Source organism: Melanerpes formicivorus, unplaced genomic scaffold, assembly GCF_026170545.1.
Source record: "Melanerpes formicivorus ecotype bairdi unplaced genomic scaffold, bMelFor1.0.p_v2 SCAF_62, whole genome shotgun sequence".
Classification (NCBI taxonomy): domain Eukaryota; kingdom Metazoa; phylum Chordata; class Aves; order Piciformes; family Picidae; genus Melanerpes; species Melanerpes formicivorus.
The window spans coordinates 2,157,983-2,273,936 of NW_027142414.1; the positions used below are offsets into that span (position 1 = coordinate 2,157,983).

A 115,954-nucleotide genomic window follows, 5' to 3' on the forward strand; every position below is an offset into this window, starting at 1 on the left:
TGAGTTGTGCAAAGCATACAGACAGCCCCCATAAACTTTGTGTTCAGAGACTGGTGCAGCTTGGGAAGTCAAACCTACAACTTATCTTCAAGCCCTCATTCTGTTCTTTCCCCTCAGTGGCGCCATATCACTGAGGTACATACCGACTGGGACTGAGACCAGAGCATCAACTGGCCTGGTCACGCGAAACACTTGCAGCTAGCCTCTGCTAGCCTTGCACTGAAAGCTCACATTCTGACATCACACAGACTACACATACAAGTTAAGTTTGCCATGCTGCATGGAGGGGGCTCACAGCTGAGCTGAAGAGATGCCTTCCTCGGCTTCTGCAACATAGAAGTCTTGGCAACAAAATGCAAGCCATGGTGCTTGCACAGCAGATAAGCAACTGGGCTCTGAAGCTACAGGGAGAATCACAGAATTACAGAATCACCAAGGTTGGAAGAGACCTCAAAGATCATCAAGTCCAACCTGTCACCACAGACCTCATGACTACTAAACCATGGCACCACATGCCACATCCAATCCCCTCTTGAACACCTCCAGGGATGGTGACTCCACCACCTCCCTGGGCAGCCCATTCCAATGGCAAACAACTCTCTCAGTGAAGAGCTTTCTCCTCACCTCGAGCCTAAAACACCCCTGGCGCAGCTTGAGAAGCAGCAATGACCTTCAAAATGGCAGGACACCACACTGCACCAAGGATACAGCCATGGTCCTAAAACTCAGGAGACACACACGTTCCCATTGCAGCTTTGCCAGCATCTACTTACATTAGTTTTACCCCTCATCTCAGTTGTACTTACATGGTATTTCCACACCATCAGAAGGGGATCACTTCTTCCTCATTGAGAGATAGAGTCTTCACAAACATTTACACATAGCTCTGAAATACTTCTGTAGGCAGAGCTAGTATGGTGCAATCCTATTTGATGTAAAAGGCTCCACAGAGATGGGGCTCTACTTCTGTAAACTGTGTGCTGCTGTTATTGCTCCTTGAGAAACTCACACCCTCAAAAAGGAAGCAAAACATGCCAAACCCTGCCTGGGAGATTTATAATTAGCTCACAATGGGAGTGTCTCCCACCCTCTATCAGGCTACACCTCGTTTTGTCCCTGGCTCCCTAGGCACGTAACAATCTTCCAGGTGAGTGAAGTTGTGCCATCAGCAGGTAGTTGCCTCACCTGCAAGCCAGAGGGAGCTGGCAGCGTTTCATTGCCCTATTGTGCTCCGAGCCCACCTCCACTCCCTCAGCGGAGTCGAGTCCTGACAGGTGTAGTTTCCCAAGATGTCATCATCCTTATCACTATCACCTGCATGTCACAGACGTTCAAAGTGTGAGCCTCAGCAGTAGGGACATGTACCCAGCCTGGAGCCACGGGAAGCCCAGGAGGCTGCAGAGCAAAAAGCCTGCAGTGAGGTGCAGGTAGTGCAGCAGGACTCTGGATGGACTCTGTGCCCTGCTGCACTGGGTTAGTCACCTCCCTGTCATGTGCACTGGTGTTATTTCAGGCCACAAATTCAGGACTATTCTCTCAGCTGAGCTGCTTCACTCTGGGAGGCTGTACAACTGAAACCAAAGCTGGTTTTAAAAAAGCTGCTTTAAATGTTGCTGGTAGGATATGGTAATGTGTGAGCAGCCCAGGACATTGGTGCATCTTATCTAACACAAGCAATTGCAGAACTTAGAACAGAATCATAGAATTGTTTTGACTGGGAGAGAAGTCCACAACTGCTAACCAAGCACTGCCAAGTCACCACTAAACCAAGTCCCTCAGCAACATATCTGTGTTTTACACACTATATTTTCTTGGCTCAGTGAGAATGTCCGAAATGGGGCAAGTAACTTAATCACTGAATCCCACCCTCTGGACTAACTAGGATGCAGCTGAACCTGAAGACTCAGCAGGGAGACCCACATCACCAGAGACAGCTTGAGATGTCACCCCAGCATTATCATAGGGTACTGCTAACCCATAGCATGTTTGTGAAGAGCTCCTCTGCATGAAGAGAAACTGATCTGAGTGTTCTGTTTCAGCTCTGAGGGGAGAAGATAGACATCCCCTTCTCATGTTTAAAGGAAACTTTGCCCCCTCAACTGCTTTGATGGGTGCAGTAGCCACACTTGCTAGTGCTGGGTATGTTAACAGCAATGTGTTCATTTCTTTGAAAGCTCAAGCACTTCTCATTTCCCTAGCTGATGTGAGGCACAGTGCTCTTTGGGTGAGGAGACAAGACTGCCCTCTGACTGTGTACTGCAGTGTGCTTCAGATAAGTTCCTGAAGATCTAATAACTTATATGGACTAAGCTGGGCCTGGTTTGCTGCCTAAGTAAGACTATGAGCAGACCTCTGTTTTTTCAATCAATATATAAGTTAAAGTGTCTGGGTTTTTTGCTTGCTTCTGATACCACATGGCTTTTGCCACTATGTGGATGCCCAGTGCATGGGAGGTCACCCTCATGACAGTAAGTCAGCATGATTTGAGAAAGGATCGATCATGACTGCAAAATCATGAGGTCTGTCTGGAGACACATACATGTTTAGATCAGCCTGTGCTTCAGGGTGAACAGGTTCCTGCATTGCTGATGCCAGCAAGTAAAACAAAACTCACATGTTCTGTGTGCTGTGATGATGCACTGAAATACTGGAAAGAAAAAGAGGGCTCAGCTTACCGGATGCACAATGCTGGGATCTCACAGCTCTCTACAGGGATGAAACAGTGGTTCTCTGCTGCTAGAACTTCATTAGACAGCGTAGACAAGGCAGTATGCAGCACACAGCATAGGACAAAAATGCTGATAGAATGTCGTGGTGGAAGGATTTCCAAATATGAAATTGAAGGAAAACAAAGGTACAAAGAGAATGTGAAGGATGCTCTTCCCAGTTCAATTCATCATGGAAAAATATAAGAAGTGTGAAACAGGCTGTAAAAAGAGTAGGAGAGCAAAAGGGCAGAACATAACTGTATGCAAAATGCCTGTAGGGGGTTGTGTGCAGTCACTGAGGGAAGGGAAGCTAGTGGAGGTGATGTTCCACAAGAACAGGCAAGGATGACCTGGATAATATCAACTGTGCAAATTCAACTGTGCTGACCAAATGTAATCAGAGAGAACATAAAACTAGCTGAGGCAAAATTGAGAGCAGCAGGGATAGCAAGTACAAGTCAGACCAGGTTCTCCAAAACCCAAAGCAACAAAGCTTGGTTTAAAGACCTTTTCCTACTGATGTTGTTTCTGAGGGCAGTGCTGGAGCCATGTTGCTCCCCAGGTGATACACCAAGGATGAAGGTGCAGTGTGTGTCTTTCTCAGAGAGTTGTAACCACCATTTGTGCATCTGTGTGCTCTTTCTCTGCAGATACCAATGTCATACGATATATCCAGCTGACAGAGATGAAGCTCAGCAGATGTTCCCAGAGAGAGAAAGAAGCCTTGTGAAAATGAAGCCACTTCAGTTGAAGTGCCCGACGGGAAACATTTCCTTCCTAGAAGCTCATTTGGTGGATTTTCCTTGTTTGCTCTGCCTCATCCTCATCTCCTCCTCCATCCACTCTCCCTTGCTCTTCATTGAATCCCAGTTTTGAAGAAAAAGAGACATAGATGCTGGATATGGCTGCTTGCCAACTGTGGTAATACCCCATCCCTGTGGCAGGAGAGCAAAATGGCTACAGCCAGCACTGTTCCAAGACAGTGTCACACACCTGGAGCAGGCAATGCTGGGGTTCCTTTCTGGTCCTGAGCTGACTGCTGATTACCTGTTAGGCAAGCAACCCCTAGAACAACAACTTCTTGACCAGGCAAGTTGGAAAAAATGTTTCCTGCTCTGAATGATCAGTGCAGCTTGGAAGAGCTAAGAAAGCAAGAGAGATGCTGGTCACTTCACAGGGGATAGCAAATGCCTTTTTACCATCAGTTCCTCCTACCTGCTTCTCCAGCGTGTGCTGTTGGTCTCCAGTGAGAGCTCACATGCTCCCAGTTTAATGCCAGTGAAAACTGTTTCTGAACATCCTCTTAATGAAAGCACAGAGCATCCTACGAACCCCCTGCAGAGCTGTCCTGGTGCTGGAGAAGGCTGTGGGCTACCACAGAATATTGAACGGACTTTGAAAGCGTGGTGTACAGTGTGAGGGAAAAACTGTGAAATAATTCATTAAAGGCAAATAAAAATTATTAATAGGCAACCTGTCCAGGCATTGCTTTTGAAAGGGACCTCACAGATTCCCAGTGGCCAGACAGCCAATGTTGTCTAGTGGGGAGGCAGCATGGGATGGGGCATGAGGGTTGTCTCCATTCTTAACATGGCTCTACCAATGCCTTGTTGTCTGACTTTGGGCAAGTCACTTAGTCTCTCTCTGCCTCAGTTTCCCCATCTGTACACTGGAGATGACAATCCTTCCCTACCTCAAAGGGGTGTTGTGAGGATGTATGAGTTAATACAGTGATGTACAGTGCTAAGGATTACTAGTACATTGGCTTGAGGTCTTGATTCTCCCACCTTGTGTTGGTGCTTCCTGTGTCCTATTTATTCTTTTGTAGGAGAACATGGTGCTGACAAACAGGGCAGGACCAACAACTTTGGAGCCTGTTTCAGCAGCCTATAGGTCTGTCTAGACCTCCTTCCACAGTATGATCACTTCTAAGAGCTCCTTGGCTCAAGGGTCCTCTTCTGAAACTGCCAGTAATGAGATCAGTAAGTGCCACAAACACATTTCCAGTGTGACTGCTCTGTAAGTGGCCCACAGGAGCCTGCTCCCAGTCGAAGGATGTACATGAGTGGTCTCATCCCATGGTGGTCAGTGTGAAGAGAGTGTACCCAGAGATACTTCACTTGACCCTCAGCTGAACCAGAGAGCTGAACAGAAGTTGTTCAGCCAAGTGCTGTGTGGTTTGGTCCCAGTGGACATGGTGTCTGCAGACAGTTGGCTGTGGCACTCCAGCTGTGCTGTCTTGACACATTTTTTCTCCAGACAAAATTTGAAAGAGTTAATAGAGAAACAGCAAGAGAAAAGGCAAATCTTTCTCTCATTGCCTCTGGAAATAATCCTCAGGTCATGTTCAGTGGCACATTCAGCCCACACTGGCAATAGGGAAGAGACCACCTTAAAGTGGCATATGTCTCTGAGATACATCAGTTGTGTGGAACTTATGCTACCTAGGAAGGCACCACAAATTCACGTTTCAGGTGGGTGGTGGAAAGCAGCTGCTTCCCAAAGCTGGGAACATTGTGTGCAGCTACTGTGAAAGAAAGTGTTGTATATTGGAGGCAACACAGTCACCTTCTTCAGATGACACATGGCTTCTACATCTGTGCCAGAAACACCAAGCACCTCTGCCCACTGCTACACATCTAAGCAATAAATGAAGCTACAGTTGCTGCTAGGACAACTGAGTTAAGGACAAAAAGGATAGGTGAGGGAAATTTTGTGGGTGATTGTTAACTAGACCAGAAATAAAATATAAGCTGCTTTGCTCCCCCCCACCTGCTTTCCCAAGGGTGCTTGGGTGCATGTAAAGTATGCCTGGTATGTATAAAACAAAAGCTAACAAGATTCCAGTTCTCAGGCACATGTAGTCCTCCATACCCTAAATGCATCACAGCACACAGCAAATTTCAAACAGAGGTGACTCCCCGCCACTTCGTATTGCCCATGACACTTCATCCCACAGCTGCCTGTGTCTCTTCACTAGGAGTGAAACGAGGATTCACCCTGCAGGCCATGCAGGAGAGGACACCACCTACACAAATAGTCTCTGCCCCAGGAAAGCTCAGCAAGCAGAGGCAGGCTTGTTACTTATGACCTTACCGTAAGAGAAAGGGCATTTTCCAGTCATTGGAGATGTAGGCCCGTGGACTGTCACTTCATCTGGAAAAAATTCTGTCCTTTGCAATGACTTCACTGGTATAATGTCACTGCATTAGTCCCATGTAGACATTAATATAAAAAGGGCACAGCAGACTCCAAAGCACAGTCTCCTTAGATCTCAGCCCTGTTTCCTTCAGGAGCACTGCAACGCATTGAGGAAAGAGGGAAGCGTGTGAATGTGTCTGAAAAAGATCAGAGAGAGCCTCCAGATGCTACAAAACAACCTACTTTCTGCAGAAAATGGTTGTCCTTACGTGCCTTGCCACTCAGAGTACCTGCAAGCAGCACACACACACTAGAAGCTGTAAGAAGGAAGTCACTAAAGAGAAAACAGAGTCAGGAGCTGTTATGTAGTGTCTGTAGGTTTCCACAGTGACACGGAGCTTGACAGGAATGTGGACAAAACTCCAGGTGGGGGCCCCCCCACATGTCAAGGAGACAGACAGCAGTAACAACACCAAAGCTAACAGAGCACCTGTGCAGTGTCCACATAGCAGTCAGCTCTGCCTTGCAGCATGGAACAACCCAGTGGAGTCTGCAGTCCAACTGGAAAGGTGTGCAGACATATCACCACTTCTTTTCCCTGTGTCATGGGAGTAGGGAAGAGTCTTGGAAACTTCCTAAAAGGCTTTTTCTCCTGCAGTTTTTCCTAATATGCAGTATTTTTCTGTGATTATTTGAAAGCTCATGTGATACACCAGCAGGCAATGCTGCCTGTCACAAACATTCAGAAGTGATGAGCTGAGCCCCTCAGAATCAGGATAGTTCAAAAAAAACCTCATGGATTTTATAGTTTGCCTGTTGATGATTGCAGTTGTTACTACTCAAGTTTTAATGGGCCTTTTGAAACCAGGACCTGCCTGTACCTCAGGATGACAGTGCAGTCCCAGCACTACCAACTAGAAAAGTAAAAAAACTCTAAGAGCTGTCAGCATTGGAGATACGCCAGTCAGAGGTCAGGTTCATGAGCCACCCCCGCAGCTTGCAGATCTGATGTGAAAGTCTGTCCTCTGGATCACAAGTGCATCACACATCTGTTCTGCCTGGCTGATGCAGACACCTGGCTTTTTCTGAGCACACTGGCTCAGCCTCCATATCTTGCTCAGCCAGAGGCCATCTAAAGGACTCTGTGAAGGGCTTGCATCCTAGCTTAAAAAGTTTATTTCAGGGAATGGGCTTATGTGCTCTCCCTGAGTCAGTGCTTAGAGCTCGCCAACAGGCAGCCAAGCCAAGCCCAGCAAGATGCAGGAGTCCATCTCTGAGTGAAGGGCTTTGCCATTTCAAAGTAGCCATTTTTCTAACCAGAGTTTGTGAGAGGTAGTATGAAACAGCTGCAGTTTATCTGATGCTAAAACATTTGCTGTAACTCACTACTGCTCCTGTGTGAAGTGGAGGAAGCCTGCAGAGACTGTAGCTCTGTTACTAGCTCTTTTCAGTGAGTTGATACCACAGGCCATCCAGGACATACCTTTCCCCTGAGGCTGTTCCAAGTCATACTAAGCTGCTTTCTTTGGGCTGCCATTGCAGAATGAGAACAACAATGGCAGCCAAACTGGCTGCAAACCATCCATATTGGTTAAGAAAGTTGTGTTTCCAACTGTAAGTCCCACAGTTGTCTTTGCTAAGCAAAATCAGAGAAGTGTTTAGCCCATCTGTTTCATTCTGGGTAATCTGAATATGTTTTACTTTGAGTTTTTGTTTGTGGGTTTTTTTGGTTGGTTCTTTTCCTAGCAGCCATTAAAATAGATTTTAATTGTAGTATCACATGCTTAGCAACAGTGTCTGTCTAGAATAAGAGTTAAAGATGCTGCTGCTGGAGGATCAAGGTGCAACTGTATCTGAGTTTGAATCGCTGCTGAAGGCAGTGTGGGCAAAAGCTCCCCCCACCAAAGTGGAAGAGCAGCCTGCTTTATGGACATCTTTGGCAGAAGGCTTGAAATCTGAAGTTATCAAGAAAATCAAAGTCTCTTGTAAGCCTTGGAAAAAGAGGTTGCATTTGCTTTGTTTCAGGTTTCAAAATAAGTCTGTTCCCAAAACACGTCATGGAGGTGAGATACCACTTCTAGCTACTATGGGTCTTAAAATGATGACCTGTGGCATATTAAGTGCATGGACCCCCGAAGGATGCTTGATGAGACTTGTGGATAGCTCAGAGAATAGCCAGGATCCATTTATTTTGAGAATACACACAGCTTATATACCCCTAGTAGCAGGCAAAAGCAAGTCTGTTTCTAGCAGTACTTTTCCATCCTAGCCAAGCACAACTTATCTAAATAGTCATTGGCTAAGCATTTTGTGGTAGTTTCAGGCTAAGTTTAGTTTAAGCCCCAGCCAGATTCCTCCTTTTATTCCCTAACATCCTTGGCAGTCCCACCTGGCTATGTCACAGGTTATTTCCTCAGCAGTGATGGGGAGTTGTCAGAGGCTCACACGCCCTGGCAGGGAAAGTGGCCTGCAGGGGAGCCCTCTGGAAGGAAACAAAAGTTGTGGAAGTTAGTTTGGCAGAGCTGCCACTATTTATAAAACTTGGCTGGCGATGAGGGAAGTCAGGCTGTGGGCAGGGCTTGTGGAGTCAGCCTCTCTTGGAGAGCACTGCCACAGTTAAGCAGTGCCATACATGCCCCCTTACCTGTCCATGTAACACAACAAATGCCCTTCCACAGGATGAGTGAACATGAAAGCAGGGGAAGAAGGTCATTTCCTGGGTACTACACAATCTGTTCGTTTCCTGGTTCCCTATCACAACCTTTACTAGAAACTGTTGCTGTAGGCACAGCATTCTGGGCTGAACAGAATTTGAGCTGACCCTTTGCTGCGACACAGGGACTATTTGGGAAGCAAGGGAGGTTGGTTTGTTGTTTTTTTTTCTCTCCTGCCTACATCTGTGGGATCATTCACCACCCCTCTTATACCTCACAGGCTGCAAACTGCCTCAAACTCATGTTTGCCTCAAAGTAACAGGTTTCCTCTCCTGTGCTTACCAGGTATCCCTGAATTTACCTTCCTTCAGTGAGAGGAGACAGGAGAATATTGTTATCTTCCCATCCTCTTCAGTGAAGCAGTGTCACAGTTATTGCTGGTGTCATAGTATAGACTGCAGCACTTAGTAACTGAGGAACTCCTAAGAACCATCTCTGGAAACCATCTCATATAGCATCTGTGGCAACATAAAGTAGAATAGAATAGAATAGAATAGAATAGAATAGAATAGAATAGAATAGAATAGAATAGAATAGAATAGAATAGAATAGAATAGAATAGAATAGAATAGAAGATACCTTCAAGATCATCATGTCCAACCTATCATCCAACACCACCTAATCAAATAAACCATGCAACTAAGCACCCTAACCTAATGGATTATGTGAACCCATAGATAGTATTAAGGAACCTGATAATTTACTGCACCTATGCAAGCATCCCATCTGGTGGTACACTGGCCCACCACTGCTCCTGCTCATTTAAGGAACCTGTGCCCAAGCCTCTAAACTACTACACAGACCAAGTAGTTCTGCAGTACAAACTTGGGAGGAACATCATTGTACTTCAGGGTGTAGAGGGAAAGATGAATAAACAAGCAGAGAAAAGGGGCAGTCAGCAGGTTGTGTGTGAATTCAGTTTGATTTCCCCTTTGCCCAGTGTGTGCCCTCCCCTTTCCCTTCTGCCCCTTGGAAAAAGAAAATGGAATGGGTATCATCAAGGGACTGAGCATGAAGTAAACAATGCAGAGAAAACCTCTGGAGGTCTCATGTGAAACATGAGAACAGAGCTGCTCTGGGGCCTGCTGGGCTGCAGCTTGAGGAGAACACTTACACAGATGAAACTTGCAGAGAAATTCTAGGGAAGCAAAGCAGACATGCACAGCTAAGGAGTTTGCTCTGCACTCAAGTTTCTCCTCTTCATCTTACCGGCTCCTGAGTTCACAGGCAACCAAGAATAGTCAGAGCTCTGCTTTCCTGTCAGTTCTGGAAACCAGTCATACCATCTTCCTAATTTAAACAAAGATTTCCCCACCCTGTCCAGGCCACCTTTACCAACTGCAATGGTTAACATGTATTTGGAAAAATTCTGCAGCCAGCATGTTTTGTCTTCTCATACTTTCAAAAATGATAGCACTGGAGAAAGGAAGCCTCCCCCTTTTTTGCCCCCTCCAGCTGGAAAATCACCTCTAATCTTCCTGCCTATTTTCCTGCTGTTTATCCTGCCAATTTAAAATGGAGCTTGTTATGAACTGCAAATAATGTGGCAAAGCCTTTGGTAATTTTATTTTTCCTGGTTCAATTCTCATTCTGCCCATGAACCTGGATTTGGCTTGTATGATGCATCCCATGATCATCTCATCCCTCTTCCATTTCAGCTTCAGTTTCTGCTCACTGTCAGCTTTCCTGCTGCTCTGCCTGGCATCTGCTATTTTGTCCCTGCTGTTTTGACATGAGACGAGTAAATGGGCTCACTTCCCATTGCACTGGAGACATTTTAGCCCTGCCGGGTACCTGGAGGTGCCTGTCTTCATTGCCCTATGTACGACAGAAGTCATTGTGTCCCTGTACTCTGCACTGGTTAGGCCACACCCTGAGTACAGACAGGCGGGGGCTGCTCTCTTCTCCCAGGCAATCAGCACCAGAACAAGAGGACACAGTGTCAAGCTGCGCCAAGGGAGGTTTAGGCTGGATGTTAGGAAGAAATTCTTTATAGAGAGAGTGATTGCCCATTGGAATGTGCTGCCTAGGGAGTTGGTGGAGTCACCATCATTGGAGGTGTTTAGGAGGAGACTTGATAGGGTGCTTGGTGCCATAGTTTAGTTGATTAGATGGTGTTGGATGGCTGGACGCGATGATCTTGAAAGTCTCTTCCAACCTGGTTTATTCTATTCTATTCTATTTACAGTGCTCTGGGATAGCCATTTCCCAGCCCACTTGTTAGTAGTCTAGAGACTGATGTGGGGCTCTAAGGATCCCAGATGTTTACATTTCTGTGATTCAGAGTCAGATGGACTCAGTTAAATAATGGAGGGTGGCTGTCTAATAAAAGATGGGATCTCTGTGTTTCACACATCACCAGTGTAAATACAGATCCTTTGCAGGGACTTCATAGCTCTGGTCATGATGAGCAAGCCAAGCCATGTCACCTCATGCCATAATCCAACTCCAAAAGCCAGCTCTAAAAATAGGACTGGAAAAGATCCACAAGAGAGCATTACATCACCCCATTGCCTTAAGGCAGTTAGGTCAGGTTGAGTTAAACTGCTCCTGAGATATGTTTGTCTAATCTGCTCTTAAAAGTCTCCTGTGACAGAATACCACTGCCTTTATAGACAAGAAAGTGAATAGACTTTTTACTAAAGCTTAAACTAAGTATCCTTTGCAATTATTCAAACCAATTGCTGCTTCTTTCATCTACAGTAATATATGACCAAACAATTATTCTCTCTCACTTCGCAGCAACTTCTGACCTTTGTGAAAAGCTCTTCTCCAGGATTCTGATCATTCAGCTTCCTTCAACAGTTGTGCAACTTGGCAAGTTTTCTGGCTCCTTGCTCATTCTGGATTTCTTCCACGTGGTTTACCTTTTTATTGGAGTGCAGTGCTGACAGAAGGAGTGCTCTCCAGGTGTGGCCTTGCGGTGCAAGATAGAGCAGAAGCATTACTTCTGAAGGCTTGTATACCATAGGCCTACTTACATATTCTTTGCATTAGCAAGACATTGCTGATTCATGTTCAAGTCTCACCACAGGCTGCTTTGACTCATCTTGGTTTTTCTTCCGCTGCATTGCTCTCAGGTCCCTTTGTACCTGTGCAGCCAATGCTCCTTTGAAGTTTCATCCCTATTTAGCCAAGAAACTGTTAGATGCCAGGAAATGAGGCATCACAATTATTTTTCCACAGCAAGATCAGTTCTGCATCTCTGCTTATTAAAGGACACATGTGGTCAAATTTTAAGACAAAGCAGAAGTAAAATTCAGCACAAAGTACCAGCTTTTGGGTGGAGGGAAATCCATATACTTGTTCCACTTTTGTAGTATTGCTGATAACTTCTAAGCTGCACAAGCTTTAGCAGCTAAGAAAAAAACACTGCTTGGCAGTTGAGAATCAGTCTGTTGGGAGCATCACACACACAGTTGTCTTTCACCAAGAAAAAGCAGCTTCTTCTGCTCTTTTAGACTACCTTACAGAGTCAGGCACATTCAGATCATCTGAAACAAGTAGGTGTTTTTTTAATGGGAGCATTAAAGAGCAATGGCACAAAAATCAGGAGCTCGTGTGTTGTTCACCACACTCTCCAAGTTCTTTCCCCAGAATCTGCCAGTCAGACAGGAGTCAGATGCTTCTTTCAAAATCTTCAAACGTAGGTCACAGGCAAAGCAGCCCATAAATTTGAATTCCCAGTACTCCTGGGAATTCCTCAGTAGCTCATGAATGTGACCATGAACAGAAGACTAGAAGATGCTCTGCAGAAATGAAAATTAAGGAGGTGAGATTGAAGGGAAAAAATACAAATAAAGAGGGGAAATGTTAATCAATGTCCAGATTCCTGTGAATATGATGGTTTGGATTCTCTTCTTCACAGAATCACAGAATCACCAAGGTTGGAAGAGACCTCAAAGATCATGAAGCCCAACCTGTCACCACAGACCTCATGACTAAACCATGGCACCAAGTGCCACATCCAATCCTCTCTTGAACACCTCCAGGGATGGTGACTCCACCACCTCCCTGGGCAGCCCATTCCAATGGCAAATGACTCTCTCAGTGAAGAACTTTCTCCTCACCTTGAGCCTAAACTTCCCCTTGCGCAGCTTGAGACTGTGTCCTCTTGTTCTGGTGCTGGTTGCCCAACCCCCTCCTGGCTATAACCACCCTTGTTGTTGACAGCAATAAGGTCTCCCCTGAGCCTCCTCTCCGCCAGGCTAAACAATCCCAGCTCCCTCAGCCTCTCCTCATGGATTTTTATCCTGTACTTACAGGTAGTGAGTAGCTCACTGCCATTCAGAAGGACATTCTGGATGTCTGGCTTGCTGTTTGCTCTTTCCCAAAAGAAGAACGTGTGTTCAGCAGAGGGCTTGGCTTGGTAGGTCATGAGATTTGAATGCATTCATTCCAGTGTCACCTGCTTTAACAAACACCAAATAAATGTGCCTCAAACAAATTTCAAGCATTGTGATGTTTCTGAAAACCTTCAAGTGGTGTTATTGATTTCCTAACATCAGTGATCATCTCATTCCAGCACAAAGCCATCTTCAAATTGGATCTAAAACTACAGGAGACCTGTGGCAAAAACAGAGTTAAATCCATAGCTGCTTGGTTACATCAAATCAGGCAGCAGGACACTGCTAGAACTCTCTACCCATTGCAGGCTCCACACCCAGGTTCATGTTAAAAGGTGTTAATTGTTGAAACTAGATCCTTGCTTGCAGGGCAGATAGGTCCCTTACTCTCCAAGACTATCAATGATGGTCTGTGATGTGATCTGCTATGTGAGATCTTCAGGCAAGCATGGATTCCCTGAAGTGCAGGTGAAGTGGCCAGGCAGCAACATGCAGTGTCCACCTTTGCAGAATAGTTTCTTGCACATACTAACTCAGCCTGTCCTCATAACCCAGCTTGGTGGGTTTTAGAATAGAATAAAACAGGTTGGAAAAGACCTTCAAGATCATAAAATCCATCAACTAAACCATGGCACCAGGTGCCCCATGCAGTCTCTTCTTATGCGACTCCAGTGATGGTGACTCCACCACCTCCCTGGGCAGCACATTCCAATGGCCAATCTCTCTTTCTGTGAAGAACTTCCTCCTAACATCCAGCCTAAACCTCCCCTGGTGCAGCTTGAGACTGTGTCCTCTTGTTTTGTCAGAGGTTGCCTGGAAGAAGAGACCAACCCCTGGCTGGCTACAACCTCCCTTCAGGTAGTTGTAGACAGCAAGAAGGTCTCCCCTGAGCCTCCTTTTCTCCGGGCTAAGCAACCCCAGCTCCCTCAGCCTCTCCTCATAGGGCTTGTGCTCCAAACCCCTCCCCAGCTTTGTTGCCCTTCTCTGGACACGTTCCAGGAACTCAACATCTTTCTGAAACTGAGGGGTCCAGAACTGGACACAGGACTCAAGGTGTGGCCTAACCAGTGCAGTGTACAGGGGCAGAATGACCTCCCTGCTCCTGCTGGCCACACTCTTCCTGATGCAGGCCAGGACGCCATTGGCCTTCTTGGCCACCTGGGCACAATGCTGGCTCATGTTCAGCATACTATCAGTCAGTACCCCCAGGTCCCTTTCTGCCTAGCTGCTCTGCAGCCACACTGACCTCAGCCTGTAGAACTGCATGCAGCTTTTGCCCAGAGAAGAAACAATTCAAACAGTCACCACTCTTGATGGCAGCAGTGAGCTAAAGACATCTAAAAAAAATGTTAAGTATCCATGGGAAATCCATGGGAATTCAGCCTGAGAATGTGGGCTGGATCCAGACAAATGTTGGCTTCTACCCAAGGCATTGAAGGAAATAATGCTGACTCAAGTGGCTGAGGATCTGGCACATGGCTACATTGCTGAAAAGGAGCTCACAGGGGAAGAAAAGTTGTGCAGAAGCTGGACTTGTCTCCTAGTTCTGCAGCTCTCTGTTTTACTTAACCCCTGTCAGAGAGCTGAGCTGAGGCTCATTTCCCACTTCACTGAACTAGCCCTGTTTTCTTCTGCTGAGGATGGAAGAATCAGCAAATAATGTTTTCAGCTCACTTCTGAAGGGACTCTAGGAGCATGAAGTATTGTAGCTGCTGTTGTTAGAAACAAGAACACAACCTGCTGCTGAATAATTCATTTGCTGCAAACAACCAGCCAGCGAGCTGTTGAACAAAAATGCCACACAATGAGACATAACTACGGAGTGGTTACAGGGAGCAGGGTGCAGATGGAGCTCTCAGGTTGGCTGATGGCAATGTCAGGCCACAAGCACAGACATCTGGCAGGTTGCAAACTTCATTTTCTGAATTGTTGCAACCTTTTGTCTTCAACCTTTGAGACAGCCAAGGACAAACTGACTTGGAGGAACTATCTCTGCTGGAGAAAGGGGATTTGGTGTCTCCAGCTTTTCTGGTACTTGACCTTTCTTGTAAGACTGTAGAGACAGCAATTAGTGTTGACTGGGAGGTACTGTCCTGCCACATCAATACAGTTTTTCTTGACAGAAGGAACAGGCAGAGCTTCTCCTTCCCCACAGATGCACCATGTTGTGGACACCAGAAGCTTCTGTGGTAAGTTTTAAAATGTGAAGGTTCCCCACCTCAGAGAACTGCTTGAAAAAAGCACTCGCAGAGCCCAGCCTGCAGCATGGGAGCTCTGGAGACAAGTATCTGTTCTTCATCACATCACACAGGAAAGCCTCCCTCTGCTCTGCCTTGTGAATAAAACACATTCCTCTCCCTAAGGCTACATCCTTTGCTCACAGATGGACAATCATTGGCTTGAAAATGGAGAGAAGAAATCAAAATCTGCTGCAAAACTCTGTTGTCATTTATGTGCACAGAGTCACAGTGCCCTGATTCTTGTTCAGAGACTGTGAAAGCTTTCAGTGGTCCAGCAAAAAGAAAACAAACAAACAAAAAGAGGCAGAAAGTAAACCAGAAACTGAGACTCACCTGTCATTAAACAAAACCCAGAACTTCCAGATACTACTGATGGATTTAAGAATGGTTTAAGAGATCCAAAGACAAAAGCCCCTCCTTCATCCCAAGTTTCTGGCTAAATCTGGCCTGTGAGCCAGATTCAAGGAATGGGGAGCCTAGAAGATAAGGGTGACATGGAGCCAGGTACAGAAAGTGGAACATGAGAAGGGGATTTATCATACATTTTCTTTATAATAGCCAAAATACCCTTCTGTTCTTTCTCATATAGCCTAGAAAGCGCACAGCTGAAGTGTGAAGAACTGTTTAATGGATTTAGTAATAGTATTGATCTTTTGTCATTTAAAAAAGGGACTTGGAGCTTAATAAGATCTGGAGAAGCATCTCATTTTTTATTTTGCCAAAGGCAAGGATTACACACCAGAGAAAGAAAAGGCCCTTCAGTAGGCATGAGTTTGCTCTGCAGGATGACAATCAATCTACTCTTAGCCACACACATACTTGAATAAGGAAGAATCCAAACAACTCTCCATGAGATCCTGCCTGCAGGAATTAATGCAGGAGCAATAAGCAGAGGTAGGCTCAGAACTGCAGCAAACCAGCTCTTAGCTTTCCAGTGCTCCTTGATCTGGTCACCTGAGAATTAACAGTAGGAATTATATTGCTAGTAACAGTCAGAGTCAGACAGAACAAGTTTTCACCTTCTGAGGCACCTTCCTTGCCACTGAGACCCAAATCCATGTTTACTTGCAAGCTGAACACATCTAACTGGGAATTGATACTAAGAAAGAACAAAAAAGAAAACCTCTGATGCCATCTTACAGTTGCTTTTGAGACAGCACAAAATTGGCTCATCACAACTTTGCCCCTAATGTTCCCTCAAGAAACACTGCAGTAGTTTTGTTTCCTTGACACTTGAAGCCATAAATTCCCAATCTGTTCTTCACAGTGGCTGCAGGGGAGATAGCTGCATTTGTATCTGTGTTGTGGCACCACTGAAGCCATGCTGACACAGTGAGATGTTGGAGAATTGGCTACTCAACATGAGTTGGCTCTGCCAGCAGTGAGCAAGAAATTTCAGGTTGAACTTAAAAAGTGACTTTGCAGCAAGTATTTCTTTAGTGCAGTATATTCCAGGATAGACACACACACACATATACACACTCACACACACACACACATACTTGCAGGATAACAACAATCAATAATCAGGTGTGATTTGGCTTTGAGGTGTTACCTTAAGCAGCTAATCCAATTCTATGCAAACTCTACACCCGTTTCTGCCACTGACTCTCACAAACAATAGAAAGAATTCCAGAACTTCTGTGCTTCCCACCACTGGAAAGATTTCTCATTAGTTTTCTTTCCTGTTCTTCTTTTTGGAGACTTCAAACATTTTTTTTCTATGTAGTATAGGAAGCTTGTAGGTGCCTTGCTTTCTTGGATCAATATTGACCTACCTTGATTAGCACTGCCACTGTATTTGTTCATCTTGGCTCACACTTGCACTTTGTTGTGGGTTTGCCGTTGCCCTGGCAGGTTTGCAGAGAAGATAATGGAATGTTTTTTGGGACCTGGAGGTTTTGGACATCCTCTGTCTCCTAGACACATATGTGAAGAAAGGAATTTGAACAAAACCAAATGATCAAAAAGGGGTTAATCCTTTAATGTTCCACACCTGGTAAGGAAGCTTCCTCCAGGGCATAGACAGGTTAGCAGGTGAGCAGGGTATCCACTTGGAACAGTACAGGCAGGCAGTGCCAAAGTGTCCTTTAAAGCACAGGAACATCAGTCTGAATCAGAGACAACTTCAGCATGGCAGGAGGAGACACTGCCAAATTTTAAGAGAAGCCTGAAAATGTCTGTCAAGCCCACAGCCTGTGCCAAAGCATCAGGGGGTAGCAGTGGGTGTACTGCTGTGTCCCGGGGAGCTGCGGCATCCCCTGGGCTGGTGGCATGCTCCCAGGGCTGAACAGGCAAGCTGGCAGTGACTGCCAGAAGGTGGAGGGTGAGGAGGGAGGGACAGTAGGAATGTAAATTCTCACTACACCCAGCATTCATGGAGGTATGATAAATTTAGCAGAACAGGAACACCATTTCCCCCAGTGTTCCTCTCAAGAGAGTGTCAGCATTGGGAAGGTGCTATTTATGATTTACCTACACCACAGTCTGTTACACACTTCCGTCTGACATTAGAGCCCAGTATCTCCGAGACATTTTCAGAAGCCTGTACCTCTGTGATTCCGATGTCAATCCAAACAGCTTGCAGAGGCAGAAGTATCAATCAGCTGCAAATATTTGTTCTGATTACAGTAGTCCCAAATGAACAGTAGCTTTATCTATAAAGGGAACTCTCCCCTTTATGCTCAGCCGTCTATTTCATGCAGTAATTGAATGTTTGCTGAAAAACTGCCTTGTCATCTGTTGCAATAAAAATAATATGTTTGATCATAACGTGGCTGTGCTTACTGAAATGCTGCAGCCCACAGCCTTGAGGGCAGAAAGCCTGATAACCTCCTCCTCAGAGCACCCTGCATCAATTCAGAAATGTTTTGGTCCCCTTGCACATTTTGCCTGCAGTGCCAGAACCCTTCTTAAGACAGAAGCCATCCTTCAGTTGTTGGAGTACTTCTTACAGGGCTTTCCATCAGGTTTGCAACCTCCTCCCCAGATTTCATGCTCTGTATTACATCCACAATCAATTACAAAAATAGATGGCATTTTTGACTTCCAGAGCTCAGCCCAAACCCTACTGGCTTAGCAGGAAGGAGTGGGGGAGATGTGGTGAATTCATCTCAGCTTGTATCATCCCTGCACTGCACCTTTGCAGTTGTAGGAGGACCAGCCATTTTATGAGACCAAACTACTGCAGCATGATCCAGAGGGCAGATAAATCTTTTACTTCTGGGTTGGTTTTGTGTTTTTTTCATTTGTCATCACACTTAATCTAAATCAAGTCTCTTACAGCCTGAAAACAGACATTTCCCTAGAAAGCCAGCAAAAGTAAACTGCCTTTTTTAAGACCTGTGTTCTGCAATAAGCAAGTGTTACTAGGAGTGTTAATAGCCTTAGGATTGAGGAGAGAATTGTGGCTTGGTTTTAATTCTTGATTTTGTGCTGCTGAGGAGCGTGCCACAGCTGTTCAGGGCTGTTCTCTAGTGGCTGCTGTGACACCAGCTGTAGCTCCCTCTCAGGAGCTATAAAGAGTGGATATGCTGTTGTGAGCTGGGTGCAGATGCCTCCCCCAGTGCACAGGCTTGGGTGGAGGTGTGGGAAAGGACACAAATACACAGGCATGTGCACGCTGTAGAGGTATTTTATACTTCCCCCAGTCTCATAATATCTGCAAATGGGACTGTCAAATCCTGGCCTCCAAAGCTCAGTGTAGGCATGGCACGGCCCATCAAGACATGGTTTAATGGCCATGGTGCTGTTAGGTCAACAGTTGGACTCAAAGGTTGTTTCCAACCAAAACAATTCTACGATTCAGTGAGCAGCTGCTCCAGACTTCCCTTGGCTTTTGGCTCTCTTGTTTAAACTGATTGGAATTCTACATCAGACTTCCCCTGATGTAGGTTGTGTTCATCAATGTTCATTTTGACTGGAGGAACTCAACAATACCAGTAGATCCCTAGTCTCTTGCATGGTCCCTGCTCTCCATCTTGGTAGGGCACATCTCTCCTCAGCCATTTTTTCACTGTCTCAGCTATTCCCATTTTGCCCTCGGTCTGACTGCTGGGCAATATAACAGCCAAACCTGTCATATGTTGTTGTCCTTTGGTACACAGATGTTGTTTATTGGAGTGATGCCCAGAATATCATCTTTGTTGAATGCACATAGGTAAAAGAGGGCAAGGGCACAGGGAGAGAAGGACATGGCCAGGAAAATAGGGGATCTACTCTTCTCCTTGCTATCCAAGGTGAGATAATTCTCTCCTCACCTTAAAGAAGTGGCAGGGCCTTGGCTTGCCTCTCTCTTTCTTATCTATATGGGAGAGTATGTTATCTAGCATACCAATCATCTGCTTGTTAGGGGAGGTCAGAAATACTTTTCTTCTCCTCTTCACCTCCTGGAAGTAGAACAGCAAATAAGACTGAGTATGAGAAGGATGTATTCACCCTATAATGCCAAGCACAAGGGCATGAAATGGGATCAAGACTTAGACATCAGCACTGAGTAGCTGTTAGGAACACCTGCAAAGGGAAAGCCAGTGTGCAGAATATCATCAAAGACTGGCTTCCAGGGTAAAGGCAGTTCCAGGATATACTATGCACAAAGGCAAAAGCACCTATAGTTCCCTGGGTTCCTGTCTCCTCATTCATTTCCCCTTGACTGGTGGAAACGTACTTAAAATGGTGGTTTGCAACTTAAGTCCATCTCTCCCACATCATTCACCCCCTTTAGCTGCTATGCCAGGTCCTAAGCAATGTAAAGTGGAGCACGACTTTTCTTCCCTAGGTTATGAGGAGAGCCCTGTCCCTTTCTCCACCAAGAGGTATTTTGCTGTGCTCCCTTTTATGTTGGAATTGAATGTTAATCCATAGGCAACTCTATTTCCAGCCTCAGATCCTTTTCTGAGGTTCTGCTTCTCAACCAGCAACATTTCCCTGCTCCTTTCATGCCTGTAAAGCTTATTCCTTTCCTTTGAATCAATACAGCTTTATTTAGGATGGCATCTTCAATAGAAACCATATCCTCAGCTGCCTGTGAATAACTCGGTATCATGGCCTATATCTGGCACAAATTGCTGCAAGCGGTAAATATGGTATGAAGTAAAAACATTCAATCACACTACTTTGGTTTCACTAAACTTCATGTTATTGGTCCCTTACCTTTTCAGCAGCTCACAGATTCCATATCTGTATTCTTTTCCTCTCACCTCAAACGCTGGCTTTGTCCTCTTTGCAGGTCTGATTATAGCTGCATGAAGTCCTGAGCCTATATTTGCAGTAGGCATTTGAGATGCCCAGCCAGATAGCTCTCTACCTTCCAGTATATCCAGTCTCATTAGTTCCACCTAATTTATCTGAACTATTGCTTGTGCAGAAGAGGTTCTGAGCGTTGACCCCAGGATATCAGCACTGGCATGTAACATGCTGCTGTAAGAAGGACCCATACCTACCATGACAAGGACACTTCAAGCCCAGGCTTGTCTAGCCTTCCCAGGTCAGTAACATCAAGCAAATGTCTAAATTGTACTAGGAAAAGGATGTAGGGCATATAGGGGACCTTCTGGAGGGCACTGAAAGTTAAAATGCAGGGGGTTCCCCAGCAAGGCTCGTCTCTTCTACCCAGCTATATCTTCTCTCTATACATTCTGTAGCAACCTTCAAGCTCCTGCCTCCCTGTACCTACACATGCTGAGGTACCAATACTGACTTTTCCAGTGGCATCTCCTGTATGTTGAGGGTTGTTCTCCTAAAATGTGGGCAAAATGGGAAGAAAAGCCATCAATTGGTTTTATAGGACCAAAGAGTGTGAGAACAAGGATTAAAAAGTATAAGCATGGGCAGTGAAAACCAGAAGCAGCAAAGACTCCATGTACCCCAATCCCACAATAATTTGTCCCCTTAGGACTCACCAGTGTTAAAGATAGGTCACTCGCCCTTCCCACAAGATTGTGTGGCAGGTAACAACTATCTGCCACAGATTAGCAGCACCCAGCTGAATCTTTGGGTCTGTTGGGCTGAGGAAGCCCAAAACAATTCTCTGAAGGGCTGAGAGGCCCTGCTACCCCCCAGCACAGCAGGAACAGTAACCCCTGTGCAGATACCATCTCCAACAGTGTGCATGAGGGACAACCCCAGCAGGGCTGGGATGGCCTGGGCTCAGTACTCTGGCTCAGAGATGCTGTGTGCCATGCACAACAGAGCTGAGGGGTGCTGACACTCACTGGATATTTTAAGCTTCGCCCAAGAGAAATGCTTTATCATTCTGCCCTCACACACCTGTCAGTATCTTCTTTTTTGGTTAGCTAAACCCCACAAAGCTCACAACAAAACCTTTGACTGCTCCCTTTCGGGGGAATGCAACATTTTCTATTAGGAAACAATTACTGCAACCAAAAATAGCCCTGACGTCTGTAGGTCATATTTCTTCTTAATGGGCCATTCAAAGGCTTGTTCTTGTGCTGTATTGTGCAGTAGCATTCATCGCTTTCCTGCTGTGGTAGTTTCAGGCTGTGCCTGGAAAATTTTCCACAGATCTTGGACAGAAAGTAGTAGAATGTATATAAGTTAGCACTGGATGCAAAAAGGAAAACAATGATAAGTTCTACATAATCCCACTGGCCAGATAAACATAAAAATTGGATCTGTAAACTAACTTTCTCTTTTTGGCTTCCTCACTCTGACAGTTACTAGCTCTGGCTTTTGCTGGCTTTGCTGACCTTGGCTGCATTGCTTTGTTGTGGCTGAGTATTAACAAACAACTCTCTGCTCTTGTCCCGTGTGTACAGGGGGGGAGGGAAAAGAGCAGGGAATGGGGAAGCTATTAGCAGCCCCCTGGTTTGGTTCTTGTGCTGCTTTTGTAAGTTGCAAATATCTGTAAATATTGTGTATTTTGTACATACTCGTTGCATTTCATTTCCAGATTGTAGCTTTGCTTACAAATACAGCTTCATTTTGCTTCCTAACTGAGCTGGTCAGGCAATTTTATGATGGGGGGGAGGAAATTTTCAACCCACCACACCTCTTGGTGCTGTTCTTACTGCAGCATCCTGCGCTTCCCTGTAGACCTCTAGAGATATGCAGCCATTTTGTTTTAATATAGTTATCCTCACTAACAAGTGGATGCAATTGTCCAAGAGCTAATGCAAGCTAATGCATACTTCAAGCAGAAAACACTTGCAGAAAATTGAAGGAAAGAGCTGTGGCTGGAGAAGGGAATTAAGAGGCAGGACTCCCTGCTGTCAGTTCTGCCCATTGGGAAAGATTTTGTTAACTTCTTTTTGCCTCATTTTCTGAGCTGTGTACTGACCCATGGGAGAGGCTTGTTTGGAATATTAAACAATGTTTGCAAAGATCCTGGTTTGCAGGTGCTAAGTGCACACACAAAACAGTTGGTCTGCACTTCCTCTGCCCCTGAATCACACCACTTTCATCCCAAAGCGGCAATTCTACCCATTTCCTTCTCCCACCCTCTGTATTTCCCTCTTATGGGTTTTCTCTCTCTTTGGTTATTATGTGCACTCGTTTAGTTTGCAGCCAGAGATCTGTCATGCATGTGGAAAGCAATTCTAACAGGAAAGACAGTGAGGTGATGATCATTTTGCCCATCACACCGTTTAAAGTAAGGAAATGAGCTCACAGAAATGCTTGCCCCACAGTGACCTTGTGAGTTGCCAAGTGTTCCCAACCATTGTGCCTCCCAGCAGCTGGGGTTTGCTGTGGTTTTCACGTCCTTACTGCCAGAGCCACTTCACTGCCGTGCCTCAGCCTCCCTGCCTGCAGCATATGCCAATTCTCTCATCCTTCAGCACACAGCTTGCTTTGCCTCCACCAGCTCCTGCACAGCCTTGCCGAGTTGGAAGCTCCATCCTCACATAGCTCTGTGAGTGCTGCTCCCTTCCTTGGAGAAACACAACTGGTTTCAGTGACCTGCACTTACCTGGCTCCCTCCTTGACTCTAGAGAAATCAGAAGTTGTTGGGTTTGAGATGTGTTGTGACTTTCATTCTCTCAAAGATGTGTAACAGTAGCCCAAACAATTCACAGCTCACCAAGGTAATTTAGCCAGTGAACAACCTACAGAAGCCAGGAGGGCAAGGAAGACATTCTGGGGAGTTGGAAGCACATCCTTTAGCAACCTCCAGCTTGCTGCTAGACAAAATCAGCACAAGCCTTAGCCTGTGCCTGGGACAAAAATGGTAAAAGGCTAAGCTTTGATGGAGAGAGACAGAAGGGAAAAACACATGAAAAGCTATTACAGTATCAAATGTAAGCAGCTGCAGGAGCAAAGCCCAGTTCTGTGACAGTCATAAGCTCACCTTGGTTATTATTTCAGTTATCAGTCTATGATTGGCACCTATAAATACAGAAAATTGTCTCAGCTGGAAATAGATGTGATCTACACCAATTAGTATCTCATCTGCTCAAGTACAAAAAAAAAACCAAAAAGGCAGACACAGCTACATAAGCCCCAAAGCTGGGTGCTGGCAGATGAGCCTCTGGAAACAGATCCAAGAAGTTCTGGTGGGAACTGGGAAACCAAATGGGTATACATGGATGCAAGAGGAGAGAAGGACTATACAGGGAGCACATGAGGAGCTCATCATTCCCACAGTTAGCAGTGGGACACAGGGTTTCATTCATTTCTCAGGTGCTCAGTCATCAGGCTGAGTTGTTCAGGCATCCTTCTGCCTGATCACTCATTCTTGACCTATGTGTGAGGCTGCTTTGCAAGAAACACTGAAAGCTAGTGGCACCTGAGAGAGGCAGCACTTTGCAGCTTTTGCAGGTACTAGCTGCATGCCAATGAGTCACCAGAAGCCTGCTGTGAAATTCAAGCCCTCAGTGAGATGTAATTTCCACACAAGCTCTATGCTGGATGATGAGAGGGCAGCAAGGTGCATGGACTGGGCACACACTTGCTTCCTGCCCACCCATATCTCCCCACCCTACCCAAGAAATACAGGCTGCAGCCCAGCTGATTTCTCCCACAGATCCTTTATAGCCTCATCTCTTCCCCGTGGAACCCTGATCTGGTGCGGTACAGGCTGTAGAGCCCCATATGGGAGCTCTGGATGTTTTCCTTTCTATCCACAGAAGCCCTTCTATCTTTCAGCTGCCAAAGACACATGTGGGTCCCAACAGGAAAACAATCAGCAAACCTCTCTATCAGCCAGATACAGCAGGGACACATGCATGGTTAAACCTCATTCCTGTTGCCAGCCCTTATGGGCTCGTATGCAGCTGCTTGACCCCTGGAAGAGGTGGGATCTGAGCTGCTCCCTCACCCCATGCTATGTCATCAAACTGACCAGATCCACTGCGTGGCCACTGCCTGGTGCAATGCCCTGGGCACAGCCCTGCCCTTCTGCCAACCAACTCGGGTGAGTGACATGGGGTGCTGAATGAAAAGGGAGTTGTGACACCCGTGGGGCCCCTTGTGACTTGTCACCTGCTAGTGTGGTTGCTGCCACTTCCCCTTCAAATGCACTGTGCTGTCACCAATTGAGCCACATCAGAGACTGCTTCTTGGCTAATAATCATGGAAGAAACCTCTAATCTATTTTTAAACAAAGGTTGAGTAATCTGAAAGATGAGGGACTGGGACAAGGAATACAACCAAAACCACAGAAGACCAAAGAAAATAAGCACATGTTCCCAGGATCTTTCAATACAAGCTCCAGAAAGGTTATGCAAGATGAGCACTGTGGCATTCACATCTACTTTCTGCTGCTGTTCAGAGCTGCTGCAGAGTCCTGGAGATAAGGAACTGTCAGACCTGGGATAGATGCCCTCAGCCTGTGTCCTTCAGTCCTGCCTGTGAGCAAGGCAACCAGCGGTAAAAAGAGCCTGTGATCACTGTAATTAAAACCCACCACCACAATCACACCTACCAACAACGGGAAAGTCTTCAGACAAGACATTGTCTGCTCCCACAGAGAAGTCTCTGTCCTTGTGAGCCTCCTGGAAGGAAGCAGGACCCCATTCCTTGCAGAGAGGAAAACCAAGGGTTATGCACATTAACACAGGATTGCCAGGCAATTGTGTGGCTGGGCTGTGCCAGGCCCTGTCTGTAATGCCCTGATAAAATATCCTGCAGGTGTACAACAGGGCTTGAATGGGGTAAGTGTCTGCTGCCTTGTGACTGACTAGGGCAACCAAAATCTATGCAGCACAGAGCCAGCCTTGGTGCTTGGTGATGAAGAGTGGCTGCTGGTTACCACATGACCCGAAGCAAATTAGACCTAAGGACCTGTCTGAGCAGGGCTTCTTTGCCACATTGACAAATGGCTGTGCAAAAAAAGAAACTGACACAGCATAGCACTGAGACACAGATGTGGCAGATTTTCTCGGGCACTGAAGTGCAGAAATGAAGCAGTCATTGCAGAAAATTTTGTCCTTGAAGTTCTTAAGCAGGACACAGATCATCACAGCCAGAGTCATCCAGCCTCACAGCAACACAAACTTGCTGGCTATACCCTGGGTTGCCCTTTTATGGTAAATTCACCTCCTTACCAGTCTGCCATGGCACAAAGCATTTAGCAATTAACATTTCTGCTCCAGCAGGAACGTTCCCTACAGTCTGAGGATGCAAACAGTTTCTTCCTGGCAATACACAGTGCAGCTGCCAGAGGCCACCAATCTCAGCTGGAGCCTCAGTGTTATTTTAAGCACTGTTCCCAGCTGCAGCAGCACTGTGCTCACCAAAACCCTTCCTTCTAAAAAGGATGACAATGGGCCACGGCCCTATGGTGACTTTCAGTGGGATCAAGTGTTGACTCCTTCCCAGCATGCCACGAGGCTAAGATGAATCCATGGTTTAGCACAGCCAGTGAAGTATCCCGTGGCACGTTCAAATGCACTTATTTTGCCTTTACATGTAATGAAGGTCCCTCTTCCACTCATCTCTTCCCTTCTGCCAGCAGACAGGAACAAATAAACCTCCCATCTTTTGCCTCCTTCCTTCACCTCCCAAACTGAGACCTCTTCCTTTGCCCCAGCTTCTCCAGCCATAAACCATCACCATGAGCCATTTCAGGAACAATTCTCCTTCAGAACACATGCCTGCTTAGAAGACCGTCTTACGTCTGACTGTGTCTTGCAAGATCTGAGAGCGTCTATAGAAAAAAAAGCAAAGAGCCAGGTACAACTGCAGGAACATTGTGAAAACCACACAATGCCAGACTGCTGCAAAAAGAGTAAGCTCTTTGTACAATGACAAGCTCTCCAACCACTGGCTAAGGATCCCATTAGAGAACATGATGGCATGAGATGTTCACAAACATGAGGGCTGCTTCTTTTAGTATCGGCTGCAATCAGCGACAGGTAACCTCATTCAGGCCTTTAAACATTCAAGCCCATGGTTTGTTATTATAATTAAGATACTGGAGTGTGATTTGGGGTGAAAGGAGTAAATTTCAGAGCTAATTTTGCAGGCACGAAGTGCATGGGCTCTGGTTATATTTAGTAAAACGATTCTAATTTTGTTCTACTTTTTGTTGGGAGTGCTATCAGTTGATCCTGCCTCTTTTCATTCCATTTGGATTTGTTCTTTGCTATATTAATGAGGACTTAACAGAAAGTCAATCACATGCCATTTAATAAAATTTCAGATTAAGTAGTAAAGAGCCACAAAGTGTATTGAAGCCTACTTCAGAGCTCCAGGGCTTTGCTCATGCTTAGTCACAATTGTTTCCTCTTCCCCTGCCAGAGCAAACTGTACCTCCAATTGTCTCCAGACATGAAGTTAAAGCTTGTTTATCCTTGTTAAGATACTCCGGTGTTTGTTGCGGCCATGTTCGTTCCAGCCTAGTCTGCCTGAGCCTGATACCAATATACCTGCAAACTTATTAGGTAAAGCCTAGCCTCAGGAAAGCCTCTCCCTTCCATCTAAAAAGGGACAAGAATGTCAAATTTTCACTAGAAACAGGAGATTAATTTGTCATATGAGCTGCAGCTGCACAGTATAGGAAAGTCTGCCCTCTTTCCCCTTTAGCTGCTTTGCCTTGGAAGGCTACTAGGAGCTTCAGCAAGGTATGCAACGGGCATTCAGAGCACCACTCACCTGTACTATTCCAGCACGTACTATCCCAGGAGCATACTGCAGCATTTGATGAATTCCTCACTTGAGTGTATTTACAGTTGAAGGCCTACATAAGATTCGTGCTGTAGAATTTGTAGACCCAACCCTTGCCCACGCAACAAATGAAAAACTGAAGTCACTCAGCCTAAAGCATCTGCTGGGTGTGTTCATTCTGCATCCGCGCTGATCCTGGCAGCTTTCATTTAGGACCCTCCCTCTTTGCTAGAAGTGGTTTGATTGCCCTGCTTAGAAAACTGTTAGTTTCATTTTTTATGTTCTGCCCTAGTGCTTCGTGTTCCTGCCATTTTCTGCAGAGGCTGCACTTGCTGGCAGAAATTCATCTGCCATGATGCATCTAGCAGAGGAAACCAAAGGCAGAACCTAGGAATCAAACCCAGGTTGTTCTGGCTTTCACAGGTGAAAGACAGCTTGAAAGATCCTTGTTCAAGCAACCGTGTCTCATTGAATGATGTGGCAGGGACAAAGGCACAGCATCAGAAGACAATCTAAACCATCTGTTAAATGTCATCATGCACAAATGTGTTACTGCATTAGCTCCACATTCAGGCACTCATATTCACCATTCTGTCTGGGATACTAAATAAAGAGTAGAACAATCTTCAGCTAACAAAACAGAAACATTATCCTTACAATTAATTACCTTGTTCAGAGAGAAAACAGAACAGTTACCAGACAGGCACTGTGTGCCAGGACTGATACTAAGCTGTCCAAGGTTTTACAAAAACAGATTTCAGAAACCTTATGGAAGGCCCAGAACTGAAATAGCTGATCAGGACCAAGATGTCTATAAAAAAAACCAACCCTAAACCAAACAAACCAAAACACCCCAAATCTCCCCCCCCACACACCCTTGTGGCACAGAGAAAAATCTTCCATTCCTCAGAGCAAGGTAATGCCACTGCTAGTCTAAATCATAGGATCATTGAATAGTTTGAGCAGGAAGTGGCCTTAAAGATCTCTTACTTTCAATCCCACTAAAAGGAGGTGATCTTTAAGGTCCCTTCCACCAGATCAGGTTGCTCAAAGCCCCATTTACCCTGGCCTTGAACACTTCAAGGGAGGAGGCATCCACAGCTTCTCTAAGCAACCTATTCCAGTGTATCACTACCCCTTACCATGAGGCATCTGCTCAAAATTATTTGAGGCACATAATTAAGAACCCAAGGCCAAAAGAAAATCACTTTTGTAACAGTTTTATTCAAGTCTGTGTGCTCTAGTGTTGAGACAAGGCCTAGATCAGCATTACACTGTAATACAATAATTTTAGCCATTGAACCAAGCCTGCTTGGCATCCTTGGTTTACAATTTACAGTACATCCAAAAAAAAAAAGCAAAGAGAAAAGAAACCCCAAAACGCCAACAACTTCCATTAGCTCTTTGCTTCACTTAAATATTGTTCTATAACATAAAATAATTTAATACAAAAAAAGAACTGTAATCCAAATACACATAATACATTGACACAGAACAGAGGAAAGATACAGTAGATTATGCACAAGAGTATTCAGTTGATGTGTTACCTACAGTGAAAGAAACTGGACATTAATATAATTTAACTATTTAAGCCCAAGAGGGTCAGAGGCAACAAGTCCGGGTCACAAATAAAGCTTTTTCAAAAATAATGCAATCTTCTTTTCCTCTAAGCTTACTGCTGTACAGAAGTTAAAGGAAGGCTTCAACAAATCACTTAATTGAACAACATTTCATTACACAAACAAGAAAAAACTTGGTGGCCTCTGTTATTTCGCTCCACACTGGGGTACGTTGCCGTTTGCTAATGGAACTGCTTCGTGGCAGGTTCTTCGGGCAAAAACATACCTTCAGGTGCTACTTCCATAGCAACAGACATTTGAACACCATGAACAGAAGACACACAGAGGTCTCCAAAACCAGACTGAAATACTGAAAATTTTTAAGGTGAATCCCAGTCCTACAGTTTGGAGTTCCTTATGAAGTACCCAACACCCTCCACACAGTGATTTCGACACAAGAAGGAACTATCCCGTATCTCAAAAGGACAGACATGGGGGGCATGATCTTATATTAATCTACTCACCTTGTTCTTCAGATTTACAATATTGTACCTAGGAAAGTCAGGTCACTGATTTTTGCAGCTGGCTTTAAATAGAAGCAGGAGCAGATCCACAATTAATAAGGCAAAATAAAGAAGTAGCTTATAAAAAGAGGGAGGAAATACATTCTCTGGCTGAGAAATCCTTGGATTTTCAAAGCCACAGAAGAGACATTTTTAAAAGCAGAGGTATTTTCCCTGATTTTTCTACCACTGTTGCCTTACCCACTCCATATAAGCCTCTCAACTTAAGTCAGGCAAAATATCTCAGATATTTCCAGTTTGTCCTGAATTTAAGACAAAAATCATATATATACCAGCACAGAGTCCTGCACAAACAACCGACAAACAAGAACCCTAGAAGTCTAGTAAGAGTGGTGCATGTTGATCACTGCTGAACTTGTCAGGTCTATCCACCAGCCTGGAGGGATGAATTAGTAAAACCAGAAAAAACATCCAAGAAAAGGCCTCAGGTTAAACGGCCATTTGCACACACAACCTCCCTGCACCACCCACTGCCCTGTTAACAGCCAGCAAGCTGCTAATGCAGAAGTTGTTGATCTTTCTTCCTGTGCCAGAAAACATTCTCAAAGTTTGCCCTGTTTGTGGTAAGAATTAGCAGTCAAACAGGCATGGCATGTGCAGTCATGGAAAGGCCACAAGGAGTCAGCAATCAAGCCAGCATTTACCCACAGGCGTGTGAACAAACTCTTTCCTCGTTCCTCTGACAGTCCAAATGCAGAGCCTTGTCCTTTGCCGTTAATCAGTACAGGACAAGCCACCAATTGAGATTAAAAGAACTTTGCTGAATTGGGGGTCTTGTGCATTTTGACCCACAGATACATTCCTCTACTGACTTCAGTGATGCTTAGAGTATGTGATGAAGAGCTTTCTTGAACTGAGGCCTCTTCCCTTTGAACTTGAAAGTTAATTACCCTAGATAGGAACTTTCACGACTGGATGTTGTGGGCTGTATGTGTTTTCTTCTTGTAACTGCTGAGTATGTGGAGCACTGGTGCCTACTGCCTTTAAGTGGATCTAAGTACATTCTCCACTTTGAATTTAGCAATCCTCCAAAGAGACCTATATTGCACAAGAAATGATTTTTTTCTCTCTGCAAAGAGCACTGGCCCAACCCAACTGTTCAACTGCCAGACACCCATATGCTTTCTTTTTTGTCTTTCTATTTTGGGGGATTTTTTTTTTCCTGTGGCTTCATTCTTTACAGTCTAAGATTTCTGGATGTTATGGTTGTTAAGATAACCTTGAACACAGAGCAATGGCAGAACTGATGCAGTAACATATGCTTGAGATGCAGTGTGAAAAGTCGGCTCAGGGGTATTAGCTGTCCTGTTTAGGTACAAATGCTAACCATGTTAGCTAACCGTGCTCACTAAAGCCTGCAGGGGAGAAGAACAAGCCTACTATGAATCTGGGCAATCAGTCGAGGCTGACAACTTAATTCCTGACTCCAACTGGACCTGGGAGAATGCACATTACCAAAGTGGAGACGTAGCCACATCCAAGTAACTCAAGAAGTGGTCACATCTACAAAATCCAGAAGAAAGCATGTGAGAACCTCAGTTCTCCTCCACATGCAGTTAGTTAAACTCAAGCTGCTCAGTGTGCAACTGTGCTATGTCAAAGAATAATCAGAGGCCAGGTTTGTTCTGAAACTCAGTGAGAAGAAACCAATTTACACAGGTTCTCCAAAAACCTGTTCATCTATATACTGAAACTTGCTGTTAGCAGCATTCTTACCAAGGAAGCTTGGAAAAATACCAGCACATCCTTCTGCTCTGTAAAGGAGCTACTGCTAAGAGAATGAGACACAAAAGCATCAGGACAAGGCAAGAACAACGTTTCTTCTTTCTCAGACTTGTATGCCTCTCCAAGACAAGGTTAACTTTATCCAACCTCAACATCTGTTCTTCAGAAAATACTAAATAGGAACAATAAAGGTAGAACAGGGAGACAGTGTCAGTCACTCTGGAATGGCATACATAAAACCCATTATTCTGGTCTCATGCCTGGGTTTCAGCCAACAGCTCCTGAACACAATGTAGGTTCTCACTAGCTATCCTGGCAGTTAAAATTTGAGCATGAACAAGATGCTAGAAAAGTATTTCTGAATAATGAAAGACCTCCTCTCCTCATTTTCCAAATAAAACTTTGACATTCCTCCTGCAGATTTGCTCTAAGCCCTCTTTTGCTAGCTGTGCCTCCACCTGACCCATCAGCTGCATTTGTCCACTTCAAGCTGAGCATATGAATCCGCTGCACTACACACTAAAAATGTGCCATGGTTTCTTTATATTAGCTGTATTAGGCTGCCTGCATGTAATTGGCATGGAGATAAAGTAAGGGTGGAATTAGGATCTGATACATTAGGAAAACTATACTGCCAACCACAGGGAAGTAATGAAGATTGTGTGTATGTCCACTTCAAGAGCACATGAAATGATCTATTTTCTGTAACTGATTTCCCCCCCAAAGCACTAGGGACAACATGAAATCCTCTTTTGCTCTGTTGACAATCAGCAGTTCCACAGGTCAGAAACCATGAAGAAAAATATCCTCCCATGTCATTTATTGTTTTGGAATATCCATAGTAAAGTGTAATACTAACCTACAAAACTGAGTGGCTGGTTTTATTTCTTCCACCAGGAGCTGGCATGTCAGACAGCCAAATGCAGGTGCTTTCCTCGATCCTCCCAGCATTCCAGCCTCAACTGCCTACCTCCATCAATTCTTACCAAGACTTACTCTTTCTCCTCATTCCATCTCTACAAATGAGGTAGCTCAGGCCAAAATAAAAACAAGTCAACCAGAAATTAAGTAACTACACATTCCTCCATTCTGCTTTAGGACCCAACTGACCTACAATGCCAGAATATAAACAAACACCTAGTATCTATCTGTCTTCTGACTGCTTATCACATTAAGAAAGATAATTTCAACTTTTTGCTCACTATTTCCTGCCACCCTCTGCTTTCACTTCCCTCAGTTGTGTCTCATACTTCTAGCTTGGAAAACACTTTGGATCAATGCACCCCTAAGAAGATACCAGTTTCTGTCTTAAATCCCCATGGTACTATGGTAACAAAGATAAATAACTGATAAAGAAGAGATAGGGGCAGAAATCTGATCAAGAGACAAGGAGACCTAGCAATAGCCAACTTCTTTCCACAGGGGTGCACACACATCGGTGTAGGAAAGACATTAAATGTTTACAGTGCTGGTATTTGGCCTGATGTGTGATGAAGAACAGTACAGTACTTAAACCTACAAACAAGAGTCTCCTCCAAAAACCATACTCAGGCCCTAGAAAGGAGGCATGTGAAGGCACCTAGGAATACAGGATGCACCTAACAGAGGACTGGAAAAAACCCCAATAAGACAACAAAAGCTAAGCAGTCCAAGAAGCCATTCTCAGTAAGACAAACTATGTTCTTGATCATTTAGAACCACGGAAAAGCTTTTTCACTCCTGTAGAGAAGGAGATTAAATGTGTTTCTTGCATACAAACACTGACAAAGTGCTTGAGACTTCCCAGTTGTAAAAAGAAAAAGATATCTTTGTTAGAGAGGAACAAGAATAATTCTAGCAGCTTCACCAGAACCCCCACCTAGTCACCAGTGATAGGTTACTTTATAGTCAAGCACGTGTACCTTCTAGCAAGGGAATTACTGTTTTTAACACACAAAAACTAAAGCTGATGTTGGCTATTTCAGAAGCTGTATTTATCTCCAACAAATGGCAAAGCTGCTTAGAAAAAGCTGAGCAGGAGAAAAAACAACAAACTTGTATTAATTGCAGCATGTGACTTTTTACCAGTGTGTTCAATAGAGGGAGCAGCAGAACAAGCCATAAATCCATTTCCATACTGTGAAAGCAGGGCTGAAGAAACAAATGTAAGACTCTTAACTACACAAAAAAGGAAAATGTAAACCACAAACTGGTTTGGAACTGGAGAGAGAGAGGAAAAAAAAAGAAGGTAAAAGCGTGGTTATTAACCCTTTCTGTCCAGCTAGACACCACCAGTGGCTGTGTAAACCATCATATTCTAATTTACAACAGGGAACTTCATAGGAAAACATAGGAAGGCATTATTTCCTAAAGATATCTTAAAGATACAATTGACCAAAGGTATATGAAGTCTGAAAGCTATCCTCTGTGACAGCATACGTATGTGTTGGTTCTCTTTGCACCTACATGCTCTATTTACTGCTTGTTTGCAAGTGTGTTTTCACACATGCCTATTCTCTAACTCCTCATGTCCAGTTTTACCCAAACTACAGCCTTAAGTGAGTTATAAATATGGAAGCTAACAAACCATTATGCAGCAACACATTGGCCACAACAACCCCATGTATTGCTACAGGCTGGGGTCAGAGTGGCTGGAGAGTATCCAGGCAGAAAGGGACCTAGGGGTACTGGTTGATAGTAGGCTGAACATAAGCCAGCAGTGTGCCCAGGTAGCCAAGAAGGCCAATGGAACAGTGTGGCCAGCAGGAGCAGGGAAGTCATTCTGCCCTTGTACTCAGCACTGGTTATGTCACACCTTGAGTCCTGTGTCCACTTCTGGGCCCCTCAGTTTAGGAGATGCTGGAACATGTCCAGAGAAGGGCAACAAAGCTGCGGAGAGGTTTGGAGCACAAGCCCTGTGAGGAGAGGCTGCGGGAGGTGGGGTTGCTTAGCCTGGAGAAGAGGAGGCTCAGGGGAGACCTTCTTGCTGTCTACAACTACCTGAAGGGAGGTTGTAACCAGGTGGGGGTTGGTCTCTTCTCCCAGGCAACCTGTGACAGAACAAGAGGACACAGTCTCAGGTTGCACCAGGGGAGGTTTAGGCTGGATGTTAGGAAGAAGTTCTTCACAGAAAGAGTGACTGGCCATTGGAATGGGCTGCCTGGGGAGGTGGTGGAGTCACCATCACTGGAGGCGTTTAAGTGGGGACTGGATGAGGCACTTGGTGCCATGGTTTAGTTGATTAGATGGTATTGGGTGATAGGTTGGACTTGAGGATCTCGAAGGTCTCTTCCAACCTGGTTAATTCTATTCTATTCTAACAGGGTAAGGAGCAGAGATCTTCATATCCAAATATAGGCTTCCTTGTTTCATACTTCAAAATGTGAAGCCAAAAGAAGGACCTGTATCACCATGCAAGATATAAGCCTCCTTACTTGCCAGAGACTTGGTAAGAGATCTTGAGAGTATTTCAAATATCACTTGGAAAAAGTTAGAAAGCAGTAAGCACTTTCACCAAGAAGAATGGCTTCAAAAAAACCCAAAGAAACAAACTCACTGGTATTAGCTTAAAAAAAAAAACAACTTACAGAACTACCAGGCTATCACTGAATTTTGGGATATAGTATTTGGTTTGCTTCCACATAGCTAATGGGACTCCAGCTCCCATATTCATCCTACAGAGATGAATTAAATTGCAAATAAAGCTAAGTTTGAAACAGAAAAGTGACTCATGATAGGTTTCCTCTCATTTTCTATTCAGCAAGAACACTCCAGATGGCAGACTTGACTTTAATTGACTATTACTGCCTCACCTTCAACAGAGTGAGAGGTATTCAGCTTCATAACTAATTGAAGCAACATCTCTAAGCAGTATTGTCCATGTGGACTTAAAGTAACAGCGTGCTGTGATGAGGAAGGCAACTGCTCCCTTTCCTAGAGGTACAGAAAGCTACATCATAACAGCACATCAAAACACAACAGGTCTTTCCACATCAATACTGAAAAAATCACTTTGAAAATACTAATTTTGTTAGAGAACCATTACAAAAAGAGTATTTTCACTGAGGCTCCCTGCCCCATACTGAATATCAAGCCACTGCAATAGTAATGTGCAGAAAAACACAACAAAACCCAATCAACTGAACTAAAAAACCCACCACCAAAACATAACAAGTTACATTCACACCTCTGAAGAGGACTGAAAAGACATTAAGATCTACTTGCTGGCAAAACAGAGTATCATTCAGTCACAGTATCACAGTATAACTAAGGTTGGAAGAGACCTTGAGGATCATTGAGTCCAACCTGTCACCACAGACCTCATGACTAGACCATGGCACCAAGTGCCACGTCCAATCTCCTCTTGAACACCTCCAGGGACAGTGACTCCACCACCTCCCTGGGCAGCCCATTCCAATGACGAATGACTCTCTCAGTGAAGAACTTTCTCCTCACCTCGAGTCTAAACCTCCCCTGGCGCAGCTTGAGACTGTCCACAAGCTTTGGCAGGGGGGGTTGGACCTGATGATCTCTGGAGGTCCCTTCCAGCCTCTAATGTGCTGTGATACTGTGATAATCCGTAACTATTATGGCCTTAGTTTTGACACAAAGTTTTCTTCTCCCTACCCACATCCCCCACTCAATTTCTGTGAAACCAGTAGAAATTTAACCAAAAATGGGCAATTTTTTTTGCACTGGTTGCTATCTCTGCTTTCCCCCTGATTTCATAGGAAAACCAAACAGGATACAAGGGGAGCACATTTTGAACACCTGAAAACTTTTTTCTATTTCCTAAGCCAGCACATCAGTGACATCAATTAGTGACACATACTGGCAGCTGATTATTTCCAAGAAAACACCTTGTGGTGTTGGATGATAGGTTGGACACGATGATCTTGAAGGTCTCTTCCAACCTGGTTTATTCTATTCTATTCTAATAATTTCCAAACCAGAAATTTTAATGCTATTACTATCAGTTAAAAAACCCCAAAAAGTCATTTCTTCTTTGTGAGCCCTACAATTGCTGTACCCATTCTTTTGTCACTATGTTTTAGACTGCTCAGTGATTTTGTGCTCTCATGGTTTACCTTTTTCTAACTTTTCTCAAAAACAAAACAAAAAAGGGAGAAGGGGTGGATTTATTAATGTATTTGGGAACAAATACATATGTAAGATGTTGTGGTTTTTTTATCAGTAATAGCAAGATTTTCACCATCTTCCTCAAGAACACTGTTGGAAAGGTATGTCAAGCAGTATTCTGAAACACTAATGGTCCCTGACAAATGGGAACACCACTAACCAGCAGACAATAAAATAGTAATACATTTGTGAGCTGACAGGCTCCTATCACCTCAGTACCACAGTGAAGTACTCATTTGGAAATTTGGAACCCTCAGCACCCACAGCTGGGACTAAAAAAATGCTACAGATAAAGAAAGGAGATAAATCAAGCCAGAAGGGGATCCATGGACGCAGGAAGAGATAACTTAAACATGCACATAGCCTCCAGGACTCAGGATATCAGCTGCAACATCTTATTGGAAATCCATGAGGTAAAGCACCAGACAATGCTTTGCCTTGAGAGCCCCCTCTGCCAGTCAAAAATCTAGCTATTGCTAAAACCAATAGCTTGCTTTCTATAACAGATTCCTCTTGCCCGATACTTCAGGTTAGCCACAGGGCTCCCTACTGGAAGACAGGTATGGGCCAGTGCTCAAAGACAACCTTATTTTATTTCACATGCTAGATTCAATGAAGGTCATTGAATCCAGGGAGTGTTTTAAAAACACCCAAACATTATGCTTCTACCTAGTATTTCTGGCAGTTTTCTCTAGGGCAAAAATCCTCATCTTGTTTCCTTGTCATTCATCCTACTCAGCTCTTTCGATACAGCAATGTCCATTCGGTCTCAGGGAAAATGCTCTGTCAAGCAGAGTACTTCTAATAGGTTAGCTATATAGCACTTCCTTCAAGTGATTATCTAAAAGGGAGAAAGAATGTTTGACACTTCATCCTCAACTTCACTAAGCAAAAGAAGTGACAGACCAGCTTGGCTTTACAACTGCCTTGCCTGCTGAACACTCGAGAGAAACTTGGTGAGAGCAACCGGCCAACTATCAGAAAGTTCAGTGGGCTGAGTTAAACAAGGTGTTACCTAGAAAGGCAGCTAGAAAGGTAGCTTCCCATTCCACACAAGTGAATGGATTTTAAACATTTCTGTTCCAATGGAGCTATTCCAGGCAACGTCTTTGCAGAGCAGATGATGATTCCTATGACATTTCTAATGATACTTTTTGGATAGAAAACACTGCATTTCAGAACAGCTGATTCAGTTTTTCTTCAGACTTCTTAAAGTGGTAAGGGAGAGGATGGAAAGTCAATAGTTACAATCTGCTGCTTTTAAGTCCCTCTGACAGAGCCTCTGACAAGGCTTTCCTTGAGTTGAATGCTTAAAGGTCTGCATTAAATGAAGAAGTGTAAGTTTTCTTTTTAAACTATCTTAGCCCCGTGTGAGACCACCTTGCCTACAAAGTCAACAGTCTGTCCAGCTTCAGCAGCTAGTGTAGCATCATAAGGCTGGCTCTGGAGCATTCACTGGGGAAGGCAACAAAAAGTCATTCTGCCATTAAATACTTTTCATGGAATGTGACAAGAGATGTGTGATCCTTGTACATGAAAACACACTGTAACTGCTTGAAAAAAGGGTGCACTTGACTAATGGCAACATGTTTGGTTTAGCCCTCAAACAATAAGAATCCTTAAGTACAGTACTTCCCCACACATGCTGGTTTTCAACATCAGGTTACAAATATCTAAGCACACAAGCTCTCTGTGCTGACAGCTGCAAGAAAGTATTTGGCTACACTGCCCTCCAACAGGACTGGACTGCCCTAACAGGTCAAGCACTGCATCAACAGCAGTGTCAAATGAGTTGTTTGCACCCAAACAGTCTGTAGGTTAGCAAGGTGAGCACAGATCTGTACAAGAGTGAACAGATATGCTGTACCCTGCCATAATGCAAACGGCCCTGTGACACTCATATAAAGGCCACATCCCTTATAAATCATGTGGAAGTGGGGAAGGGTGAAGCTCTGACTGAAGCCAGTGAGGTATACCTGCAGAGGCACAGACACTTGCAGACTCTGTACAGAAAGCCATGAGCATCAGCACACCTTGTTTGTGTGACCTCCTCCTTCAAGACGGGGGTCTGTTCTTGCTCCAGTTAGGAGTTTTCATGTATTTGCACAGGAATAAAGTTTTACATGTCTGTAGTGCCTTTTACTCAAAGATCTCAAAGGACTTTATACCTATTACATATGTCCCAACCCCTCCCACTGTGAGGTAGGTATTATTCCTATTATTTACAGATGGGGAAATTCAGGCACAGAGGTTACATTATTTGCCCAAGGTCACACAGTGAGTCAGTGGCAAAATAAAACAGAATCCAGATGTTTTAACTCCTGTTTGCACAGTCCAACTACTGACAAGCCTCCATTTCAGAAGAGCCTTAAACAAGTATCAGTGTGCATGAGAAGAGTCTTGGATTTCAAGGGCCACTCCTAAAAAGCGTACAAAAGGAAGGAAAACAAGAAGAAAAACCAACAACAAAACACAGAACAGCATGAAGGGACATGTTACTTACTTCTGCAAGACAACACAGCTTTAAAGAAAGCTCCTACTGATCCCCTTCCCAGAGCTGAGGCAGCTTGACTATGAGCCTCAAATACAACGGCAGGAAAAGGAGGGTGACAGAACCAAAGATTGAAATAAAAAAAGCAAGCTAAAGTGAACAGCTGTACCACAAGCCTTCACCTTTTTGAACGCACAAGGATGTAGAGAACAGGGCTGAGAAGGACCTCAAGAGATCACTGAAGTCCATCCAACCTGCCTTGAAGCCAGGATCAACTGCACCTGCTTGTTCCCAACAGCCAAGTTAGTCTGCTCAGCAGAGATGCCATGCCCTTCCTCTGCAATCTGTTCCACCCTGCACAATCACGTGAGCAAAAGAGGACACTCGAGTCTAAGATGGCTAATTCTGCTCCTTCAGTGGGGGTACCATGATTCCCAGGCCTATCTAATGATCTGAATACATTTCAGAGAAGGTAGTCTCCAGAGAGTTACTTGTTTCTGTTCTGGACTCCTTGGGAAAACATCAAACACTGCTGTCTGCTGTAGTGTAATATTAGACTTTTGAAAATACTGATTAATACCAGAATAGATACCAATACACTTACTCCAAGTGCCAAATCCTACAAGGTCAGTAACAAAGACTTTGATATGATAATTTTAGCTCATTGCAGATTCAAACTGCAGTAATAGGGCAGGGAAGACTACAGAAAAACCCCACAGCAAAAGTCAGCAGCTCAGAGTTGCCGAGTTTCATCCAACTGCAGACAAAAATCAGGCAGTTGAACAACACAACTTCAGCAGAGGCAGCACCATATGATCTCTGTAGCATCCCTCCGTCTCATCTGTCTTCAAAGTGCATTCTCAGTGCAAAAAGTAGGACTGAATTTAGAGGGGCTCACCATCCCCAGTGGATTTCATACTAAGACCAGAATTCTTGCTTGAGTTCATAAGCTGCAGCTTTGTGTGTGTTAAGTTCACTTCTGCATAGCGGAATGGTGCTGTCCTGGCTCTGCCCCTCAGCATCTATGTCCAACAGTGTCCGCTCCTCTACAGGAAGACCCACCTGGAAAGGAAGCAGTGCAGGCAGTCCAGGTCTCTCTTCTACAGTGCTGCTGCTACTAGCGAAACAAGAGTCCAGATTGCTTGGAGTATCAGTACTTGAACTGTTGGCAGAAGATTCACCCTTGGCATTGCTGGGTGACACAAACCACCAGGGATCAAGCCGCTGCCGACTGGCTGCAGGACGTGGCCGGGGCAGGAACTCCAGTGTCTTGGGTCTTTCCAGTGTGGAGTCCTGCTGTGCATTCCATCGTCTTGGGGTTGGAGGAAAAACAATGTTGGGGTCTGGCAGGCGAGGGACCTCATTGGGATCTCTACTTGGACTAGGTGTTTTTAATACACCTATCCAAAAGAGAGGATGTAAAAGAAGAGGGGAAACATGTTAGATGTCAATGCTCAATGGTTCTAACAGATCTTAGTTTATTGTATGCACACTGTGGTAACACTTTCAATGCAGAAAGCCACTATTCAGAACCTCCAAATGCCATATCTTTAACATTACATCAACCTGAAGTGAGCAACTTACTTCTTTATGCCTATACGATTCTCAACACTTTGCAAGACACCTGTTTCACTGACCAGGGGACAAGCAGCAAGTTTTGCTCATTCTCTCCTTTTACTCAATTTTCAGATTGGAGAGTATGGATTTAACCTCTTACTAGAGGTGAGGACTCTCCAAATTGCCCTGGTTGGGCACATCACCTATTCACTCAAATGGATGAGCGAGACACTTGCACAGCAGCATGTGACACTTGTTTGCAGCAAGCAGGATCAAATTCTCAGAAAAGCCAATTAATACTACCTACTGTGGATGCTTCCTGCTTGTTTTTTTTGTTTAGAGGTAGGGGATGGTGCTCTGTTTGGTTTGTATGTAGGTTTTGTTTGTTTGGGGTTTTGCTGTTTCTGTTTTCTATAAACAACAGAATTTTTAAATCTTCATGAACACCATTTTGATGAATATTCTCAGCTGCATTAACCCACATTTTACTGCAGACTGCCATTCCACAGGACAACCTGGGAAAAATCTAATTAAATCTGATTTAAATTTATTATTCTGGCCCTTTTTTTTCCTCTGAATTACTAGGGCAAGAAAACATGAAAGCATTTTTTTAACGTTAACAAGTTGCAGCCATTCCTAAAGATTCCAACGAGAACACCACCTGCCCAGGAAGGTACCTCTTGCTTGCAAAGTAGCAAGAGAAAAAGTGGCACAGCCCCAAACTGCTTTAGAGATCCGGTTTGCACTGTCCTAAAGATCACAATTTACTTAAAAACCATAACAGCAATACAAAGCAGCTTATAAAGGTAATAGAGATGGAGTCTCAAGGAACACTAAAAATGCACAATCTGCACAATCTAAAGATGCTACAATTTGTACCATCTTTATCTAAGACCAATACGCCTCTGCCTCACAGGACAGTGGAGCAGTGAGGGCTCCTTACAGCAATGCTGCTGGGATAGAGACCATTACTGGATTACTCTGTTCATTACTTGTGTAAAGACAGCACCCATAAGCTCTTCCTGTGGGCTGGCCATCACAATGGATGCTGCGTCAGCGACACATTTACTTCCTAACAACTAATTATACTGTTTGGTTCTTTGTTCTGAAGAGGAAAAGGAAGATGGCTGAAAACCTACCTGCTCCCAGTGCTCCAGTTAAACAGCTACTGGAAGGGCATCCACTGGTTGGGCACCCATTGACAACTAGTCCGCTCCCTTTGATGGCCCCATCAGAAGGGGTGCGCCTATGCCCGCTTTGCTGGGTGTGGGAAGAGACCGTCACATGTGTGGGAGTCAGGGACTGGTGGGGGTCTTGTTTGAACCTCTCAATCTGGACATTGACTAGTGGGTTGGTAATGACTGGCAAGGGAGCCTTGACCGTCACCGGGCTGACAGGCATCTCATACACCACAATCTCGTCACTGTCTGAGCGCAGCAGGGAGCGGGTGGAATTACATTCAGAAATGGAAGACAGGGAAAGAAGGGTGAGGGATGTGGATGGCTCGCCTAGCAACAACATAGGATCCTCCTTCCTGAAGATCTTTCGGGAAGGTGGACTAGTGCTCCTGCGTGGGCGTCCAGCTCGCTGGAAAATGCTGTCACGCTTCTTCTTCTCTTCCTTGGGTGCTTCTGGCTCCTCCTCAATCAGCAGCTGACACTTCCCTGCTTCTAACAGATCAAAGCCCAGGCCTGCAGCAGCCAGCACTGCTCCACAGCCAAGCAATGCAACCTCACATCGCTTGTGGTGGGAGCCACTACGTTTGAGGCTGTTGGTGGGTGTCAGCTGTGGAGTACTAGTAGCAGAGTTCACAGGGGTGGACTCCTCATTGGCATCACTAGAAGGGCCATCCCAGTCTTCATTCTTCTGAAATGGGATGCAGAGGTATGACTGATTGTGCCCTGGTGAAGGCTGCACTTTGCCCTCCCCATTAAGACATTCACTGTCTTCATCATCTGGAAAGCAAATGAAAACAGATGTTGCATTAATGTAACATTGCCCCCCCTCTGACCTTTTAAGTCCCAGTTAAGGCTCAAACCACCATACATCTTCACTGACAAACATACTAGAAAATAAGCAGCTTCTCAGATGATGTGACTGTCCTCATTGCAAGCTCATTCATCAACTGCCAAACACTCATAGGTTATTGTCCCCAAAGCAGATAGGTAGGGACAAGCAACTGGAAACCCTACCAAAGTGGAAGAAATTGGTGACACTTTGATCTATTTGATCTATTTGGGATAAAGTGCAGAACATTTGATCTACACCTCAGTTACTTCTAGAGTAAATTTATGTTTGGAAATGAGGAGCAAAAGGTAGGCAAATTCTAAGGATCTCTCCTTGTGAGTTCAGGTGTAACCACGCTGCACATCTATCATTAAACAGAAAGGAACTGAGATGTAACATTGAGCAAGAAAGGAATTGAGAAACCTTTTAGCTTGACAGGTAAGAAGCACAAGCAGAAAGGTGAATAAAAATAAATCCATAAGGAGAAAAAAAAATTACTTCACAACAAATAAAAGAAAAACTTACACCACCAAAACAAAAACATTGCTGTAATGTACCAGGTGAAGGTCAGGAAAGGAGAGATTCATTCAAATGTGAATGGAAGCCAGGATAAGAACATAAAGCCCAGGGAATTCCTTTACCTATCTCTGCTAAGCTGGTGAATCCTGGAAAAGCAGGTGCAGTTCTCTGGATCTTGCCAAGGTTTGGTGCACTGGATGACCACTGTTTGTATCCTTCTACCAGAGCTTTCAGACTGAAATAGTAGAAATGGGAGGAAATATACCATGTGCACAACCAAGCTTCATTTCCCCTTCTATATTCTCTATTGCTCTACTCAGGGTATGCATGTATTACATTAACTAATACAAGTTGAAGTCCTCCCACAGCCAGACATTTTGCAACAGCTTTACAACACCTTAAAAACAATTAATGTCAAAGTCCCTTTCTCATTTGTTCCACCATGGCAATCAAAAGACCTCTGCTGATAACCAACAGCTATGAATGCAAAATAACAGAAACCATTACAAAAAACAGATGAAATGTTTTCTGTTTAAACCAAAACAAAACCTACCATGGCAGGCAAAACACAAAGTGCTCAGCAGGAGGAGAGGAAAAAGATCTTCAAAAACCTTTCCATGTGAAATACAAATGAACAAGGAAAGTCAAAGATCACTCACTGGGACAATAATATGATCAAGTCATTGTAACAGCAGAGTCATGCCTCTGTATTATAAACCCAAAGCCCAATATTTCACCACTGAAGAAAACACTGCACTCAAGTGCAGGCAGTTAAAAGCATAAGTTCTAGATTATGAAGAAAAGAGGTAACTAAAATCACAAATCATGTCATTATTTCTTTTACAAGAAAAACCAAGACAGAAAAACCCAAACCTCACAAAAAGAAATTAAAAACCTAACCCCAAATTCCTACTTTGGCTGCCTTTAAAGGTATGTCAGCAGGCACCTGAATTCTTTAGTAGTCTCCATGCAGAAGTATTCATTACCATCATCCTGGTTGCTCCCTGCAGCATTCTAATTACATCAGAAAACTTTAGTAATCAGCATAACTTTATGACATATCAACACTCAAAGTTTTATTGTTCAGTTATCAATATAGCCTGAACTGGGAGATTTCTGGTGCCTTTCTCCAAACTCCAATGTGAAACACATCATAGTGTTGGTGAAAAGGTAACACACACTTAGGATACATAGAAAATGAAAGGAGTTTGAAAGATGACCTCAACTGCACACACAAGAGTATGAACTTTTTACTGAAAGAACCTAAAACTTAAAGGAGATGAGACCTCTTCCAGCTCCATTACTGACTTGCATTGTTCTTTGATAAAACAGGTCCTAACTCATTACAATCCGTCCCTTACAGAGAAAGAGGGATATGAACGTAGAGAAGTTCTCATTTGTGATAGTTATTTTCCACCAGAACCACTATGCATTTCTAAGATGGCTTTCATTGCAGGATTACAAAGTTATATGAGGATTTTTCTGCCTCCATTCTGTACCTAACTGGGATGCTCTACTTGTCGCCAACCTATATTGCTACAGCAAGGTCCAAGGTCTAAACTTGATTCAGCACATATTGTGCTGGTTGAAGGCAATGCTGTAAGAAATGCACTAAAAGTATCCTGCGGAGTTCTCAGCTGCTCTGAAAGTCCATCATTTCCTCCCATCATTAACCATTCTGGCAAATATGGTACCCTGTTATGAACTTGAACCCAGACAGGACAATTCTGAACCCTACTTGTCAAGACATGACTGCATGTGTTTGAAACAGAGATGCAATTCGTTGTGTGGGTCTGTTCTGATCCACTCTCTCCACACTAGACTTAGCTGTGGAACACAACCCACCGAATAATGAGCATTGTATCTAAATTATTGCTGTGTACAACACACATAGTTAGGATAAGTACTTATAAACAGAGCAGTATATGAAGGGAAAGCTGGTAAGTAAAATCAAACCATATTAGTACTGTGGTCACCCTCAAACCCAAAGGTCAAAACTTTTTACAATACAGGTATGAGACTATAGAGGAAGAGATTTCAGTGGAGCTGGGAAAACACATACTCTGTTCAGTATATGTAGAGATAGCAAATTTAAAAGTGATAGGCAGCAGTAATCTTCAGTTAGCCTTCACTTTACAGTCACAGTTATCTGGCAGTATCTGGTCTTAGGAATTGACCTTTATTGTACAGTAGGGCACATCAACTTAGTTTGCTTCCTTAAGGCTTCTCAGAGCAACCTCCCCTTGCAAAAAAACAGGCTGAAGATTTGCTCTTACTGACAAAGAGCAGCTCAGACTGAGCAGAAAGATAAACAGCTACCAGAATAATTTCAAGGCCTGGTACATTTGCCTCAAGGTTATAAAATCTTCATCCTTCCCTTTCTTATTTTGCACCTTCTCCTTTCTCTCTCCCTAATTACAAGCAGACCCAAAAACCCATGCAGAGGATAGCTACAGATCCTCCTAAATGAGTCAGTAGTGTGTCTCTGAAAACAATCCAAAACATGCCTACTACAGCAGTATTACCTGTTACCTGCTCCAAGGTAAGATCTACTGCAATGATTTGAAAGCACTAGGAGCAAGACTACTTCAGTCATCAGCCTGTCAATTCGGGAACCTAGAGACTTGTGGCTGGTTGACGTTGCCCCCTTAAGAAAGGGAATATGGTGGACGGAAGTTGGTAAACGGAAGGAATAGTCTAAACTATTTCATTGGTAAAGTGGGAGGAAGCACCTTCTGAGCTGGGACTATACTGGGTTTTTCCAGCACCTTATCTTCAGTCTTGCTTCCGTCTTTGCTTCGTGCAGCAGCTCTGCCTGTGCTGGGCTTTCTGCCAAGGCCTCGGCCTTGAAGACCAGATAACAGCCGGTATTAACTCCTTTCCAATTAACACAAACTGCTTCTAACATTTTTTTTTTCCTCTCTTTTCTTTCTCTTTCTATCCCATTCTGGGGAAAGGGGGGAGAGAGGGGAGAGCGGAGGTGGGGAACCCCCTCTCTGCCGAGAGGGGTTACTCTCATTTCTGTGTTACTCTGTTGTATATCTTTGTATATATTGTAGATATTGTAAATTTGTAAATATTCCCCCTGCAAATCCTACATTGCTTTGTAAATATAGCTCCACTGCTTTGCTAATTCAGCTTGCGAGTTTTTTTTTCCCTTCCCTTCAATTTTTTCCCCTTTTACTTTACAAGGGGGAAGGGAGGAGGTTTCTTGGCCTTGCCCTTCCACCCACCACATTTTTTTTTTATTGGCGTACCCAACGTGCGGCAGATAATTAGTTTAATGTATTATTTGATTGATTTAGTGTTTTCTAGCTGAATTAGCAAACATGAAGGTATTGTGGTTTGTGGAGCGATTATTCTTTTCAATTTTTGGGGCTCTGGTTTACAGATATTGTTTGGGTTTGATTTTGGATTACCTGGGTAAATATTTGGTGCGGACAATTTATATGTGGGTTATGTATAGAGTTAAACTGTGGTATGGAAAATGTATTAATATCCTATGGCCAGTGAGATACAGGAATGTTACCTCCACCACTCTCCCAATTGAGATAAAGAGTTTTAAGATTCCGCCTGAGGAGACAGTAACTTTAGGTGATGCCTGGGATCCAAAGGTGATTTATTTGGTGTGTATAATTCTGCTGCTGGTGATAACTAATGTGTTTTCTCTGTATTCCTGGCGTCGGGAGAGAAAGGTGTCCAGAGCTTGTTTTGTTATTAAAACTAGATCAAAAAGAAAACGCCGTGGCTCTCGATCAGTCCCAGAGTCATCTAGTGACGAGGACTGTGGGGAACCCGTGTCAGCTAAAAAGAAGGCTAAAAAGTTAATTGGTAAGGCAGCTCTAAATGACTTTGCTGATTCTAGCAAGCAGCCAAGGGCATCGGCTGGTATCAACATGGCACCTACTCCTTCTCCCACTCCTTCTTCTTCTTCTTCTTCTCCGTCGGCCAGTAATGGAGCAACATCACTTCCACCCACTCCCTCGGTGGGACCCGAAGTCACTGCCCCAGCAGCTGATTTATCTCAGGACCTGTCAGCTTCCATTAAGGTGGCTGTAAATTCAAACACAGCTCCAGTTAAGGTAGCTCCTTTAAAGACTAGAGCTGGAAAGGCCAAAGATGGAGAAGAAGAGGAGGAGACTGATCCTGGTGAGGGGCCCTCTACTCTAAAAGATCCTGCTCAGGAGGAAGAGAAGGTTTGTTTTAAAGATCTAGCTAACCTAGTGAGATCAAAGCAGGATAGAGATGAAGCTAGGAAAGCAGCTGGCAAAGGTGGTTCTCAGCTGAAAGAGATCCTTAGGAGAATGACAGCAGGATTTTACGGGCAAAGAATTCAGGGAGATGAAGATGAAGATGATATTACGGACTGTTCGTCACCACGGAAGGAATTGCGAAATGTCCGTAAAGATTTCACCAGGGCAGATAAGGAGCCAGTTCTAGCTTGGCTTAGTAGGTGTTATGATACAGGTGCTTCAGCTCTAACAGTTGGAGACAAGTCAGCAGCTCAGTTAGGAACTCTCTCAAGGGACAATGGAATAGATAGACATCTAGGCGAAGCTCTCGGTAAGGTTAATCTGTGGATACGCCTTTTAATAGCGGTTGCCCTGAGATACCCTTCCCGAGATGATCTCCCATGGAATCCTAAACCCTGGACTACCATAGATGAGGGAATTAAGCGCTTGAGAGAATTTGCTGTTAGAGAGCTACTCTATGGTGAACATGAAACTCTGAATCCTGATGACGTTCCTGTGGGTATTGGTCTTGCTAAAAAGATCATCAAACTTGCTCCTTCTAATTATGCAAACATTCTGGCAAGCAGAATTGTGTCAAGAAGTTATGGTGGAGCTTCTCCCACGGTTGGCCAATTCAGTGATCAAATGAGACAATTGGAGGATAGCATGACACGTGGTTCTTTGGTTTCAGCCATTAAAACGATGTCTGGTGATATTCAGAATTGCATAAGAGAGTTAAAAGATGAATTTAGAAATTCCATATCCCAATTGGCACAGAAGGATAATTTCAATTCTTCCTCCAGGTGGGTACAAGTCTCATCTGTGAGGAATACACGTCCTCCAAGGAGGTCATTCCAAAACAGGACATTCCAAAACAGGTCATTCCAAAACAGACCGCCAAGGCAATCACGTAGAACTATTTGGATAACTCTGCGTGATCAGTTTGGTGAGAACATGAACCGCTGGGATGGCCAACCAACTTCTAATCTTTTCAGGAGACTGAGGGAATTGCAAAGTGGCAGAACCCAAGGTAGCAATACCAGAAGGGTAGCTGTTACTTCCACAGTTCCCCAGAACGACTCTTATGGTTCCAACAGTGGCTCCAGTTATAACATGCAAAGTTATAACCCTGCACAATATGTGCAATGCACATGTGCGCATGTTCCCCATAACTAGGGGTGCCCTGCCTCCCGCCAGGGGGAGGAGAGGGATAACAGAGATAACAGAATCTATTGGGATGTGTACATCCAGTGGCCTGGCACTTCACAATTTCAGAAGTACAGGGCCTTGGTTGACACAGGAGCTCAGTGCACCATAATACCATCAAATTATCAGGGATCAGAGTCTATAACTATTCTGGGAGTCACTGGTGAATCTCAAGAGTTAAGTAAGGTAGAAGTTAACATAAGTTTAACTGGTAAACAATGGAGGAAGCATACAGTTGTGACCGGACCTGACGCACCTTGTATTTTGGGAATTGATTTTCTGAGAGAAGGGCTTTTCAAAGACCCTAAAGGTTACAAATGGGCTTTTGGAGTAGCTTCAATAGAAATTGATGGACAAAAATTGAAGCTGTCTGCCAGACCTGAACTTTCTGATGAATCTGCAGTTGTGGGACAACATAAGATACAGGACATTAAATTGCCGGATGCTTCTCAGACTGTGCATCACAGACAATACAGAACCAACCGTGACTCTTTGTTGCCCATTCAGAATCTGATTCGTCAGTTGGAGAGTCAGAAAGTCGTCAGCAAAACTCATTCACCTTTCAACAGTCCAGTGTGGCCTGTGCGGAAGCAGAATGGAGACTGGCGTCTGACGGTAGACTACCGAGCCCTAAATGAAGTGACACCACCTATGAGTGCAGCAGTACCAGACATGATGGAGCTACAGTATGAGCTGGAATCCAAAGAGGCCAAATGGTATGCTACCATAGACATTGCTAATGCATTTTTCTCTATTCCCATAGCAGAGGAATGCAGGCCTCAGTTTGCTTTCACCTGGAGAGGAATCCAGTACACTTTCAACAGACTGCCAATGGGCTGGATCCACAGCTCAAGCATCTGTCATGCAGTGATCCACGATGCTCTGGAGAAAGGCGGTGCTCCAGAACACATCCAGTTCATCGATGATATCATCGTCTGGGGTAAAACTGCTGAGGAAGTCTTCGAGAAAGGTAACAAAATCATTGACATTCTTCTGAATGCAGGTTTTGCCATCAAGCGAGACAAGGTAAAAGGACCTACCACAGAGATTCAGTTTCTGGGAGTGAAGTGGCAGGATGGACGCTGACACATTCCAGTGGATGTGGTAAATAGAGTCTCTACCATGGCAAGTCCCACAAACAAGCAAGAGACCCTACGTTTCTTGGGGATAGTGGGATTTTGGAGACTGCACATTCCTGGATACAGTCAGATTGTGAAACCTCTGTATGATGTGACTAGAAAGAGAAACCATTTCCACTGGGGACCTGAACAACAAGCAGCCTTTGACCAGATAAAGCAAGAGGTGATTCCAGCAATGGGTCTGGGACCAGTCCAAGATGGTCCAGACATTAAGAACATTTTGTACACGGCTGCAAGTGACAATGGTCCAACCTGGTGCTTGTGGCAAAAAGCTCCAGGTGAGACACGTGGACGACCTCTTGGTTTCTGGAGTCGAGGTTACAGAGGTTCAGAGGCTAATTATACTCCAACAGAGAAAGAAATTTTAGCTGCCTATGAAGGAGTAAAAGCATCTTCTGAAGTGATTGGAACTGAATCACAACTTCTTCTAGCTCCCAGATTACCAGTTTTGAATTGGATGTTCAAAGGCAAAGGATCCACACCACATCATGCCACAGACTCAACGTGGTCTAAGTGGATGGCTCTGATAACACAGAGAGCTCGAATGGGAAATCTTGAAAGACCTGGTCTAGTGGAGGTGATCTCAAGTTGGCCTGAAGGTACCAACTGTGCCAAACCTCCAGAGGAGAAAGTAACTCGTGCTGAGGAAGCTCCTCCTTACAATGACCTTTCTGATGATGAAAAGAAATATGCTTTGTTCACAGACGGTTCCTGTCGTCTTGTTGGAAACAAGCGAAGGTGGAAGTCTGCAGTGTGGAGTCCAACACGCCGAGTTGCAGAGGCGAAAGATGGAGAGGGAGAATCCAGTCAGTTCGCAGAGGTAAAAGCTGTCCAGCTAGCTCTCGACGTGGCTGAACGTGAGAGATGGCCAAAGCTTTATCTCTACACCGACTCATGGATGGTAGCCAATGCTCTATGGGGTTGGCTAAAGAACTGGAAGAAGAGTGGTTGGCAGAGGAAAGGAAAACCCATTTGGGCAGCCAACCTGTGGCAGGACATTGCTGATCGAATCGAGAGAATTCCAGTGAAAGTGAGACACATCGATGCTCACATTCCTAAGAGCAAAGCTACTGAGGAACAGCAACACAACCATCAGGCAGATCTAGCTGCAAGAGTTTCTCAAGTAGACATGGACTCTAATCTTGATCTCGACTGGAAACACCGAGGTGAGATATTCTTAGCTCGGTGGGCTCACGATTCATCAGGACATCAAGGCAGAGATGCAACATACCAATGGGCTCGTGACAGATCCATAGACATTTCCATGGATGCTATCACACAAGTCATCCATGACTGTGACATTTGTGCTGCTATTAAGCAGGCAAAACGACTTAAGCCCTTGTGGTATGGCGACAGATGGTCTAAGTACAAGTATGGTGAAGCTTGGCAGATTGACTACATCACTCTACCACGTTCTCGTTCTGGTAAGCAATACGTGCTTACTATGGTAGAGGCAAACACTGGATGGTTGGAAACTTATCCAGTTCCACATGCAACTGCACGCAACACCATTCTCGGTCTGGAGAGACAGATCCTGTGGAGACACGGAACTCCGGAGAGGATCGAGTCAGACAACGGAACTCATTTCAAGAACAACCTTGTAAAGAGCTGGGCAAAAGAGCACGGTATTGAGTGGATATTCCACATTCCCTACTATGCACCAGCTTCAGGGAAGATTGAACGCTACAACGGTTTGTTGAAGACCACTCTTAAAGCCATGGGGGGTGGATCTTTGAAAAACTGGGAAAAACATTTAGCACAAGCAACCTGGCTGGTAAATAGTAGAGGTTCAGTGAACCGAGCTGGACCTGCACATTCAGATTTGCTACGGAAAGTAGAAGGTGATAGAGTTCCTGTTGTTAGAGAAAAGAATCTGTTAGGTAAAACTGTTTGGGTATTTTCACCCTCAGGAGAGGCTAAACCTGTCCGAGGGGTGGTTTCAGCTGAAGGTCCGGGTCACACTTATTGGGTAATGCAAGAGAATGGTGAAATTCAGTGTATTCCACAAAGAAATTTAACTTTAGCTGAAAGAGGTTAACTTTGAACTGTTGTACAGCTACATCGCGTCCAAAGGAAGAATCAACGAGGAATCTACGGTGCACGAACCCTGAGATCCCTGAGAGCCCTGAGTCAACTAAGAGACCCTGAGAATCCCTGTTTCCCTTTTCTTCACTTTGTCAGTGAAGAAATGAACTGTTTTCCATTTTTCTCATTTTCTGATTTTCTTGGACTTTTGAATCATCTACATCTGAGCATAGCCGGAATGGACTATGAACTCTGCTCACGAACTGCAAATATCATTTTGGATTGGATGGACAGTGTGAACAGCCAATGAAATTGTTTAGAAGGGGTGGACTGTGGCCGGTTGACGTTGCCCCCTTAAGAAAGGGAATATGGTGGACGGAAGTTGGTAAACGGAAGGAATAGTCTAAACTATTTCATTGGTAAAGTGGGAGGAAGCACCTTCTGAGCTGGGACTATACTGGGTTTTTCCAGCACCTTATCTTCAGTCTTGCTTCCGTCTTTGCTTCGTGCAGCAGCTCTGCCTGTGCTGGGCTTTCTGCCAAGGCCTCGGCCTTGAAGACCAGATAACAGCCGGTATTAACTCCTTTCCAATTAACACAAACTGCTTCTAACATTTTTTTTTTCCTCTCTTTTCTTTCTCTTTCTATCCCATTCTGGGGAAAGGGGGGAGAGAGGGGAGAGCGGAGGTGGGGAACCCCCTCTCTGCCGAGAGGGGTTACTCTCATTTCTGTGTTACTCTGTTGTATATCTTTGTATATATTGTAGATATTGTAAATTTGTAAATATTCCCCCTGCAAATCCTACATTGCTTTGTAAATATAGCTCCACTGCTTTGCTAATTCAGCTTGCGAGTTTTTTTTTCCCTTCCCTTCAATTTTTTCCCCTTTTACTTTACAAGGGGGAAGGGAGGAGGTTTCTTGGCCTTGCCCTTCCACCCACCACAAGACTTTATCGGGTTGGACCCGACAATCTCTTGAGGTCCCTTCCAACCTCTCACATCCTTTGTGATACTGTGATACCTTTAATCTATTTACATTACCTAACAGGAAGGTTATTACTATCTGTTGTATTATGGTTGATCTACTTCTCTGTTGTCTTTTTCTACTGGGAAGTCAAAAGCACCTCCATACAACTGTAAGATGGGATCTCCAGTGTCTTAATACCATTCTGTAACACTATGTTAAGACATTAATACTGTCCTGAGTAAGAAGTGTCTTTTCTCAGACTCACTTCTAATTAGCTTGCAAGATTTTAAGAGATAACTGCTAAAGGACCATAGTCCTACCCCACATCCAACACCATCTTCCATAAAAATCAGTAACACCACCAGCATGAAAATGCCATAGTAACAGTCTGAGGGTAATAATCAATGTCAGGCTTGAAGACAGTTAAGACTTCAGCAGATATCCTTGAGAATATACCATAAGGCAACAAGTGAACTGTCACAACACTGGTGCAACATAAAATCCAGTCTTTGCAACTCATCACAGCTACCTCCCGCTGCTGTGCATATTCCTTATGCTCAAAGACAGATGAGGAAGGGTGAATCATAGAATCACAGAATCACCAAGGCTGCATGGAGGGGGCTCACAGCTGAGCTTAAGAGATGCCTTCCTCAGCTTCTGCAACATAGAAGTCTTGGCAACAAAATGCAAGCCATGGTGTCTGCACAGCAGGTAAGCAACTGGGCTCTGAAGCTACAGGGAGAATCACAGAATTACAGAATCACCAAGGTTGGAAGAGACCTCAAAGATCATCAAGTCCGACCTGTCACCACAGACCTCATGACTAGACCATGGCACCAAGTGCCATGTCCAATCTCCTCTTGAACACCTCCAGGGATGGTGACTCCACCACCTCCCTGGGCAGCACATTCCAACTGCATAACCTTTTCATGATTGACTTTATTTGATGTTTATTATAAGACAGTTTACTTGTATTAGAGAACTTCACTGCAATTCTTGCATAAATTTGTAATTCTCATCTGGAGAATCTCATGTGGAGAACTCATGTAAAGTGACAAAAGCGATGAAGATTTCAAGTTCCAAGTCATATAAGCAGCTGGAATCGCAGCACTGCTGCTATCAGAGCAAGTCTCATGGAGAAGACTTGACCTAGCTTTTTCTATCTTTAGTTTCTCTCCTCACTTTACCCCAATTTTCATTCCCCTACCCTTCAAAATTATTACTACAAAATATTAAAAATAGCAAGCACCCTATCATTTGAGCCACTAATGCTGATTCTAACTCTGTCCAGCTAAATTAAAATCTGCAGCCTGCTGTGATCTCAGCAAGAAGCAGCAGTTTGCTGTATGTTGAGTTGCTGGAATGTGTCCAGAGAAGGGCAACAAAGCTGGGGAGGGGTTTGGAGCACAAGCCCTGTGAGGAGAGGCTGAGGGAGCTGGGCTTGCTTAGCCTGGAGAAGAGGAGGCTCAGGGGAGACCTTCTTGCTGTCTACAACTACCTGAAGGGAGGTTGTAGCCAGCACCAGAACAAAAGGACACAGTCTCAAGCTGTGCTAGGGGAGGTATGGGCTGGAGTTTTAGGAAGAAGTTCTTCACCGAGAGAGTTGTTTGTCATTGGACTGGGCTGCCCAGGGAGGTGGTGGAGTCACCATCACTGGAGGTGTTTAGGAAGAGATTAGATGGGGTGCTTGGTGCCATGGTTTAGTTGATTAGATGGTGTTGGATGATAGGTTGGACTCGATCTCAAAGGTCTTTTCCAACCTGGTCTGGTCTATTCTATTCTATTCTATGTTAACCTTATTGCTCTCTCAGCAACATCATTCATGTTTCAGATACTTTGCAAAATGCCATCACTGTATTTATTGAGTCACCCTGGGAAAAGTGATGAATTCTATACAACATCTCAGTTGTAAAGGGAACAGGTCAGTTTTAAAAGCAACCATTGCGAGCAAGAAGCTCCTTTCCAGCTGTCTGTGCCCAAAAGCAATTAACTGCTTCAGTGATGAACTGAAAACTGAAGAGCTTCATTCCCAGAATTCTTGTAACAGGATTTTAAGGTAGAAATGTTTTTCTACCAGCTTCAGTAATCTCCTGCCCTTTCATATAATTAATGAGTGTAAAGGGTGACATCTGTTTTAATTCTGTAGAATGTTATACTCCACCTACAAAATAGGTAAAGCATAGGCAGGAGTTGAAGAAGCTTCCTCCACATTGCCCTGTTAATATGTCAAGGGTACCTTTAAGGGAGAACACATTTGAATGTCATTAGAATGCTAAGGTCCAGGCCATCTTGCATAAGACTGAAACAGTGATGCATTATGTAAAGGTCTACTTTACAGGAATTTCACAGCTGAGCACATAATCTTAGAGACATATTATAACCACGTATTTTCTTTTCCCTGCTAAAAAATATGGCAAGCCAAATGATCTATTTATCAGTAGAAAAAAATTCAAACTCCATTAAAAAAAATAATCACAAGGCATTCAAACCTCTCAGAAGATCAAGACATTCCTATGTTGAAAGCATCACTCTGGCAATGATCTGTTGGAATCATGATATAAATATTTCACATGTGTACAAAAAAAAGAGAAGCCAAAGAACAGGAATTTATAGAGACAGAGGTACAACTGGTATCTCTGCAAAAATCATATTCAGGATGCATTCACTCAAGGTACATGTGGTACATGTCCTTTGCTAAAGCCTGAAGGGAAAATATTTGCCTGGCTCTGTCAGATATTTTTCTAATAATAGCATTTAAGACACGGAAAAAGCTAAGAATTGTAAAGCAGAAGTAGTTTCAGATATGGTATGAGACCACAGAAAGCTGAGCCTGAAAACAAAGACAAGCTAAGAGAGACAGTTTTGCACAATTAAGAAGTCCTACTGCTTACAAAGACAGCATCGGTCAGTGCTGGACCTCTAGCAAGGGACTAAACACAACACACTTGGGTGATCTGTTCAGAATCTTTAACATCTCTGGTACTGCAAATAAGTTTGGAAACAGAAAAGTGTTTGCAAGAAGATTGGCAAATCTCCTGTAAGCCAACTCATAACCAGCCTTAGAACCTAGAAACCAGAATAATTCCAGGACTTCTCTTACCCATCTTCTCCTGCACCCAGCTCCTTGTGACAAAGGGAGCTTGGTCCCCAAGTGCGTCCCTTTTTCTTTTGGCCTCTCTTCTCTTCTTCCTCTCCTTCTTCTTTTGGAAGGACTGAGCTCCGTCCCCACGTTTTGCTGCTTTCAGCAGGAGTCACTTCACAAGTGGGAAGAACAGTGGAAAATGGGAAAGAAAGATAAATAAATTTAAGAATTGGTTCCACAGCAACAGAAAGAACACAACATGGACTGGAACAGGAACGGTAATGAAAACATCCTTTCAGGCTTCTCCCAATTCTGACCACTAATTAACACAGATCTAACAACTAGATTCCTTCATAATTAGTACACATAAGCTTTACAGCTTTATTCCATCACTGGTTTCTCTTTTTAGAGCAACCAGTTGGATACCATAGACACAGTCATGATGGCAAATACAAACAATACACATGAATTAATATCCCTTTTAGACTTCTAATACATGCTTGTCTGCCTCATTCTGTGTTATTAGAGGAACACTCTCTCCATGGCAAGTGCCTTTCGGTTTTTTCCACTCCCAGCAGTATCTTAGTCTGCATCAATAATGTTTTAAGGATCTTTCTGCAAATTAGTACTTTTCAATTGACCTGCACACCTAAGGAATGCATTTCCTAAACAATTAGACAGCAGTATTTCAAGAATGTGGGTAAGTTTTAGACTCCATAGAAGGTGGTACTCCCCCCTATCACCAATACACTCCAGTTTTCTCTCTAAATGTGTACATGCAGGACACAAGACAAGCAGTTATGAACTTTTTGTTTTCCCAGTCCTGTCCTAGATATGGAATCTTGGCATCTTACCACGCAGACAGACCGCACATTTCCAATATTCAATACTACATTGAGCTCCTTACACTGTATGGCCCTGAGTCTGGGAATAATGGTAGGACTTGCAGGAGGACTGGAGCAGCTGCTGATCAAGCTTTTCCTTTTATCCATCGTTGGAGAAGCCTGCACAGTGAATTTATGCTGGAAATCTGTTTACCAAAAGAAAAATATAAGAATGAAAGCTGAAAGGTTAACATATTTTTTTTTTCAATTAACATTCTTTTTTTTTCAGTATAAGAAAACAAAGAAATGGTAATTCCAAGTGTGCAATTTACAGGATCTATGTAGAAGTTTAGGAAAGATGTTGAGTTGCTGGAATGTGTCCAGAGAAGGGCAACAAAGCTGGGGAGGGGTTTGGCGCACAAGCCCTGTGAGCAGAGGCTGAGGGAGCTGGGGTTGCTTAGCCTGCAGAGGAGGAGGCTCAGGGCAGACCTCATTGCTCTCTACAACTTCCTGAAGGGAGGTTGTAGCCAGGTGGGGGTTGATCTCTTCTCTCAGGCAAGCAGCACCAGAACCAAAGGACACAGTCTCAAGTGGCACCAGGGGAGGTTTAGGCTGGATGTTAGGAAGAAGTTCTTCATAGAAAGAGTGATTGGCCATTGGAATAGGCTGCCCAGGGATATGGTGGAGTCACCATCACTGGAGGTGTTTAGGAAGATACTTGATGGGGTGCTTAGTGCCACGGTTTAGTTGATGAGTCCAACCCATCATCCAACACTAAATGATCTCAAAGGTCTCTTCTCAACCTGGTTAATTCTATTCTAGTCTACTTATGGTCAAGAAGTGTCTTGTTTTGCAGTTTCCTCTTGACATCTTTTTGTCTCCATAAGTGAAGTTTAACAGTTAATTGCTATCCTCTCATCATACACAGTTACTTCAGAAGAAAGATGTGTGCTCACACTCACAATGGTACATCATCTTACTGTATGTGTGCTGTACACACACACACAGAGACCTGTGTGTTGACTGACATTCATGACAAAGTATATCTGTATATAAATTCCTTTCACCATATCACCATTTCTTAAGCTAAGCAAAGCCACCAGCAATAGGTGTTTACAGACACAGTTAACACATAGATTTCATCACCACTGCTCTTCTCAATGGCCAATCTCTTGCAGAAAACAATGAATATAGTGCAAGGCATCATCCTTGACATAATGATGAACCTTAGGTGATTTACAAAATCCACACTCCTGTTCTTTTACCAAAGCTGAGTCTCCATTATATAATCTGCTGCAATGCCAAAAAAATCCAGTAGATTGCAGAATGTTAGAGGTTGCAATAGTCTTCTAGAGATCACCGAGTCCAACCCCCCTGCCAAAACCAGGATCACCTAGGGTAGTCCACACAGGAATGCATTCATGCGGGTTTTGAAAGTCTCCAGAGAAGGAGACTCTACAACCCTCCTGGGCAGCCTATTCCAGTACTCTGTCACCCTCACTGTAAAGAAGTTTTCCCTCACATGGAGGTGAAACCTTCTGTGCTTAAGCTTGCATCCATTGTTCCTTGTCTTAATACTGTGCACTCCCAAAAAGAGATTGGCCCCCTCCACTTGACACCCACCCTTCAGATATTTATAGACATTGATCAGATCCCCTCTCTCTGTCTTCTCTTCTCAAGACTAAACATCCCCGGGTCTCTCAGTCTCTCTTCACAGGGCAGATGCTCAAGTCCCCCCTGTCATCCTTGGGGCTCTCCGTTGGAGGCTCTCTATCAGATCCCTGCCTCTCTTGAATTGGGGAGCCCAAAACTGCACACAATATTCCGGGTCTAGTCTCACCAGGACAGAGCAGAGAGGGAGAAGACAATGGTTTCTGCTGCATCATTATGTAAAGCATTCCCACAGCAAGAACTTCCATAATTATTTATGTATACTGCTTGGTAAATTGACCATTTTGAGTATTAACATGCTAAACTGTAACACCAACATTTTTACCATGAAGTATATACAGCCACTGACTAAAAAACTTGTAACATCTCAAATTTACTTTTGACCTTCCTACTTGGAATGTTGGGAAATGCTAGCCACCCGAGCATCACATTTTGTTTCATGATCCCAAAGAGGCATGTTTTTCCCAGAGCATACACAATACTTTCTAATGCATAAGTGTCAGTGAAGGAGAGCTTCCAAAGCCACAGGTTCACCTGCTCCTCCCATTTCACCTGACACAGACTAACCTGAAGGCAAGCTGATATGGTTGCCATCTTTTAACTTGAGCCGGCTCCTCTTGAACTTCCCCATGCGCTTCTTCACCCGAGGCTTCTCCTGACACAGCTGGTGGATGATGATGTTGAGCTCCCTTTCCAGAATGTCAATCTCCCGTTCTGCCAGCTCCTGCTCCCGCCTGCGTAGCAGCTCCTCATGGTTCTTCTGTTCAACAGCAGCACGACTCAGCTCTTCTTCCCATGTGCGCAGCTCCTGCAGGGAGATAGGGAAGCAGAAATGAAAAGCTACCTTGTGACTTGTGGTTTAAGACTGATATTACCTATTCTGAAGGCACAGCGGCAATGCAATGACTTGTGCTCACAGCACTGCTAGCACCACTGTTTAAAGGCTCAGCTGAAAGCCAAAATCCTACAACGATCCTCAAGAACTTCTGTGCTTGCCATTCATGGCCCTTCATAACATCATTAAGATTAGGACATCAGCACTTGTGAGGCCACACCCAGAATCCTGTATCCACTTTTGGGCTCTCCAGTACAAGACAGACACGGACATACTGCAGAGGGTCCAACGTAGGGCCATGAAGATGATAGAGAGTGGAGCATCTATCCATTGAAGAAGCGCTGAGAGAGATAGGACTATTTAACCTAGAAAAGAGAAGGCTTGCGGGAGTAGGTTGGGAAGGGAGCACCCTGAAGGAAGGGTGCAATGAAGACAGAACCAGGCTCTTGTCAACAGTGCCCACTGCCAGGACAAGAGGTAATGCATGCACACTGAAATACAGGAAATTCCATCAACACTTTAAAACTGTCAGCATTACTGAGCACTGGCACACATTGCCCAAAGAGGTTGTAGATCTTCCCTCCTTGGAGACATTCAAAAGCCATCTGGAGTTGCCACACTACATGACCTGCAGAGGTCCCTCCAGCTTCAACCATTCTGTAATAAGGCAGTGCATCCTAAATTCATTGTCATGAGAAAATGTGCTGGATATCTGACATGAACATGTTTACAAGAGCCACTGCAGAGGACAATGCATATGAGAACTAATCTAAGAAGATTTAGTCATAAAGAGAGGATTACTTCTTCCAGTTATTGTTCAGCAAGTACCTACATTGGTATTGACTTAAACTCTTAAAAAATAACCTTGCCATCTCATGCGTCATAGAAGAGAAGGAAAAAAAGAAAAACCCCAGCTCTAATAAAAATGATTGAAGCAAACATCATCAGGAGGTCATTCCCATCATTTCCCAACAAGCATGGCTGCTCCTTAGGCAGAAAGATGCCTATGGCAAGCTTTTTTATCTTTCCCTTGTTGACAAAATGAATCATCTCAAACTGTCCTTGACATCTCAAAATGTCTTCTCACTGCACTCCTTTCACCACAAGGACAAAGGAATTCAGCACTCAGAACAATTATCTCCAGCTGGCTAATTCCACAGCAGAAGGTAAAAATCTAAATAACTCAAGTTAAACTTCAGATCGATTTTAGTTTGGATTTGAAAAGCAAAACAACACAACAACCCCAAGACGTACAAACAAAAAACCCCCTAACACATCCTCATTGTTACCTGTCCCACCACCCTGGAGGTTTAGTACATTTTAATCCTGAGGTGAATAGGATAAAAAACACTCCAGCAATCTCTTTCCTCTTTGCTGCAGAGGAATCCAGTACTCCAAACTGGAGGGCAGTCTAGCTACTGCTGTTCGGCCTTCTGCTTGCCTGTTGAAGTTTCTAGTTTTCAGAAACTGTTCCAGCACAGTTAAGCCACAGGATAACAGCAGCAGGGAAATGCCTGCTGGTTTATTTTCCCCAAAAGCTACTGCAGTATGTATTTTTGTAGTACTTCTCTTCCTTGCCCAAAGGTCTCCTTTTCTTTCTCTCTGCCTCCTAACCCCAAGTTCTGAGCTCCAATCAAGTTGGCAGCTTATTAAGAATTTGGTCTTAGGCAAAAGACCATGAACTTAAAAACACATTGCTTTTCTATTCTTCATGCTCACAACTCTAAAGACAGTCTCTGTAAGGACCACAACACAGAGATAGCAAACTGCTTTCTGCAAGTTTACCTGAAGAAAACTTCAGCTTTTTAACTTCTGCTTTGATGTTGATGGCCACGTGGTCCTTTTGTTTCTGTTAGCATTTTTGTTTCCTGCTATTTGCCCAGGTGGACTTCAATTGTAACAGTTATTGGACCATCCCCATGGTAGCACTCATGTTTATTATAGTCTCTCCACATCCACTGTGCCCAAAACCTTGAAAACACAACCCTGACGGAACCAAAGCTGCAATGTTTGCTAGAGCATATATGCTGAAACTACCTCTCCTACTTTTACTGTTAACAGTTATCACTGGGCTTCTCAATTAAGATGCTCACCATGGAATAGTTACATCAGATGCATTAAACAATGAAGGCAACTCACCATAGCAGTTTGCATAGGGTATAATGGAAGCTCACTGCAATATTAGAAAGAGTAGCAGCTTAGCATGCAGGTATTTATTTTACTCATGATTCTGACCTTGTGTGCAGCATTACCTGCTATTGAATCAGGGACTTATTACAAGCTCCAGTAAAGCACATACAAAATTAACTCTGGGATGCACTGAGCAATGATCCATGATGAATTATGAAATGGGAAAATTATGATCCTGAGAGCACAAGCATGGAGAGTTCTTCTCTACTTACCTTTTCTTTGGCTCTGAGCTGATCAAACATCTCTTGGATCTCTTGTTTCCAGTCTTCCTGCAGGGAGTGGAAGGAATCTTTGGGCATTTCAAAGAAACCAGACTCTTCTATGGCAGTGAGATGGTCTAGGATACTGGCAAAAGAAGGTCGTGAGTGTGGGTCGGGGTTCCAACAATCTAGGATAGAACAAAGACAGGCAACTGTTCAACATCTCATAGTGTGGAAGTTTGAGAGGATGAGCAGTACTTTACTGATCCCCAGTGGCTGAGAGTGGCATGCACACTGTATTACCCCATACCTCCCATTTCCCTCTTGCATTGACTATTGTCCAGTCGCAAGTCCAGGTACAGAATTCCTGCTTTCATGCTTAGACGAACATCCAACATCACTTAAGGTATTGAACTACCTGATCTCCAAGTTCTATTGCAGCAATATGCCAAATAAAATAGAGGTTTACTAATTTCAGTGAAATGTACATTTTCAAGTGTGTATTAGTAATTTGAATTCAGTAATGTCAGTATCACTAAGGTTGGAAGAGACCTCAAAGATCATCGAGTCCAACCTGTCACCATAGACCTCTACATTTTCAAGTGTATATTAAAAGCATAAACAATTTCCTTATATGAAAAAATATTTGCTTCACTTTTTCTGTGCTCACAGAGTGGAAATATTACACAAGACTCTTGCAAACAGTTCTTTGATCACACCTAGGCTGCAAAGTTCACAGCCCTACTGGCAATGTTCTTCCTAATGCCAAACTAAGCTGAGTTACTGCGTATCTCTTGCCTAGAACTCAAAATCTCTCCTGCAAAGCAAACTGGGCATAACTGGAGTGAAAACAGGAGATCCAAATAAATAATAACATAAACCAGTGCATTAGGACTTTTCTTATTTTTAAGGGGTTTTGACTGACAGAAAATTGTTTATCAGGCCTTTTCCTTTGCTTTTAAGAGAAACCACAGAAACAAGCTTTTCACTTACAGTCTACTACAATGGCTTACCCAATTAGAGAGGTCTGAAAATGCAAAATTTAAGGTACCCATCTTACCACATGATGCAACTCCACTAGCAATAGTAAAAAACAAAAAAAGGTACTCCTTTTACAGCGAGGGGAACCGAACACTGAAAACAGAAAATGGTATGAAGCAAATATCTCAAGCTACAAAATCATTAAACCCAGATTTTTTAAAAGCCATTAAGTCAAAATGTTCAATTTAACACTTATAGGAAATCCTTACTCAAGCCCTCCTTCTTTCTTCACCCTTATTTTCACTCCTACAGAAAACATTCTCATTCTATTCTGCCCTGTACCGGCACTTACTCTGGTTCCACAAACATCCTTATTCTCTTCACTGCTGCTAAACTCCTGCGTGCCAAAATTTGAGAACCACCAAACAGAAAAACTTATCATTGCAATATATCTTTAAGGAATTTGTGCATGAATGTAAGAAGCTAACACACAGGTCTCCCTCAACACGTTCATACTATTATTACTCTAAATGGTCACTGGATCCCAAGTACATTTCTGCAGCATGAAGCAAGAGTTAGAACCATGTTCTAAATTTTCCCAGACCTCATACAGTGAGGAAAAAAAGGAAATAGCATTAAAAAAAAAAAATTGGTGATGTCCTAAAAGCCATTCACGACTTTTGTGGATAGAAACACAGCCAGGAGCAGCTGTAATTAAAACTAAATAACACTTAACAAAATCTGTGCAGTTGCTGAGGCTTGGGTTTTCCACATCTTCTCTTTGATTTTAGCACTACTGAGATTTTGCATTTGCAAGCTTTGGTTTCAAAATTGCTGGTATCAAAATGCTGGTATTTAAGCATCTGGTCAGCTTCCAGGAGGTATAAGAACACATTTCTGTTTATGGATTTCAAATTGCTTCTCTTACCAAAATGGAGAACTGAGGATGTTAAGAGTGCTCCGAAGGTCCCCTGCTGCTGACCAATTAGTAGCAATGGGTGATACAGCTGGACTGTCAGCACCATAATCCCTGCCTCTTTACCCCAGGTTTTAAGCATAGCAAAGCAAACATGACCCAAAGTAAAACAAAATGCTGCAGCCAGCCAAATGCATGAATGAGTGAACAGGATAACTATGCAGGTGGCCCGTGGCTTTTATTTTCCCAGGCCTAGATCTGCCATTATTTGCACTAATGAGGACAGTTGTAACATACAAGTCTTTTCTGTATAGAGGGAAAGTTCAGCTTTGTTGTCTCATTGAAGACCACCAGGGCAGTAATTCAAAAGTAAAAGTAGCATTAGGGGAACAAGAGTTCACTCGAGATGGGAAACAGCCCGTCTGAAAAAACAGTTTTGAAGCAGCAGAAAGTAATTGTTTTCTTGTTCTCTTCTTGCCCCTGCACCTGGAGAAGCCAAGCGTTCCAAAGCCATGTGGGTGCTTACCCCTGTGCTGCTGGGTTCAAGCACAGGCCATGTGCCTCTGCCTGACTTTCCCAATAGAGGGCATTATTTTTAACTCCAGCAGCAGATACCTCAGCCATACTGAAGAAATTAACAGTCCTTGCTTTAGAGAACCATGTCAAATCAAACTGCCCCAGCACGACACTAGAGCTGGTAGATCCACTGACTCTTTCAGACATAGTTTCTTGCTTTACATTGCTTCCAAGCTACACCTGCAACCCTGTTGTTCTTTGCTATCTAGTAGAATATTTTGGTTTTAGCCTACAGAAAAGACTAGTGAAATGCAAAAGTATTCTAAAAGCTGAGAAATCAAGAGGAAACATTCTCTTACTTGAATCAAATGCCTCTCTTGGGGCTAAAAATATGGCCAGAGGCCAGAGAATATCAGTTTTATGTTCAGACTTATTCTTTGCTCACTAAGACTGTAAAACATAGAATAGGTTTGATTGAAAGAGAACTTTAGGGTCATCAAGTCCAACCGTTTACCCAGTGCTGTAAAGTTACAACTAAATCACTTCCATACATCTTTTAAGTACCTCCTGGGATGGTGACTACACCACTACCCTGGGCATCCTGTTCCAGCGCTTGACTACTTTCAGGGAAGAAGACTTTCCTAATAGCCAAGCTACACCTCCCCTGGCACAACTGGAGGCCATTTCCTCTCATCCTGTCACTTGTTACTTGGGAGAAGAGACCCCTACTTTGCCACAGCGTCCTTGCAGGTGGTTATAAAGAGCAGTAAGGTCTCCCCTGAGCCTCCTTTTCTCCAGGCTAAACAACCCCAGTTCCCTCAGTCACTCCTTGTAAGTCACAAGACACTAGGCACTTCACCAGCTTCATTGCCCTTCTCTGGACACACTTCAACACCTCAGTGTCCTGTTTTTGTTTCTCATGTTTGATTTCTCTTTACCTCAGTTTCTGATTATACCAGAGAGGTATAAATATCTTTATTATATAAAAACACCTGCCATATGAGGAGAGGCTGAATGAACTGGGTCTGTTCAGGCTTAAGAAGAGAAGGCTTAGAGGAAACCTCAGGTTGTAGACAGGCAGAGGTTGGTCTCTTCTCCCAGGCAACCAGCACTAGAACAAGAGGACACAGTCTCAGGCTGCGCCAGGGGAGGTTTAGGCTGGATGTTAGGAAGAAGTTCTACACAGAGAGTGATTGCCCACTGGAATAGGCTGCCCAGGGAGGTGGTGGAGTCATCACTGGAGGTGTTCAGGAGGAGACTTGATAGGGTGCTTGGTTGCATGGTTTAGTTGATTAGGTGGTGTTGGATTAGTTGGTAGGTTGGACGTGATGACCTTGAAGGTCTCTTCCAACCTGATCTGGTCTATTCTATTCTATTCTATTCTATTCTATTCTATTCTATTCTATATTCCCATGTACCAGTACAAAAAGGGTGGCTACCAGGAGGAAGGAGACTCCCTTTTTACCAGGAGTCACATGGAAACAACAAGGGATAATGGATTGCAAGTTACTCCTGGGGAGATTCTGAATGAACTCCAGAAGAACATTTGTCACCATGAGAATAGTTAGATACTGGAATCATCTCCCAAGGGAAGCAGTAGATTTCCCTACACTGGACAGTTTTAAGACTCAGCTTGACAGGGTGTTGGGCCATCTCATTTAAGCTATGCTATCTCCTTCTATGATCAGGTGACCCACCTGGTGGATGTGGGGAGGCCTGTGGATGTAGTTTACCTGGACCTCAGCAAGGCCTTTGACACCGTCCCCCATAGCAAACTCCTGGCCAAGCTGTCAGCCCATGGCTTGGACAGCAGCACTCTGAGCTGGGTTAGGAACTGGCTGGATGGCCGAACCCAGAGAGTGGTGGTGAATGGTGTCACATCCAGCTGGCGGCCAGTGAGTAGTGGAGTCCCCCAGGGATCAGTGCTGGGCCCCATCCTCTTTAACATCTTTATTGATGATCTGGATGAGGGCATTGAGTCCATCATCAGTAAATTTGCTGATGACAACAAGCTGGGGACAGGAGTTGATCTGCTAGAGGGTAGAGAGGCTTTGCAGAGAGACCTCGACAGGCTGGACAGATGGGCAGAGTCCAACGGCATGAGATTTAACGCATCCAAGTGCCGGGTTCTGCACATTGGCCACAACAACCCCATGCAGTGCTACAGGCTGGGGTCAGAGTGGCTGGAGAGCAGCCAGGCAGAGAGGGACCTGGGGGTGCTGGTTGATGGTAGGATGAACATGAGCCTGCAGTGTGCCCAGGCAGCCAAGAGGGCCAATGGCATCCTGGCCTGCATTAAGAACAGTGTGGCCAGCAGGAGCAGGGAGGTCATTCTGCCCCTGTACACTGCACTGGTTAGGCCACACCTCGAGTACTGTGTCCAGTTCTGGGCCCCTCAGTTTAGGAAGGATGTTGACTTGCTGGAACGAGTCCAGAGAAGGGCAACGAAGTTAGTGAGGGGCTTGGAACACAAGCCCTATGAGGAGAGACTGAGGGAGCTGGGGCTGCTTAGCCTGGAGAGGAGGAGACTCAGGGGTGACCTTATTGCTCTCTACAACTACCTGAAGGGGGGTTGTAAACAGGCAGAGGTTGGTCTCTTCTCCCAGGCAGCCAGCACCAGAACAAGAGGACACAGTCTCAGGCTGCGCCAGGGGAAGTTCAGGGTGGAGGTCAGGATGAAGTTTTACACGGAGAGAGTGATTGCCCATTGGAATGGGCTGCCTGGGGAGGTGGTGGAGTCGCCGTTACTGGAGGTGTTCAGGAGGAGACTTGACAGGGTGCTTGGTTACATGGGTTAGTTGATTGGGTAGTGTTGGGTGATAGGTTGGACATGATGATCTTGAAGGTCTCTTCCAACCTGGTCTATTCTATTCTATTCTATTCTATTCTATTCTATTCTATTCTATTCTATTACCTAGAAAGGTTGAACCAGATGATCCTTGGGATCTCTTTCACAGAATGCCAGGTTGGTTCTATGGAAAACATTGGGAACAGAACACTGGAAAAAAACCACAAAAGGTGCTACTGTGTAAGAAAGAGGAGGGAGGGAGTGGCAACTGAAGCTCAGGAGGTATGTAGTTGCAATAGCCAGCAGAGCAAGTCAATGAAGCTGGTGAAGGGTCTACCCCAAAAGCTACCTCATGGAATCCTTTCTAATAAGTACAGCACTTCTGATGATAAATGTCTGTATTTATTTCATCCATACACAGCCCACCTTAGGCATGAACTACCTCCACACACAAAACAGAAAATCACATCATTCTGACACAAAATTCGGGCTGTTTTCAAATGTCAAAGCCACATTTAAACTCTCTCCCTGAAATGTCAGTAGCATAAAGTTTGATTTCAAATCCGTCTGACAGTACCTAGCAAAGTGTTCAAGCTATGAATTCTAAAACAAGCTGAAGACTTCAAACCTGACTAAAATCTGTGAAGTTTTAGTATTTACTAGAAACCAGCAAGGTAAATGATGCCCATACTAAAAACAGGAAAGGAAATTTCTTTCACCCACTACTGATGTAACTGTCACAGCAACTTAACAGCCAGGCCTAGCTCCTGTAATGATTTGCACCACTGAATAAAAGCGTCTGAGAAATCTGTGCTCATAGGTAGCAAAACCAACATAAAAGGCAATACTGAAGTATATCTTTAAAAATGCCAGAAACTGCTCTCACACCACAGCTGGCTTACCTTCCATGAGTTTGGCAAAAGGCTCTGGACACGTGGAAGGGATTGGAAGGGCAAGTTTATTCATGGCAACGCCATATGCTACTGCAAGACCATCAATTCCTCGGAACGGTACTTCTCCTGTTAGCAGCTCCCAAAGCAGCACGCCGTAACTAACCAGGAAGAAAACAGAAAAGAGAATAGGTGTTTCACTTGAACATGTTCTTTGTTAAGAAACAAGACAGTACCTGAAGTGATTGGAGTGAGTCTGGTACACAGAATAAAGTACAACTTTCTGGGCAGGCTCATCATAGCTGCCAAGCTAGTGATGTGCCTTACTTCTCCTGCTTTTTTAACTAAGACTGAAATAAGACGCTGTTTTCACTTTGGAGGCAAAAATAATTCTCTCCCTTGAAACTGGGAACAAATAATATATCCTCAGAATATTATCACTGCTTCCATGAAACCTGATTCAGAGATAGCTTTTGCATTCTTACTGACCTGACAGGTTTTTCTCCCATTAATGTGTCTTACACTTTTGAACTCATTTACTGCCCACTATGCTCTGTGGCAGTGAGTTCCACAAATGTAATGATGCATTGCCAAAACACTTTATTGTTTTGTGCTTGTCACTTGGTAATTTCATTTGCTTCCCTGTAGTTCTTTCAACACAACGGAGAGTGAATGTACATTCCCCATTCGCTCCTTTTGCACTATCCATGATTTCACATTCTTCTACTACACTCTGCCTAAATCATCTTCTTTCCAGCCTCCAAAATCCTAATCTAGCTAAACCTTAATCTGGTTACTCTCCTGAACAAAAACCATTTCATATCTTTCATTGACCTTAACATTTTCTGTACCATCTCATTCCATTTAAACTTTTTATGTTGGAATGACCAAAATCATATCATGTTTTAAAGATATGGGGAGATACAGTATTTCCTCTTTACTTCTTTCGTTAAATTTTAATTTGCCACTTGCCTTTCTGATTCCTTACAAAATGAGCCATGATACAGTAACCAGTATTTTCTTAGTGAATCAGAAGAGTCAAATTTAGATCTCATTATTGTACACGTGCAATTCTCCCACGGCTACCAAGTATATCACTATTTTGTCTGGTTTATCATTCAGTAAAGCAAAACTTGTCCTCAGCTCTCTTCAGTAACTTACTTTTTCTTACCCTGAATATATTAAAAAAGAAGAAAAGTATCATCCAAAAAAGTCACCTACTCAATTATGGCTTTTTTTCAAATCACTTGTGATTATGTGGAACACAGAATTCCCCACCAAGAAAGCAGATCTACTCTTTCAGCAATTAAATATTGCCTAAGTGATGAGAAACAGACTTCCCCTCTTTTCCCACATCAACTTACTGTGAAAGCTTTTGACTGAAGATTTTGTTGAAAGTTTTTACACATCCAAATATTGTATAAGCAACCCTACCACTTCTCCACATATTCAATAACTCCTTCCAGAGTTTTCACTTGTTCACATTTTCTTTCAACAATAGTTGACTCTTCCCCAGATATACTCATATATCCACAAACTCCCCACTCCTTTGTGCTGTTTCCACCATTTAGCAAAACTGAAAATCAGACTTGCTGATCCTCAGGAAGCTCTTTTAAGACCTGTCATCATGTTTGCTGCCTTCCATTTCTCTGGTATTAAGGCAGCACTAAGCAACAGATTACAAAGCACAGCTATTAACTCAGCCGGCTCTGGTGTTCCTGTAGAAAATTTGAGTGTTAGTGTAAATACCAGCAATTTCTTACTGTTCATTTTATAAGGCAGTTTTAACACCTCTGTGGGCAGTACTTCACTCTGAGATGTCCTCCAGCTCAGTGTCCTTAAAGAGAAATTTTCATCTCAAAAAGCCTCTCTTCACTCCATTCTAGCAGACACAAAAGTCAGTAAGTTTTTTCTCCTATAGCCTTATCTTCTTCGCAGTCGTATCTTGGTCACTTCCTTGCTGAATGTTCTCCTGTAGGGTTCTCATCTAGGTTGCATTTGAAAACAATTGATTTATTTTTCTGTGTTTCACAAGGTTCTCCTCCAAAAAAGTGATTTCATTTTTGAAAGTGTTTTACATTCCACTTGCCAGCACTTAAATCCTTGCCCAATTATCCCCTGATACAGATTCGGCTTTTGGATGGATGTCTTCCAGCAGCCTCCTCCACATCATCTCCTTGATTTGTTTGAAGTCTTTCCTATACACTCACTCTGAGATTTAACATACTGTCCTTAAAACATATCGAAATTTTGTGTTCCCCTTGTCATTTTTTACACAAAATTCCACAAGGTCTTCATTAATCAACTTGGTATTAAACAGTATTGTAAGGGACTAATTCTTCTTAATTGCTCTCACAAAGATATTTCATCTAACTATACATATATTTTGACCATGGTCATACTGTACAATTTTGAAGGCCTCCTAAGCATACCAGAAGACCAAATGAAAAACTGCTTCTCCTCCTAAAGCATCCTTGAACAGCTGCTCCATGAAATGGTAATTTCTGAAGTTAAAAGATTAACCCCTTCTTATTTCAAAGCTGTCCTATCCATTTGGGAGATAATTCTCATTATCACAACCTGTACTCTTGTAAGCTCCCTCCCAACCCTGCCAAGTCTATAAGATTCATTGTAGCTGGTGCCACATTAGCTGGACAGTCTTAATACTAGTTTTTCTCCTAGGTATTCCACTTTGGTTGCTAACACAGCTAGTTTACTTTATTAAGCAAAATATATAGAACCATGGCAGCAAGTGCCACGTAGAATCATAGAATCAAGAAGGTTGGAAAAGACCTCAAAGATCATCAAGTCCAACCTGACACCCAACACCTCATGCCTACTGGACCATGTCACCAAGTGCCACGTCCAATCCCTTCATGAACACCTTCAGGGATGGCAAGTCCAGCACCTCCCTGGGCAGCCCATTCCAATGGCTAACAACTCTCTCAGTGAAGAACTTTCTCTTCACCTCGAGCCTAAACTTCCCCTGGCGCAGCTTGAGACTGTGTCCTTCTTGGCCACCTGGGCACACTGCTGGCTCATGTTCAGCTGACTGTCAATCAGTACCCCCAGGTCCTTTTCTGTTTGGCAGCTCTCCAGCCACTCTGTCCCCAGCCTGTAGCACTGCATGGGGTTGTTGTGATCAAAGTGCAGCACCTGGCACTTGGACTTGTTGAATGCCATCATGTTGGACTCTGCCCATCTGTCCAGCTAGTCAAGGTCTCTCTGGAGAGCCCTTCTACCCTCTAACAGATCAACACCTTCACCCAACTTGGTGTCATCCGCAAATTTACTAATGACTGACTCAACCCCCTCATCCTCAACCCCCTGATTAAACAGGATGGGGCCCAGCACTGATCCCTGGGGGACACCACTAGTGACTGGGTGGTGAATGGTGCCACATCCAGCTGGCAACCAGTCAGATACTTGCAAGCAATCAGCCTTCTTGCCCAAGGTACTATACATATATACTATATATATACACACACACATATATATACACACACTATATATTTCTTCACCTAGACAATCTGTTACATTTTTCCTATGTAATTCATACTCTTGGTATTATAATGACAGTAGATTATTTCTTTCCATCTAAATTCTCGATTCCTTATTCTCTTAGAAAGGCTCACTTGAAAAAGAAAAAAAAAACAAAACCAAACCCCACAATTAAGAATGTCCCTTTTTTTTTTTTCTTTCAGCCCTCTAGGACTCATAAGACACTCAAAGAAAATCAATGCTGGACAGACTGTGTGTTTGTCCTGCCTAAATCAGGTCTATGATTCATGTTACTTCTCAGTTTGAATGCAGTGGTGATACCAAAACGTAAGAAAAATTACCACAGAGTTGTGTATTTTAACACTAGTGCTGGATAAAGAATGTATTAAGTATTTATCTTAATGGAAGGGTTGGGAAAGCATTATTGATGTGCTTAAAGCATTTCTTTTGCATGGTAATTTTTGAAGGACAAGAGAATGGGCAGATTGGTGCTGCTTGTAACAGGACAACAGAAGTGTGTGTGTGTGTGTGTGTATATATATATATATATATATATATATATATATACATATACACACACACACACACATATATTGCAGGAAAGGTCACTTTCTGGCACAACTGAATGCCACCTCTTACCCATGCACAGTTCACTGCTGAGAGTACTGCTTCTACAGAACTAGGCAAACACTACTGTGTGGCATTGGAACAACAATCAGCCCAAGTGATTAAACAGCTAGAGAGGTGCTGAACAGACTGTTTTCCATTAACACTCAAGTAGGGGATTGGGAATTACAAAGGAAAAAAGCCAGTGACAGAAGATATTTACACACAAAAAGGCATAGGAAGAAGGAAACAAAGGCCTTTCCTCATTATCAGCAGGGATGAACAAGAACTGATGAGGCTCATTTATTTTTCCAGCATCCAGTCCTAATTTTTGGACTTTAATTACAACATGAACCATGTGATACAGACCGTGTGTCCAAGTCAACTGACACTTGTATGAATAATTAACCATCTCCCAGTGATCCAGTAATCCCTTAAGCCATTTAACATCAGGTTCAATCCTACACACTGGATTTTCAGAGAGGGAGGCTGGTGGTCTGCAGGATTTCACATGTGATTTTACCACCTCCCTTGTAAGTCTGTGAAGTTAGAAAAAAAAACAACCAGTAATTTCTTCTCACTGTGGTTGTTCGATTGCATTTGTACCACAGGTTCCACTAATCCGTCTCTCTAGGTTCAGCACTTTCCATCTGAAATGAGCTATTACAGCCCAACAAGGAGAACTCAGCAACAATAAAAACTAGAATATTACTGTTAAAAAAAGCAACTTCATTACATTTTAATGGCTATTAGCAGTTTTGCATGTTACTGGACTGGCAGTTCCAGAGATGCCCAGGCCAGGGGGTTTGGAACTAGACGATCTTTAAGGTCCCTTCTAACGCAAACCATTCTATGAATCTATGGATCTCATTCCTGTTGATTTCAGTTGTCAGCTGTGTGCTTCTCCCATGTCAGCTTCTAGTCAAAACTTTTCTGCCAGGTACCAGAGTCTCACCAGTGCTTCACCACACATGGAAGAGTACAGAAGCCTTCAAGCAGTCAGTTGTGGATAGATGTGCTTGCCAACACTTGATTGAAATTAAATATTCTAATGACTGAAGTTCCTACACCAATCACTGAATACATGAAACATCTTGATGTGCTAATCATATGGGTTTAGCTAGTTCTGGTAGTCCATTCCTAAATGAAAATTAAATTCCTAATTACTTCACTCATCTCAAGAGTACACACATCACATTAGGGCAACAAGGCTGGTGAGAGGCCTTGAACACAAGCCCTATGAGGAGAGGCTGAGGGAGCTGGGATTGTTCAGTCTGGAGAAAAGGAGGCTCAGGGGTGACCTCATTGCTCTCTACAACTACCTGAAAGGTGGTTGTAGCCAGGAAGGGGTTGGTCTCTTCTCTCTAGCAACCAGCACCAGAACAAGAGGACACAGTCTCAAGCTGTGCCAGGGGAAGTTTAGGCTGGAGGAGAGGAGAAAGTTCTTCACTGAGAGAGTCATTTGTCATTGGAATGGGCTGCCCAGGGAGGTGCTGGAGTCACCATCCCTGGAGGTGTTCAAGACGGGATTGGACGTGGCACTTGGTGCCATGGTTTAGTCATGAGGTCTGTGGGACAGGTTGGATTCGATGATCTTTGAGGTCTCTTCCAACCTTAGTGATACTGTGATACAAACACATCTAAATTTTGGAACACAGTGAATCAGATGAAAGTTACATGGTGGCTTGATATTCCTCACACCTCCCATGCTGACTTTTGTCTTTTAAACAGCACAAGCCAAAAATTGAGGTGTGTGCAGTAAACTGAAATATACTTCAGCAGTTAAATGTAACAACAGGGAAATTTGAATTACATAAGCTTGCTGTACTGTGCTGGATAAGCTGTAGTATCTGTGCTTCAACTTCACCCCGTAAATCCAAAGCAAATGCATGACTACTCTCAAACACATAAATAGATTTACAGGAACTGGCATATTTAAATAAAACTGTAGCTTCTTTGCTCTCTTTTCTATACATCTAAAGCTTGTGAGTGCACCATAGCAAATTTCAAAGCAACAGACTTTCACTAGCAAGATGTACTTAAGTACCATTACTATCAACAAGCTCTACAGTGGCCTAGACCCTGGTAATAGACACCAGGGTAGGGGAGCACTCCTCAGCTTCATAACTTCTTTACAAACAGTCCTTTCACAGAATCAATAAGGTTAGAAAAGACCTCAAAGATCATCAAGTCCAACCTGTCACCCAAGATCTCATGGCTACTAGACCATGGCACCAAGTGCCACATCCAATCCCCTCTTGAACACCTCCAGGGACAGTGACTTCACCACCTCCCTGGGCAGCACATTCCAATGGCTAACACCTCTCTCTGGGAAGAACTTTCTCCTCACCTTCAGCCTAAACCTCCCCTGGTGCAGCTTGAGACTGTGTCCTCTTGTTCTGGTGCTGGTTGCCTGGGAGAAGAGACCAACCCCCTCCTGGCTACAACCTCCCTTCAGGTAGTTGTAGACAGCAATAAGGTCTCCCCTGAGCCTCCTCTTCTCCAGGCTAAACAATCCCAGCTCCCTCAGCTTCTCTTCATAGGGCTTGTGCTCAAGGCCTCTCACCAGTGGGTCAAAACCAACGAAGCAAAAAACAACCCCCCACCCAAAGAGAACCCAAAAGCAAAACATCTAAACAACAAATTTATTTTTTTTAAACAGATCTTGACATCTGCTTTGAAAGGAATTACATGAAGCAGTTATTTATTGTAAGATTGACTCAGGAAAATTCAGTCCTAGCAAGCATCTTTTTCAGGATCTTCTTTACCTTTTTATGCAGTGAGAACACAGGCAGAATGAGATTCTTGTTAAAAAGCTGAGCAACAATTCAGCCAGCAGTATTATTCTAATGAGCTTTAAGGAAAAGGTGTTGAAATAAAAGGGTTTGTGAATGTTACAGACAGAGACAGCCAATTTTGTCGATGCTGCACAGCCTAGCTGGAAGGTTGTCAAGAAAAAACATCCATCAACTCAAGTGATTAACCAAGAGGTTGAAGTGGACAAGAGGAAGGCCACCTCTAACAGGATAAAAAAGTTCATCCTGTTAAGAATTTCAGGTTGCATCCTTGGGTAGGACAGGATTTATTACACATGTCTGGCCAGCCTGATCTAGTGTGGGGTGTCCCTGCCCATGGCAGGGGGGTTGGAACTAGATGATCCTTGTGGTCCCTTCCAACCCTGACTGATACTATGATGTCCATGGCTGCTTTTTTAAGTCCAATGCTGACACACTACTAGTGGTTGCACTGGCAAGTACTCATCCTCTGCTTATGTGCCTCAAACACCATGCTCATTTCAGCTTATTTAGCCATGACTCAAGGTTTTGGCCACCAGAGAGAGAGGCTTATTCAGAAACAGTTTAACAGCTCTCATTAATGTTTGTAAATATGTGAAGGGTGAGCGTCAGGAGGACAGAGCAAGGCAAGGGGCAAGATAGGGCAAGGGGCAATGGGTGTAAGCTATAGCATAGAAGGTTCCATGTGAGCATAAGGACAAACTTTTTCACTGTGAGGGTGACAAAACACTGAAACAGGCTGCCCAGAGAAGTTGTGGAGTCTCCTCTGGAGACATTTAAACCCACCTGGAGGCGTTCCCATGTGACCCACTCTAGGTGATCCTGCCCTAGCAGGGGGGTTGGACAAGGCAATCTTTTGAGGTCCCTTCCAACCCCTAGCATTCTGTGATTCTGTAATGATGATGATCCTCTGTTTAAGGAAGAGCTCTCAGAGGAACCATCCTATTTTCAAAGACGACTGGTAACCATAAAATCAGAAAGTGAAAAAGGAATCTGAAAAATACCCATACAATAGTCTGGAAAACTAACAAATTTCAGTTATTTACAAATCTTAAGTCCTGACTGTCATGCACAATCTTTAGTGATTGAGCCACTTCGTGATCACTTAGTGATCGAACACCACTGCACAGCTATAGAGGGACTTGAGCTACCTTCACGAAAATCACCAACTGACCTATTAAGCCTTATCTTTTTTTACAGTTGGGTCATATTGACACTGAACATCTACCAATTAAGAGTGTGTCCACCACCACCAAGAAGGCTGGGGAGGGACTTCTCAGGATATCAGGTAGTGATAGGACTAGGGGGAATGGAATGAAGCTGGAGGTGGGGAGATTCAGGCTGGACATGAGAAGGAAGTTCATAGTATCTTACATAGTATCAGTCAGGGTTGGAAGGGACCACAAGGATCATCTAGTTCCAACCCCCCTGCCATGGGCAGGGACACCCCACACTAGAAGTTCTTCACCATGAGAGTGGTGAAGCCCTGGAATGGGTTGTCCAGGGAGGTGGTTGAGGCCCTGTCCCTGGAGGTGTTTAAGCCCAGGCTGGATGAGGCTCTGGCCACTCTGGCCAGCCTGATCTAGTGTGGGGAGTCCCTGCCCATGGCAGGGGGGTTGGAACTAGATGATCCTTGTGGTCCCTTCCAACCCTGACTGATACTATTATCAGTAAAGTTACAAGGAATAGGGTAATTGTTCCCCTTTTTCCTTCTCCTGTTTCCCCAGATTACCCTTAAAGGTCTTGTGCACAGAGAAGGTGCACAGCCTTGAGGTTTTCATTTCTGCCAGACTTCACTCAGAATAAGAGCCTGGCTCTTGTTCAATTCATTTCAGATTAACTACAGATGCTACCACATTTAATTACAGAGTCAGAATTTTATCCACACCATTAGTGTGCAAAATATAAATTCAGAGACTTATCACAAGGCAATACATTATCTATTCAACAAAACTGGATAAGGAAAATGAAAATCCCCCAACCCAATTTCTGCTGCAGGAACCAGACAACTCTTGACAGCTGGGGTATTTCTTTATTCTGACAGATTTCACAACATGCACACACTTGTGTGGGAGCATTACTGGCCAGTGACAGAATCTTACTGCTCTAAAGACAAAGTCACCCTGACACTTCAATACCTCTCCTCACAGGAAAAATCAAATTCTTTTTACTTCAGATACCCAACACTACTTCTATGTCACAAAACATCCAGAAATGGCACTGTCCTAGCGCAACTGACTGAATTCCTGATTTACCAGTTCACTTAAAGGCTGTATTCAAACTCAATCTGTGGAAGTCTATGGGCCAATCCTTACGCTCTTCCCCTCTCTTCTCAAAAGTCTCAGTGCATGAATGTAGGAGACAATATACCCATGCAAATTACTACTTCTGGATTCCATACCAAGATGGACCTAGAGAATGGATTATTTTATTTGAAAAACTAAATGGGTGGAAATCATTCAGAAGATCACTACAAAAATGAAAACCATTGTCTTCAGGCTGATAACTCCACAGGGAATTTGATTATCGTAGAATCATAGTATCAGTCAGGGTTGGAAGGGACCACAAGGATCATCTAGTTCCAATCCCCCTGCCATGGGCAGGGACACCCCACACTACATCAGGCTGGCCAGAGCCTCATTCACCCTGGTCTTAAACACCTCCAGGGACGGGGTCTCAACCACCTCCCTGGACAACCCATACATAAATCAGCAACAAATTACTGCCAAAACAAATATCTTACTGAAGGTGAAAGTGTAGTAATTTCAAGTACTTCATAGATTGCTTTGAAGCTTTGGATTATGTCAGCCAATAGCCAAAGAGACTCAAAAGAGCTTGTTTTAGATAAAGCAGAGGGAACTGGGATTATGAATCCTAGGATAATATAAATGTAAATTTATGGAACAACAAAAATGCAGAGGCATGCAGAAGCTGCTCCACTACTTTCTATAACAAAAGAAACCCCCACCCCCACCCCCCCACATTCAGTATTAATGCAAAGTATTCTGTGAGCCTGACAGATACAAAGCTGGTGGATAAAGTTTTCTTAAGACCTGAATTTTAGTATTCGGTTCACCATTACTCATTCTTAAAACACAGAAGAGGTTTCCTGACAGGTCTAGTTAGTCTTTAGTAACCAATCACTTCATGTCAAATCAATACCTCCACACATCGCTGCCCTTGGAGAACATGGAGGAGCGGATGACCTCGGGAGCCATCCAGGCGTACGTCCCAGCAGCGCTCATTTTGGTAGTTTTATGCCATTCCCTGGCCAAGCCGAAATCCGTGATCTTCAGTATCTTGTTGCTCAGATCTCCATTTTCCACCTTCTCGAGTATCAATACTAGAGAAAAGGGAGGGAGAAGAGGGGAATAAAAGGTACGCAGAGTGAAGCTTGTATTTATGCAAAAAAGGCCTTGCTGGAGACCTCCCAAATTTCAGTGTTCTGCAAAAAAGGCCTTGCTGGAGACCTCCCAAATTTCAGCGTTCTCCCTGACTTTCAGTTATCCAAACATAACACACACTCTGTTACAAGTTATTTTAAGTTGATCCCTTCATCTGACACGTGAACAGCAAATAACTTCAAATTTAACCAAGCTACCAAGCGCCAGAAAACAGATAATAACATAATTATTTAATGCAGTGCCTAGTGTCATGCTGTACAATAATTCTCTGGTAAAAGGACGTGAACCACTGTAACTTCTAGAAATCCAGATAAGGGAAGACATTTCCTAATTAATCCCCTCTCAGCAAGCCAGTAATAGCATCTTTTTCTTGAACTGCTTAGAGGATTTTTAGTGTTTTTTTACATCCAGATACACAGGCTGGATACACCCATGTATCCAAGCTCCATGTACAGAAGTCACAGTTAAAAGAAGATGGAGGGTCTATAATAACAAGCCAAATTCAAAATTTGATAAACCCCACCAAGTTATAGATTCCCTTTCCTGTTATTATGAAACTGTTTTCTTCAGTTAAGCTCTCAAGTTTCTACCATGTTTCAGTAGTAAAGGAGTCCAGGCAGAACTCAAAAATGCTTTGGTGTAAGGCACATGTTCTTCTTTACCCAGAGAGCTGTACTGTCACACCACTGTGAAATGAGCATAATCCAGAGGCTCTGTTTCTGGCCTGGTATCCACCCTGCTTTAGCAGCACCTCATTATCCTCTTTATCTTAAAGTGACCATATAGTTGTCCCAGCAATGTAACATCAAGCAACAGAACATAATAGGCTACCAAACATCCATGACTAACAAATGTAAATGACCACAAAGTCAAAAGCATTTGTATTACTATTAGCCCAATGATTTCACAGCAAAAGGCCACAAGTCACTAAGACACCATCATTATGCAGCTACTCTGTTTTTAATGTCATTAAAGACACATATTCCCAGGAAACAAGAGGGGTTTTCCCCCCTCTATTTCATGGGTGTGTGAACTGAAGACAATAACTAAAAACCAAAACCAACCCAAACACACAACCAAACAGTCACAGATCAAAACAAAACCTATAAAAGGCATTACAAAAATTGTAGTAAGATATTTAAACAATCTTCACAACCATTTTTAGCAGTCAGCAAAAAGACTCAAGTATTAGTCTCAAATTAACAAACTTATCTGGGACAGGCTGTCTGGGGATGTGGTAGAAGCCCCATCCCTGGAGGCTTTTACGGCCAGGTCGGATGGGGCTCTGAGCAACCTGATCTAGTGTAAGGTGTCCCTGCCCATGGCAGGGGCATTGGAACTGGATGATCCTAGAGGCCCTTTCTGGCCCTAAAAATTCCATGATTTAGGCAAGGAAGGGGGAGAGTGGGGAGGAGTAGGAAATAAAAATCTTGCATTCATTTGCAGACTTCCCTCCAATAATCAAAATGAGATCTTCCAAGAACTAACAGCCAAAACTGTTATTTCAAGCCTTCTGCATAAAAAGTGATACACATCTACTTGTTAAAATACCACAGTTATTTTAACAAAAGTGAAACAAACTCTGTTCTCTGAGGAAACAAAAAAAAGATACTACTTCATTAAAGATTTTTGTGAGCCAAGTCAAGCTGTGAATGAACTAGACTTTTGGGTAAGTTCTTGGTTCTTGCCTCTACTGCAAAATTCCTTCCTAGTATTACTGAATGCTCCATTGTACTAATTGCACAGGATGGAGGGTTTGAGGCCTAGAGTTACTATTCTCTTCCTTTGCACACTCAGAGCCACACTTCAGTGTAGAACAGAACCACCAACAAGAAACAAAGGCACAGAAGAAGCTTCCTTTGTGCCTTTTGTGGCAAGTCTAACTTTTCACAGAATCCTGGAATGTTAGGGGCTGGAAGGGACATGGAGAGATCATCTACTCCAATCCCGCTGCCAAAGCAAGATCTCCTTCTTCCTAGCAGATAAAGAAGTGCTAAGAGAAATTCCTGAGAGAAATTGCTAACAAATCACTCAACGATGGCAAGAGCGAAACTTTGTAAACCATATGTGCCAAGTTTCTTTTTATAACACGTACCCACTCTGCCTGAAGAGCTGACAGAGTAATAAAATCCTACTTAAAATTTAAAAGCAGTAATATACAGATGGACAGTGAAGTTGTAAAGGTAAAGTAAAACTTTGAAACAAGAAAGCATGGGTTTGGGGTTTTATTTTTTGCTTCCCTCCATAAGCACAAGAAAATTAGTTGTTCACAAGGTAGATCTGTTTCTGCCTAAAAGAGCATCAGATATTACAGCTGGGTTGTAGGCACCTTCCTGGCAAGAGGTTATTTAAATCTAATTACCTTGATTTGTATTACATCCTTACAAAATAATTAGTCTTTGCACAGACCTTTTGTATCCATGAACTTATTCTTTGGTCGGATGTAAGCTCAGTAAGGCAAATTACCATGACAAAAGACCACAGAGAAGGACAATGAAAGAGCTGCATTTATTCAAAGTCCTTGAGTCCTTAGTTACATGCTTGGTTCCCCTCTTATTTCCTTGTTAATACCAATGCTTCAAATCCAAATTGTAAAAATTAATTCTAAGAATCCTATCTCTCTCCAGCATCTATTTCAGTTCCCCTTATCTTGGTCAACACGGACAGGCTCACTTGTAAGTGTCTCCCAAACACATCTGTCAGATTTTTTTAACCAAAAACCTTGGCCCTTTCCCTCTTGAGATTGCACATATTTCAAAGAAGACTCTTGTAAATCAGTGAAATATGAATTCCTTTCTGTTTCCTCCTTTAACATCTCTTTCATGGAGAACACAAACCAGGTTGCTAGGACACTACCAATGCATTTTTTCCCATGCCAACCAACATAGTCTCATCTGCTTGTGAGCTTTATCTGCAACCAGCTTTTGCCTCTTGTTCAATACTTCTGAGAGCAACTTCTCTTCTGCAAGTGAGGGAAGAAAAATAAATTCAGACACAAATATACAGCATCTACACCAAAGCACTCATCTACTAAGGCAGCAAATCATCTCATTCTGGTCTGTTGATTTAAAAGACATGTACAAGATAAAGTGTTTGGGTTTTTTTTAAGTGAATCTTTCATATTCACAGCCTTAAAAAGAGAAACTGTTTGGCAGCAGATACTGGGTCTAGTTTTCAGGCAACCAGGGAAGAATGAGAGCAGAATCAACAGGAACATGCAGAATGTGTGTCAGCTTGTTAGTGATGGATCACCATCTTCCTGTTCCAGCAGCGCCCATGCAAGAAATCTCTCCCTGCTGCAATGCACAGAGACAGCCAAGCTGGATATGAAGCAATGCTATGTACTACTATTCCTAAGAACTCAAACCCATCTTTTCCCCCTCTGTAGTACCGGCTAAATGCTGTAGCATGTGTAGTAAACTGGTATTGTGCAAAAGGGCCTGGCAAAGCAAGCCAGGTATTACAAGCTTGTTCAGACAGCATGAGGACCCAACTGCTAGAGTAAAATCACTGAATGTAACAAATCACCAATAGCATGTTCTTTGCTTACTACAAGTGCAAAGCAAAGCATGGTGGCTTACAGTGGCATTAAAAGTTGTTAGCAGCTTCAGGTGAAGGGTGTATGTGTTCTTACAGGAGTAATAATCCAGTAGTGTTTGCATATATTTTCATATAGTCCTGAAAGACTCGGAACTTGCTCTCTGGAAAACCAGCATTTGACAGTGGGAAATTAGGTACAGTTCAGATGACCTCTCTCCAGAAAGACATGCCCCAGCTGAGACAACAGGAAAGGAATATGATCCAAATAAGCTTTAGTATGTCCTAGCAAAACCTTCGGCAGACCAAGCAATCACACAGATATAGGTACATGTGATTTTAATGTGCAATTTCAACTATTAAGAATTTATTAAGAACTTTATTATCACAAGGACTTGTAAAAAACATTACTGGTATTATTTGACCCCACTGCTTAATCTCTTGAGAGCCAAGAAGAGTGCAAGTTCTGCAAGACAACAGTCAATTGAGACAGATTAGGTGTGAGTTCAGATGGATACAAAGGTAGAAATTAAACACTGGGCCTTCCCTTATCTAGGTTATGAAGAAGACTTTTTTTTTTTTTTTTAATGAAAATGTCTTTTGAGGTTTCTTGATATTATTTGAGAATATCTTTGGAGCCTTAAAAGAAGCATCAAGGGAGAAAGCCTCCTCAAGTACAGAAAAAGAAGCAGGCACCATATAAACAAATGGGAGGGTAAAGTAACTAGGGACAACAATCCAGCACCTACTGGCTTGATGATGAGACAGACTAACAGTATAAGGCAAATTCAAAGATCATTTAGCAAGACTCAGTCTTGTGCAGTCCTTAGTCACACTGTCTGAGATTACAGCAAGGAAACAAACAACTTTGTACTGCTAGAGATGAGAAAACATTTCATTGTTACATCTTCAACACTTTTTAGAACAGGTTTCCATCTATGTGATGCTTTTATTTCTGCTCAAGTCAAATCAAGCTACAGTAACAACAAGGAAAGCCAGCACTGTGTGTCTTGCTTTCACCACTAACTTCACAGCGTTCTCAGTCATCTCTGAGTAATTCAGAGGTATAAGGTTGCAGTGGGCAACCTATTCTCTGAAGATTTAGGATACCCTATGCCTGGGACTTCAATACTTCATTGACAGTTATGATCATGCTCACAGCACAGCCTCAAGACCACTCCAGTTGCTAACCAGACTTTTTTAATTGGGTCCTCTAATTTGTCTTTGTTGCCCTGAATGAACTCAGAAATCAAGATCCATGTTATCAGAGAATAAGAACAGAGTAGAGTAGAACAGAGCAGAGTAGAACAGAGTAGAGTAGATTGGAAGAGACCTTTGAGATCATTGAGTCCAACCTATCATCCAACACTATCTAATCAACTAACCCATGGTACCAAGCACTCCATCAAGTCTTTTGCTAAACACCTCCAGAGATGGTGACTCTTTAGTCATCAAATCCAGGCATTTACCTCTTCAGAATCACAGTAGTGTGGAAAAGTAATTTTCACAAGTCCAATTGTTTAAAGTGTTTTATTTCAGTTGTTTTGACTATTGAAGCTAGATAAGAGGCCAGAGCCAAAGTAGACTGATAAAGTTTGCAAAAAGCATCTTTAGTACATTCTGTGGATCATGGAATGCCAGCCATTGAGATCTTTCATCACATCTAATACTCCTCAGTTACTAGGCAACACCAGATGCTGAAACTGAAGTGTCACTAGAGACCTTCTGATACAACCACAGTTTCTCATTTCAGTCTCAAGCTGCACAAAGAATGAAGAGTAAAGATTTAACCCAGCTAGTGCTGGTACCATTTAAAGATGGTTTCTTAGTGAGCAACTGTGGGGAAAGAACTGATGAAGGACCAAAGAACCTCTTGTTTGTGACCTAAGCTAGCAGCTTTGCTAGCAGCCTCGGAAGTGATGGAAATCAACTTCTTGAGGTCAGATGAAGCCAGTTTACCTTCTCCTGTCTAAGTACCATTCTGTATGTGGATTAACAGCCATCAGGCTTTTGACCAAATCCAATGTCAGCGTTACTAAAAGTAGTAAGGTTTTTTAGAAGTACACCGATCCCAGTGATAATAGAACCCAAAGGGGATGATTTTCACTTTCATGAGTCACAGGTGGACATCAAGAAGAATGAGGGCTTTCTTCCTAAAGCAAGAGTCAGCTCAGATGCTCTTACTGTTTAAACAAAGATCTGGAATGAAAATAGACTTCACAGAAACAGATCCACTGAAGTATGGTGGATACAATAGAATCTGATATAGCTCTTTCTCCTGCTCCATCTTCCAACCTGGTTTATTCTATTCTATTGCATTCCCCATTACCGTGCTTTACTAGAAAGACAAAAACATCTGCTTTAGTAGTCAAAGCAACACAGAAACAACTTGATTATGAAGACTGAAGTCTTCATGTGGTTGCTACTACTGTTTCTTCAGATCTATCTTATTATCAGCAGTTACTGTGGAGATGTTTGCACTAGACAGTGGCTTAATAGGACAGAGCTAAGGCTGATGTTGGTCTCATAAGACTATTAAGAATGGTTCTAAAGGTGGAATTTCATGTTAGAACACTTAACTTCCACTAGCAACTCATGAACCTGGACTAACATGTTTAGGATTTGGACTATATGTACCTAGGAATATTCTATGTCCTTTCAGAAGGAGAAATCACTGCAGTGAAATCACTGAGACCTGCAGCTATAATTTTTTGTTACTAACAGCATCCACAACTAGTGCCCCAAACCACTGGTTTGTTCTAAGTGGGCAAAACAGAGAATTGAATTAATTCTGAAGGCATTGACAGACTAGATGCCAGCCAGATTTCAACTCTGCCACAAACTATAAGATAAAACTACAAAAAAAGCTGCCCTGGAGGCAAGTTACAAACGTTTCTATTAAGATCAAATTCTGTCTTGCGTGCATGAAATAGATGTACACCTACCACAGCCTCACATGTTCAAAGAGTAAATTTCTCCCCCTTCTCCCTCACTCCATCTTCATGGATCATTAGAGTGAAAGTTGGCTTGGATGAAACAAACTCACAGCATCTCAGAAGGCAGTCTTTCTAGGTTCCAAACAGTCAGAAAAGACAAAGCCTTTCCCAGAAGGGAATTCCAAGCGTAAGTCTAATATATATGTTCTCTCCACAGGAGACTGACTTGATGAGAGGCACATCTGTGCTAAGTGTCCAAACTCAAACCACATGAATATCTGCAGTCTGGTATAAGTAAGGGAACTTCTCTAATTGAAATTGCTAACACACCAGATGTTAGAGAGCCACCTGGTGAAAAACAATTTACTCATAGTTGGAAGATTATCTCAGTGTCCTAAAATGCAGTTAAATTAGGTTTTCAGAAGTGTATCTGTCCTACTAACAATATAATAGTGTAAGTCAGACTGGTACTACTGTTTAATCAGTCTCAAAGAAAACACTGGTCAGTGGTGAACATCTTTTGACAAACCTACAAAGCCTTACTGCAAAGACCTTGTTTCCAGGTTTACAACATCCACCAGAAAGACATAGGATTAGATACACAAATGCACCACAAGAGGGTAAAGAGAGGGGTATAAAGCTGTATGTCCTTTGATCTACTTGTATGTTTAAATAAATCTTAGGAGGGCCAGGTAAACCACACCTAGTAGCTGCACCAGGGGAAGTTTAGGCTCGAGGTGAGGAGAAAGTTCTTCACTGAGAGAGTCGTTTGCCATTGGAATAGGCTGCCCAGGGAGGTGGTGGAGTCACCATCCCTGGAGGTGCTCAAGAGGGGATTGGACGTGGTACTTGGTGCCATGGTCTAGTCATGAGGTCTGTGGTGACAGGTTGGACTTGATGATCTTTGAGGTCTCTTCCAACCTTGGTGATACTGTGATACTATGTCTGTACCACTCCTGCTTCTTAGCCCTTGCAGTAAGAAATTGAAAACTACTGAGCAAACTTTGCTTTAGGAATATTATCAACTTTATCATTGTGTTCCAACACAAATAACTGCATTGTTGATATATTTTTCATGCTGCTTAACCCAGCTGATTTCTATTGCAGTGTGATTTGCTCCTCTCTAATTATGCTAGAAGCACCAACTGGTCTGGATTTTCCCTGCCGAACTATACACTCTTCTATCCCTTTCATTTTTCTCTTCTCAAATGCGTTTACTCTTCTTCCAAACACCCTCCTCTACTCTACATAAACACACACACACACAAAATCTTCACTGAATCTTTCAATATCATCACTAAAACAAACATGATAAAGCTTTACATAGGATTTAAGGTGGTCACTTTAAAAAACCTCAGTAATACACCTCCTGTGTTTTTAACCAGCACCATACTACCTCCAGTATGCATGAAAAGAAAGGATAGAGGTAGATTACTTTCACAAAGGAAATTAAGTACAAAAAAAGGTTGGCAATGAAATTCACAGCTGCTGTTTTAATACTCTTCTGCTTGTATTACACCAACAGAGCCAGGAAACAGGTTATAACCTCCTCTCACAAACACAAACTTCTCCTGGAAGGCTGAAACACTGTCAGATTCTTTGCTTGTTAGTTTTGTGTGGTTTATTTTAGCTTTCAGCTACACTTTTGGACAGTTAGGACAGTATTCTTGGTCTCCAGTGGGCCAAGGGAGTGGGAAAGAATAAGTAGGGAAAAAATAGACACTTTAACCTGTGCTGATCCACTTGCTAGTAACATCAAAGACCCAGCAGGAAGTGGCTCCTCATTTCATCTGTCAAAATTAAGTGACAAGGCAGCAAAATATGGTCATATAATTGCCTTTTTCTAGCTCCTCAGCTTAGATTTATCTGCATAGTGTAGCACCAAGCAGAAAACTCCTTTGCTTTGCTTGTGCTAAATGCTGACTCATCACTTCAGAAGCAGAACTATATTCAAGGAGGAACTACTACAGTGTGGTCACCCACAGCAAAACCAGCCCATTTTTGTAAGTGAAGTTAAAGGAAAGAGGCTGCTGTCCTCTGCACAAAATAGTATGAACAGCCAGACATAACATTTACAGGCTGTACCAGCTTCAGCTTCTTCAACTACTCCACAGTTACATTCCCAATTTATTTAGCCCACAGCTTACCAGGAAAAAAAACTTCTTGACCTAAAAGGAAAAAAAAATGCTTACTACAGAATATCAAGGAAAGCAAGATTACCTTGCAGTACCACCATAATAGTTAACCAAACTCCTCATCACCCTTGTATTTCATGACAATAGCTGTATCAGCAGCTTCAGAGCTTCATGCTCTCTTTCCCAGACTAGGAAGTATGAGGGTACATTAAAAAAGGAGAATTAAATTGAACAAAATAAACATAAAAATCCATGACAGTCTCTTGTATGGTCCATCTTAAGAGTTCACACCAAGCCATTTACTTGGGGATGATGCTACTCAGTAAGCCTGGCACAGAAGAATAGAAATCTATTAGCCTAATGGAAATGGTTACAATCATTAAGTCAAGGGATAAAGAAAGAAATAAGAAAATGACTGAGTGCAACAAGAACTAAAAGCATGCAGGAAAAAGTATGGAAGGGAGCAGGCTAGAAGACAAGGATGCTACCATGGGGAAAAAAAGATGGATTTGTTGTCTGTGGTACACCAGGATACATTTTTGATTTGATGGCAAAGTGCTGGCTTCACATTTAACTTCCATGTAACTTTTCCCTAGCTGAGACAATACAGTCAGACTTTTAGGGCCAGAATGCCAGCTATTCTTTTCTTTAAATACTACAGGTCCAGGCAAACCATGAAGTAATAGGATTACTACCTAAGGATAAAGCAATGTTACCTCATGCTCTGTTGTTATATTTTAAGATCTATCAATTCCTCATAGGGACACCTACCTCTAACAGTGTTTCTAGCATACTAGGGTGGATAGCAGTGCTTTCAAACAGGTTGGGAGAACAATCTGAAGAAAGTCTCAGAAGCTCACTTACCAGAAACATAAGAAAATCTGATTATGAAGGTACTTCACGTGCCAGAGCTTAAAGGGAGCTCCTGGACCTGGAGAGAGAGAGGGTGGCCCTGATTGCAAACTACCAAACACACAGCGACTTGATACAGAATTGAGAAGCCCTGAAAAACCTAAAGGTGGTGGAAGTATTTGAATACCTGTATCAGTGCACTTCAGTAGTTCTGCTTCAGTCTTCACTAACATCAGCACTGTTGTGTGTCAAATGCTTTGTCATTCAAGATTGCAGGAATGAGGAAAGCAGTCACGTCAAAAATAAGGACAAACTCCTGCAAAAGGATTTAGCCTACAAGCACATCCCACTCGCACCAAGAGCCCCTTTTCATTATTTTGTGCTGTATTCTGTCTCCTTGCAGCCACATCAGTCAGTTACAGTCCAAGAGCTAGACAGCAGCAACAGTGATGGGTGGGTGAAAGTGACAAGAGTAGGGGCTAGAAATAGGATAAATCTGTCATCTTTGTTAATTTACTTCATGTAGAAATGTTTAAGATTTAAACCATTGAACATCCAACACCCTGCATAGACTTTGTGTAGTATTTTTCCCCAGTCTCCCATATTCTTACCTTGGCTTTCAGATCAGTTTCTCCTTTAGTCCCAGTGCTTCACCATACTTACTGTTATTTTGTTAGATTAAAGAGAAGTGAGAAGACCACTACTTAAGACCTCAAAAGCTGAAAACTGGCAAAGGAACTCAAACTCACACAGAATGACACTACCTAAATAACCTTTTCTTTCTCAGAATAAAACTATGCTCTTTTACTGCCATTGGATGATTTTGCAGATCACTACAGAGCAATTCAAGCACCTACAGACAGTATTTTTTTACCATAGGTCCTTGCTCACCTCTTACTGTATGATCACATTGAGACACTTGAATGTGTCCAGAGAAGGGCAATGAGGCTGGTGAGAGGCCTCAAGCACAAGCCCTATGAGGAGAGGCAGAGGGAGCTGGGCTTGCTTAGCCTGGAGAAGAGGAGGCTCAGGGGAGACCTTATTGCTCTCTACAGCTACCTGAAAGGTGGTTGTAGCCAGGAAGGGGTTGGTGTCTTCTCCCAGGCAAGCAGCACCAGAACAGGAAGACAAAGTCTCAAGCTGTACCAGGGGAAGTTTAGGCTCGAGGTGAGGAGAAAGTTCTTCAGTTCTTCATCGAGAGAGTTGTTTGTCATTGGAATGTGCTGCCCAGGGAGGTGGTGGAGTCACCATCCCTCGAGGTGTTCAAGAGGGGATTGGATGTGGCACTTGGTGCCATGGTTTAGTCATGAGGTCTGTGGTGACAGGTTGGACTTGATGATCTTTGAGGTCTCTTCCAACCTTGGTGATTCTGTGATCACTGTTTTTAAGGGCAGTAAGGTCAACAGGCAGCTACGAAGAGGGGAACTAGCTCTTACCCTTTCATAGCTGGTGTGTGAAAGACCACTGCTGCAGCTGAGTGTTCACTGTGGGCAGGAATATTGGATACACTTTATTTCTTCTTCCATCCTGCAAACAGAACTGTTTCCTGGGGTTTCACTCCCCAAAATGCAAAATGGCAAGGAGTGGATAAGCATCAGCCCACCCACTTCCTCCATTTACATAATTCAGGCACTGTAAGGAGATATTGAATCCATCAAATGCCAGGTGCAATAGATTTACAGGAACAAAAAAGGAACAGAGTAAAATTGGCACAGAAACCAATGCTTTTTCACCTTGAGACTCTTCAATGCAAAATGTAAGCTACAAGCCATTTCCATGGCAGGATTTAAGAGTAATTCAAGCTTCTATGAGGAGGCACTGCCATTTGTAGTGTGTTGAAGGGCTGATCCTCCCTTCCCTCCCACCACAGGCAGAAATAAATGAGATTCAGACAAACAGATCGCAAAAGTGGTGGAAGGCTTAAATGGAAAAGCAGTGAATATTTTAGAGAACCACAAGCACAGTGACAAAAGAGAGATCCCAAAGCATACCCAAAAACATCCCAACACTTCCCTCTCCCCACCTGAGGGAACACCCAAAACCCCCACGGCTCTTTCTTCCCCCATCTCTTCCACTGTTAAACTAATCTCAGCTGGCCAGATCTGAGATTGCCCTTCCCTCTGGCCTTGGGCCTAGATAGGCCCAAGAGGCCATGAGATGAGTTGTCCCCCCCATTACCAGATAGGGACCAATCTCCATAGGAGTGGTGAGGGAAGAAAGAGGAAGTGCAGGACCCCACTGATGATTTTATAAGGGAGCAGGGCACTATGGGGTGAAATACGTAGCTTCCCATGTCCACCCACTGGGCTGGACCCTCAGGACATGGCAGGTGTGGTTTATGTGGCAGCATCAAGGGGACACCCAGCCTGAACCACCACACCATTAAACACAGCAGAACCCTCAAATGCAAGAGTTGAACTGAATACTTCCATTTCCAAACAATTCCAAATTTGTCAATCAATTGCTTTATGCTACTTTCAGAAGTCAGCTAAGGGCTTACTGAAGCTGAAGGTATGCCAGAGAGGAAAAAAGTCTGATTAGTATTACAGGATCCAGACTCTCCCACCCACAGATGGCAGAACATGTCCAAAACTGGGCCAATCTGTTACAGGAAACCATGTCTTGAACAAAGCCTCCTCACTCAAGCCTGTATGTTTTCTAAGGGCTTGTTTTTCAGACCACAGAATACAGTTATCCCATCTAGGACAACTCTGAAGGCACTTTCTGAGAATTTCTACTGCTAGCCAGAGGTTCTCTGAACCACAAACATACTAACCTCACACCAAAAATTTCATTTCTCACCTGACACACATGCCCTGGAATTTCACAACTGGGATGGACAATTTAAGTTTACAGTATTTTTTGTACTCATCTCCCTACAATTTTAGTATAATCTTTGCTTTGTCCAAATCCCTCCGACTGTCTTCCACATCTATTTCTAGTTCTAACGCTTTCAATTACTGGGAGGCCATTAAAATTCATCCAAATAAATCCATATTTTTTTAATAGAGACTAATTTAGCAAAATAAGATAAGCATCATTTCTTTCCTGCATGGTCAAATTACTACTTTTTAACATTTTCTTTTACCTGGAAAAAATAAATAAAAATCTCCCCTGCACTCTGAAGAAATGCAACACACTGAAATCATCAGGGTTCTTATTTAGAAAGTACTGTAGTAATAGCAAACATTGACCACAATCCTATAGTTTTTGTACAGTCCTTATTTGAAGAAAGCATCCATAGATGAAGCAAAAATGTTCTTGCATAGATGATGGCTTCACTGAATTGTCTACGACTGTTCCAATCGCATTTTCCTTTCCCATGAACAGGCAAAACTTCCCAAGATACCTTTCAGCTAGAATAGAATAGAATAGACCAGGTTGGAAGAGACCTTCAAGATCATCGCATCCAACACCACCTAATCAACTAAACCATGCAACCAAGCACCCTATCAAGTCTCCTCCTAAACACCTCCAATGATGGTGACTCCACCACCTCCCTGGGCAGCCCATTCCAAAGGGCAATTACTCTCTTTGTGAAGAATTTCTTCCTAACATCCAGTCTGAACCTCCCCTGGCGCAGCCTGAGACTGTGTCCTCTTGTTCTGGTGCTGGTTGCCTGGGAGAAGAGACCAGCCCCTGCCTGTCTACAACCTTCCTTCAGGTAGCTGTAGATAGCCATGAGGTCTCCCCTGAGCCTCCTCTTCTCCAGGCTAAGCAACCCCAGCTCCCTCAGCCTCTCTTCATAGGGCTTGTGTTCCAAACCCCTCACCAACTTTGTTGCCCTTCTCTGGACACGTTCCATAGTTGTGGTAAATGCTGGATATTAGATGAGAAGACAGCCTTAATTTATCGCTTCATACTGCTGCATTGCCCAAGAGTCACTGTCTCAGAAAGTCAGATGCTAGCTGGTAAGCCTGCAGCTTGCCTAACAAGTCAAAAAAGCAGCACTATTATAAAGAGGACAAGGGACTGAGCTTGCCAGGTGTTCCTTTTTTTAATTATTAAGCCCTGTTGGCAGTGCACTGGCACACTGCCTAGAGGACAGAACCAAGCTTTTGGGAAAGGATTTCGCAAACCTGCTCCAAAATGGAGACCTCATACTGTAGCAGCAGTTTGCCAAAATCTAATTTGCAATTTTAGCTCTACCTTCCATCATCAGCCTGCACAGCTTTGCTTCGCAAGTATCCACATAATGAGCAATCTGCTCCTGAGCCTGCATTCAAAGTACTTAAAGTGATTAACAGATCGGCACATGGACTGAGTTGGGGCTTCCTGCACGCTGCCTTTACTCACCTCCTGTTGGGCTCTCTGCCGCTCGTTTCAGTAGAGCTGCATCTTTACTCTAATGTCTGTCTGTGGTGCGGGAGGCTAACAACTGCTGCAAAAGATCCTGTAGAGCACAGAATCCAAGACTCATTCAAAACTTCACATCTTGGAAGGGAAAACAAAGAACACAAAAATTGTCTCCAGTAATTAGCAAGTATCTTCTCTCTCTTATTACTACTCCTACAGCAACAACACATTTAGTTTTTGAAAAATACATGCCTTGGAAGCAAAAGCTTTTTTAATTATTGGGTACGCGTGAGGGCTCAGCAAAGCCATAAAGCTGGCTGACTGTCCTCTTCTATCAAGCTAGAGGAGGTGATGGATGTGACAGCACAGCAGTTCTTGGATTTTAAGCTGTGCTGTACAGTAACTCTAAAGAGCTAATGCATAATGGGGGAGGGGATACGCAAGGCCTCCTGAGCCAAGATATATTTAGAATCGATCCTTTCGCCTAGCCAAGCTGAAAAAAAGTCTTACCGCTTTAGTGATCTGGTACAAAACACTCTGAATGCTCCTGGAGAACACTAAGTGACTTTCCTGGGAAAATGGAGCTGCTCAGCTCTGCTTGCAGGCAAAATCCTACCATACTGCTTACACTGGAACAACCTTCTAGCTCAGGCATGGATTACTGTGCCTTTCATAATCAGTTAAACGCGCTAAGGAAAAAATGTAATTACATCTGTACCCAACACAGTGCTTTGCCAAATCACATCCATTTGAAAGCTCACAACGAATCAAGAACGGTATTAGGCAACAACAGAAAAAGGGAAGAGTAGAATCACATGAGTGACATTCATTAATTGTTGCTCAAGAGACTCTCTGAAAAGAGATTTAATAAGAATGCTGCTTCAGTGGAAGCCATTTCCAGGCAAATCAAAACATGAAATTCAGGATGAAAAAAGTAGCACAGAACCACTTTGCCTTGGCTTCAATTAAAACATCTCTATGAAAAACTCAGCAACAACCAAGCTGCAGCTGTCAACAGTGAAATTCAGACTTCCTTGAATACTGTCGAGTTCTGCCCTAAGCTGAGAATAAGTTGCCAGCTGCTGAGAGAGTAATGCTGCAGTGCTGCACATGCCAGTCCATGCAACTCACACAGTAAAGTTATCAGCAAGCAGTTAGATTTCCAATTTCTGATGTCAGATTTCTGTTAATGTTCTGACCCAGCTCACTCTATGAACAAAGAGTCCAAGTGACTACACAATACCCTGATGGCACATTAGGAATATCCCCCAGATGACCATAGGCATACCAAAGCCGCACACTATGTGACGGATCACATCACAAAGGAAAAAGCCAATCAATAAATCCAAGGACAATATTGACAGCACTTTAACAAGCAGAATTAGGCATACTGAGTTCTGGTAATCAAAGCTATGGGATTTTTCTCATTTTCAGAATTTTTTAACAATGGACTACATGGCCTGTTCTTGAACACCTCACTGTCTTTACACATGCCATCTTTACAGCAGTATATTTGTACTAGCCTTTTATATTCCTCCAAGAACCCCTCAGAATCCCTCAGTTTAAGCACAGCCATTGTTGCAGTAACAAAACCTTACTAGCAGAAATACTTACCTATTACTAAGCTACCTATTAATAGCTCATTAGCTATTAGCACATTATCATTTGCTACAATTCTAAACATTAAGTCTATAAAACTGCAAGGTTGAGGCCATGCTCATATTTTAAATGAAGGCTTCTAGTAGTAATGCAAGCAGCATATACTAATAGTTCTCAAGAAGCCAATTTCCAGAAGTCTGTTTGATGAAGCATCAGAGGAAGATGTTGTATAGCTAACTAGAAGCTTGACTTATAGTTCTAGAAATCATTCAGGACACTGGTAGTACAGCATTCAAAGGACATGCAGGATTTCAGAGCTAATACGGAATCTCTATGTGCATTAGATAAAGTTTGGTGTTTTGGGAGTGATGATCTTGAAGGTCTCTTCCAACCTGGTCTACTCTATTCTATTCTATTCTATGTCTAACAGAAAGTGGTGTTATAATAAATGCTTGAGTAAGAAAACCATGCTTTGAGAAAGCCGGGCGGAAGTGGTATGTGTGGTAGCAACACAAACAGCTCATAGGAGGGACTGGCTGTCCTCTGGCCACTTCCTTCTGAGGGGAACTCTGAAGGATGTTGCACTCTGCTGCCACTGCCACCGTAACAACTCTTCTACAGGCTGGGACCCAAAGATAAGACTGTTTTGTGAGTGAGACTTCTCCCTGGTCTTAAGAAACACTCATGAAACCAAGCAGCGTAATTATAAATCCTTACACATTGCAGTCATTTCTCCTTTTACTGCAGGAAGTTGTGTTACTGTTGGTTTTTCATCTCTGGAAAAAGTTCAGATCTGAAGAAGACTGAGTTTACCTTCCCATTAGCAGCTGGACAGTTAAGAAGCAATTATCAGATATACCAGTCACCTTTGGCAATCTAACCGAGATTACTCTAGAATCAGAAAGTAAACATGCACCAAAAAGCAGCCACTTAAAAATCACGTGCTGTATCCTGGAGTCTTTCCAACAGCTTAAGGCTTTCATTGTCTTGTCATAATGGAATATGCAGCACCTTCAGAATGGGATGTTACTTAATTTTAAAGAATCATCTTGGGTAATCATGACTTCAAAGAGCAAGACTGGCTTAACTTCTTAGGTTTCAAGAGTGAGTTTGTTTGCTTCAGATACATGTTGAAATTCTGAAAAGAACAGTTTTTCATGAGAAAAGCTGCTGACAGAAATCTCTGAGAATTCACATTCACACTACTGATGTAGGAGCAGCACCAAAACAAAAAAAGGGGAGATGAAAATGTTATTCTAGCTTCCTGGAAACACCACTACAAGGCTGACTTGCTACTTAGTAATTTTAGAAAAACACAGATTTATCCCAGCTCTGTCACAGATGGTCAGACAGTGAATTCACATATAGAATAGAATAGAATAGACCAGACCAGGTTGGAAGAGACCTTCAAGATCATCGCATCCAACCTATCATCCAACATCACCTAATCAACTAACCCATGCAACCAAGCACCCTGTCAAGTCTCCTCCTGAACACCTCCAATGATTGTGACTCCACCACCTCCCCAGGCAGCCCATTCCAGTGGGCAATCACTCTCTCTGTGTAAAACTTCCTCCTGACCTCCAGCCTGAACCTCCCCTGGCGCAGCTTGAGACTGTGTCCTCTTGTTCTGGTGCTGGCTGCCTGGGAGAAGAGACCAACCTCTGCCTGTCTACAACCCCCCTTCAGGTAGTTGTGGAGAGCAATAAGGTCACCCCTGAGTCTCCTCTTCTCCAGGCTAAGCAGCCCCAGCTCACTCAGCCTCTCCTCATAGGGCTTGTGTTCCAAGCCCCTCACCAACTTCATTGCCCTTCTCTGGACTCATTCCAGCAAGTCAACATCCTTCCTAAACTGAGGGGCTGCACACAGGTACCCACCCTGCATAAAGGTGCTGAGGACTGCTTGTACCTGTTCTATAAGCACTATCCCCAAATTGTGCATATGGAACTAGTGTCATAACTGTCAGGTTTTTGTTAGGAGCAGAAAGAACCCTGCAGGAAAATATACACAGTGGCACATGAGACATGAGACAGATACTAGCTAGGTTTTAAAAAGTAGTAGACACAATTTCACTTCTTAAAAAGAAGATTAATTCTTTCCATTCTTGCCTACAAAGATAAGGCACCACATTTGTGTAATGGCCTTTTTCCTACTTGGCTGCAGGCAGGAGAGTACCAAAGTGCTCCTGTGGATGTTAGATTTATTCCATAAAGTCTTTCTATTTTTGACTTGCAATTAACAGTGAAGACATCAATTCCTATTCAACTAAAACAATCCCTTTACCAGGAGATGCATTCTCATTTTGGGACTCTCAGAAATCTACTAAAACACACTGAAAATTAGACTGCAACATGGAAGCACCTGTCAACCCCCTGAGAAAGTTGTTTCACTATTTTAGACAAGCTCAGGAAAACAAACAAACAAAACACCACCGAAGTAAACTGTCATCCTGCTTCTGTGAATTCTCAGTGTCTCAGCAACTTCAAAATTAACATTGCTTTCAGGTGTAATTTACATCTTCTGAACTACTAACATATGAAATTAAAGCTTTGGTTCACTCTTTAACAGAAACTTGCAGCATTACTAGCATCAATTTCATCATCATACTACCACATGCAAAAATATTGTAGTTACTTGCAATTCTTTTGAACCACAATACAAAAGACCAGGATATCAGCACAAAGGCTGATACTCTGGGGAGCCAGAAATCAGCAGAATAACCAGAACTAGGAATTATGCACCGCTAGCAATATCGCAGAGCATGTCCCTAGAACCAGGTAATTGCTTAAGGGCAGAACCTGAAAAAGTCACCTTTAATCACCCTCAGGAGAATATTCAGGCTGTTTGAAAGGCTTGATTTCTACTGTACACCCTTAAAATAATAATAATAATAAAAAAGACAGCTTACTGATTTTTGCTCCCTGAAATGGATTGGAGAACAAAAAAAATTAATCTCCCAGCTGTTGTTCCCTCCCTCCCACCCCCCCAAATCTCTCATTTTTATCACTTTCCCCTCACAGGGCAAGGGACCACTCAACTAAGGCCAGATCAATTATTCACCCAGTGTAAAGCATTCAAATGCCATTGAAATAGTTTCACTACACTTTACATGAAGCATTCATTACTCACACTCAGTTAATTGCACTGACAAAGGAATTCCATTCTGATAGAAGGTACAACATTCGAGAGTTAGTCAGCAGATCACACTGAAGTACCAGAAGCAGCGACAATAGTACAGACTTCTGAACTGTTCTGCCCACTGATTCTATGCAGACCCTAGAAGAACCCTCCTCTACAACACTGCCAGACAGAGGAAGAGGTTTACAACAAGTACTTTTCCTTCTCTGTAAAGACCAACAAGAGGCTGTCAATTATGAATGGGCTGGGATGCGAATACTGCAAGGAATGAGGCAACTAAGTACATACTATCAAGACTGGAATGCCACATTCAAACCCTGGTGCCCATGGGTTGGATTTGAGTTGGTCTCAAGGAATCCCTGCTTCTAAATTCTGCCTGCACTTTAAAGATAAAAAAAAAAAACCAAAATAAAATGAACAAGTATACTATAAGTACTAGGAACAACTCTCAAGAGACTATGTGAAAGTCAGCTCTATTAGCTATCTTTATGAACAGAAAAAGACTTAACAGCTGCCTAAAATAAATATGCAAAGCTACAGCGAAGTTTGGAAAGGCAGAACTTTGAATCTCAAGATACCACAAGCTTACCTTAGTGGTGCAAAAAGTAGGAGAGGTGAACACCTTCAAAGAACTACAAAAGAAGAAATACTGACTTGACTGAATCCAAACTGTTGGGGTTAATTTTGAGCTCTGTCCTTAGCTGTTTCTTTGACCTTGGCCATGTCACTGCTGCTAATCTTCTATGCCACTCTGTGGAACACAAACATGGTGACTTTTATAAGGCACTTTGCTAACTGGCATGAACATCCTCAGCAAAATCTTTCAATGTAGTGCAAATAACAAACATATTTTGCTGAGCCAGTCAAAAAAAAAAGAGAGAGCAAATATGCTTTTGCTAGTTCTCTGCACTATTAGTTAACTGGCATTATTCCTGTAGCAATAATGCTGCCATATCTAACTTTGACAGACAAACAAAAACAAACAGGGCCACCTTCATTATTCATAATGCTTCACTAAAACAAACAGATCCCTTTTTGATCGTAAACACTGTATGCTAAGCATCTTCCTCGAGCCAAAAATAAGACTCAGATCACACATAAAAGAGATGAGAGAAAGGGAAACTCTAAGAGCTGTGCTAAACGTAGTGAGGATGACCTCAATGGGCATTCCCAGTTGCTTTTCTCTTGTAGTTCAACATTTAGATTTAGGAGCCTTCACATTGTGAGAGGCCTACAACAAATTTGGCAACATGCACTCAGTGAAGCATCTACGTGCAGCCGACAAGGGAAAGGTTGCCACTATCATCAAATAAAGACAACAAGGAGAAACCAGAAAGGATTCTGTCAGATTATTAAGATTAATTTTCATATGGAATAAATTGAATCTCTTGAATCAAACGCCAAAGAGATAGAATAGAATAGAATAGAATAGAATAGAATAGAATAGAATAGAATAGAATAGAATAGAATAGAATAGAATAGAATAGAATAGAATAGAATAGAATAGAATAGAATAGAATAGGACCAGGTTGGAAGAGACCATCAAGATCATCGCGTCCAACCCATCATCCAACACCACCTAATCAACTAAACCATGCCACCAAGCACCCTATCAAGTCTCCTCCTAAACACCTCCAATGATGGTGACTCCACCACCTCCCCAGGCAGCCCATTCCAATGGGTAATCACTCTCTCTGTGTAGAATTTCTTCCTAACATCCAGTCTGAACCTCCCCTGGCACAGCGTGAGATACTTCTCTCCTCACAGAGCAGAACAGGTTTCCTGGGTTATCTTCTTTCTCTTGTGTAACTATACAACTGACATGTGAGTTGGTAATGCCATCAAACAGCCACCTATCAGACTCACTGCTATCTGAACTGACATCCAGGAAAAGAATTTCAGGCTCTCTAAATATAAATCACAGATGTGCAATTTGTTCTATAAAAGTTCTTCATAGACTCATTTCCTGATAGCATCCCCGCAGCAGTGAAACAGGCAGCCCCTAGAACCTCCGAGATCTACAATCAAAACCTGCCTCAAATGAACACAGTACTTTAAAAATACAGGGTACTCTTCCAACACTCGAAATGTATCAGCATTTAACACAAAGATATGACAATGAAAAGGAGGAAAAAATTAAGAAAAATGATGGAATGAAAAAAAGAATGTTCTCCATTCTGGTTACAGGAATGAAAATAGACACATGATTTGGAGAGTGCTTTCTGACAAGGAAAAGCTGAAGCAGCAGCCACCTCCTAGAAATAGTCCCCTAAAATGTAGTCCTATACAAGGTGAAGATCCTTCCCAAAGCAATCAAAACATTACAGTCTTTACTATGTCATCAGAATTGTTAAGAACTATTTTGAGCATTGGTTTGCTACTTACAACTTCAGTCTGCAAAGCTGCAATAGATAGATTAAAAAGGATTTTTATTTAACTCTTATACATCTACAATGGGATTCTCAGACTTGTATTAAGGTGCCCACTTATTTTACTGTTCAAAATGTAACATGATCTTCTTAAAAGGCCTAAATATAGGCAGACATCTATAGAAAAGTACAGCATTCCATGGTTTTCTTCTATTCTAGTAGAAAATTCTTTTCCACTCCCCCATCTTGTTCCCTAACTCCCAGACTAACTCATCCTGTAGCTTCAGACGGATAGTGCAAGTCTCAGCTGGTGTTTGAAGGCAAGATGAGACATATGAGAATCAACACCTATTACTAAATATAGGCAGTACCAATCAGTAGATCAATACAGCTGATGCTCCCATGACAGCTCTACAGTCCTTTTAAATGCTTGGCACATGAAAAATATGTCTGGAAGAATCTTTTCCAAGTTCCTGCAAGCAGAAGCTGTTCCTGCTCCAGAGACACATTGCTGCCTATTGGTGGGTGGCAATTTGTGCAAAAAGAAAGAAATGCTACAGGCTTGTAATTCTACAGGCACCAAGCTAACAACAGAACCTGCTATTGATTATCCACAGTAATTGAGAAAACTGACTGTACCAGAACAACACAGAAAAAACAAACCAGATATAAGATCAGGCTGCAATAATATAACTTAACCCACGGAATCCTTAGAAAACTTGCAAAAAGCTTTTCATAGACAACACAGCAGAGAAGTTTCTAAGATACTTATTATATATAATGGGAAACAGATTTCAGCAATGCAGTATTTGGTAAAGATGTGACTTGGGCAGTCCAGAGTCATTTATTCTACAAATAATCATGAGTTGAGTCAACCTGCATGTCTAGGAAATGCATGTTTTGGGGGAAAAAATATCCCAAACATAAACAGGAAAGACCAACAGTCCCTCCCCTCTCCAAAAAGTTCCACAATTCAGTATTTCAGATCACTGCTTTTTTACAGATAGATACACTGAGAAAACAACACATATCTTCAAGCATTTAAAATAGCTGTGGATTGGGGTTTTATTTCTCTTTCTCCACAAAGCCAAGAATGAAGAACTCAATATTATCAACAGCTGTTTCATTTGACAATACGGAGTCGGTACCTGAGGTCACTGATTTATCTTATTTCCAAACAGTTAAAAAACAATGAATTTTATTTAAAACACCTGAAGTCCTTCCCTCCAGTACCAGCTCTGACATTTATTCAATTTCCCAAATGTAACACTGCTTTCTGCACATTTAGCTGGTCTACAGTTTTCCTATATGTGTCATTTCTGTACTAGATCAGATTGGATCATTGGTCAAGAACACCACACAAATGCTCTACCTCTCCCCTCCAAACACAGCATACCCTTGAATCCTTCCACAGGCACTCCCACTCATTCCTCCTCTTCCTTTAGTATTCCTTCCTCCCAAACAAGGAAAATGCTAACAATATGTGTAGCAAAACCCTCAACTTCTCACTGACGATTTACAGCGCAGCACAATGTGGTAGTTTTAAGGTTTACCACACACAAATACACACTGCAGATTGACTGTGACAAGAGACACTTACTCTTACTGCTGACAGCACAGATGTTTTCTACTATCCATAGCTGTGTTTGGTGACACTGTACACTGCTGTCCCTCTGGCTGGGCTGGTTCTCTGCTTGATAACATTTCCCTTTTGCAACCAGCAGTCTCTAGTCTGGATAAAACAGTGACATACTAGGAGCTAACATCTTTTTGCCTTACAAATAACTTTAATTCTAAACCTCAAAAATGTTTAAATGGCCTGTTAGTAACAACAAGCAAGTAAATATTTTCTTAGGGAAGAAGGAAAGGCACAACACTTAAAGGCAACTATTCCTTCTTGACTAGAGGCAATCATTGACCAAGCCAATCAATCCTTCATTTTACAGCATTCACCATTATACCCATATAGATGCTGTCTGTAAGGGAAGGGTTTAGATATTAAGAAATCTTTATTGACATTATGACTGCTCTACTCTAACAAAAAGAGAAACATCAACGACATAAAAAGAGTATTATATAAACCAAATTCAAAGCTCTCAGTTTCTATTTTCAAGCTCACTAATGAGAGTTAATAACATTTTTTCATTATTACTCCTTCACAACAAACTATATAAATTAACTGCCACAAGGTTTGAAGCCTGAAAACCACAAGGAAGATCCTGCAAGGCCTGGAAATTGACAGCAATGTAATAGTTAACGTTAGCTCTAGTCAATCTATTTAAGATATTACGATTCCCATCTGTCAGACCTCTTTGCTAGATGCTACTGCCCTCAAAGTAAAAGAGAACATGTGCCTGTATTCCAGCCACCCAGTTCAGAGAGTTTCTTATTAACTCAGGCCACAGATAAAACTGAGTTCACACTAACACAATAAACCACTGCAGCCAGCACACAGGTAGGTGTTTGCTCCTGCCGGCTAGATAGAAGCAAGCAGAAAGAAAGGCTTAACAGCTGCATGCAGACATCAAGAAAGGAGATGATCCTTAAACCACTGCAGCAGTTTGCTCCCACAGTCATATAGAATGTTCTAAGCATGCATTTGACTTCACATCAATTTTAAGCTTAGGAAAACAGACACACTACAGAAACAATACCCAAGGGGTACACAGTAATGGTATTAATATTACAGAACAACTATTCACCATGATTTCTGGAATTGTAACTGCCAAAGTTCAATCCCCACACTCTAATGGGTCAGCTGCATCCCATGCTAAGCACCACAATCATCAGCTGAAGTCCTGGGTGTACAAGACCACCCACTGGGAAATTTCATTTGCCTAACTTAATGTTTCTGTCATCATGAGCTCTGTGAAGGACAGAAAGAAAATCCAATTCGGCAGGGATGGAAAGGAAAACAGGCTTGCATGTCATACATATAGCAAGCAAAATGAAAGCTTGGGAGGATTTATCTTTCCAAAGAAGCATTTGTCCTTTCAAAACATGTAAGGAGTATACAAATTTTAAGTTCAACAGGACTTCTTAACATTGAGGAGTCTGCTGAAATGCCAATAAAACTGAGATGCTGTATGTATGTAACTACCAGAGGCACATGCTCCACTTACAGTTGCTTCTGTATCCAATCATTTAAGTTGCTTCTACAAAGTGCAAGCATCTACATGTTTTCTGTGGTCTGTAGCACCATACTGTAGATAAATAAACCCCTCTGGGATTGAATTAGAGATTACAGTGGTTCACAAGAAAGGATCACCAAGCCAATATTATTCCCCTCTTTTCTTTGTTGATTTCTCTCCACAACTGTACCCCAGCACCCTGGCTGTTTGCCCTGTAGCACTTACTGTTGCTGGACTTCAGGTCACGGTGAATTATGGGAACAATTGCTTCCTCGTGGAGGTAGTTCATTCCCCTGGCAATCTGTACTGCCCAGTTCACCAGTATGTCAGGAGGTATCCTTTTACCAGACAATACTCTGTTTAGCGATCCTCCACGGGCAAACTCCATGATCAAACAAAGATTAGGTTCCTTCAAACACACGCCCCTGAGGGCAATGATGTTGGGATGCTTTAACATGGCAAAGAGCTTGGCCTCTTGGCGGACATTCTCAATGGTCTGGCTGATGTCCTCATCAGGGTCATAGCGAGCTGCCTTGACAGCAACCTCATCTCCTATCCACACAGCTCGATACACTTTTCCGAAGCCCCCTATGCCAATGATTTCCTCCAGAACAAGCTCTGAGAAGTCGATCTCCAGGACTAGAGAAAGAGAAAAGAGAAAAAGTGTAAACATGTGGCAGCTATGTAGCCTGTACACCAGCTGATGATTTGTGATGCCCAGCCTCATCCTTGAAGCAAGGGCCAATTTTGACTCCGCAGAAACAGAAATTAAAGCAGTAGTCCATTGTGACAACCTTCGGTTGCTAGACAATGTGGTAAAACAAGTCGTGCAGTATCTTAAAACCTGTATGAAGTACTCTGTGATGGTGAGGAATTTGACCTAAGGGTTGGTACTTGTAACACTGACACCCCCTTAAGGATAAATTCTTATCTCCAGCCCTCAGCAATAGTATGAGATTCCAAGAAAGAAAAACAAACACAGAATATTATTCACTGACTTCACTATACAGTGCTTACTGTGACCTAGCTGAAATTCAGCCCAAAATACACCTGGCTCCTTATGTGAATGTCTCTTATTCAACTACCACTAACAATCCTTTAGTCCTTCCCAAATCACACTTGTTCTTCCACACCTCTGCAAGCTCTGTAGACTTGTTCCCCACAAGAAATCCATTAACAACCTCTGCCACTACTAACAATAGTGTGGCACATGGATCAGGCCACACACTGAATATGCAGAGCTAGCAATAAGAAAAACATTTTTTGATTAATGCATACTACATTTTTATTACAGAAACTATATGAAATAACAGGATCATCCTTTTCTATTCCTATGCACTCACAGCTATACTTTACAGGCTGCCACAGGAACTGGTGGCTACTCGGTGTTGCAATGTCACAATCTAGAAATGCAGATGTCTTAAAATTCAGCATTTGACTTGCATCTCAAGCCAAAGTGTTGAAAAAATGCATTCTGTACAACTGCACACTGAATACAGTTTATGCTCACAGATGGCCAGAAGAACCCATCCAGTCCTGACCAACATAAAATGGAAAACCCACATGTTGACCAGTGAAAACATGCTGCCATGGCTGAATTTACAGGAGATAATGATGAAATAACATTGAAGCTGTTATGTCTGGCATTTTGGTCCTTACTAATTACAGTAAAAAAAAATTTTAGAAGACTTAAAGGGAAAACACAATAGTGCACAGATTTAAACAGAATGTCCACAAGACTTTCAATACTTTCCTGCATTTGAAATGACAAAGGTGAGATGGTTCCTCTGCTTTATTTGGTAAAAAGGAAGTTCGGTCTGTAATGGACTGAGTTGATGGAGATATTAATTCAGAGTACTGTATTATGTTACTGGGTTTTTTAGTTATTGATTAGATACAGGAAACTCTCTGCTATATTTAACTGAAGTTACAGTCATACAAGGCAAAGGAGCAGGTTAGAGTCCGCTTCAGTAAACAAATGTCAGGATTTCCTAAGTATGAATCTATACTACAAGGTGCTGTGACAAAACGGTACGGTGTTAATATGAACTCTGCCGTCCACAGCTACAGACTTTTTTCCCCACTGAGCTCTGTCATCCCTAAACATGACTTCTGTCTGGGTTTCTAAAGGTTGGTCAAACCTATGAGCTGGAGTTGACTACACAGAGGGTTTATATCATCAACTTTCCTCTGCAGTATAACCAATACATTAAAATTCTCAACTAGCGTAATAAGGATGCCTGTGTCCTTTCTCCTAGTGCTCCATGAACAAAACATAATGGCAAAGAGAAAAAAACTGACCAGGAAGGTCTTCCAAGAGTAAGAAAGGCCTTTTCCAGTCAGAACACAAGAATAATGTATTTGTCTGTTATAATAACAGTACTTCTGGCTAATGCCCTGAACTTCAATGATTTACATAACAAAGGTGGCTTCACTCTCACAGTATCAGCCTTGCTGTTCAAATGTTCATCAGCTACAGATGACTAGAAAACATGACCAGAGATGTGGACATTTTAGAACAATACTGTAATGACAGCAACTCCAAATATGAGACTACTCTGCCACCAAAAAAATCCTGCTCAGGTATTTCTCAGTGATAAAAGAACTAAAGAAGTCAGATGTCGAGTCCTACCACGCTCGGTCAGTAGCATTTCAGCACTGGTGGAACCCTCACTTCTCCTGCTCCAAGAGACAAGGTCAGATGAAAAAGCGAAACCGAACAAACACGTAAGCCACAAAGTAAGATGGGCAGCCCGTCCCGGAAACTCCCTCCAGGCAGCATTCCGGGGGCGCTCACAGTCAAGTTCTTCCCCGGGCACTGCCAGGACGTAGAAGGTGTAAAAGAAACGCCGAGTGAGTGCTCCCCGCCGGCAGCTCACCGGGTGGCTCCTGCGGTGCTGAACGGACAGCTCCGCCGCCAGCGCCGAGCGCGGCCCCAGCGCCAAGGCTCGGCCCCAAGGTCAACGCCCGGCCTCGGCCCCTTCAGCTGAGCCCGGCGCCACGGAGAGTACTCGGGCACCCAGCTCAGCCCACTCCCACGGCCAGCGCCCGGCGTACCCAGCTCAGCCAAGCCCCAAGGGTAGCGCCCGAACCCGGCCCCCCAACCCGCCCGGCGGCTGGTGCAGAAGGAGCGCGACAGAGAGGGGGCAGGCAGAGAAATGAGACAGGCAAGGGAAAGCCCATGACGTGCAAAGCAAAACTCTTTCTATATGCTGTCACCCGCCGCACTACAGAAAAAAACACACATCTCTTGGGTGTCCAGATGAACCAGGAGTCTAGGGCATTGACCTGTGAGATTTAGGCTTCCAGGTGAAATACAACATGCTACACCACAAGCTATTTTGCAAGGAAATCTTTCTTCCATTTGCAAGTACAAGCTTAGTTTTGCTTTGACAACGTATGTTTCTTTAAGGCAGCTCCTCTAAGGCTGACTCTCATGGGCAGCTTGATCAGAAAGAAATAACAACTCACCTGCAAAAAAGTTTTGCTTGTTTGGTTTTTTTTAAGCTATTTTGTGTTTAATTAGTTTCTTCTTTTTCACAGACTTAGTTATACAGCCACATCAGTGCACAAAATACCTTCAAAATACCTTTTTTTTTTAAGTACCTATTTTCTCCATTTGTTTCCAACTCCAGTCTGATTTGGCAAATAGGCTGTACTGGAGTGAGGGCAACCAGAATGTTTAATGTGCACTTTTTGCCTTTGAATTTACGAACTGAAGGGCGGTCACTCCTCTGGGGACCAATCAAAACCACAGAGCCTGTACACCATGAACCAGTGGCCATACTGACTATTGCAAAGTAGACACCATTTAATGAGCATTTGCTACACTACACGATTAAGCTATTTAATTCCACCCACAGTGTTTAAGAGCTCACAGTCCAGATGAGGGTCCTTCAGGTTGGCCCATTGCTGACAGCCTCAATAGACTACTTTTCTCATCCATGGTACCCCACTGAGGTAAGATGCAAGCATACTGTGTAGATGGCTGGCTGAAAGACTGTATTACTAACTACCACAAACTATATTACTAGCTCTCAGGAGAAACAGAATCTCCATGAGGTACTCCAAAACTTTCAAATATGAAGATAAACTTTAGGAGATCAACTAAAAATATCTTCTGTGCAGAAAGGTACACCTGGAATGACACTCTGCATTACTCCTGCGAAATACTTCACAGTCCAGTAAGATAACAGCAGACTGTTATTCCAAACAGCTGTCAAACTAACATCACCAGCTCTTAAAGCGAGCATTGTTCCTTGCAAAGGTACTTCTAACACTAAATGTGAAAATCCAGTTCAACAGCAACAAGCTTTACCCCTTCCAAACTGCACTGTTTCTTTATAAAAAGAAATAAGACTCTCATAGCATATTAAAACATACTGAAGGGCAAAACATTCCACTCTGCCATAAACATCAAGGATATCATTGATGACTTGAAAGAACAGAAGTAGCATAGTCCTGTTGTGGCACTAGAGGCGTAAGACAAGGATAAAGTGGGAAGGTGCAGCTACACAACTGTTCCTGAGCTACCAAACCATAGGAAGTGTAATAAGGCACAAGATTCTGTAGTTATAAAGCCTCTACTTGAACTGTCAAAACAGGAGGAGACCTGAGGCTTCAAAAGTTCTGTAGAAATGGTTCTCCCAACTTACCTCTAATGCATAAGCTAATAAGCATTCAGCATTCTCCATAGGGGAGGGATAATTTACCTATACTGTTCCAGCATGAAAGGAAGCATCACCACTGCCCAGCCTAGTCCCTTCACAATCCCAAGGGTAATACAACAACTCACCGAGTTTTTACCTACATGCTTTCAAGCAGAACCAGAACGCAGAGCAAGAAAGAAGTTGCATTCCTTGGAGATATGTCCTAAATAGGACAATCCATCTTTCTTACTCCTTTTACTTTCTAGAAAAGCCTACTAGCTTGAAGATTTTTCTCTACCCCTCCAGAAATACCTTTTTTTACTTGCCTAAACTGTCCATAGTGATAGATAAATAAGATCTAGAAACAGTCATTCCACAGTCCATTTCTCTTTCTACAATTGCACACAGTCACTAAAAACCCCTAGTAACGTAGAGATGAAATGGCCCTATTCTCTGGCTGCAACAAAGGCTTTAAAACTGCACTGAAGTTCACAGAAACAAACCAATCCCTTCGTGCCTTCAGCATTACAACTTACTCAAGCAACCCTCGGGCAGGTCCAGATATTCAAAGTTGGATACAGCTTATTCACTTACTCACAGGTATTTTAGGACAAAATTTGTAAAAAACGCTAAGGACTAAGGAGGAAGCTGGCAAACACAGGTCACGTCAGGAATGTTTACATCAGAAATAGTGTTTTGTGTAGACAAAATGAAGAACGAGAATTAGCAGTGAATTAACGCTGCAGAATGCAACTACTTCCTATCTAGCAACCACTCAAGGATATTCTTAAAGGGAGACTCACCAGACACCCCCAGGGGCTACACTACTGTCAAGCCACCAAGGTTAGGGCAAATTTATCAGCCCCCCGAAACATGGAACATAACAATGGGAAACTGCTCCTGGCGTCTGTGAAACGCGAACACACCGAGAGAGGATCGGCCTCCGCTGACAGCAGGGCGCTGGAGCAGCAGGAGTGCGGCTGAGGGTGGGAAAGCCAACGGTCCGGAGAGGCGGGCCGTGGCCACCGGCCTGCGGCAACCCCAAAACGTGAGGGCCTGGGCTGTTGCAATGCCCCCGGCTCCCGCGCCAAGGGCTACCACGGGCCCGCTCACCCCCGCCCCCTCCGCTGCTGGCCGGGCCCGGCAGCCTCCCACTGCCGCTCCCGACAAGGCTGGGCCTTTTCCCCGTCCCGGTTACCATCAGGACCAACAGAAGGACTGGGTCAGGCCTCCCTTCCCGGCTGCGGCGGTGGTCCCGCCTCCCTCTCAGGGACCTCGAGGGGGCCGGGCCGGGATTCCCCACCCCACTCCATCCTATCCCGTCCCGGCAGCTCAGGCTCCCGCTGCGCCGGTCCCCGCCCCGTGCCCACAGGAGGGCTGGGACTGGGCCTCTCCCGCCTCCCTAGACTGTCTCCCGCCGAGTGGCGGCTAGGGGCCGCGCCGAGCACCCCGTCCCAGACCCGGGCTGCCTTACGCTGTATGGCGGGGGGCGGTGGGTAGCGGGTCCGCAGCTCTGGGCCAGCCCCCTGCACGCCGCTGCTCACGTAGTTGCTGGGGAAGATACCGACACGCTGGTCGATCTTGCCGGTCCACCAGCCCTCATCGCCGGACACGTGCGAGTCCCGGGACAGCACCTGCACCACGTCCCCCGGCCGCAGGCTCAGCTCGTCCTCGCCGCACGCCTCGTACTCGAAGACAGCGGTCCAGAGCGGCCCGCCGCCCGGTGGCTCCCCGCCGCCCGCGCCCTCTTGGCTGAGCTCTGTGAGAGGCTCCATGGCGAAGCTGCTCCATAGGGGGAGGCGCCCGAGGCAGCCGGGCGCTGCGGGGGACGGTGGGGCCGGTACCGCCGCCTATTGTTCATGCGGCCCGGCGCCTGCCGGTAGCAGGTGCCGCCGCCCGCCGCCGCCGCTCGGGGGTCACCCGGCGTGGGGCCGATTCAGCCCAACACAGGAAGAGGCGAGGGCGGGCAGCGCATGCCGCCGACCCGCCGCCGCATTTCCCCCCTCTCCCTCGCCCGCCTCTGCCTGCCGCCTCGGCCGAGCATCCCAGAGCCACCTGACTCTCGGGCAGCTTCGGCGGCGGGAGGGGAGGGGAAGCCCCGCCTCTTCATCCCCATTGGTCAGCGCTACTGCCCGTCAACTCCGCCCTCACCTGATTGAGACCCTCGTCCTCTTAGCCACGCCCTCTCCCCGCCCAACCCCTGGCCCCCGAGTCTCGCACTCACCGGCGTCCCCCCAATTGGCCCCCGCCTCGTCAGCTTTTGCTTCCCATTGGACCTGGCGGCGCTTGTCAGCAAGTGCCACAAGCTCCGCCTTCCCCGCCGCTTCTCATTGGCTGGGGAAAGGGGCAAGACACGGCAGAGGTTCGAGAGTGGGTGGGCGGGGCTACGCCGGAGTGGCTGCCGGAGCGACGCGGGGCGCTGCCGCCCAGCGGCGGGGCGGCGCATCTGAGGCCAGGGAAGGCCCGGCCCGGGCCTGCAGCTGTGTGCAGGTGTGTGCAGATGTGTGCAGCTGTGCCAGAGCGCAGAGCAGCTCAGCGGTCCCTGGGGAAGCACTGCCTGTCGACGTCCTGTGTCCCCGCTCCTGGGTGCCGAGGCTCGCGGGCAGCAACGGCTTGGAGTTCGGGTGATGGTCGTGTGTGGCCAGAGCTGCCTGTACTGGTATACTTTCTACCTGTGCTGGGCCCCCATAGCGTGCTGCCAGCCGCCCTGCTGTGCTCCCTGGCACCCCGAGGGACCCGCATGACGCTGCTGTAGTCGCCTGGAAGAACGGCTTAGGCCAAAAATCAAGGCAGGGGCCAGGGAAGTGTCTCGCTCATCCATATTCACTCTATACTTAAGCACAGGGGTTAGATGATTTTAGTACAAGGTTAAATCGAACATGCCCCTGCCGAGTGTCTGTTAATCAGAATGCATTTCTCACTCTTGCAGTCTCCTTGGTCCTGAAAATACCAATTCCTTCTCCCTGCTATCAACATCTTCGTAACCCACAATGTTACTACATTTTGTAAACGGAACGTGTTTATATTTAGTAACATGTAAGAGAGATTTTCTTTCCATTTAACTTGTTTATTTTAAAATGCTCATCTGCTTTGTAATGGTAAAACTGGAAATGTGTCGCTGTTCATGCTTCATTGTAACAAAGCCCACTAATACTGAATGAGAATCCCAGATACCCTGACCGCAGGAACAGGTCTTTAAATTTTCCATTCACTAATGAGATGTTTGGTTTATGTACAGAGTAACTGCTAAGAGTTTTTATGTTTTGTGCAGTGGGGCTTTGTCTATTTGTCTACCTTTGTGCTAGCACAGTGCTGCTGCACCTGGGAAACACCAGGGCTTAGGCTTTTAAAAGAATGATGAAAATCTTAAGAACACCGTGCTCTGTTAAAGAGGGCATTCAAAGTCCTTATTGTTGTTTGCACAATATTTGAATTTGCTTGTCTGTTCTCTGGGAAAACACCTCCACCCAACTGAAACTAACAAGTATTGCAAAGAACCCCATGGGGGGTGCTGAGATGTTTCTAATGGGTTTGTGGGTTGGTTTGATTTCCCCCCAGTTTCACAGTCTTTGTTTCTGACAGAAACCAAAAATATCTCAACTAGAATGAGCAGTTATATTAATATTGTTGCTTTACAAATAAAGAGCAAAATATATCAAGTCGAGGTCAGACCTAACATTTCAACATAACACAGGCAAGATTTAGGCATGCTGCAGCAGTAGTTTTCAATTAAACTTGTCTAAGAAATGAGCTTTAGATTTTCTCCTGTATCTCTATCTCCTCTTGCCCATGAGGGCAGGGCTGAGGATGCATCCTCTCTACTAGTCTTTTATTACTTGGGAGTGCATTTTCACAATTAGCATAAGCTTATCCAATATTACTCTGTTGCTGAAAGGGACATTCCTGCCACTTGTCACATCCTTGACCCACTTTTCAGATTGCAGCAGTAGTGACTGCAGGACCGTAGAGTCATTTCAGCTCATTTATCTAACTGAGAGCTAAGCCGCCGAGTAAAAGCAACTAGTTTTCAATCAGCTTTACAGATAGATCTGACTTGTGGGACTGTACAAACAGTTGTTAGAGCCACAACAATGTAAGGAAGCAGAATGGGACAGGCAAAAGGGACAGCAGACCTGGCTCTTGCAGCAACAGCCCAGAATTAGGTTACTTTGTCTTGATCATGAAGCTGAGTGTAACAGCTGTATTCATGGGTTTTGGGGTTCAAATAATAGATTACTGAGATGAAATCTGAAGGACTGATGTTAATGTCCCTAGTTAAAACGTCTACAGTGGCAATAATTGTCTATTCAGTTTTATCTAGAAATATATATATGTGTGTGTGTATGTATCTTTCATTCACAAAGTGAGGAATTACTACACTTTATGTGAATATCATGCTTTAAAAGTTGAAGTATAAAAATGTGAATGGGATACAAGAAAACAGAAGCCTCCTGTTTTTTCAGCTGTTTGACACTGATTTTGGTCACTGCTATAGAGTGCAGATAGGTTGAAAGTGAAGAGTTCTACTACCCATGGTGAAGACTGTGACAGGAGAAAAATGAATTCTGCAGAGGCTCGGGTTGCCTGCTGTAGTGACCTGCCAAGACAGAACCCTGCCATCTTGTGGAACGTCTTGACACACGCAGCTTTGCTTCTCTGACTTGCCTTTTTTTTTCCCCTTCTTTTTTTTCCCTCCTTCCTCCGTTTTATTTTCACCGATTGTGTGTTTGTTTCTACAGAGACGGTGTGACTGGCTCAGGAAGCCCAGAGCAGCCGGTGTCTGGGACTGGGAGAGTGCCCAGGGAAACGCTTTGATGAGCCATGGTAGGATATTCCCATTCTCACAGACTTCCCTTGGTATCTTTTAACAGTCACATCAGAGACTGGTTTCTGAATGAAAAGATTTGGCCAGATTAGAAGGCTGTTCTTAGGATCAATGTAAATAGGAGAGTAAGTAAATGTTAAGTTCATATTTCAGTAGCTGGCAAATGGCAGAAGAAAAGAACATTAAAGATTGCCTGCATGCAGTCTGTGAAAGATGGCATTTGAATGTTCTCAAAAATCTTTCTGTATCTTGTAATGGTTGAGTCCCCCTAGAGTGAACATGCAGCCTAAATGCTACACCAGAGTGGTTCTTATGCATTTTCTAGTAAGACTGTACACATGTCCAGTATTATTCAGCAGATTTGAACAACAGAAATTAGATGCTGGATTTAACAGATCCATTTCTCAAGGCTCTCCCCCAAGGCTGAATATAGATTTTGTTAGAATATGTTTAAGAAGGAGATTCTAATCTGCAAAATGCAAATGACACGGTGAATGTAGTTCAGACTTCCTCCAAAGTGGGAACTTTGCACCAAGGATTTTAATCCAGCCTTATTTTTGCATCTACATCTGTAAAACACAAATTAAAGGATAAACAAATAGGGCAGTCTATAACCACAGGTTTCCATTGTGCTAGTCCATAGTTACAAATCTATGGATATCAAAATTGGTGGTTATCAAAATGTTGGCACTCTAGGTTCCTAGTCTCAGTATTCTGGGAGGAAAAAAATCAACAAACCTGGAATACTACCATAAAAATCAAAGGGAGGGGGAAGTTGGGGGTGGAACAGGACATGGACTGGGGGGGCAGAAGAGGAATATCCAGAACAGTCCAACTACACCGAAGTGCTAGAAAACCACTGTGCTTCCAACTACTGCTACAATGAATGCACATCTCTACCAGCACAGTAAGTATGAAATATTAAGGAGATGCTCCTTGGCACATCTGCTTAGTGCAGCTCGCTCCTTTTACGTCCCATGGTAATTTATATTGCATCTTGAATTAACCCAGCACAAATTCTCTGATTTGGCTTTTACGTATTTCAGAGGACATAGCTCAGCTGCGTTCTGGTTATAGGCACAGATTTAAACATGCACACTACTCTAGAGATGTAGACGGATTTGCTTGGTCAACTGCTTGGTCTCTCCTTAATGTGAGCTTTACTGACAAGTGGATTCTTCTGTCATGAGAAGTTCCATGTCTGCAAAGCTGGACTGTGGGGATTTTCCCCTACTCTCACACAGTGCTACTTTGCCAATATCACTTCTGTGAAGGTTCGTTCTTCATGCAGGGGAGAGAGGTAAGACACTGGCAACAGAAGCTTCATGAACTGTTCTGTGCTAGCTAGGAGGGAGGCTGCAAATCTGTGTCTTTAGCATCTGAGTCAGTAAAAGAGAGAGCTCTACTCTGCTTCATAAAATATATATGCTAATCTCCCAGATGGCTGTATCTTCTTTCTCCACAGAACAGATGACCTGGAAAATAACTAAAATCACTGGAGAGTAGAAGTTCTGGGCCAAAATCTAGGAGTTTCCAGTAGATTTTATAAAGAGCCTTGGCTTGTACAATTAGTTAGAATTTCTATTGATAATAAAAAATTGGTGATATATTGATAATAAAATAATGGTGATGTCACTATTTGTTCACCTTTAGCTCATATCCCAGGCTAAGCTTTAGCAGTTGCTCTATCACCTGATGACCCCTCCCCAGCCATGAAAGGGGATCAGGAAAAGGTGAGGAGACCTATAGGTTAGAATTAAAATAGATTTAATGAAACAGCAAAACTAATGCTAATGCAAATACAGAATACACAAAGTTACAGCCAGCCCAGCACATATACAACAGTCACAACAAACAAAAAAGCAGTGCTCAGGAGCAGAATGATGAGTGAGCCCCCCCTCCTAGGGGGACAATACTCAAAAAGAGAAGATGAAGTAACAGACAGAACCCCATCCTCAGCAAACTTCCCCCTTTATATTGTGTGATGTTTATAAGATGGGACACTCCTGCAGCCAGCTTGGGGTAGCTGCCCTGGCTTTTGCCCCTCCCAGTGTAAGCTCCTAACTGATTCTAAACAGCTAACCATCTGCAGGCCATGGCTGGCCTACGGTTCCATCACAGTGAAAACAGGGCATTATTATTACAGGTCACACTATAATGTCATATGTAACACAAAGCATTCATACCTTTATCAGCATCTCTGTAAGAAAAATAAGGCAAAGGAAGCTTTTCAAATGGGATTTCTGCCTATACTAAAAGATATACAACAAATAATTAACTCTGGCTTAGTAATGACCACCATTTGCATACTGTGTATTAACTCAATCCAAGCCACATTTATAACTGTTGTTTAACTTGACATTGGCTGAGTTGCTGCTTCTGCAGAGGAACTATCAACATTGTGCCACAGATTTGCAAGTGTGGGGAACAAAAATGTAACTGATTTGAATAGAGGAAATGAGATTAGTGCAACACAATGCTCCCAGTGGAGTTCACCCAAGACCAGAGTTCAGCAGACCTTTTCGGTTTCTGAAATCTTTATAGGCACAGGCAGCCTTCATCTTCCTTTTCATGTTTTACGTGAAAAGTGAAAGAGCAGAACAGTACCTCAGTGCCACAACCAGCAGATGCTGCAGCACTGACTCAGTGTTCTGCGCTGCCTGCAGCACCTCAGCTTCCCGCCAAGGCAAGCTGCCCAAGGAATAGCCAAGACTCCCTTCTTTGTGAAGGTAATGAGGTTTTGTTTGGAAATCAGAGGGAAAACAAGATATTAGCTAGCCTGTGTTTTTGTTTAGGTTTTAAGTTTGTCAAATAAAGCCTTTGGGCAAGTTTTCAGGTCACTGAAACCTCCCTTGAACAGCTTCAGAAACACAACACAAAAATGAAGAATCCTTTGTCTGAACTCAAACCATAGGAGACAGATGCAAAATTTATTCCTGCAAGATACAGACATACAACATCCATTAGATACCAGCTTTCACACTCAGATCATAGCTTTATGCCCATATCGTAACTCTGTCCTGATTTTGCTGTCAGAGAAGCATAGGCCAGCTGTGGTCTGCAGGTCATTAGCAGTTTTCAGTCAGTCAGACAGGGCAGGTGAACTGAGTTAGCTACAGGTGCATCCCAGACCATAAATGTCATGCTCACCATAAAGGGGGAAATTTGTTGAATGTGTTTCCTTTCTGGGTTCCTTCTGATCCTGCTCCTCTTCCTTCTTCTGCTGAGGGCTGCTTTCCTGGCTTTTGTGACTACCATATGTTTGCTGAGCTGAGTATAGCTTTCTATGTTTTATAGAGGTATTAGTTTTATTTTATTCTATTTTCATTTCAGCCTATGTGTCTTCTCTCTGTATTATGATTTCCCTTCTCTGCTGGGTAGGGGTCATCAGGTGATGGAGTAACTGCTCTAGTTTAGTCCTGGGCACGGACTAAATGTGGGCACTCTGCTAAATCTGTCATTGCAAAACAAAACCAGACACAAAAGAGCCTTTTTATTTGGATTCAAATAATCCTTTTGTTCGTGGAGGCTGATGTCTTTGTTCTCTGATTTGCATTTAGTAAGTTAACTTACCATTCAGAATAATGAACCTCAATCTAAAATAAGACCAACTAGGTCAGTGCAGTAGTAATTGTTTGGTTTGGTTTTTTCCATGTTGTCTTGAGGGAACAGACAACATTTGCCTGCTGTCTCCTTTCATTTACAACCACAGTTTGAATCCTTAGCAAAATAAGTTAGAGGAGCTTCTTTCATAAAATGTGTATGACTATACTGGAAAACTTTCTTTCTTGATTTTCCTAGGTAGGATCCACTCCATGACTGGTGACTGAATTCTGGTATGATCCTGTATTAATCTGATATTTCATAAGGCAACTGGAAGAGGATTTCCTTGTATGTGTGTGGGAATAGACCTATCTCTGTTTTGATCTTTTAGTTAAGTGTGGGCAGAGAGAGGTGTTTTTAATTGTGATGATGTCTCTCACTTCTAGAAGCCCCAAATCTATAGACAGCCAGAGACAGAATCATAGGGATCTTTAAAGGTCATCTAGACCAACCCTCTTGTAGTGATCAACCCACTGTGCAGGGATTTAATTTTGTGCTGTTGCAACCACCTCAATGAGACTGCTTTTACACTCCAAAATTAATTTGTATTATCTGTTTACTTTTTTCTTTCTCTAATGGGTGATGTTAATTGGTGGGCTCTGGTCCTATACACTGTACAGCTCACTGTGTAGCTGAAGCTTTTGTAGGATGAAGGAAGCATGACTCATGGAGTGAGCCTACGTGGATCAGTTCCAGACTGCAGACTGTTGAGTGTCTTTGACTCTAATTGGTACCTGAGTAGTTTTCAAAAGATATTATTAAACATAATTAACTTCTGAAAGATACATGCCACCTCCTTTCTCATAGTGAAAGGGCCTGTAAGAGTAAGATGTGTTAGTGCATGAATAACAGGCTTGCTGAAGCTTAAGTCTGCTCCACTGCTGGTAGATTCTGAAATTTTGTACCCCTGGGAAGCAGAAAGTCTCAGCTTCATCTCTGGTAAGACTGTACTTAAAATGTTTATGGACAGAGGAGTAATAAATGGGTTTCTCTTGAAATCAGCTTTGGCCCTTGTATTCAAAATATGGAAGACACTTGGCTTTACAGGAAGAGAAGATTTGAGAGGGTCACAATAAAAGGTTTTGCAGTTTTCAGGGGCAGGGGGGGTTATCTATTTTTCTGTAATTTGTGCCAACCTAATGGGGAATAAGGTAATGATGAACTAGGACTCAACAGAATGAGTTACATAATTCCAGCTTTAATGCTCATTAGATATTCACTTCAAATTCATGCCAGCAGAGCTTCTCCAGTACTCCACAATGTATCTGCTCCCTGTAAATGCACCTCCATGGTGCTTCTATGGAGGTCTAAAAGACTGAGGCCTAAAACACAAGCAGGTACCTCCC

The 115,954-nt window shown here is 43.4% G+C and overlaps 2 protein-coding genes and 1 long non-coding RNA gene across 3 annotated transcripts in view; 2 read left to right on the forward strand and 1 right to left on the reverse strand.

Annotated features, from left to right (window-relative positions):
- TTC9 (tetratricopeptide repeat domain 9) overlaps nt 1–4,252 on the forward strand; it is a 26,284-nt gene extending 22,032 nt beyond the window's left edge. Inside the window, exon 3 of the mRNA XM_068162130.1 lies at nt 3,359–4,252. Coding sequence (XP_068018231.1) covers nt 3,359–3,438 — 80 coding nt within the window. The 3' untranslated portion in view covers nt 3,439–4,252. The remainder of the gene's footprint in view (nt 1–3,358) is intronic.
- A 24,164-nt stretch (nt 4,253–28,416) lies between these two features.
- Nucleotides 28,417–107,955, reverse strand: MAP3K9 (mitogen-activated protein kinase kinase kinase 9). Its single transcript, XM_068162131.1, has 11 exons — nt 107,655–107,955; nt 101,757–102,170; nt 77,297–77,477; nt 67,245–67,393; nt 61,154–61,329; nt 58,484–58,724; nt 56,329–56,451; nt 55,440–55,593; nt 42,895–43,007; nt 41,386–42,201; nt 28,417–40,089 (listed from the first exon to the last, which is right to left on the reverse strand). The coding sequence occupies exons 1-11, from the start codon at nt 107,953–107,955 to the stop codon at nt 39,608–39,610; spliced, it is 3,150 nt and encodes a 1,049-aa protein (XP_068018232.1). The 3' UTR covers nt 28,417–39,607.
- A 623-nt stretch (nt 107,956–108,578) lies between these two features.
- Nucleotides 108,579–115,640, forward strand: LOC137453157 (uncharacterized). Its single transcript, XR_010990277.1, has 3 exons — nt 108,579–108,670; nt 110,920–111,004; nt 114,807–115,640. It is a non-coding gene; the product is annotated as an uncharacterized lncRNA (long non-coding RNA).
- The last annotated feature ends 314 nt before the right edge of the window (nt 115,641–115,954 follow it).

Bases quoted from the DNA above. Each gene is read 5' to 3' on its own strand.
- MAP3K9 (XM_068162131.1), bottom strand. From the start codon at position 107,955: ATGGAGCCTCTCACAGAGCTCAGCCAAGAGGGCGCGGGCGGCGGGGAG. The intron at 43,008-55,439 runs GTAAGAGAAGTC...CTACTATTTCAG, and splicing joins CTGGGTGCAGGAGAAGATGG to TCTGAAAGCTCTGGTAGAAG. The intron at 42,202-42,894 runs GTAAAGGAATTC...TTTGCTTTCCAG, and splicing joins CACCAGCTTAGCAGAGATAG to ATGATGAAGACAGTGAATGT.